Genomic DNA, 136,094 nt, shown 5'->3' with positions numbered 1-136,094 from the left:
CCACAGCACAATCGCGAAAGACACACGTGGCCGTAACCCAGGAAAGCGTCCTGAGCGCAGCGCCGTCACTCCTCTTCCCCGGCACCCCCGGCTCCCGGCTGCTTAGGGGGTTTGGCCTGTCGGGCAAGAAAACACAAGCTCATGTAGAAGCGAAAACCACGCCAGGCTCCGCCGAGCCCTGGAAATGTCGCGTTTCTCTGGGACCGTCACAGCCCCGGCCAGTGCTGGGGGAGCCCCTTACCTTGGCAGCCCTGCGGTAGCTGGCAGGGGCGGCGGCGACCCGGGCGCTCCTGCCACTGGAAGAGAAGGATTGGAAACCCGTTCCCGAGTGCGTCCCCAGAGCCGAGACACGGCAGGGCTCAAAGCGCAGGGCTGACCCCGACTGGCCACCCCCCAGCGCCACCCCAGCCCACAGAGGTGGCCCGAGCGGCCCGCAGCTATGCCAGCCCCAGCCACTGAGCCATCGGGTCCCTGCCCCTCCCGCCCCCCAGCAAAGTGGGCCAGAGCCTGCCGGAGCAGAGGGCAGCTCGGCCAAGCCGCAGCAGGAACCGCGGGAGCCCAGGCGGTTACCTTGCTCCGAATCTCCCCGCCGGCCCACGAGGGAAGGAGGGAGCCAGGTTTTCAGGGTAGAGGGTCCGAGCGGAGTGCAGGGCCGGGCTGTGCCCGGGGGCCGGGGCCCCGCTGAGGCTGCTCCGACTGCGCCCCCGGGGGTCCTGGCCAGCCAGGTTGCTGAGCTTCAGCACCCGGGGCGGGCTGAGCTGGCACGCGGGCCGGGAGCTGGGCGCGGCGGCCGCCAGCTGGCCGCAGGGAGGCACCAGACTGCCCAGGGGGCTGCCAGGGGCCAGAGGGTGGGCGGGCCCCTTCGCCTGCTTCGTGTTGTCCACGTAGCCGAAAGACAGGTCACCTGCGGAGAGCAGACAGCGCCGGCTGCAGGAAGTCTGCGGTGGCTGGGGACACGGGGCGTCGGGGAGGAACAGAGATGATTCTGGGGCCGGGGAGAGCCGGAAGAGGCCTGGGTTCCATCCCCAGCACCCGCTGCTCCCCCAAGTCCCATGGGAGTGGCCCCCGAGCACTGTGGCAGGAGTAAGCCCTAAGCACCACTGGGTGTGGCTTTTGATTTTACCAAAAAGGGGGTGAGGGCGGGGGGGAGACAGGACACGGTAGGCGCCGGCCTTGCATGCGGCCAGCCCAAGTCTGCTCTCTGGCATCCCCTGTGGTTTCCCGAGCACTGCCGGGAGTGAGCCGGAGCGGCCCAAACCTCAGCCCCGCCACCAAAGGTTCTGTTCAACCGCAGCCACTGCTCCTGAGGATGACTGGAAGCAGGCACCCGTGTCTCCAGGGCAGGGCGGGGGGGACAGGCATGACAAGAGTGCGAGGCAGCCGAGGAAGAACTGCAGTCTCAGAAACAGTTTCTCTGCCTGCTTCTGAGGCTCCTGGGTGAGTCCGTGAGCCCAGGGGTATTTCTTGGTTTGGCTTGTTCGGGGGCCACACCCAGCGGTGCTCAGGGCACCCTAGGGTGCCGGGATTGAACCCAGGTCAGCTGCACGCAAGGCAAATGTCCTGCTTGCTGTCCTACCACTCCGGCCTCCCCGCGGGGCCAGCCTCACGGCTGCCGCTGACACCACCCCCCTATGAAGCTTGTCTCCAGAGGGTGGCCTCGCCTGTCCCCACCCATGCGGTACTTGTGGTAAAGCCCCTTTGGAGGGATGGGTATTCGAGCATTGTATAACTGAGATTTAAACCTGAAAACTTTGTAACTTTCCACATGGTGACTCAATAAAAAATTAAAAAAATAAAAATAAAAATAAAAAAAAGCCCCTTTGGAGCAGAGAACAGTAAGGGAGAATGGTTCGACTGGGCTGCAGCAAATGGGCCGGGCTCGGTCCCGGCACCACGTAAAGAGAAACAATGAGTCAGGCTGTGTCCGGCTGGCCCTGGCCAATACCCTGGTGTCGGAGGCGTCTCTTGGGCAGCTCCGGCGAGGTGGCTGGAGGTCGCGACTCCTGTCTGGGAATCGCCTCCATCACGTGGTGGTTTGCTGTGACTGGCCTTTGGTCACACTGGTCCTAGAGGGAAGCAGCAGAGTCACTGCCTGGGACTGAGTCATCCCTGGGGAACAGGTGCGGTGACAGCACAACAAGTCGGGTGGACGCCGCTGATCTGCTCAGTCACTTTCCAAGGGGCCTGGCCTAAGCGGAAGCACGTGGAGAACACAGCCACTGTCCCCAGTGACGCCCACAAGCACCCGAACGGCTGTTCGTTCCCTGGCCGGTACAACAGGAGCCAAGGGGGAGGGTAGTGGGTACGAGCCTGCCCTGCATGTTGGCATCCCAGTCCCCTGGCACCAGGATGGCCCCCCCGCCCCGCTGGGAGTGATCACTGGGGACTGTTGGCTGTGGCCCCCAAACAAGAAGATGCTAGTGGTGCCATCAGACCTGCAGTGTTACCCCCCCACCACCACCACACACACACAGCAAACAGAATCCGTCAGGAAGATACTCTCGCTAGAAGGATGCGACCCCGGGCTGTCAACCTAAGAAGGGACCTTCGGTTGTGTCGCCCCACACAGATGTCCCCAGGAAGGGAGGAGGAATGACCTAAGGCCAAGCGTAAGGCCAAGGAGCCCTGGGCTCCCAGACCTTCAGGGACTCGAGACCCCAGTGCCGCCCGCGGGGACCCCCTGGCGCTCACCTGGTGGTGGAACAGCACCTCCTCCTCCAGCTGGACCCCACAGAATTCACACGGGATGATGACGCTGTCCTCTGCCGGGCCCGGGCTCTTCAACCCCATCAGAGAGTCCAGCTGGTTACTTGCGGCCTCCTGCAGAAGCTTCTGGAAGATGACATCTGGGTCCTCTACCCCTCGAGGGGAAGGGCTGCCCACCGTGAGCGGGGGTAAGGAACATGAAGGGTTACAGCTTGTCTGTCTCCAAAAACAGTGGAAAAAAAGAAAGATTAGGGGAAAATACATCCCTGAAACATTGTCTCAGTTACCAAATTTTAATAATGGTTAATATTGGGGAGATCAAGGGTGAAAAGAATACAAACCTCCCTCTGATTTTAATTTTTTCTATAAAATTTTATTTATGGCACTAGGGATCAAGCCCAGAGCCTCCTACGCAGTGCAAGGTTTTGTTTTCATTTTGTGTGTGTGTGTTTATGTAATTATTCTCTTTAGAAATGACTCGAGATTCTCCCACAACTGTACAAATATGGCAACTCTTCTCTTCTGCCATCCCTGCTAGATCTCCAGTGCTAATCGCACACCAGATACTAGAAGGGTCCAAACACGGTATTATTCCCCTTCCAGGAGGCTGAGCCTTCCACCAGGAGAGCCGAGGGGCTACTGAACAGCCGTGGGCGCGCCTGGCGGGCTCAAAGCGGAGGAACCCTCCCTAGCTCGTCTGCAACCCCAAGGACGGGTTTCCCGTCATCCTAACTGGACAAGAAGCTTCAGGGATGCAGAGACAGTTCCAGGGCTGAGCACACGTGTGGCACGCAGGAGGCCTGGCTGTAAGTCCCCGCATGGCTAAGGAACCGCCATGCTCCCCCACGCACAGAACAGCCTCCGAGCACTGTCAGGGATGGCCCCGAGTACTCGATAAGAAATTTCAATTGGGCTGGAGCGATAGCACAGTGGGGAGGGCGTTTGCCTTGCACACGGCCGACCTGGGTTCGATTCCCAGCATCCCATCTGGTCCCCCGAGCACCGCCAGGAGTAATTCCTGAGTGCAGAGCCAGGAGTCAGCCCTGAGCATTGCCGGGTGTGACCCAAAAAGCCAAAAAAAAAAAAAAAAGAAATTTCCATCATCCCAAAGTAGTCAGGAACCCTGAGGTTGGCGCCGCGGCTGGAAGGGCTGGCCTGCGGTCGAGCTGAGATCCTGGCACTGCCCACACCGCCCAAGGGTGATCCCGGCGCTGCTGTGGTGTGGAATCCCAAGAAGCGCCCAGACACACGACCTGGGGGTCCCCCGCAGGGAGGGCGGAGAGCAGGCCATGTCTCACCAGCTCAGGGAAAGCCCAGAACCTTCCTCAGGGGTCAGCCCCACCAGAGAAAGAGGAAGAGGAGACAGCAGCGAAGACCAGAGAGAGGGCTGGGGGAGGGCACCGGCCCCGCAGGTGGCGGGCCTGGGTTCCCCCCTCGGCACCCCCCAGGGCCCCCCCGAACGCCCCAGAAGTGTCCTTGAACTCGGAGCCAGGAGGAGCCCTGGGCCCTGCTGGCGGAGGCTCCCCCACCCACAAGACAGTAAAAGCCTCAGAGTCTAGCAGGTGTGCGAGTGGCCAAGCGCGTGCAAGGCCCTCGGTCCACCCCCAGCCGCAGGCGGCCCAGAGGACGCGCGGGGTTGGCCCAGTGGCACCCAAACACCACTGGGAGTGACCCTAGTCAGTAAAACGTGGGCACAAGACTGGGAGAGCCCGTAGGGGAGCCCTGGCCCGGCCTCACACCCCCCGGGCTCGCGGGCAGCAGCTCCCCCAAAGGGCCGCGCGCGTCCCCGGCACCATGAACAGCCCCTGGGCCCGGCGGCTCCACCAAAAGGCACCAAAGCCTGAGTTTCTCTCTACGGCCGCCGAGAGCAGCAGCGTGTGGGGACATCACAGGCCGTCCCCCCCTCCCCTGACAATGAGGCGTGACAGTCACACGGGACTGCGGGGCCGTGCGGGCAACGAGCTGATGACGCAGGAGACACCACACACTGTCCGAAGGAAGAGCGAGAGGCCAAGAGCGCCCGAGGCCGGGGTCATGCCACAGCCAGGGACCTGGCTCAGCACACACACGTGCACGTGTGCACACACACACACACACACACACACACACACTCTCAGCCCCCTAGGAAGGGCACAGTGGCCTGGGGCCCCAGGGGTGCCCCCTTGCCCACACACCAGGCTCGGCACCACCCGCGCAGTCACCGCGCGAGTGACGCACCTGATGGTCGATGAGCAGCTCCTCCGGGTACAGCTCCTCACAGAACTCGCAGGGCAGCATGGTCTCCACGTCCGCACCTGCAGGGCAGGCCACAGTCTCACGCGCCCACTCGCCCCGGCTCCGCCCTCCCACCTCGGCCTACGGTATTGCCTAGAGGGGCCGGACACTCTCCAGAGCGAAGGACACCAGGCCCTGGGAAAAGAAGCACTGGGTGTGGCCCCGCAAAAGTAAAGCCTTGGGGCTGGAGTGATAGCACAGCGGGGAGGGCGTTTGCCTTGCACTCGGCCAACCTGGGTTCGAATCCCAGCATCCCATATGGTCCCCTGAGCACCGCCAGGGGTGATTCCTGAGTGCAGAGCCAGGAGTGACCCCTGTGCACTGCTGGGTGTGACCCAAAAAAAAAAAGCAAAAGCCTAAAATGCATACCCCTGCATTTTGAAAACAATGAACTCTACAAGACATTATCCACACGTGCAGAAAACTTGAGTTAATTTTCCTGGCATCTGCAATATGCTTGTTTACACAGGTAAACACGGGCTGACTCTTAAGCAACGCGTGCTAAAGTGTTTATAGGAATTTATGTCTTACACATCACTCTTAACTAGTTCATAGGGAGGAAAAAAATCACATAAGGAGAAAATGGAAAATAAAATTGGTGACTACAGACCAGAACACATAGTCAGAGCTGCGGCTCGAACGAGCCAGCCTACCTGCATCGCTGCCTGGGGCACTGGGCCCGGCCCGGGACTGGCCCACCTCGCACACGGCCCTCCAGAAGCCCTGCTCGGCCACACTGGGCAGCTGGCCCTCGCTCTGCAGGCTCAGAGCCAGCATGTAGTCCAGGTTCGAGCTGTCTTCTCCGCCCACGCCGGGGGGCTGTCTGCTTCCGTTTCTTTCCTGCCTTTCTTGTTCTTCCACTGGGGGGGGGGGGGGAAACTGGGGCTGGAGCGATAGGGCAGCGGGTGGGCTCTGCTATGCACGCGGCTGACCCGGGTTCGACCCCCGGCATCCCACATGGTCCCCCAAGCACTGCCAAGCATAACCCTGGGCAGCACCAGATGTGGCCCAAAAAGCCAAAATACAAAACACTGGTTCACCACCCTGCCATCACCAGCGGTTCCCCAAGCACCATCACTCCTGAGCACGGGGCCAGGAACGGCCCGGCACCGTGGAGAATGGCCACTGCCCCCCAGAACCAGAATCAAAGCAGAGAGGCCCGGGAGGTGGATTCGGTGCTTCACGGAGCCTCAGCCCGCAGCCGGCTGGACTGCAAGCAGCACGTGCGCTGCGGGGAGAGGCCCCGCCACTCTCCCTAGAGCAGGAACCCGGACGCAACAGACCTCGGCCCGCGGTGAGGCAGGCGTCTCGCTCTCCTGCTCGCGTCACCGTGACTGCGCTCGAGGCCGACTGCCCAAACTCGACTCCCGACTCGCCCCCCGCCACCCGCGTGCGCTGCAGCGGCCTCAGCCCAGCGCCCTCCGGTCGCCACCCGGCCCGCGGCGGTTCCGATCCAGCCACTCGGGTTCCCGAGCCCCACAGTGGACTCACGTCGGCCGCTGTGCCCCGGAAACTGGGACCCCACGTCCCTTCGCTCGGGGGTCCCGCCGTGGAAAAGGTCCGACTCGAAGTCCCTCAGGGGCCGCCGGGAGAGCCGGGTGGGGGGGTCCAGGGCCTCGATCTGTCTGAGGAGCTGGGACGCGATCCAGATTCCGTCCTGGGCCCAGGGCGCGTCGTAGGTGTCGGGAGACGGGGGCGCCTCGGCCCGCTTGGCCTCCCCGGCCTGGCCGCAGACCGCGGGGTGGGCCTTGAGGTCTTTGACCAGGACGTTGCGGCCGCAGGCGCCGCAGAGCTCGGTGCGGGCGCCACAGTACTCCTCGTGCTCCTGCAGCCTCACCACGGCCAGCTCCAGCTCGCAGTGCTGGCACCGGGCCGGCCGCAGCGGGCACTCGGCCTCCTGCAACACAGGGGCGGCAGAGGCCTGAGAAAGGCCGCGCCAGGGCCGGCCACGACTCTGGGCTCCCGTGCGCCCCGCCGCCAGCTCGGCTTGCTCCTCCGGTGCCGCGTTTCCCAGGCGCCACTTACCCCACTGCTGGGAGCAAGCCCGGGCCCTCCTCAGGCCAGCCAGGAGCCGCCCCCCAGCTGAGTCTTGCCCCGGCCCTGGCACGACTTTCTACACATTTTAAAAAACAACAACAGGGGCTGGAGTGATAGCACAGCGGGGAGGGCGTTTGCCTTGCACTCGGCCAACCCGGGTTCGAATCCCAGCATCCCATATGGTCCCCCGAGCACCGCCAGGGGTCATTCCTGAGTGCAGAGCCAGGAGTAACCCCTGTGCATCGCCAGGTGTGACCCAAAAAGCAAAAAATAAATAAAAAACAACAACAACAAAAAGAAATAGCTTCTAGGGGCTGGAGTGATAGTCCAGCAGGGAGGGCGTTTGTCTTGCATGCGCCAGCATCCCACAGGGTCCCCCGAGCACCGCCAGGAGTGACTCCTGAGTGCAGAGACAGGAGGAACCCCTGCCCCGAAAAGCAGGAAAATAAAAAGCATCAATAATCAAGTTAGCCTGAATCAGGAAGGTAGCTCAGAGAATGCGCACACACGCCTTCAGGAGGAAACCAGGGTCTGACACGCCCCCAAGGGGCCCCCAGAGTGACCCCAAGCAACTGTCCAGGAGCAGCCCCTGAGCAGTGCAGGGTGTGACCCAAAACCTAACAGCCAAAAATTAGGAGGAGGGGAAAAGTGAGGAATCAGCTCCCGGGTACGCTCAGCCACCAAGTGCTCCTCTGACAGGCACCATGAGGTCCTAAATCCTCCTCTTCCTTTTTCCCTGAGTCTAGGGGCAGAGAAAGTTCTAGAAGAGAGCTGTCCAGCCAGCTACTCCCAATCACTAGGTGTCCACAGTACAGAGAGCCCAGAACCGGCCGGGAAAGCGCCCCCCGACGCGCCCCCCGCCCCGCAGGCCCACCAACCTCATGCTGCTTCAGCTGCCTCTTCTCCAACTTCCTGCTGCACTTGCAGGTGACCTACGACGAGCGGCGAGGCGTCAAGCGACTGAGGCCCGCGCGCCGCCCACCCCCACCCCGCCCCCACCCCGGGCAGGGGCCTGACCTGGCAGTGGTCTGCGGCCATGTGCGCCTCCATCTCCGATTTGGGACATGGCTCCTTGCAGACGGGACACACGCCGATGTTCCTCTGACAGTGGATCTCGTGGATGGTGAAATTAAACACGGGGATCTCTCTCTTGCTACGGAAATAAGAAGATTAGCATCACTCCCCGCACCTCATGGTCCCCTGTGCACCTCCAAAAGAGGGCCCTGAGCACTGAGCAGGGAGTAGGCCCTGAGCACTCACTGGTAGGACTCAAAACCAAGAGTTATATTCTGAAAGGTTTCCATCGTTTGGGATCAGCTTGAGGCCATGCCCAGGGGTACTCGGGGACTATTCCTGGCTCCACGGGGCTCTGCATTTGGGGCTCACTTCTGGGGGTGCTCTGGGAACTAGCCCGTGCTGGGGGAATCCATGCTCGGGACCATGTGGTGCCAGGGACTGTACAAGGCTCCCAGGGAGGAGCTGCGTGGCCGGTGGCGTTTCCTGCCTGCTTCAGTGCCGGGAGGGTTCTGCCCATGCACCTGATGGATTTGGGGCTAATATCAAGTTCTTTTTTTTTTTGGGGGGGAGGTCATACCCGGCGATGCACAGGGGTTACTTCTGGCTCTGCACTCAGGAATTACTCCTGGCGGTACTCGGGGGACCATATGGGATGCTGGGAATCGAACCCGGGTCGGCCGCGTGCAAGGCCAACGCCCTACCCGCTGTGCTATCGCTCCGGCCCCAATATCAAGTTCTTAAATCCATTTTGACTTGACTTTTGTGCATGGCATTAGAAAAAGGCCTGAGTTTATTTCTTCACGTGTGGCCGGTCAGTTTTTCCAGCACCACCTGAAAAGGCTGTGTTCCACTTCGTACTCCTTGCTCCTCTGTCAAACACTGACTGACCACACACGGAAGACCCGCGCTGGATTTCCAGTTCTATTCCACCCACCCGAGCTCGGGCCTGACCCCAGTACGCATTACTACTGCTTGGTGGCAGGGCCTGGAGCTGGGGGAAGTGAGGCAAGGACTGCTTTGCTGCACCACCGTCAGGACTGTTCCATCTGCCTTTCTGGGACCCGCCCTGGGCACCGTCACCGGGGCTGAGCTCGCTGCATGTGGTAACGCTCAGGGGCGTGCTGCCAATCGGATGAAGTCACCCTCCCAATCGATGGCCTGCCGCAAGCCTGCAGACTTGCCTTTCTCAGAACACTCCCCCCGGCACCACGTGTGGCCCCCCGAGCCCGCCCGGAGTGAGCCCTGAGCACAGGTGGATGTGCCCAAATACACAAAGACAAACCTAAGAAATAAGAGGTATTTTTTTAGATTCAGTTCCTTACCAGTTGTCACAGAGTCGCGTGTCCGGGTCATCCAGAAACTCGGCCATGCTTGTTTTTCCTGGAAACTATAAAGGAAGAAGTTTCAAACTTTCAGTTTCATTTCTGCCCTGAGGATGACATGCAAAAACACAAACCAGGAAACCAAAACCACTAAACAGAAATGTCACCGACGCGCAGATGTTAACACGCTTCTAATGTCCAACATACCACACCTTTCCGTAGGAGTAGTGTGGCCAATCCAGGTTTGATCCCTGGCACCCTTATGGTCCCCCAAGCCACACCAAAAGTGATCCCTAAAACAACCAGGAGTAATCCCTGAGCACTGTTGGGTGTGGGTACCTCCCAAAAAGTTTTTAGAAAAGTATAAAGTTTTACTTACAAAAAAAATGAAGATTTTTCTCAAATACCCCAAATACATCATAACTACAGTAACAATTAAAAAAATCGGAAACACTAAAGCAATACAAAACTGAAAACCAGTCTGTACACCTTAGTCAAATTTCCTCAGTCACCTCGCTAGTGCCTCTTTGCTGCTTGAGGGTCCAACCTGAAAACCCCGATATTGCATTTTATTCTCTCTCCATAGTCTTCTCTGATCTAGCATATTTCTTCAGTCTGCTCATCTCTTTGGGGGAGAAGAACTGGGGGTGCTGCTGGTCTACTCCCAGTCCAGTGCTCAGGGCTATCCTAGCACTGGACTGGGAACCGAGGGCCTCATGCATGTAGAACTGGACACTCCAGCCCCTCCATGCTCTCGGCCCTGCCCTTCATCCTCACAGTGCTGTGTGCTGGCTACTGGGTGTGTAAAAGCACTTCATGGGGCTGGAGCAATACTACAGCGGGGAGGGCGTTTGCCGTGCATGCAGCACCCCGAGTTCAATCCCCAGCATCCTATGTGGTCCCCCAAGCACCGCCAGGAGTAACCCCTGAGCATCGCTGGGTGTGACGAAAGAAAAGAAAGGAAGAGACAAAGAGAGAGAATGAGAGAAAGAGAGAAGGAAAGAAAGAAAGAAAGAAAGAAAGAAAGAAAGAAAGAAAGAAAGAAAGAAAGAAAGAAAGAAAGAAAGAAAGAAAGAAAGAAGAAACACTTCATTTGAGTTTGCTCTAAGTTTCTCCTGATTACTGTCCTCTGGGCCAAGTGCTCACCTGCGGGCGTTAGCAAGCACACTGTGACAGGCACGCTAGCCTGAAACAGCTGAGTGTGTCCAACAGGTTTCTCCCATCTCCAGGCTTTTGCTTATTCATTCATTTATTTTTTTGGTGAAGCAAAATCGTTTTTATTGAGCGAAACTTACTTAGGAAGCTGTGAGGGGGTTGTGTTTGGAGTGGGGGGTCCTGGGGGGCATCTGCCTGCACACAGCGACCCAGATTCCACCCCCAGCCCACTGGGAGAGATTAAAACAAAAAAGAGACCCCCAGGTGTCTCCAGAGCAGAAAAAGCTCCAAGCAAAGAGACCAGAACAAGCAAAGGTGCGGCAGGCGGGCGCGGGGAGGAGCTGGTTTCTCTTTTCCAGCCTGTTCAGCCGGGGCGGGTCAGGGACCGAGCCGGGTGGGAGAGCTCATCCTTCCTCCCGTACCCGTGACACCCAAAACACAGCGCTTTAAAGGCAGAGAAGGCGCCAGAAAAACCCCACCGGAGGCAAGGCACCTGCCGTGCACGCTGTGTCCAGGGCTCACTCCTGAGCACCATGGAGGTGGCCCGGGGCACCCCCCGCCCCAAGAAGAGAAGTCGAAGCAGAAAGCCAAGGGCTAGAAACACAACGCCCAGCGTTTAACTGGGATCACCGCTTCCGGGGCAGGGAGCACCTCAGTGCCCCGACTGCTTGCCCGGGGCTGCGGAGGGCTCAGAGCCACTTACTGAGGGAGGAAAATAGGCCAGTACGGGTACCTCACACCTGAGGGCTCGCTCGTCTTTGCGGTCTGTGCTGGGGGCTGAGCCCAGCGGGGGAATCGCACCCGGCGCCTGCGTGCCCGGCACGGGCCTCAGCCTTCGAGGCTGCCCCAGGCTCCAGAACATTCATGTGGAGATAAATAAGTGTGTGGGGGGGAGGGGGAATTCTTCGCTTTTGTGGTGCCAGGGGCTACCCCCGGCTCTGCGCTGCGGGTGGGGGTGACCCAGGCTGTAGTCTGGGAGCCAGCCCGGAGCCCCAGGAGTTCTCTGTTTTAGGGGGAAACTTTGAGCTGAGCCTCTGGGAGGGCCTGGAGAGCACCAGGGCACTGGCACAGGGCTGGCCCGGGTCTGGTTCCCTCTGAGCATCGCTGGGTGTGGCCCCAAAACTAAAAACAAAACTCTGGGCGTTTCAGGTGAGCAGGGTCCAGCCCGGGAAAGAGGAAGGCCACCGAGGGTGAGGCTGGCTGGGGGCAGGAGGAGAAAGTAGGGGAGGCCTGCGCACGGGAAGGGGGCACCCGCGGGGGGGTCTCACCGTGAAGCCTGGCGCGGGCTCTCCTCCAGGGCCCAGAAGCGACGGGCACCCCGACAGCGGCTCAGCTGGGACACAGCCGGGACGGGACACACCTGCGGGAGAAAACTCGGGGTCAAGGTCCCGAGGGCCGCGGCCCGAAGCCGTTTGGGGGGGAAGGGGGCCCCACGTTCTAGGCCTCCACGGCAGGCCCCTCCCAAGGCCGGAGCCCCCCACGACAGGCCTGGAGAGGCCAGCGGGGCCTGGCTCCGGGCGTGCTCCCCCACCGAGAGGCGTCACCGAACCCTGGGGCCCAGCACCCGCTCCCTAGGGCCCCGGGGCAGGCACCCGGGGGTGCTGAGCTCTTTGGGGAGGGCCCGACCCAGCGCCCGGAGAGGGTTCCCGGCCGAGCCGACGCCGGGGCGCGGGGCAGGCGCGGGAGCGGGCACGGGGCTGGCTCCGGGGCGTGCCAGGTGGGCACGGGGCGCGCGGGGCGGGCACCGGACGGGCACGGGGCGTGCGGGGTGGGCACCGGGCCGGGCGTCGGCGTGCGGGGCCCGTGCGGGGCGAATGACAGGAGGGGAGGGGGCGACCGCCCGGACCCGCAGCCAGGCGAGGGGCGGCGGGGTGGGACCCCCGGGGCGGGGCGGGGGGCTCGCCCGGCGGGCAGCGTCGGGGTCGCGGGGCGGGTCTCCGCCGACGCCCGGAGAACGCGCGGCCCCCGGCGCGGGCCCGAGACGCCGCCAGCGCGCCCCCCGCCCCCCGCCGGCGGCTCGGCCCGAGGGGGCCCGCGCGAGGCCCCCCGGCGCAGGCCGCCGCGACGCTCACCTGGAAGCCGCGACACGGCGCCGCCGAGCCGCCAGCAGCCCCCGAGCTCGGGCGGCCCGCACCGAACAACGGCCCCAGAACCGCCTCGCCGCTTCCGAGCGTCAGGGAGCCGCGCGCCCATTGGCCGGGGCCCGCCCCGCCCGCCGGCCTATTGGCCGGCACGGCCGTCGCTCCCGGAGTCCCGCCTTCTGCGCGCCGATTGGCTCCTGCGGCCCCGCGGGGGCGTGTCCCGGGAAGTCCCCGGGCGGGCGGGGGAGCCGGGGCGGGCGCAGCAACCGCCTGTGGCGCGGGTCGCGGCCACCCACTGCAGGGCAGGACCCCGCGCAGGCATTGCCAACGCACCCGCTAGGCTCGCACGCGTAACGGCCTCTGTTGTCATCAGCCGTTAATAGTTCGCAGTCCTCCCTGCTGCTCTTCGCGCGCCCTCGTGCAGGGTTTCAGCCCGCATTTGCGCAAGGGCGGTTGAGTCCGGGTTTCTGCGCTGCTGCCTGTGATCTGGATCTCTGAGCTCTTCCCCCCACAGACCCCCAGCATCCCACAGTCCAGCATCACCGAGAGCTAGTTACGACTCTCTCAAGTCTCGCGGGTAGGGACATAAATCAGAGGGCTGCAGCTCAGGCTCTGGACAGGGATCCTTGGGTGCCACCAGGTGCGGCCCCAAACAAACAAACAAGGGGCTGGAGCGATAGCACAGCGGGTAGGGCGTTTGCCTTGCACGCGGCCGACCCAGGTTCGATCCCCACCATCCCATATGGTCCCCTGAGCACCGCCAGGAGTAATTCCTGAGTGCAGAGCCAGAAGTAACCCCTGTGCAGAGCCAGGTGTGACCCAAAAAGCAAAATATATATATATATATATATATATATATATATTAATATATATATATATTAAAGAAACCACATTGCTGATGTGTATTTTCCTTAGGGAATTGCTTTGATAAGCAAAAGTAAATAAACAAAACAATAGAGAGATGACTCAGTGGCTGAAGCCCGAGATGCCAGTCTAGTCGCCAGGTCTACTGCACTTGGCACCTGGCAGTTTTGTGGACCCAGACACCACCAGGGGACTCGGAGCAGCCAGAAGGGGCTGGAGAGGTAGCATAGAGGCACAAACATTTGGGATCCTGTTTGTTTTCTTTTGGCATCACACGGCCGTGCGGAGGGCTTACTCCTGGCTCTGCACTCAGGAATTACTCCTGGCAGTGCTCAGGAGACCATATGGGGAAACCAAGGATCGAACTCAGGTGGGCCTCATGCCAGGCACGACCCTTGCTCGCTGTCCTATTGCTCCTGCCCCCTGAGACATTCATTTCCGTGTGGCCCACCCCAGTGCAATCCCCGACACCATGTGTCGTTCTTCTGAGCACCACCAGGGGTCACTCCAGAGCACGGAGCCTGGACTAGCTTTGGAGCACCAGGGGGTGTGGCCCCAAGCAGAAACAGGCTCCACAGGTGCAGAACATGCTGTATGCGCTCAATGACAGGAACCACAACGTTCCCCTCAGCACCACCCAGTGTGGCCCCCAAACAACAAGAGGAAGAAACAACAGCATTAAAGGGTGTGGCTTGAGCTCAGAGCTAAATCACTTGCTCTGTATTTGGAGGACTCGATCCTTAGCACCTAAGAAGCACACACAAAAAGCAAAGCAATGGGGCTGGAGCGATAGCACAGCGGGTAGGGCGTTTGCCTTGCACACGGCCGACCCGGGTTCTATCCCCGGCATCCCATATGGTCCCTCAAGCACTGCCAGGAGCAATTCCTGAGTGCAAAGGAGTAACCCCTGAACATTGCCGGGTGTGACCCAAAAAGCAAAAAAAAAAAAAAATCAAAGCAAAACAGGGAGACTGAGCAACAGCACAGCGGCTCTGGTGTTTGCCGCGCACATGGCTGACCTGGGTTCGATCTGACCCCTGAGCCCCAGCCACGAGTGATCCCGAGCACTGAGCCAGGAGTCAGCCCTGAGCATTGCGGGTGTGGCCCCAAAACCAAACCAAACCAAAAAAAAAAATCAAAGCAAAACAAAAACTATTATTTATTTTTTTTCTTTTTGGGTCACACACAGGGGTTACTCCTGGCTCTGCACTCAGAAATTACTCCTGGCGGTGCTCAGGGGACCATATAGGATGCTGGGAATCGAACTCGGGTCGGCCGTGTGCAAGGCAAACGCCCTTCCCGCTGTGCTATCACTCCAGCCCCCACAAAAACTATTCTTAAGACCCTGCATCCAAGAAGGGAAACTCCAGGATGCCCGCCTTATGTGGAGGAGGTTGAGGTTCAGTCCCCAAAAACACTGGGCTGAAGAACTCCTGAGCACTGCTGAAGGTGGCCAAAAAAAAAAGGCAAAAAAACCCAAACTGAAAAAGAACCTGTATTCTGAGAACAAATCTCCCCTATCCACATACCCTGTAGCCACAATGTGGAAAAGGGAATAATTTTCCAACTCCTTAAAACTGTGATTATGCCTAGGACTAAACAACTCGATCTCGAAACTTCTAGGGAACATCTTATAAATATAGGAATTCTCCTGCTGTATAATTAGAAAGATGTTTATTACTGTCTGGAGGAATGAAAAATAGCAACACGTGGTTCCTCTGGAGGAGACAAGTTGAAGAAATTATACTTTGATGGTGTCACGGAGTAAAGAGAACAGTGCTGGGTGGCTAGCACGGTAGCTAAGACTTGGCTTGCGCTTGCTAACCCAATTTAACTTCCTGAACCACAGACAGCCTCCAGCCAACCCCCCAGAAAAGAAACATGCAAGAAAGATATGTAAAATAGACTTTTGTAAAAAAAAAAAATAAAATATATTAAGATTCTGGGGCTGGAGCGATAGCAAAGCAGGTAGGGTGTTTGCCTTGCATGCGGCTGACCTGGGTTTGATTCCTCCACCCCTCTTGGAGAGCCCGGCAAGCTACTGAGAGTATCTCGCCCACACGGCAGAGCCTGACAAGCTACCCGTGTTATATTTGATATGCCAAAAACAGTAAGAACAAGTCTCACAATGGAGATGTTACTGGTGCCCGCTCGAGCAAATCAATGAACGGGATGACAGTGACAGTGACTTTTGTGAAAAAAAAATTAAAATATATTAATAAGATTCTGAGCTGGAGTGATAGCACAGAGGGTAGGGCATTTGCCCTGCATGCGGCTGACCCAGGTTTGATTCCCAGCATCCCATATGGTCTCCCGAGCACCGCCAGGAGTAATTCCTGAGTGCAGAGCCAGGAGTAACCCCTGTGCATTGCTGGGTGTGACCCAAAAAAGCAAATATATATAAATCATATACATATGATTCTATATTTCTAAGTTTCAAAAACAAGAATGCAAGACTCAATGAGGTATGTAAACTTGTTTTGTTGTTGTTGTTCATTTGTTTGTTTGTTTTTTTCTGAAAACACCCAGCAGTGCTCAGGGCTTACTCCTGACTCTGTGCTCAGGAATAACCCTTGGTAGGGCTTAGGAGACCATACTGGGTGCCTGGGATGGAATCCAGGTTGGCCGCGTGCAAGGCGAGTGCACTCCTCCCACTGTTCTAGTGCTCAGGCGGCACTCTCTCCATACGTGTTGCTTTAGCACTCTCTCCATACGTGTTGCTTTGGCACTCTCTCCATACGTGTTGCTTTAGCACTCTCTCCACACATGTTGCTTTGGCACTCTCTCCATACGTGTTGCTTTAGCACTCTCTCCACACATGTTGCTTTGGCACTCTCTCCATACATGTTGCTTTGGCACTCTCTCCATACATGTTGCTTTGGCACTCTCTCCATATATGTTGCTTTGGCACTCTCTCCATACGTGTTGCTTTGGCACTCTCTCCGTACGTGTTGCTTTGGGTTTTGCTTGTTTTTTTTTTTTCTTTTTGGGTCACACCCGGCAATGCTCAGGGGTTACTCCTGGCACTGCACTCAGTAATCACTCCTGATGGTGCTCAGGGGACCATATGGGATGTCGGGAATTGAACCCGGGTCAGCCAGATGCAAGGCAAGTGCCTTACCCAGTATGCAATCTCCCCCGCCCCACAAATGTGCTATTTCATAAGCGAAGGGGGGAAAGGAACCCAGTTTTCCCTCAATCCAGACGTTTTGCTGAGAGGATTATGAGATCACGCATGGGGCAGGGCCTTTCTCTTGGCTGGTGGCAGTCCCGGGTTCGACCCTGCCCTGCAGTACTCCCCTGAGCAATGAGCCAGGAATTTCTCCTGAGCACTGCCTGGTCGAGAACCCCCCAAAAACAAAAAAATTGTAAGAAATTCAAAGCCAGATTTCAAACTTGCCAGCAGCTTTGTAGTCAGCCTTGTTGCTTATAGTGAAAAGTGAAGGAAACATAATATTTGGCATCATATATTTTCCCCTGTATGCCTGATTTTTCTTCATGTTTGCTAATGAATGATCTACAAAAATTGAAGATTTCACTTTTTTAACTGTCCTACACAGAATTTGTAGTAACCAAAACACTAGAAACCATGACCAGACAATAGGAAATGTTAATACAAAAATGTAGAACTTTTTTTTTTGGTTGGTAATCAGTGACGTTTCTTTCATTCTCCTCCTCCTCCTCCTCCTTACTGCATCATTCTGCTAAAGCATAGTTGTTTTCTCTAATATAAAACTTTAAAAAGTTCTAACTCAGAAGTTTTATTTCTTAATTTGTTTTGGTTTTTGGGTCACACCCGGTGATGCTCAGGGGGTTACTCCTTGGGGTAATTCCTGAGTGCAAAGCCAGGAGTAATCCAGGGAACTACGTGGGATTCTGGGGATCGAACCCAGATTAGCTACATGCAAGGCAAATGCCCTACCCGCTGTACTGTCACTCTGGCCCCTTAACTCAGAAGGGTTTTTTTTGGGTTTTTTTTTGTTTTTTTTTTTTTTGCTTTTTGGGTCACACCTGGTGATGCACAGGGGTTACTCCTCAGGAATTACCCCTGGCGGTGCTCAGGGGACTATATGGGATGCTGGGATTCGAACCCAGGTTGGCCGAGTGCAAGGCAAACACTCTACCCGCTGTGCTATCGCTCCAGCCCCCCTTAACTCAGAAACTTTAACCCAGATGATGAGCTCTAAATTCCCCAGTAGGGTGTCTCTTGTCTACCTGCCACTGGCCACTCCCATTAGCTGCCCTGCTGACCAGGCATGGTAGCCGAGCCATGACTGGGCCACTTTCATCCGATGCTGTGGCAAGTTCAAACCTGACCCCAGACTCCCCCAGGCCCGAGGGGAGGGCATGTCCTGTTAACCAGCCCTGGAGAGGGCCAGCGGGCTGGTCTCTCTCCACCTTGACCAAGCTGGCAAGACTTCCCCTAGACACGTGGAAGCCCAGCGCCCCGCCTGGCCTGACGCGGAGACAGCTGTTTGGGACTGGGATCTGCTCTCTGTGCTGTTTTTCTACCCCATCATGCTCCCTGGTGCCGGTCCAGAGGCATGAGGTTGCCCTGGCAGCCCAGTGGGAAGGCAGGCGGGGTTGGGTCTGAGTAAGCCGGCCCCACCCCAGCGCTGTTCCCGCCAGCCCCACCCGGTTCCCGCACGCACTGACAGTCCCCGATCCTCGATGCCAAAGCAGCCCAAGAACCAGGCGGGGCCTCCAGCCTGAACCCACAGAAAGATTCTTGTTCGTTTGTTTGTTTTGTGGGTCACAACTTGATGGACAGTGCTCAGGGGCTTGCACGTGGGGAATCACTCCTGGTGGGGTTCAGGGCACAAGATGGGGGGCCGGGGCTCAAACTCAGGCGGGCCAAGCGCAAAGCAAACAGACTAGCGGCCGTCCTGGCACTCAGACCCTTCATCACCCCTATTTTTGTTTTTGTTTTAGATCCACAGCTGGCGGTGTGGGGGAGGGGAGTGATACTTCCCAGCTGGGGCTCAGGGGACCATGGGGTGCTGGGATCAAACGGGGGGAGGTTGGGGGTGCTCCCACTGCTTGCAGCCCTCTCCCTGGTCGCTCCAGCATCCTCTGACCCTGTCCGGCTGCCCCACCTCGGTGCTGGGCAGAGCTTCCTCGTGATGGCCACCGTGGGGTCAGGCTTCCTGCACTCAGCACATTTCCGAGGCTCACGCGATGCAGTTCCCTCTTTGTCCTCAGCCTACCTAGTTCCAGCACAGGGGCAGGCCCAGCCTGGGTGGTGTCCATGAACTGATTCCCGTTCGGAGCTAAAAAGGGACAAAGCGGCTCTGAACATTCTTTGCCCATTGAAGGCAGAGGGACGTTATGTTTTGATGGGAGAACTTAGGAGTGAGATTGCTGGCTCCCACGGAAATCTGGATTTTGACTTCACAGGAAACTTCGCCAGGGCACCACGTGGAACAACCCACCGGCGTGTCCGTGAGCCCCGGGGGTCCCTGAGACTCTCCGATCGGGTATAAAAGCATCTGGAATGAACAGAGATCGGAGATCTTGTCTCCCCAGAACAGTTTCCTACCCTCGTGGGAGTGAGCCAGAGGTCCTGGATTCAGAGACTCCGGCAAGGCGTACGGAGGAAACAGAAGCTCAAAACAAACCTTAACTCCACCGGGCATTTAGTTTTCACCCGCCAGAGACAGGGAAGAATTTTGAAAGTTTGGGGCCAGAGAGACAGCACAGCAGGTGAGGCGCTTGCTTTGCATGCAGTCGACCCAGGTTTTGTCCCTGGCATCCGATCTGGTCCCCAAACCCGCCAGCAGTGCTCCGTGAGCACAGAGCCAGGAATAAGCCTTGAGCACCACAAGATGCAGTCCCCGAACCCTCCAAAGGAGAAAAAAAGAAAAAAGAAATTTTGAGGGGCTGGAGTGATAGCACAGCGGGTAGGGCGTTTGCCTTGCACGCGGCGGACCCGGGTTCAAATCCCAGCATCCCATATGGTCCCCTGAGCACCGCCAGGAGTAATTTCTGAGTGCAGAGCCAGGAGTAACCCCTGTGCATCGCCAGGTGTGACCCAAAAAGCAAAAAAAAAAACAAAACAAAAAAGAAATTTTGAAAGTTTTCTAGAATGGGGATGAGGGGGACCAGATTGGGCTCCGTGCTCAGGACCCCGGACAGTGCTCAGGGCTCACTCCTGGCGGGCGGTCAGGCCAGGAATCCAACAGGCCCTGCCCCTGGCCAGGCCAGGCCTTGCTTCCCGGGTATCTCTGATCCCAGGAAGTTTGAAAGTGAGCCGACAGGTCACTTCATCTTGCTTCTTTTTTTTTTTTTTGGTTTTTGGTGTTTGGTTTGGGGGCCACACCTGGAGATGCTCGGGGCTTCCCCCTGGTGCCGTGAAACGTAGAAGCCCAGGCTGAGCCCTGGCCCTGTGTGTTTCGTTCCCCGAGCACAGAGCTGGGAGTAGCCCCTGAGCACAGCTGGGGGTGCCCTCGTTTCTGTGGGCCAGGAAGGTTGCTCTGAGGGCTGGAGCGATGCCTGTGGGAGGCCCCGGGTTCCCCTCCAACACGGCTGAGACCCCGAGCACCCCCGCTGGGCACAGCCGGGAAACCTCAGCGAGACCCCTGGGGTACTGAGCACATCTGGAGAGGACCCCCATTGTATATTTACCAAAGGGTGACCTCTCTCGCACTCTCTCTCTCTCTCTTTCTCGCTCTCTTGCTCTCTCTCACTCTCTCGCTCTCTCTCACTCTCTCTCTTGCTCGCTCTCTCACTCGTTCTCTCGCTCTCTCTCGATCTCTCGCTCTCGCTCTCTCTCTCACTCTCTTGCTCTCTCTCACTCTCTCGCTCGCTCTCTCTTGCTCTCTCTCGCTCTCTCTCTCGCTAGATCTCTCTCTCGCTCTCTCGCTCGATCTCTCTCGCTCTCTCTCTTGCTCGCTCTCTCTCGCTCGCTCTCTCTCTTGCTCTCTCTCTTGCTCTCTCTCGCTAGCTCTCTCTCTTGCTCGCTTTCTCTTGCTCGCTCTCTCTCGCTCTCTCTCTCACTCTCTTGCTCTCTCACTCTCTCTCGCTCGCTCTCTCTTGCTCTCTCTCGCTAGCTCTCTCTTGCACGCTTTCTCTCGCTCGCTCTCTCGCTCTCTCTCTTGCTCGCTCTCTCTCGCTCTCTCTCTTGCTCTCTCTCGCTAGCTCTCTTGCTCGCTCTCTCGATCGATCTCTCACTCTCTCTCGCTCACTCGCTCTCTCTCTCGCTCGATCTCTCTCTCTTTCTCTCTCTCACTCTCTCTTGCTCTCTCTCTTGCTCTCTCTCACTAGCTCTCTCTCTTGCTCGCTTTCTCTCGCTCGCTCTCTCTTGCTCGCTCTCTCTCTCTCTCGCTCTCTCTCTCTTGCTCTCTCTCTCTCTCGCTCTCTCTCTCTTGCTCTCTCTCTCGCTCGCTCTTTCAGCCACCTGTGTTCGGTGGTCTTGCTTCCCCCACCCCAGGGAGGTCGATGGCGATGGGCAGGCGAAGGAAGGAAGGAAGGAAGGCGGGCCAGGCTGGTCGGTATCAACTGTAGCTTATCCCCATCTCCATTCCCCTTCTGCTTCTCTCTCTGCAGCCCCCTCTGATCTTACAGTCTCAGTTTATATAGCAATCCCGTAGGGTGGCGACACAAAGGTGGGTTGAACACTAGCAAATCAACCAAGAGGGGTAAGACCACTCCTCCAGGAGATTAACTCAAGGACAAAATCTCATCTAAGAAGATTACTCCAGATTACTAGGAGATCCGTTTAAGGGCGGGATCCCATCCAGGGTGTGTCACTGTCTTCGTTCCTCAGCTAGTAATGCACTTAATTAGTTCTAGTAAATGTACTTCTAATATTTCTAGCAATGTCATTCTGTATGAGCACAGTAAGAGATGTATCAAACTTAAAGTTTGGTTCTTCCTGAGGACATTCACTATATATTCCAGACCACAGTCCTCAGGCCAGGTTAGTCTTCCTAACCCCAGCAGGGTCCTAGTCTCATCGTTACTTTTGGATCATGACAGCATTTGTCTATGACCATGCTCTCAACTTATAGCTGAGTATTGTGGCACTTTGCCTGGCCCATTTTGATGCCAGGGTAGCTCACAGCTTGCCCTGGGTCCATTCTGTTCCTCATCGGGACCCTGCTTTTGAGGTGCTAGGAACTAAGGGCAACTGAGTTGAGAAAGCAGATGCCCAGGAGTAAATATTATTCAGAGTCAATCAACTCCCAAGTTACAAGAGCATAATATTAACTGTCTTCCTGTGTCCATACAGAAAGGACGTTGCTTTAAGGTAAACTAAGTTCCCTGCAGCAAGGCTGAAAGGACAGACCAAATGTTATCCTGCACCCCATAAAGTGAGAAACAAAATCCTGCTGCTTATTCCTGAACATCTGGAGGCTCGAACGATCCAGTGGACATTTTTTTTTTTTTTTGCTTTTTGGGTCACACCTGGCAATGCACAGGGGTTATTCCTGGCTCTGCACTCAGGAATCACCCCTGGCAGTGCTCAGAGGACCACATGGGATGCTGGGAATCGAACCCGGGTCGGCCACGTGCAAGGCAAATGCCCTACCTGCTGTGCTATTGCTCCAGCCCCTCCAGTGGACACCCTCCGTGGTGTCCAGTTTCCTTCAGGGAATAAATAGTTCATGATGCTTTTCGAATCTGGGGGTGGGGCAGAGCTCAGGGGGGACCCTCTCTGGTGCAGGGGTGAAACTGGGCCTGGCTGCGTGCGAGGCAAATGCCTTCCTTCCTCTAGCCCGGCGTGACTTGAGTTCCCAGCGGCTCTGCACAGGGCCCCAAGAATCTCTGCTGCACCCCAACCCACCTGTGCCCCCAGGCCTGAAAAACACTGTTTCTGCCAATACGCCTGACCTGGCCGTCCTGCCGCTCCACATCCCCCCAGGAGCCGCCCCCAGAATCATGGGAAACACCTCCTTTTCGGGTCCCAGCGGCCCAGCCACCAGCCAATCAGAGCCCTGAGCGGCCCTTTTGTCCCTATCCAGTGAACCAACAGGTCCCTGGGCTGCTGGCCTGGCATCTTTCGCGGGTGTGACTGCCACAGAGAACCGGGTGAGGCGCCCAGCCCATACCCAGAAAATGCTGGGAAAATGATCGACTGTGATGACCATTTCTGTGCCCATAAAAGGAAGCTTTGTGGGCCAGAGAGATGGTCCAGCAGGCTGAGCGCGTACGAGATGTGAAAGGGGCTAGAGTTGGCGGGTCCCTGGTACCCCGTATGGTTCCCCCAGAGCCCCTCCAGGAGTGACCCCTGTAACAGAGCCAGGAGTAAGCCCTGAGCACCAGGGGGGGTGGTCCTTCCCTATTTTCACTTTAATTAAATGATTTGGGGTGGAGGGGTGCATACCTGGTGGTGTCAGGGCTTACTCCTGGCTCTGTGCTCAGGGGTCACTCCTGCAAGGGCTCTGGGGACCATATGGGGATTTTTGGGATCAAACTTGGGTCAACTGCGTGCAAGGCCAGTGCCCTCTCAGCTGTCTCATGACAACAGACCACACCGGGGGTGTTGGTGCTCAGAGCGCCTTTGTTCTAATCAAGGGCATCTTCTGGAGAGCCAGCAGGCAGAGAGGCTGACAACGGGAGCAGGGGAGGTCACAATAAACTCGGCAAAAAAAGCTCAAAGTTTCCAAACAGGCAACAACCAGAAATTAATTCAATATCAATGAACTGATTAATAATTAATTCAAAGGAGAGAGAGAGAGAGAGAAGAAAAGTTCTCGCCATAGAGGGAGGCTGGGGTGGGGAGTGGGGTGTTGGGGGACGGTGGGAGGGAAACGGGGGACATTGGTCGTGGGAAATGTGCACTGGTGGAGGGATGGGTGTTGGAGCACTGTATGACTGAAACCCAATCATGAATAGCTTTGTAATGATTGATCTCAGGAGTATTCAATAAAAAAATTTTTTTTAAAGTAATGTGGAGTTCATGCTCGATTCAGTCGGGTTAATCAGTGGCTGAGTAAATATTAGCATTCCTACGTTAAACGTGTAAAAGGAGGGGCTGGAGGGGCCGGAGCGATAGCACAGCGGGGAGGGTGTTTGCCTTGCACGCGGCCGACCTGGGTTCGATCCCCGGCATCCCATAGGGTCCCCTGAGCACCGCCAGGAGTAATTCCTGAGTGCAAAGCCAGGAGTAACCCCTGAGCATCGCTGGGTGTGACCCAAAAAGCAAAAAAAAAAAAAAAAGGAGAGGCTGGAGAGATAGCACAGCGGGTAGGGCCTTTGCCTTGCACGCGGCCAACCTGGGTTTTATTCCCAGCATCCCATATGCTCCCCTGAGCACTGCCAGGGGTAATTCCTGAGTGCAGAGCCAGGAGTAACCCCTGTGCATCGCCAGGTGTGACTCAAAAAGCAAACAACAACAACAACAACAACAACAAAAAAACAATAAATCAGTTGTGTAATAAATGTGATATGTTTCTGGCTGTTTGCCCACCCTGCATATAAAGGGTCGCAAGTAGAAAATTAAGAAGCCTGGTACGGGGACTGGGGTAAATAGTACAGCGAGTCAGGCCATAGAGTTCCCTGCGCCCTGCCACGGCAAGCCCTGAGTGCTGGGAGTCAGCCTGAGCACTGCCAGGTCTGGCCCCCAAACTGAACCACAACTGAAAAAAGTGTATTTCATGATATATTAAAGCTGAATTAAAAAATATATATATATATATCGGGGCTGGAGCTACAGTACAGCGGGTAGTGTGTTTGCCTTGCATGCGGCCGACCCAGGTTCGATTCCCGGTATCCATTATGGTCCCCGGAGCACCACCAGGAGTAATTCTTGAGTGCTAAGCCAGGAGTAACCCCTGTGCATCGCCCAGAGTGATCCAAAAACAAAACACACAAACTAAAATAAATAAATAATAAATAAATAAAAATATATATGTATATGTATCAAGTTTGGGGCCAGGGAGTCAGCTCTGAGGGTCAGACCAACTGTTTTGGAGGCCTGGCATCAGCAGTGCCCATTTCCCTGATCTCCACCCCCCAGGGGCCTGACCACCCTCAGGAACCACCTCCAAGCAGTGAACAGGGAGCTCTGAGCTCCACCAGGTGTGACCCCCCCAAAACCAAAACTCAAAATGCAACCAAGAGGATGAAATTCAAGGAGGGTCCGGGGAGGTCACGCAAGACAGTTGCGTGGGTGCACCCCCCTCATGGTGGGGGATGGTTCGCACGGGACGCTGCGGGCAAGGACACTCAGCTGCACGCGCGTCGCACCAGAGGCCGGAGTCCCTACTCCAGGCTGCCTCTGCCCCTCTCTGCAGCTGTGGTCTTTGTGCTGTGGTCGCATCGCCGGCGAGAGAACTGCAACCACAGACCTTCGCTGGTTCGGAGGCAATTCGGCACTCCCCTGCCCCCTGGTGGACAGCACTGGAAGTGCGCTTGCAGACAGGCAGCGCGGTCTCTGGGGTGGGGTGGGGGTGGGGTCCAGGATCAGCCCAGTCCTCTCGGTTCCTAAAAACAAACTAGTTATTCTTATTCATTTTCAGTGACTTCGGAGTCGCCCCTGGCTCTGTGCTCGGGGATTACTCCTAGAGATACTCACGCGGTGCCGGGGGCTGACCTGGGGCCAGCCACATGCCAGGCCAGTGCCTTAATCCCTGTACTAGCATTCGGTCCCTATTTTATTATTAAAACAATAAAAACTGAGGGCCCACACCCCGCAGTTGTCAGGGAACACCCCCAGTTCCGTGCTCAGGGGTTTCTCCCTCGCTGTGCTCCGTGCCCAGGGCAGTGCTGTGGATCAAATCCAGGCCTTCTGCACTAGCCTTCTCGGCCCGCCTCTCACTTTTTTGTGTTGGTTTTTGGGCTACCCCCAGAGTGCTCAGGGCTTGCTTCTGACTCTGTGCTCAGGGGTCACTCCTGGTGGGCTCGGAGAACTGTATTGGGTGCTGGGGATTGAACCAAGATCGGTTGCATGCAAGGCAAGCGCCCCCCCACCCTATCACTCTCTCTCCGACTGACAGGAAAATGATGCACCAGATTACATTGAAAATTACTGGGCAAATAAGATGGCAACCCTGGTTCTCCCTGATTTTTTTTTCTTTTTGGGTCACACCCGGCGATGCACAGGGGTCACTCCTGGCTCTGTACTCAAGAATTACCCCGGCAGTGCTCAGGGGACCATATGGGATGCTGGGAATCGAACCCGGGTTGGCCGCGTGCAAGGCAAACGCCCTACCCGCTGTGCTATTGCTCCAGCCCCTCCCTGATTTTTTTTAAGTGTGTGTGTGTGTGTGTGTGTGTGTGTGTGTGTGTGTCCTGGGGGCTAACCCCAGGCCCCCACAAGCAAGGCAGGTGCTCTGCCACTGAGCAGCACCCCTGCTTCCGTCTTCCTCTGCCTCGCTTTCTCCCTTGAATTCTGTTTGGACTTTGTCCTTCCGGTGTGCGTGCGAGTGTCTCGGGGAATTCTCCCTTGCCCACACTGGACACCGTGTCTCAGGGGAATCCCTTCCTTTAGGAGGGAGTCATTCTGAAACTGCTAGTAACCGAGCCGGGACGCGCCCGAGCACTGGCTCACAAGGTATGAGGGCCTGGGCTTCATGTGCCAAAAACTGATGAATTTTGCCCCAAAGTCCCAAATCTTCATGTGCCATATATTTAATGGACAGAGTAATAATGCAAGATGTCATTGAGGCCTTTCCCTGTGCCAGTTTTTCTCTTCTTGTTTGGTGGCTGGGCAGCTGCCTGCCCCCTGTTCTGTGCGGTCCAGTGCATGCTCAGCCCGCGAGCATCCTTTTCTTTTCTTTCTTTGCTTTTTGGGTCACACCCGACGATGCACAGGGGTCACTCCTGGTTCTGCACTCAGGAATTACTCCTGGCAGTGCTCAGGGTACCATATGGGAAGCTGGGAATCGAACCCCAGGCTGGCCGCGTGCAAGGCAAATGCCCTCCCTGCTGCGCTATCGCCAGAGCATCCTTTTCTTCCCAGAGGGGAGTGTCTGTTCCACGCAGCAGCCCTCCGAGGGCCCTTCGTTATGATCGTTTCACAAATGCAGAAACTTGGCGGCACCGAGAAGTCCAAGGACACATTTGGGGTCACATAATTGCCAAATGTCAGAGCCCAGATTTGCACCCAAGACTTAATTTTGTTGTTGTTGGTTTGTGAGTCACACCTGGAGGGGCTCAGGGCTTTCTTCTGGTTCTGCTCTCAGGGATCACACCTGCCAGGCTGGGTGTGTGTGTGTGTGTGTGGGAATTTAAGGGGTGTGGGGGATTGAATCCAGTCCCCTGCAGCTGAGTGCGGGGGGCGGGGCAAGTGCCCTCCCGGCTACTGCTCCAGCTCCCACCCCGAGACTCTGATTTCAGAGTTTCAGGGAATCGGGCAGGCTGAGTGCGCAGGAGGCCAGGGTTTGACCCCCTCTGATCCCCCTGCACCGCTTGGGTGTGGCACCCACGCAAAACAAAAGTGCAAGCAATCAACCCTGACCAAGCAGGCAGTTGGCCGCCCTAGTGTTGATTCTGTGAAGGGCTGGGATCGGGGAGGGCCCACACCCATGGAGACGGAAAAGAAAAGCCAGGCAGTGAGGGAGTGAGCGGGGTGGCTGGAGACGCCCACGAGGGTGCCCAGGAGGTGACTCTGTGGGGGCCTCCGCCTGTGAGGGCGAGTCCCAGCTCAGGGTATCTGCTGCCCAGGGCTCACTGGAGACCAACGGAGGGTGTCCCGTGGCCCTGCCCCCCGAAAGGAAGCGGGGCGGGGGTGGCCCACACCGACTCCAGCAACTGCCTCCTGCCAAGCCCTGCCCCACAGTAGCTCTTGGTTCTGAGTTGTACAGAACGAAGGATGGACTTGGGGCGGCATTGAGGGTCAGCGGGTAGGAGAGGTGCCGGCCAGGGAGCAGGGAGGGACGGGCCTAGCGCCAGGCCCTCGGGCTCTGAGGACAAGGGGGGGGCAAAGGAAAAAGAAAAAGCCGGTTCATCCTGCTGGACGCCACACAGGCTGCCGGAGTGCGGGCACTCATCCCGCCCAGCGGAGACTGGGAAGCCCGTGCCTCTGGGAGGGGGTGGCCAGGGGGCCAGGCCAGCCCAGGGAACCTAAGCACGGAGCCGAGTGAGTGACCACAGCCCTGGTCAGGGGCCCCCGCCAGGGTGCTGTGTTTTTCCATTTGGGTGAATTCTCTCCTTTCCACTGGAGATCAGCTCAGGTTTTCCTCTTCTCAGGCCCAGCCGGCTGCTCAGCCCAGCCCGGGGCCGCGCTCAGGCTCCTGCTCTTCCTGCCGTTGTGTACTCCCTACAACGCAAATAAAACTGCAAGATTTGGGGAGGCCAGAGCAATAGTACAGCGGGTAGGTGTTTGCCTTGCACGCAGCTGACCCAGGTTCGATTCCCAGCATCTCATATAGTCCCTCGAGCACTGCCAAGAGTAATTCCTGAGTGCAAAGCCAGGAGTAACCCCTGTGCATCGCTGGGTGTGTCCCAAAATGCAAAAAAAAAAAAAAAAAAAAAAAAACCAAAAAGCAAGATTTGGGGGCCTGAGAGACAGCAAGGGCTAAGGCACTTTGCACATGGAAACCTGTTAGATCCCTGATCCTTGGCACTGCCAGGAGTGATCCCTGAGCTCAGAGCTCGGAATCAGCTCCAAACATGTCCTGGTGTCACCCACCCCAATATTTCCTCCCCTTTCCCCCCCCCAAAAAAAAAAGCAGAAGAAGAAAATGCAAGTTAAGTTGAATTTCAAGGGGCTGAAGAGATGGTACAATAGGAAGACCACGTGCCTCGCACACTCGGCCAACCAGGGTTTGACCCCTGACACCCTGATGTGGTTTCTTGAGCCCCTGCAGTAGTGATCCCTGAAGGCAGAGCCGGGAATCGGCCCTGACACCACTGAATATGACTCCAAATCACTGTCACTGTATCACTGTCATCCCGTTGCTCATCGATTTGCTTGAGCGGGCACCAGTAACGTCTCCATTGTGAGACTTGTTACTGTTTTTGGCATATCCATACACTACAGGGAGCTTGCCAGGCTCTGCTGTGTGGGTGAGATACTCTCGGTAGCTTGCCGGGTTCTCTGAGAGGGGCGGAGGAATCGAATCCTGGTCGGCCGCATGCAAGGCAAACGCCCAAAATCATGAACCAAAATCAAACAAATTTTTTTTTAATTTCAAGTAATAAATATCATTTTATAATTTATCAGTACTGCACTGGTAAATTTTTTTCCCCGGGGGTTATTTATTTTCTGGGTTCGGGTCTCCGTTGGTCCCGACTGTGGGGTGGGGGGCAGAGTTCTAGTCCTTGGAGGATCACCCAGCCCCCAGCCTAGGAGCGTTTCCATCCCTTCCTGAAGTGTTCAGATGATCAGGTGAGGCCGAGCTGGGAAACTCGGTTGTAAAAGGCTCATCGGTGAGGTCTTTGCCTCAAGGCCATAGAATCTTTGTAGCACTCTCAGCCTACGCGGTTACAAGGTTGTAACTGTCACTGAGGTCTGTACTTTTTTTTTTTTTTTGCTTTTTGGGTCACACCTGGCGATGCACAGGGGTTACTCCTGGCTCTGCACTCAGGAATTACCCCTGGCCGTGCTCAGGGGACCATATGGGATGCTGGGATTTGAACCCGGGTCGGCTGCGTGCAAGGCAAACGCCCTACCCGCTGTGCTATCGCTCCAGCCCCGAGGTCTGTACTTTTGTTTGTTTGGGGGTGACACCTCCAGTGCTCAGGGACTATTTCTGGCTCTGGGCTCAGGAGTGACCCCTGACAGTGTGGGAGATTCCATGCAGGGGTTTCCCGGGCGCTGGGGAAAGTCCCTTGGTCCTGGACACTTACTCCCACTTTGTCTCCGGGCATGACTTGAAATTCTCCATCACTTTCACATCCTGAAATAAACTGCTTGATTCTTCCCCAATTATTTCAAAATATAAACCAATTCTCAGCCCACTGGCGGTTCAGAAGTAGCTGGTGAGCCCGGCTTGACCCAGGGGGTCATAGTTTGCCCGTCCCTGATTTAGAGCGGAACCAACCGTTCACCTGAATCCAAATCAAGCTTTTTCCCTGGTCATCGGCCACACCTGGCAGGGCCTGCACGCTGCCCCTGAGGAGGTTCAGGTGGTGCTCAGGGGGAGACCCAGGGCTCCTGCAAGTGCTCAACCCGCTGAGCTATTTTCCCAGCCTCCTGAGGGCTTTGTGAGGACTCAGTTATTGGCACGGGGGTAAGGAGGGTGCCTGACTTGCATACTCTACAGCGTGGCCTGCTTGGGTCCCCCCCCACAGGGTCCCCTAGCTACTACGATCCATCCCTGAGCACAGAGCTAGGAAGAAGCCCTGAGCACCACTTTTTGAGTGACTGGAGTGGGTGAGACGGCAAGAGGAACCTGGTTTGAATCCCATGGACAGGTGCAGCCTTCTACCCTGGCCCCTTGAGCCTCACCTGCCTTCTGGTTGCTTTTTTTCGTGGGCGGGGGCCACATCTGGTGGTGCTCAGGGATCACTAACGACGGTGTTGAGGGGTTCTGTAGGTGCGACCTGAGATTGAACTTGGGCTGTGCCCTACCTATGGGCTGGTCCCTCTCTCTCTGGCTTAGGTCTGACCCTTTTCTTTTGCACATTGTCTCCCCTCTCGGTTCCGGTTCCCAGGCCGCAGCAGGGTTGTGTTTCTCGACAGCCTGACTTACCTGACTTACCACGGTCTAATAGCCCGTGACCTAATCACCCATCTCTATTTATTTGCTCCAAGGCAAATAAATAGAGCGTTGTCTGTCTTGTTGATGTCTCCTGCCCCTAAAACAGCGCATGCCACTTAACTGTCACTAGATGCTATCAACGAAAGGGCAGATGACCAACGCCCACCTCCAGGGAGACACTCACTGTTGCATTAAGGCAACAAGACCTAGGAAGAACTTGCAACACAGTATCTGGGCCCAGCCGGGCCCGCTGACAGCCTGTCCTCAGCTTCCCGGGCCTTTCTGGCAGATTTTTTTTTTTTTTTAACTGCTCCTCTGGTCCTGTCCCTCTCCTTTCCCCGGGGTCACTTTCCCGGGAGGAGCTGCCAGTTCCGCATCAATCAAAGACAGGCCGAACTGGTCCTGCAGCCCCAGGATCCGCGGCGACTCGGACCCAGGTCCTGCCTCCTCCTCGCCCCGTGGGTGACTCAGACGCTTTTAAAAGCAACCGCCGGTCGGGCTCGCACCGCAGACCCGCCGGCAGGAGCGAGCCCGGCGCGGGGCACCCCGCCGAGACCCCACGCCCGGGCCCGGCGCCCCGCAGCACGCAGGCGCGCCCCGCCCGCCACTATCGCGATAGTCGAGCGAGATCCGCGCTGGCCCTTTAATTGCCCCTTCCCGGGGGCCGGCCCCGCGCGTGCGCACTGCGGTTCTGCGCTTGTCATCATGGCGACGCGGGGCCATGTGCAGGACCCTAACGACAGGCGCCTCCGGCCCATTTACGGTGAGTGTCCGCGGCCCGGCCGGGCGCGCCGGCGGCGGCGGGGGCCGGGGCGGGGCGCGGGCCGGGCGGCGGGGGGCGCGGGCGCGGGGCTGCGGGGCGCGGGGGGCGGCCGCGCGGGCCTCTAGGCCGCAGCCGCGGGCCTCGCGTAGGCGCCGGCCGGGCCCGCCCGGACCCCCGCGGGGGGCAGCGCGGCGGCTCGGGCCGCGGCCGGCCGGCGGGGGCGGGTAACGGCGGCGCGGGGAGCCCCGGGCGCGCCCCGCGGGGTGGGCGCCGACCCCCGCGCGCGGAGCATCCCTCGCGCCGGCCCCGCGGGCCCTGGCACGGGCGCCGCTCGGGTGCCCGGTGCCCGCGCACGTGCGGGGCCGCGGCCGGCGCAAGGTCACCGCGGCGGGGCCTCGGGTGCTGGAGCCGCCGCGCGGGGCCGGCGGGAGGGAGGGCAGGGCAGGCCCGGGCCGGGCCGGGCCGGGCGCGCGGCCGCCGCCGACCCTCCCCTGGCGCAGCTGCGCCGCAGTTCGCCCCCCGCCCCCCCAGTCCAGCGGGGCTCCCCGCACCCCGCGCCTCCAGCCGGGAGGGCCCCGCGGGCCTGCGGACCTCGGCGCCGTGAAAGATCACACATTGCAGGCAGGAGCTGACACCTCTTCGGTGGCTGAGATGTCCCGTGATGGGGGCCGTGGTCCCTTGTCCGCGCTCAGCCCTCTGCAGGGTGACTGGGTGGTTTGGGCTGATGCGTGCATCAAGGTGTGGTGCGCTGTTTTTTTTTTTTTTTTTTCTTTCCCCCCTGCAGAATGAGACCTCGGGTTTGTAGCGTAGATTGGTGCTGATGGAGATCTCCTGGACTGAAATTAGTGTGTGTGAATTGGGGGAGGGGGTCATAACTCTCAGAGGTAACTGTGTTTCTTTTTGCGGTTTGCAGGAGACCTGACTTCACCTCTCGGTTCAGTTCAGTTTAGCTACGACCCCTCCAACTTGGGCCGTAGAAATAACCGCTAGTGGGTTGGACTCCCACCGCTGGCAGTCACTGCCCTTGGTCTTTTGTCTGGGTTATACAATTCGCTCTTGATCTGTTTATGCGTTTTCTTGGTACGGGCAGGTTGGGCCTTCCCCCTGCAGTACCCCGTACTTGAGGAAACTGGGACTTGACCCGTGTGATTTGTCCCTGTGTGCTTTGCGGTCAGCACCTCACGTCTGGTGGAGTTAGGGTTTGAAGTCCTGTGAACTGTAACGCTCACCCTCTAAACCACTCTAGACACCACCTCACTTTATTATAAAATTAATTTTTTTTTAAACTGTATTTGGGCCATGCCTGCCAGGTCTCACTCTTGACACCGGGGATCACGCCTGGCAGTGTCCTGGTTGCTATATGGGGGTCCTGGAGCTTGAACACGGGTGTGCCACACACCATCTCTCCAGCCCCACCCCTTCATTCAAGTGAAGACACTTCCAGAGGTCACACGGGTGTTGAGGGACAGAGAGGACTCTGATTTCCGTTTGGGGGAGGCCCGTAAGTTCTCCTGCCCTAGTATGTGCTTTCAGAGGACACGCATGAAGCCGACAAGGACCACAGAGGCAGAATCAGTTCTCATTTTGTAGCTCTGAGCGGTCGGGCCAAAAAGGCTGGCGGGTATCAGAGGGGCCCCCGAGTACCCATGAGCTCCGTCAGCTTTGACCCTCAAACCCAAACAAATGAAACAGTTCTGTGCAGTAGAGGCCCACAGACTCCCCCCACCTTCTCTAAGCTAAAACGACTCAGGACTTTTCAGAGTAATTGAATTTCCAAAATTGTCCTTGAAGTCCAAAGGAAACGCCTCAGCTGTCCCGTGAGTCACTTGGGATTAGTGCTGTCAGGGGCTTGGGGAGAGCTCAGGGGCTGAGCGCTTGCTTTGCCTGCAGGAAGCCCAGGTTCTGGGCCCCTGGAGCAGCCTGGGTCATCCCTGGTGGTGCCGGGGTGCGGTGCCGGAGCGCAGACCCCAAGCCAGAGCCTGAAGTAGCCCCCGGAAGCTGCTGGTCGTGCCCCCCCACGCCACACCCCCTGCTGTTTGCAACTACCCAGGAAGAGAAAACTTGTTTGTTTCATATTGTTAAATATCAATTGTTAATAAACTGTGATGTGTCACTTTTTAAAACATTGATGCCAGAGCTATGTAGAGCTTTTGTTCATGTCCCCAGAGGTTTCCTCTGGGAATTCCAAGGAGATTAATGCAGTTGAGCGGAGGGCAGCGAGAGAAAGGGTGCAGGCTGACCTTGACTTCAGTGCTTCCACCTCCAGATTTTGGGGACAGCCCCGCTTTTGTTGTTCGGAGCATTAAAGCTGAGATTGCCGCCTGAGCTCCCGGGCTGACAAGTGAGCGCGGTGGATGGCAGGAGGCTCGCAGCTGCGGGACTGAGTGCTTATTTGTGTACTGAGTATCTTATTAGCTCCATAAGGGTGTGGCTGCCCCCAGACTCCCAAACCCCCATTTCTTTTTTGGGGGGTGTGTGGGTTTGGAATCTATTTTCTGTGTAGAAATTTGATTAGTTGAGCCCTTTCAGACGTCCACCTCCTCGTTCGGAAATTGTTTGCGACAAGGGTTTCTGAACAGCCCCGGGCCTTCTCAGCACCTGCGTCATTATTCATTCGCGTTTCCTCTGCTGAAATGCTCTAGTGCAGCCCGTCCACTGCAGCTTTCCCACTCTCGTGACTTTCTATTTTCTACAAGTATGGAAAAGTGTGCCACTGACTAAGCTTTAGAGTCAGGTGTCCTAAGCCAGACTCTGTTCTGACTCTAAACTTCCAAAATTTAACCAGACACTTTTTTTTTTCTTTTTGGGTCACACCCGATGATGCACAGGGGTTACTCTTGGCTCTGCACTCAGGAATTACTCCTGGTGGTGCTCAGGGGACCATATGGGATGCTGGGATTTGAACTCGGGTTGGCAGCGTGCAAGGCAAACGCCCTACCCGCTGTGCTATCACTCCAGCCCCTAACCAGACACTCTTAAGACTTGAGTCCAGAGCTTTCTTCTACCATGATGAATTATTTTCTCTGGTGATTGAGGGAGGGGCCTTGGAGTGATAGCGGGGCCATCTATTTCTTATACTAAATACATTTGTAGCGAATACTAGAACTGCTAATAGAGAAGTTTCAAAGAAAAAATATTCCCGTAGTCTTGATACACATGGATACACATTCATATGCATGGATACACTTTAGATTTTTGGGTGTGTGAAGCAAAGCCAGTTCTGTCTGTTTTTGGGTCACAGCCAGTGATGCTCAGGAGTCACTCCTGGCCCTGCACGCAGGAGTCCCTTCTGTCGGGGGACCCTATGGGATGCGGGCCGGCGGCATGCCCGCTGACTGTGCAGCCCCTGTGCAAGGTCACTGTCATTGAGACTGACTTAGGAGGCGGCAAGGGGAGAGGTAGGGAGGAGAGAGTGAGTTCCAGAGAGAATACGGGCTTCTCCCACTGGGGAACAGGTGGGCAGCGTGTGCGCGCGCGAGGGAGCACTTGGCGTGGAGCACGCACCTGCACTCATGTTTGTGTGCAGCAGGCTTTTGCTTTGTCGTGTTCCTGGTGCAGTGCTGGGGGGTGGGCCTGAGACCCCGGGGGCTGCCCGGGGCCCCCCTTGCAGGTAAAGCGCGTGCTGGTCCCCTGGCCCCCTCTAAGGCTGGCTCTGGGTTTCCTTTCCTGGCTTTGGCCGGCTCGCAGTCCTGTCTGGGGGTCGGGCACGCCCTGTGTCCCAGCAGTGTTCCCGAGCGATGCCCGCCCTGGACGTTGCCCCTCCGTGCCGGCCACACCCTCACAAGCTCCGCGCTTCAGTTGTGTTCTGAGCCCTCGCTTTGAGTGAGGGATTTTGAACATCCCCCTCTTCTCTCCTGCCCTCTCGAGTTCCCTGCTTCATTCATTCATTCATTCATTCACTTGCTCCAGGAGTGACACAGTGTGGTGGTGAGTCAGGACTGGCCCCTTTGTCGCCGTGATGCTGTAGTCTGGGGCTCGCAGCCGCGCTCCTGCAGCTGCCGCTGAGGTGGCACCCTGCTTGGTGCCACGGCTGCTCTGCCAGGGCCAGAGTCACAGCATCGTGTGTGCGAGGCGGGCGCTTTGCCGAGTTACCCCCGCGCTCCCGTAAGAGACTTCATAGAGAGCAGCAGCGGGCTCCGTTGGCACACTCGGTCTTGGCAGTTCTCTTTCTGGGGTGTCCCACACCCTGCCGCGGTCAGGGCTCACTCCTGGCCCAGCACTGGGGATCACGCCTGACAGACTCGGGGCCATCCGGGGTCCCAGGGATGGAAGGCACGCGCCCGCCCCCTCTGCTATTGCTCCGGCCTCCCGAGGAATTATTTAAAGTTGCCTGTTTGGTTATTTAAAACAGACATGCCAAGTTAAATAATTAAACGCTCTTAAACCTAATTTGAGTGAGTTGCCATTATTAATAATTGCTTCTTGAAGCTTCCGGTTGTGGTCACGCTCACGAGTCCGCGCGCTCGTTTCGCTGTAGACTGCTTATTCCTCCACCCTCCTCCCCACACTCTCCGTTATACAGTTCTTTCTTTTCGTTTCGTGTTAGCTCTTGGTTTGGGGGTCACACTTGGCGGGGCCTAGGGCACACCCGTGGCTCTGGGCACCCGTCTGGGTGCTGAGGATTGGACTGGGGTGTGGTCAGTTGCTGTCCCGTCTGGCCTAGGCCCTCCTTTCCTCAGGCTGCTTATTTTTCGGGGCTGCTGTGTGCAGGCCCTGGGGAGCCGGGAGGAAGCACCAAGCAGCAGGCATGAGCTCGGTTTCAGGGGCTTTCTTCAAAGTCGCAGTGGATATTTTTAAAATGCTGACATGCAGATCGGACGTTTCCATGAGTTAAGGATGCAGAGGGACTGCCATTGGCTGCCACAGCAGTGGGCAGGGTGTCCCTGTGGCTCAGCTGTGGGGCACAGTCGGGAAAGGCCCCCCTTGGAGCGACCCTTCCCTCTAGACCTGAAGGGTGCTATGGGCGCGGCCGAGGGTTTAATAATCGGGCTTCAGGATTTGGAGATTTCTTGAGCTGGTTTGTTTTCTGTCTTTTTGGGTTGCTGGGATTAAACCTGGACCGGCCTGTGCAAGGCTCATCGTTGCTCCACCTCTGAAATTTGTTTTAAAGATGTGGGGAAGAGTGAGACACGGGGAAGAGATTTAATGGGGCATGGGCCTCAGGGGTGCAGGGGGGCTGAGGGCGGTTTCATTTTTGGTTTGGGGCCAAACCCAGCAGTGCTCAGGATTTGGTGCTCAGGGGACCAGACGTGGTGCCAGATTTGAACTGGGGTCAACCACATGCAAGGCACATACAAGCCACATACAAACCTTACCTCCTGTACTGGCCCAAGGTTTGTCCCCTCCCCCCTTTCCCTCTCTCCCTGTCACACCCGGCGATGCACAGGGGTCACTCCTAGCTCTGCCTAGAGTGAATCACTCTGGGAATCACCTCAGGAATCATTCCTGGCGTTCCTCAGGGGACCATAGGGGATGCCGGGATGGAGCCTGGGTGGGCCGCGTGCAAGGCCAACGCCCTCCCAGACAAAATCTACCTGCTTTAAGCAACGAACAGGAAACACGGGCCACATCCATCCTCCTGGATCCGTCCAGGTGCCCTTGTGCTTCGCCTTGGAAACTGCTAAACTCCGGGGCCCCACGGAAGTCAGGGGGTGCCGGGCCGGAGCGCGTTGGTTTGTAGGCAGGCTCAGGGGCCACGGCGGGTCTCGGCTCTGGCCGTTTCCCCTCTGCCTGTGTTGCCGGGTGTGCTCCCCAGACAGAAACCGAAACGGAACGGATGGGAATTCTGGAGCCAGCACTGTAGCTTCCAGCTCGGCTTATTTATCGCCTCCCGTGCCCGAGGTTCCAGTCCCCCGGCAGAGCCTGGCCTCCCAGTGCACGTCGGCCGGCCACTCCGTTGGACTGCGGCTCTGTGTCTAGCCTTTGTCCTCCAGCGTGGGCTGACGGGCTGGAAGCCCCTGCAGGAGAAGGCGGCGTGTGGGGGTTCCCGCCGGTCCTCCCCGCCCAGTGCTCAGGGCCATGTGGTGGCAGGGGTTGAACCCATGACTTGTGTTCGCAGAGCAGGTGCTCAGCTCTTGGGGCTGTGTCCCCGGCTGCTGAATTACTATCTTTATCTGGGTCTTGGTGCCCTGCCGCGTCTGAGTGGTTGGGGGGCAGGGAGGGCGGTGCCGTAGGTCCTCTTGGCCCGTGCCTGGGGGGGCGATGTGCAGGTGATAGAATTACACGCTGCCTTGAGCTGTCCCATCTGCTTTTTTTACCCTTCTTTCCCCTTCCTGCGTCTCTGTGTGTACTTGGTCAGCGTCCACGCCTGGTTACATTGTCTGGGGGAGCTTGAACTTGGGGCTCTGGAGGCACTTTGTCACTGATTTTTTTTTTGGGGGGTCACATCTGGCGATGCTCAGGGCTGACTCCTGGCTCTGCACTCAGGAATTACTCTTGGAGGTGCTCAGGGGACCATATGGGATGCTGGGAATCGAACCCGGGTTGGCTGAGTGCAAGGCAAACGCCCTACCCGCTGTGCTATCGCTTCAGCCCCTGCCACTGCTGTTTTAAGAAACCGCTGAAACTAGCCGAGGGTTTTTCTCATATTTGTTGTTTGGGGACACAATTGTCATAGCGTGTCTGTTTTCATACATTGCTTCTTCTTCTTCTTTAAATAGATTACCTTGATAATGGGAATAACAAGATGGCGATTCAGCAGGCAGATAAGCTGCTGAAGAAGCATAAGGATCTTCACTGTGCGAAGGTAACTCGACTCGCTGAGTTGCTGTTTGGTGCGCTGTGTTCTGTGATCTTTTCCTGAAGGAAGATGGGCCGGGGATGCTGCTCAGCGGGCAGTACAAAGCCCTGGGTTAGTCCCCGCACCGTTTAAAGGGGGGGCGGCGGTTAAGCGGGGGAGGAAAGGGAAAAGTACATAACAAAAAGGTTTTTGGGGTGGGGCGCAACCCCTTGCAGTGCTCAGAGCTTATTCTTGGTGCCGTGCTCAGGGATTACCCTGGCAGGGCCCCGGGACCATCTGGGGACTCAGACCGGGTCAGCTGTGTGCACGGCAGGCGCCCAGCCCACTGCGAGATCGCTCTGCCCCCTGTATGTTCGACGTGTCTACGATCGGCTGGCATTTCTGGGGGCGGGGGCACACCCAGCGGTGCGCAGGGCTGACTCCTGGCTCCGGCCCTTGCTGCTGTCATCATAGCCGGTGAGCAGGGCCGGCCCGAGAGAATCAGCTGCCGTTGCTTTTTCTTGCCTTTCCCGCGCTCTAAGCGGCTCTGTCCTCTTTCTAGGTCCTGAAGGCCATCGGCTTACAGAGAACCGGGAAGCAGGACGAGGCCTTCGCCTTGGCCCAGGAGGTGGCCGGCCTGGAGCCCACCGACGACAACTCGCTGCAGGCGCTCACCATCCTGTACCGGGAGATGCACCGACGTGAGCGCCTCTCCTGTTCCTGCTGCCCCCCCCCACCCCGGGGCTGGGCGGGGCGGGGCGGGCGGACAGAAGGAGATTCTTCATGTGTTTGGATTCTTGAATTTGGTTGAGGACTTGTTTCATTTGTGGCATTTTGATTTGCTAATTGAGTTTCTTTTTCATATATATATATATATATATTCTTTAATGTTTTTAATGTCGGGGAACATCCCCGGGGTGCACCCAGGAGAGGCGGATGACCCTGGGCTCTGCAGGACAGACCCAGGCCCAGCTCTTGGGGCTGTTGCCCGACATTTTCCCACCGAAACCAGAGCCTCGTGTCCTCAGCCCGTTGTGCCCGCTAGCCCCCGTGGGTGGGGTGCTATGTGTCTGAGGGGAGCACGGTGGTGTAGCACTACACCATGCTGTATGCTAATATTTGGGAAGTTTTCTCGGGTGAGGGACCACAGCTGACCACGCTTGGGGACTCTGCTGGGGGCTGCTCCTGGCAGTGCTCAGGGCTTTGTTTAATGCCGAGGGCGCCCCAGCATGCTCTAGGGACGTTGTATGAAAGAGGGAAAGGGGCTGGAGCGATAATACAGTGGGCAGGGCGTTTGCCTTGCACGCAGCCGACCCGCGTTCAATTCCTGGTATCCCATGTGGTCTCCTGAGCACCACCAGGAATGATTCCTGAGTGCAGAGCCAGGAGTAACCTCTGAGCATTGCCAGGTGTGACCTCAAAAGCAAGGAAGGAAGGAAGGAAGGAAGGAAGGAAGGAAGGAAGGAAGGAAGGAAGGAAGGAGGGAAGGAGCCGAGGGAAGCAGGGAGTAATCTGGGGAGAGGTGCTGAGACAATTTGGGGGACGTCATGTAGAGAGCGTGCCAGTAGGTCATGGTCTGGGGTGACGGCAGGCACCTGAGGAGGAAGAGGAAGAGGGAAGGGGATCGGGCAGAGGGAGCGATGTCAGTCGGGGGGGCCCGTGGAACCACAAAGCGTCTGATGTGGCTGGAATGTAACTTGAGCCTCAGTCTGGGGGTCCTGTACTGTGAACCAGACGGGGACCCTGACCTTTCCCAGCTGTATCCGAGTAACACCGGGCCCAGATTGGGCTGAGGGTCGTGATGCCGAGTACATTCCTGTTTTCTCTGTTCTGGGCTGCTGCTCCCGGCTCAGTGCTGGGGACGGGGCTGGGGCTTCCTGCATGCAGAGCCCGCGGCACGCCGGGCCTTTGGGCTGTCTCCAGCCCCCATTTTCCTTCTCTAATGACAGAAGCATCTTTTTTTATCTCCTCCCGATAAGGAAAGGGGGGAAAAAGTGTGGTTGAGATTTAAATTGTACCGCGATCATTAAGAAGATCCTGTTTCTCTCTGTCATAGCGGAGCTAGTCACAAAGCTTTATGAGGCGGCCGTGAAGAAGGTCCCCAACAGCGAGGAGTATCATTCGCATCTCTTCATGGCCTACGCCAGAGTTGGGGAGTATAAGAAAATGCAACAGGTAACACGGCCCCCAGCCCCTGGGCAGTGGCGGTCACATATAGGCGGAGGTCTGCGTGATTTAATTGCAGAGTGTGTGTCTGCACGGATGGCGTCTTTGTGGGGAGACCAGATGGGATCGAACCTGAGTCGCCACGTGCAGGGCACCCCCTTAATCAGTGTCCAGTCTTGCAGGTCCAGCCTTTAAAGGTGAAAGTTCACTTTGGTGCTGACCTGTTTTGCTTTCCAATAGAGAACAACCTCCAGGTCACTAGGCCCTTTTGGATCCTTGCTATTCGTGTGTGTGTGTGTGTGTGTGTGTGTGTGTGTGTGTGTATGTGTGTGCGCGCTCTTGCCCATATGCATGTGGAGGGTGGGGGGGTTTCCAGGTGGAGGGTGGGGGGGATGGGCCATACTCGGCTGTTCTCAGGGGCTAGTCCTGGATCTGTGCTCAGGAGTTACCTCAGGCAGTACTGTGGGACTAGGTGTGGGGGTCAGGGTTTAGTCCTCCTGCACTCTCCGGCCTTAAACATGCTGCCCGAGTGATAGTACAGTGTAGAACAGGTACTGGTAGTACAGGTAGGTGTTGGACTTGCACGCCCCTGGCCTGGGTTAGATATATGCATCCCGTATGGTCCCATGATCCCCGTGAGGAGTAACTCCTGAGCACTGCTGACCCCCAAAAGGAGACCCAGCCCAAACCCTTCCCCCTCCCAAATGTTGCTGTTCTATGAAAGTTCTTGCTTAGTAGAAACTGACCTCCGTTAGCTGTCCCTAAGTGACCTCTTATTGCTGTCTTTTAGGCTGGCATGGCTCTGTATAAGATTGTTCCCAAAAACCCTTACTACTTTTGGTCTGTGATGAGCTTGATCATGCAGGTGAGTACGGCGTTCCGGGTGGGAGGGGGCTTCTGTTTATTTCCTTGTATTATCTGAATATATTGTGGGTCATGTGTTGCAGCCTGTCAAACAGCTTTACGTTCTGTAATTTGACTTTTTGAGTTGGGTGATTTCAGAATTCATTATGACTCGTATCAGTTATTTCACTTTGAATTGTAGATCTATTCTTTAATGGGTCATTTGATATGTATGAGCCGCGGAATATTTGAAAAAGATTTTTTTTTTTTGCTTTTTGGGTCACACCCGGCAATGCACAGGGGTCATTCCTGGCTCATGCACTCAGGAATTACCCCTGGCGGTGCTCAGGGGGACCATATGGGATGCTGGGATTCGAACCCGGGTCGGCCGCGTGCAAGGCAAACGCCCTACCCGCTGTGCTATCTCTCCAGCCCCATGAAAAAGATTTTTTGTTTGGAGGCTGGAGTGATAGTACAGCGGGTAGGGCATTTGCCTGGCATGCGGCCGACCCGGGTTCGATTCCCAGCATCCCATAGAGTCCCCGAGCACCGCCAGGAGTAATTCTGGGTGCAGAGTGAGGAGTGACCCTTGCATCACCGGATATGACCCAAAAAGCAAAAAAAAAAAATTTTTTTTTTGGTGTTTGTGATCAAAATCTTTAACATTCTGATTTGAGATTTGTCTCTGAGACAGTGTTGTTGGGACTGGGTGTGTAGTCGGCAGTGGGAGACTCGCTTAGCGTGTGGGGGGCGGGGCCGGCCTCTCCCCGGCCAGCAGGCCCCGGTGCACAGTGTTCCGCACCCAGGGCCCACGGGGACAGTCGGGCTAATGGGGCCCACAGGCTGCAGGACAGAAATAAGGCGGCGGGGCCACTGTCAGACAAAAGCTGCAGGGCGCTGCCGTGGTCTGTCTGCATCTGAGTGAGGCCGGAGGCTTCCCCGGGGAGCTAATCCTGACGTCCCCGTGTCGCGCGGTGCCGGGGAGCGTGCAAGGAGCCGAGAGTGCGGCCGGGAAGAGTCACTAGTGTCTTGTCTCGTCCAGTCTATATCAGCGCAGGACGAAAACCTCTCAAGAACCATGTTTCTCCCGCTTGCCGAGAGGATGGTTGAGAAAATGGTCAAAGAAGACAAGATAGAAGCGGAGGCTGAGGTGAGACGCGACATTCTGCTTCGCTGCCGTGTTGTGAGATGTTGCTTTGTTTGTGTTTGTTTCGGGGCCACCCCTGGGGGTGCTCAGGGTCTGCTTCTGGCTCTGCACTCAGGCTCACTCGTGGCGGCGGTGCTCGGGGTCCCTGTGGGGTGCCGGGGATCGAACCTGTCACCTGTGTGCGAGGCAAACGCCCTCTGCACTGCACCTTCACGCGGTCCCTGAAACGTCGCCTCCTTTAGCAGAGTTGGGTCCTGGTGTTCTGCACACACGGGCTGAGGAATCTCTCACCTCAGACAGGAAACGCAGCAGAGCCCACGGCTGCGTGCATGCAGGGGCGCGTGGAGCTGACAGCTGGCGGGGTCTGTGTCAGCCCTTCACGCTGGCTCCATGGCACCCCACTCTACGACATACCGTGACTGTTGCTGAAAGGTTTCAGTGGTCGTACTTCTCATTTGTTTCTCCCGTAAGGTTGAACTTTATTATATGATCTTGGAACGCTTGGGAAAATACCAGGAAGCCTTGGATGTCATCAGAGGAAAACTGGGAGGTAATTTTCAAATTTCTTTTTCTCCTGTTTCATAAAAATTATATATTAAAAAAAAATTAGTGAAACATTTCTTTTTTTTTTTTTTTTTTTTTTTGCTTTTTGGGTCACACTTGGCGATGCACAGGGTTACTCCTGGCTCTACACTCAGGAATTACCCCTGGCCATGCTCAGGGGACCATATGGGATGCTGGGATTTGAACCCGGGTCGGCCGCGTGCAAGGCAGACGCCCTACCCGCTGTGCTATCTCTCCAGCCCCCGTAGTGAAACATTTCTTAAAACATAAGTCAATAAAGATCTAAAGACGAAAGCATTTGTAACTTTCATATTCTTTGAGATGTTTCTGTTTTTTTTTTTTTTTTTCTGGGTCACACCTGGCAATGCGCAGGGGTTACTCCTGCACTCAGGAATCACCCCTGGCAGTGCTCAGAGGACCATATGGGATGCTGGGAATTGAACCTGGGTCGACCGCGTGCAAGGCAAACGCCCTACCCACTGTGCTATTGCTCCAGCCGCTGTATATTTTTTCAATGGCAGTGTTTTTTTAGTTAAGTAAAGTCATTGTAGTTTGGAAATGTAAAAGGAAAGAGAATGTCACAGTCTGTAAAGGAAGATAACCTCAGAAGGGGGGCTCGGTGCTTGCATGTGTGCGGCCCGAGTTCTGTCTGTCACAGAACACAGCGCCATGGTGTGATAATAGCGTGGTGAGGACTGGGCAGAATTTCTTCTCTTGGTGCAGATGTTTATTGCCTGTCCAGTGGAGGCATTTGTGTGACTCTCTCTGTATGTTCCTGTTCGCCTTTGTTGTGTTTGTGTTTGTGTTTGGGTGTCCTTCCTTACCGAGACAAGGTTTGTTTCCAGGGTCAGATATCACACCTCTCCCCGCCACAGCCTCCACTTACGCTTTGGTCTTCTGCGGAGGCCTGGAAGGTTCGAGGCCTGAGTTCATTCCACCGTCAGCCCATCTCAGATGGCTTCCAGGATGGACCTGGGAAAGTGCTTCTTCCCTTTTTGTTGGAGAACTGATGTGTAGGAACATCGTACATGATTCTGGCCATTTCCCTATTTTGGAACAGTTAGGCCAAAGATTTCTCCCCCCACCCCTCCTTTTATTTATTTAATTTTTAATGGAATCACTGTGAGATCCACAGTTGCAGAGTTGTTCCTGATTGGGTTTGGGTTTCAGTCACACAGTGTCCCAACACCCACCAGTGCACATTTCCCACCACCGATAGACCCAGTTTCCTTCTTGCCACCCGCTAGCCTGCCACTGTGACAGGTACTATTCCTCTCTGTCCATCTCTGTCTGTCTGTGTGTCTGTCTATCTGTCTCTCCCTTGTGGGCATTATGGTTTGCAGTACAGGACTGCAAGGGTATTGTGTATGTCTCTTTCCCTCTGTCCAGCGCTCAGTTCTTGTCCAGAGTGATGCTTTCTAACTGTCATTGTCACAGTGAGGACAGAGGTTTTTGGCTCTCAACCTTTGCTCGTCTCCTCAGGAGGAGTTCTGAGACGCAGTTACTGCTTTAACGAGCTGGCTTTGAACAAGTTTTTATGGCCTTTGGGAGTAATTAGATGCAGAAGTGGAGCCTCAGTCTCTCAGGCGCGGTCATTAAACCGTTCCGCCGGGCTGTGCTGGGGAAAGCTCATGCCTTCCTCAGTGCTGCCCCTGTAAAACTGAGACACTAACTGATAATTATCTAATTACATAAAAAATGTAACAGCAGTTTTTGTTTGCCTGTTTGGAGGGTGTCTGGGGCACGCCTGGCAGTGCCCAAGGCTTACTCCTGGTTCTGCACTCAAGGATCTCCTGGTGGGATTCGGGGGACCCAGGGGGTACCAGGCATTGAACCAGAGTTTGCTACCTGCAAGGCCGCCGGAACAATCTGTTTAAGACGTCTGAGATAGACAGCTGGAAGGAGTCGTTTCCCCAGAAAGTCCGTGTTTCCTTCCTTGTGGGTGGGCTTCACTGTGCTGTGTGAGCAGAGCGAAGCCCGCTTAGCAGCGTGTCCGCCTTTCCCGTAGAGAAGCTGACCAGTGAGATCCAGAGCCGGGAGAATAAGTGCATGGCCATGTACAAGAAGCTGAGCCGGTGGCCCGAGTGCAACGCCCTGTCCCGCCGCCTCTTGCTGAAGAAGTGAGTAGCCGGGGCGGCTGCGGCTGCCGTCCCAGCAGGGCTCCGGCAGGTCTAGTCCTGCTTTTCCCTTTGCCTCTGTCTTGGGAGATTTCTGAGCACCAGGTCACCTTTGCTAGTGTGTTCTGGCGATTTTCAGGGTTCCGATGAGCTTTTGTCTTTCAGCGAAGAGGAAACCCGTCCTTTATGCCTTTAGGATCAGGACTGTCCGTCTTTCTTTTGTTAATTCAGCAGGGTCTGCGTCCGTCTCCTCCGCCTCCTTTCAGGGAGGGTGGTCTGGGAGTTCCATGTTAAGAGTTTTAGTTTCCTAATGTCATTTTATTGAAGGAAGATAGTTTCTTCATTGATTTTTATTTTATTTTTTTTGGTGTTTGGGCCACACCCAGCTTTTTTTAAATTTAAATTTATTTTTTAATTAGTGAGTCACAGTGAGGGTAATTACAGATTCACACATTTTCGTGCTTGTTTTTCCCTCATGCAATGTTTGAGAGCCCATCCCTCCACCAGTGTCCATTCTCCACCACCAATGAACCCAGTATCCCTCCCACCCCCCAATCCCATCCCCCCGCCCCACCCCGCCTCTGTGGCGGGGCATTCCAATTTGATATCTCTCTTTCCTTTGGGTGTTGTGGTTTGCAATAGGGGTACTGAGTGGCCATCCTGTTCAGTCTCTAGTCTACTTTCAGCACGCATCTCCCTCCCCGCGCGGGATCTCCAATCACAGTTTTCTTGGTGTCCCCTTCTCTGTCTGGGATGACTTTCCCCCAGCGTGGGCCACACCCAGCTTTGCTCAGTGAAGTTGCTAAGGGGACCGGATGGGGCTGGCCATTGCCCTGCCCTGCCCACGGTCCTGTCTCCCAGCCCCCTCTGAGCGTGGCCCCGGCACTGGGCGGGAAGCCTGTGGGGAGGCGGGTCAGTCCTGGTAAACTCGGTGTGGAGGGGAGCTCGGCCAGCCTGCTGCTCCCGGGGGGGTGGAGGGGGGCAGGGGGACGCTCCCAGCTCTGGTTTAAGCCTGTTTGCCCCGTTCCGTCTGGTTCCAGCTCGGATGACTGGCAGTTCTACCTGACGTACTTCGATTCTGTCTTTCAACTGATTGAAGAGGCCTGGACCCCTCCGGCCGCGGGCGAGCAGTAAGTCGGCCCCTTTCCTGCACGTTCCCGTGCTCCCTGTGCTACTCCCAGTGCTACTTAGGGTTTCGGGCTACAGACATGCCAGAATCTGTTTGTAAGTCTAATTTAACTTTTTTTCTTTTTTAATGGTTCTGGGAATTGAGCCCTGGCCTTACACAGGCAAATTCTTTACTGCTGGGCTATATTCTGGCTTTTTCCTCCATTTCAAAATTTCTTAAGTAAAAGCATGTTTATTATAAAATATTTTCTTATTAATGCCTAAGTGTATAGTGTAGAAACTGTTAGGTTCTAGTTAGTATCTCAGAATTGATGTTTTTTGGTTTTCAGTTTTTCTTTTTTATTGAGATGTAATTGCTCCTGAGCTATCTTGGCATCTTTTCACCCAGACGTTTTCCCATCCATAATACTAACATAAGCATTATTTGACATTAAAACAGGATCAGAGTAGACCTGACGGTTCGCGTTGGTTTTGGTTGGGAGGGTGTGGGGTTCCACACAGTGGTGCTCAGGTACTCGGAGCTGGTCCTGCTTTATTACTTGGCAGTTGCTTCTGGGGACCGGGTAGTGCCAGGGGTCAAATGTCGTCCTCCAGTTTTGCTTGTCTTGCATGCGGCCAGTTTGGGTTCAGTTCCTGGCATCCAGACCCGCCAGAATCTGAGCACAGAGCTGGGAGTCAGCCCTGAGCACTGTTGGTGTGCTTAGAAACAACAGAAAACCAGAGCCCAAAAAATGAAGGCTACATCAGGCCAAGCAGGCGCCCCGCCTGGTGCGCTGTTGCTGTCCCTGTCCCTGCCGCTCCGGGTCATCTCCTTGTTTGAGAGAGCAGGAGGGAGAGGTGGTTGCTCACTCTCCAGATGGGGAGGCGTCATACGTGTTAGCTTGCTTTCTTGTTTTTGTGTGTTTTGATTTTGAGCCCCGTGCAGTGCTCGGGGGTTACTTCTGGTCCTCCGGTGCTCGGGAATCCATACGGGTGACTGGGGATTGGACCTGGTTGGCTGAAGGCCAGGCAAACACCTTTCCTCGGTACCGTCGCTCTGGCCCCTCCGAACTTTCTCTTAGTTCTGTTTGCATTGTTTTATAATTATAGAAGCCTTGTTCTTGATTTCTAGGTTGTTTCTTTTTGTTTTTTTGGGCCACCCCCTACATGCTCAGGGCTGACTCCTGGGGGGGATCAGGTATCACATTGGGTGCCGGGGATTGAGCCCAGGTCAGTCATGTGCATGAAGAAGGGCCCCATCCACTCTCTCCGGCCCCAGCTTGTTTCTCGAAATCAGTTTCACCTGACTTGAGGTTTCGTAGTGGACAGTGGAGTCACATGCTGTCCTTTTCATGTGTGCGTACCCAGCTCCTCGGAGGGAGAGGTGCATTACTCGGCAGAAGAAGCTGTGAAGTTCATAGAGGACCGGATCACAGAGGAGTCCAAGAGCTCGCGCCAGCTCCGCGGACCACATCTCGCCAAGCTGGAGCTCATTCGACGCTTACGGCGTCAGGGTTTTAACGACGAGTACAAGCTGGGTAAGAAGCGGGGGCTCCTGGGGCTCACTGGGGCGACCCAGGGAAGCCCTGAATACAGTGTGGTATTTTCTCGCAAGGCCTATCACGGCAGGGACGTGCCTGTGTCTGGCCAGCAAGCTCTGGCCCGACTGCCCCTCACCGGCTGCATCAGTCTTGTTCTGGAAGCAGATTTTTTTTTGCTTTTTGGGTCACACCCGGCAATGCTCAGGGGTTACTCCTGGCTCATGCACTCAGGAATTAACTCCTGGTGGTGCTCAGGGGACCATATGGGACAATCGAAGCCATATTGGCCGCATGCAAGGCAAATGCCCTACCCCCTGTGCTATCGCTCCAGCCCCTGGAAGCAGATATTTTTATGACTTGGAAATATTTACCGATAAATGGCTCACTTATAAAATTGGCCCTCGGTAACACGTTCAGCGAGGGTTCAGATTAGCACCTCCGGGGCTGGAGGGAGCGCAGTAGGATGCGGCGTCCCTGCCGGAAGCAGGGGGCTACGGTACTGGGCTGTGCCCAGGGCTTCTCCCGGGTTCCGAGCGTCCCCGCAGCCCCTCTAGTATGTCCAGATGCCCAGGTTATTGGGCCGGGGCTCGGGGTTGTCCGGCCGCTTGCGCCCCCCGCCAGATGTGGTGCCTTGGTGCCTTCTGCAGGCAAGACTTCTCTGGCCTGCAGGCTTCCTGGTTTTAAATTATAATCTGAATTGTATTATGTTTAGAATAATAACATTCCTTAATATTTTAGTTTCATAGTGTTGAGATGAAATCCAAAGAAACTCTTTATTTCTCTCCCTCATTGTTCTGAAAAATAGTTGGGTCATGTTTGGGCCATAGCCGGCGTGCTGGGGTGGTGCTGGTGGGGTTGGGGGGCAGATCCAGGCCCTGCGAATGCAGTTGGGAATCAGTCCTGGGAGCTATCTTCCTGGCATTGCTATTGAATTGTTCTTATTTTATTTTATTTTATTTTATTTGGCTTTTTTTGGGTCACACCCAGCGATGCACAGGGGTTACTCCTGGCTCATGCACTCAGGAATTACCCCTGGCGGTGCTCAGGGGACCTTATGGGATGCTGGGAATCGAACCCGGGTCGGCCACGTGCAAGGCAAATGCCCTCCCCGCTGTGCTATCGCTCCGGCCCCTTGAATTGTTCTTAAAAGTTAGCGTGGGCAGGGGCCGGAGCTGTAGTACAGCATGTACGGTGTTTAGCCGGCACCCAGCTGACCCCACTACGATCCCCGACAACCCATATGGTCCCCCGAGCCCTGGGCTCTGGCTGGAGGAACTCCTGACAGCACTGGCTATGCCCCCCCCTCCAGAAACAAAACGTGTAATGGAGTGATTATTTTCCCCCCTTCCAGGTGATCCAGAAGAATTAATGTTCCAGTATTTTAAAAAGTTTGGAGATAAGCCTTGTTGCTTTACAGATCTCAAGGTGTTTGTCGATCTCCTGCCTGCTACACAGTGTACAAAGGTAAGTTTGGTTGCTCCGAGTTGTTGGATGCTGTTGACCGTTGCCGGGGTGCTCCCTGACGCGTGTGGGAGGGGTCCATCCGGGTCTTGCTCAGGCGCTGTTGGAGTAAAGGCATGATTTCTGACCTTTGCCACGTTTCTTCTTTTTCTTCTTTTTTTTTTTTTTCTGGGTCACACCTGGTGATGCTCAGGGCTTACTCCTGTTTGCACTCAGGAATTACCCCTGGTGGTGCTCAGGGGACCCTATGGGATGCCGGGAATCGAACCCGGGTCAACTGTGTGCAAGGCAAATGCCCTCCCCGCTGTGCTGTCGCTTCAGCCCCTGCACATTTCTTACACTATGCCACAGTGACATAAAGCCTCTGGTGGACAGTTGGAAAACATTTGGGGTGCTGGAGTTTGGGTCACACAACGGTGCTCAGGGCTTACTCCTATATCTATGCTCAAGGATCACTCCTGGTGATGCTCAGGGGACCATATGTCATGCCAGGATCAAACCAGGCTTGGCTACATGCTAGACAGTCACCTTATCCACTGAACTATCTTTTGGTCCCTGGATTTAAAAATATATATATATATTTCTGGTTTTGCTGCTGCAGCTGGATTCTGTCCAACAGCGCTGTTGGTGCTGGGACTGAAGCGGGGCGTCATGGGCAAGGCCGCGCTCCTCCTCCAGCCTTGGCCCCGCCAAGATGGATAAATGTTTTAAAAATGGAGGTGGGGGGCGGGTGTGGGGTCATACCTGGCAAAGCTCAGGGCTTCCTCCCGGCTCTGCACTCAGAAATCACTCCCAGTGGTCCTCAGAGGACCGTATGGGATTCGAATGTTGGTACCCAGGTCGGCCACGTGCAAGGCAAACACCCTCCCCGCTGTGCTCCCTCTCAGACCGAAATTTCTAAACATACTCAAGGGGGCCGGAGAGATAGTGCAGCGCTAAGGTAGACGGTGACCACAGTAGCTAAGAACCTGCCACTCGGCACTGTGTTGGTCCCGGTTCATGCACAGTCTAAACAAGGATCAAGCTGGCCTGCTGTCCCGAGGGCCGAGCCCCTGGGAAGGGCCCTCGGATGGTTACCTGGAGGCACTGACTTCAGCTGCTGACGGTATTTTTTACTGCCTTACTGTGGGTTCTCCCCCCCCTTGTTGCATCACATCCGGCGCTGCACTGGCTCAGCACTCAGGAGTCACTCCTGGTGGTGCTTGGGGGAACCCTATGGGATGTCGGAATTGAACTCCGGTTGGCTGTGTGCAAGGCAAATGCCCTACCGCAGTACTATGGCCTCGGCCCCCTGCTGTGGGTTTTTTTTTGGGGGGGTGGGTCACACCCGGTGATGCTCAGGGGTTACTCCTGGCTCTGCACTCAGGTATTACTCCTGGCGGTGCTCGGAGGACCATATGGGATGCTGGGAATCGAACGCAGGTCAGCCACGCCCTACCCGCTGTGCTGTCGCTCCAGCCCCTGCTGTGGGTTTTTAAGCTCAACAGTAAATGATTCAACTTTTCAAAGAAGCTTTCTGCATAGCAGTGTAACCGTATAAAGCTAAAAAAAAGAATGAATGTGTCTCTGAACAGAATCGGTTAAGATTGCTTTTCAGTGTTCACTGAGAAAAAAAAAAAACAAGTAATAATATTTGAAAAACAGCCACTACAGACAGTGATCAGAGGGAATGGAATAGCTGGAGTAGGAACTAGGTTTTTTGTGGTTTTTTTTGCTTTTTGGGTCACACCCAGCGATGCTCAGGGGTTATTCCTGGCTTTGCACTCAGGAATTACTCCTGGCGGTGCCTGGGGGACCATATGGGATGCCGGGGATCGAACCCGGGTCGGCCGCGTGCAAGGCAAACGCCCCACCCGCTGTGCTATCGCTCCGGCCCCAGGAACTAGGTTTTAATCCAAGTTGCAGTTTCTTTGTGACGAAACAGATCATAAAAAGGCATGCAATTTTAGACAGGCTGAGGCAGAATCAAGACAAATGTGAAACTGTATGAGTGGCATATAATTTTAATTGAATTGTTTGTATCCAAAAGTTTATGCCTAAAGTTGAAGAGGTCACATAGTCCTAGGAGGGACCCCCTGCAGGAACTGGGGTGCAGGCCTTGCACGCATCAGTTTTCTGTCTTTTTGGCAAGGTGTATGGAATTGCTGATACCTTTGTGCCCAATAATAATACGTGGGTGCCAGTTCCACGAGGTTTCACCTGTACTGTGGGCTGTTAGGATTTTTGTTTCTGTTTTAGCGTTTTGGTCGATATAAAATGGTCTAAGGGCCTGGAATGATGGCACAGCGGGTAGGGCACTTGCCGTGCACGAGCCAGACCCCGGCATCCCATATGGTCCCCCTGCGCACCACCAGCTGTGATACCTGAGCGCCGGGCCTGGAATAACTAACCTTGGAGCATTGCGAGGTGTGGCCCCAAACAAAACAAACAAGTGGCACAGTAAAGGGGTTTCAATCTGCAATTTTTAATTTTGCCTTTTGTTTTGAGGGCCACACACAGCAACTCTCGGGTCACTCCTGGCTCTACACGTAGGAACTACTTCTTGTGGTATTTGGGGGACCATACGGGGTGCCAAAGAGCTAACCTGGGTAGGCTGCATGCACGGCAAGTGCCCTACGTTCTATGGTTGCTCTGGCTCCTAATGAGTATTTTTAAAATAATGCCTTGCTTGACCAACACTGCAGTGTTTGTTAAGTACGTTTGGCCTTGCATGTGGCCAACCCAGGTTCCATCCCCGGTGTCCCATCTGGGCCCCTGAGCCCCGCTAGGGAGCGGGAATCCCCTCTGAGCGCTGTCCTGTGCCCTCCCTCCCTGCCTCGCTCCCCCCACCCCCAAAAAGAAGCCTGGTTCTGTTCTCAGTCTGGTGCTCCTCTCTTTCCACTTTGCAGTTCATTAATCAGTTACTCGGGGTGGTTCCTTTGTCGACACCAACGGAGGATAAGTTGGCGCTGCCCGCTGACATCCGTGCGCTGCAGCAGCATCTGTGTGTGGTGCAGCTGACCAGGTTGCTCGGCTTGTACCACACGATGGACAAAACGCAGAAACTGAGCACGGTCCGAGAGCTGATGCTAAGGTACCAGCATGGACTGGAATTCGGTGAGCAAACTCGGTGGGCAGAGCCTTACAGGTGAGGGCCCCGCTACTCAGCATCCCGTGTTGTGATGCGTCCAGCCGTCCCAGGGTGGCTTCTCAGGGCCACCTGTTGCCTTGCTTTCCGTCTTCTTACCTGTGTCCTTCTCCCCTCATCGAGACTCCCGTGGATTTCCACGAGAACTCTCAGGACTCTCAGGCAGTCCGTGATAATTGTCACTTTTGCTGTTTACTGTGACTGTTTAATGAACAGGAATATCGTAAACTGAAAGAAATAGAGTTTTGGAGTAGCCTTATTTCTAAGTGGAAACTTCTGTGTGACGCACGTCACTGGGCGGTGTCAGTGTCTCTTTAACCGGGTCCTCAGAGATGTGCTGGGGCCCGAGCTGAGTGGGAGGGGGCTGCCCTGGTTCAGGTGCCCTGAGTGTTATCCCTGGTGCACACACACACACAGTGCCAGAAAGCACAGTGTCCAGTAACGTGTGTATTTGTCGCACTTAGTTCCGGCCTTGCTGTTCTGTCTGAAACCCAAGCTTGGCCTCTCCCTGCGCATGCGTGATCTTACCCTCTGAATCTTTGACTCGTGGCCCAGGTTTTTTTTTTTTCCGGGTTTTTATTCCGTCTTACTGTTTTCTTCATCCTGTCATTTTTCCTGCTTTAAGAAGCTCCTGGGGCTTGTCATGATTGAACAGACACTAAAAAGTGATTTCTTTTTTTTTTTTAAATCTCTTTTCAGGAAAATCCTGTTTGAAAACTGAATTGCAGTTTTCAGACTATTACTGTCTCCTCGCTGTCCATGTGCTTATTGACATATGGAGAGAAACAGGTAAGGGGTAGTGATTTCAGTCTCATTCTCTTCTTAATTATAAATCTTTAGACCATACAATCCAATTACTTGATTTATGCTTTAGAGTTTTGTTTCTCTAGGGTATTTTTTTGTTTTTGTTTTTTTATATTTACAGTCACAGAACTATTCATGGTGGGGTTTTAGTCCTACGTGTTCCAACACCCGTTCCTCCACCAATGTCCATTTCCCCCTTACAGGTTCTCCATTTCCCCCCTCCCACTTACACCCCCCACACACACACACCTCCGCTTGTCTCTATGGCAGGCACTTTCCTTCCTTCTCTCTCTCTCTCTCCTTTTTCTCCAGGATTCTTGTAGAAAAGCCCAAGTCTCCCGTTACCTCCCTGAAATCTTACGGCAGTCCTAAACCACTGACACTTGTTTCTCCAGAGTCCTGGGTAATGAGTCCTGACTGTGGGCTGCCTGTTATAATGTTACAGTCAACAGGCCGAATTGCCCCGCCCAGGCGGGTCTGCTCGGTCCGGGCACAGCACACTGGCCCGCGCCAGGCTCCCAAGTGACACTGAAGGCCACGGCGAGGTGTCCGAGCTCTGCCGCCAGGACTCGCCTGCTCACTGCAGGAGCCTCAGGAGGGAAGGGAGAGGGGAAAGAATGATTTTTAAAATTGAAATAATTATGTAATAAAATGGTGTACTGCACACAAACATGAGAGAAAGATTGAAAGGCGAAAAGCTTGTAGTAGTAAAATTTAAAAGTCAGAGCATGGAAATTTTAGACACTTTCCCTGACTGTAGAGGTAGATCATAAAAATTGGTGTAGATCATACCTTTCCAGCTTCCAAAAGGCCCTCAAATGTTTTTTACTTGTCTATTTTATAGATGGAGACAAGTTTCTCACACTAGTGGAATTCTTTGTGTTTTTACTGGTTTTGGGTTTTGGGTTTTGGTGATGCTCAGGGCCTACTCCTGGCTCTGTGCTCAGGGGTCATTCCTGGTGGGGTTAGGGTTAGGGTTATGGCCTTTGCGAGGCCATATGTGGTGCCAGGGATCTGACCTGCCTTAGTCACGTGCAGGGCGAGTTCCTTACCCACTGCACTGTCCCTCCGGCCCAGAGATGGCACAGTGGGAAGGGCGTTTGCCTTGCATGCGGCTAACTTGGGTTTGATTCCCTGCATCCCCGATGGTCTCCTGGGCACTGCGAGGAGATTGATTGATTCCTGAGTGCAGAGCCAGGAGTAACCCCTGAGCATGCTGGGTGTGACCCCAAAACAAAAAATAAAAATTGAAAAAATCAAGAAACCTCTCTCCAGTTTCCTGAGCACTATTTCATGAGAATTTTCTCTTGTTAATAAAAACTGCATTAATGTCAAGAGGTGCATAAGGTTTCCATGTGTGAGTGTTAATATAACTTGTTTAATTATCTGTTTTTAGTACAGAGGATAGTTTTAGTTTCTGGGTTTTGCTCTTGTTTGGTTTAGGAGCCACACCTGCTGGTGCTCAGGGTTTCCTCTGCACTCAGGAATACTCCGGTGGTGCTCAGGGGACCACGTGGGATGCTGGGGATTGAACCCGCTGCGTGCAGGGCTCGTGCCCTCCCTGCTGCCCTCTTGCGGCAGCCCCGGGAATCGAGTTCTGGCTCTCCGGCGTGCAGGCACATGCTCTGCTCCTGAATTCCATCCCTTGCCCGGTGTTTTGTTGATTGATATGTGTTACCTGCTGAATTTTGGTAGGCCAGAAAAGGTTTTATTATTTCAGCATGGTTATTCTTGAACAAATTGGTTTTTTCCCCTGTGCTTTGGGGGACTTTTGGGCCACACCAAGCTACACTTGGGAGCTCCGGACTGCTCAGGAGTGGCTCCTGGCAATGCTCGAGGGACCGTATGCTGAGCTGGGGGTCAGCCAGGGTCACCGGCATGCCAGGCAAGCACCTCAGCTCTTGCACCATCTCCACAGCCCCTGAAAGAGGAAGTTCCCTTCCAGCTGTCCTTTTTGTCACCCTGTTACTAGAATTTCATACGGAAGGGCGATGTCCTAACTCCAGAGGGTGCTAGAGAAAGCCTGTCCTGGGAAGTTTGCTGGGCCCGTTCTGAGTGTCACTAGGGGGTCCGAGGCTTTCCCTTTGGGAGACCTGGCAACTGGACAGTCCGTCGGCAGGGCTGATACGGAGGTGCTCTTGTTCCGGAAGTCCCTGTTTTGTATCAGATAAGTTTCCCTTCCCTAAGCTCCCCGGTGTGCAGGGAGGTGATGGTGTCAGTAATCTGGTTTTGCTTCTGAGAAACCTGTTCAGACGCTGTGCTCATCTTTCGGTTGCAGGCGATGAGACGGCCGTGTGGCAGGCCCTGAATTTGCTGGAAGAGGGACTGGCGCATAGCCCCTCCAATGCTCAGTTCAAACTGCTGCTTGTCCGGATCTACTGCATGCTGGGGGCTTTCGAGCCCGTGGTGGATCTCTACTCCAGCCTGGACGCCAAACACATCCAGCACGACACCATCGGGTGGGTACCGAGGGGTGCCCTCAGGGCCCGAGAGGCGTTTTCACATTCAACAGCAATCTGTTGAGGGCTGGAGTGATAGGACAGCGGGGAGGGCATTTGTCTCGCACACAGCCAACCCGAGTTCGATCCCCGGCATCCAGTAGGGTCCCCCAAAGACTGCCAGGAGTAATTCCTGAGTGCAGAGCCAGGAGGAACCCCTGAGCATTTCCTGGTGACCTAAAAAGCCAAAAAAAAAAAAGTAAATAAATAAGTAACTTGTTGAGTGGAATGTTAAGGTATTTCATAAGTCCTATCATTTTGTGGCATTTCTAAAATTTGCACAGTTTAGAAATGCTAAAAGTTTTCAGAGACATGCTAAACAGCTCTATACTTTGAATCCTTTTTCTTGGCTCACGTTCATTTGAACCTCGAGGTTAAGGTTGATGACAGACTTTTCTTCTCAGTCCCAGACATCTTCGTGTGTCCCGGCTTTGGTTTCTGGGCCACACCGGAGGTGCTCAGGGCTGACTCTGGCTCTGTCTCCCCATCTCTCGGGCCCCCAGACTTCCTTCCTCAGGCAGTTGTGTTTTCTCCTCTGCTAGTCTCAGAACTCGTGTTCCATTAATTAGCAGCACTTAAGAAGGATAGAGAACTTTGTCTTCCATGAAATTGAATTAGCTTTACTTTTTTCTTTTTTCAATGAGAGTGGCCATTCTTTGGCAGAATGCTTCTTGCTTTCCTGTTTTGGCTGGCCATTTCTTTGCTCTCGTATTTGAAGTGTGTCTGTTTTCCCACCTTTCTTCCCGCCAGGTACCTTCTGACCCGCTACGCTGAGTCCCTCGGCCAGTATGCTGCTGCATCCCAGTCCTGTAACTTCGCACTCAGGTTTTTCCACTCCAACCAGAAAGATGTAAGTACGGAAAAATGATTGATTTCGGTTTTGCTTTGGGGCCACAGCTGCTGGTGTGCAGGGGGCTGTTCCCAGCAATGCTTGGGGACCCTGTGGTGCTGGGGTTAGATCAGGGCTCCGGCCTGTACAACCATCTCCCCGGCCATGAAGGAAGGACCCTTTCTAACATGTTTTTTGGTTGCTTAAAGAGCACCTCTTGGAGAGCATCTTCCCAGTGTCACTGCTCGGGGGCAGGGCACTGTGCTGTGTTAGAGGCGTCCTTGGGCTGTTACCGACTGGCCAGGGTGGGGTTTTTTTTGTTTTGTTTTTAGTTTGGGGCTTTGGGGCCACACCTGGTGGTGCTTGGGCGGTGCCGGAGAGGCGCAGTGCTGGAGTGGGCTCGCTCCCGCCTGTCCAGTCGAGGCCCGGGGTCTCTGGTGGTGGTTAGAGTGAGCGTGTTTAACAGCCGTGCAGAGGTGCAGTTAACCATCAGACTGTCTCGATGCCTCTTGGGTCTTTGACTCGAGTCTCTCACCCTTGCTCTTTGTGGGTGGTGCTCGGGGACCAGGCAGAGCAAGGATGGAGCCCGGGGTCAGCCCTTGGCGAGATCTTTGACTCTTGTTTCTCTCTCTCTCTCTCTCTCTCTCTCTCTCTCTCTCTTTGGGGGGGCGGGTGGGTGCTGGGGCCACACCCAGCGATGCTCAGGTTGCTCCTGGCTCTGCACTCGGGAGTCACGCCTGGCCATGCACGATGCATGGGGGAACATAGGGGGTGCCGGGAATCGAACCTGGGTCCGCTGTACTGTGTATCTCCAGCCCCAAGTCTTTTCAGAGACTGAGCGATGGTCTGTAGAGTTTCTAGCTGTGTGAGAAGCCAATTAAAATCCTGTGACAGCGGCTGCTCTCTGCGCTCTTCGTGCATTTCTGTTGTTTATCAGTTGTCGTTCTCTTTGCCAGCAGCTAATGTGTGCACACACGTTTTCCTCAGATTATAAAATTGGCCAGTTGACAGACATCTCAAGAAACATGTCACCGGCTTTTTCTTTTTCAGAGGAGCAGTGAATACCGAGCTTCTTTGTGCCATTTGAAAGGAGAGGATTTGCACCCTATTTTTTACCACAGACTTCTTTATCTGTCAGTTAAATGAAGTTTCTAGTCAGTCGAGGAAATTAACGTGGATAGTTGCATTTCCCTGCCGGCCCCTGCCCGCCTGCTTCTCTTGTGCCACTCAGACCCTGAAGGTGGCCCCCAGATGTCTGCTCACAGCCTTGTTTGCAGCGAAGGATCCCGGCCGGGAAGGTGGTTTCCTCCTGGCAGATACTCAGGATCGTTCCAGCCAGACCGGGAATCCCGGGACGTTGTGGCTTGTCTGTTTAAACGGCTTGTTTTTAGGTTTTGGTTTTTGAGCAGGAGTTGCCTGGGCTCTGCGCCCCGTGCTCCGTCTCCTTGCCCCCAGCTCTCTCCTGTGCGGGCTGGGCTGGAGGGTTTCTGGGCACTGCCGGGGGGCTGCTTCTCAGCTGTTACTCTAGACAGGCTTTAGGTCTGCCCCAGAGAAGGGGGCGGCCCTCGCTCTGCACGAGATGCTGGGGTGGCCGCGCAGGAGGCCTCCGGGGCTCTGACACTCAGGCGAGCAGACAGCTGGGAGGCAGGTTCTGTGTGTCTTCTCTGTGTCTGAGTATCGTGGCTTATACTTTGTTTTATTATTTATTTATTTATTTAATTATTTTTTGCTTTTTGGGTCACACCCAGCGATGCTCAGGGGTTACTCCTGGCTTTGCACTCAGGAATTGCCCCTGGCAGTGCTTGAGGGACCATATGGGATGCCGGGGACCGCGGATCGAACCCAGGTCGGCCGCGTGCAAGGCAAACGCCCTCCCCGCTGTGCTATGCTCTGGCTCCCTTATACTTTGTTTTAAAGAAGTGTCAATGGCAACAAAAAAGTGTTACTTGCATGGTTCAGTCTTTGTGTTTCTAAAAAGGGCTCACACAGTTGATTCACCAGAGAAGCCTCTTCAGAGTCGGGGTTTTCATCTTACTCTTTGTATCTCGGGGCACCCCCCCCCCCCCCCCCCCCCGGCTCTGTCCTCAGTGACCCCGGGGCAGTCGCAGGCAGCGGGCGCCTGACCTGCCGCCTTCTCTTGCTCTCCGAACTTCGGTTCCGTGTTTTGTTTCTGAGATGGCTTTGCCATGGGGTCGAACATGTAAATAAGGGATTAATCCAAACCTAGTGGTGCATTTCTCATCAGTTTTATATTTAATTCAATTTAATTCTTCAAATGTATTCTGGAAGCTCCTGATTTGGTCCGTAAAGACACATTAAGTGAAGCTTCAATATTTTTTTTCCCCCATAAATACTATCTGGAATTGATTTGGAAACAGAATGTACCACATTCACCCAAATCAAACCAAACCAACACTGTATTGTATGTGGGAAAGGAGGCCACCCCCGGAGCACTTTTTTGAGTGCTTTTATATCTTGTATTTTGCTTATGGTTGGCTGTGGCAGGGGCCCATGTGAGTGTGTGTGAGCCATGCACACTCACCGGCGGTTTCCGTTGATCTGGACAAAGACTTATAAATTATTATTTGTTATGGGGTTTTTGAGCCACACTCAGTTGTGCTCAAGAGTTACTCCTGGCTCTGTGCTCAGGATCACTCCTGGTGGTGCTCAGGGACCGCATGTTGTGCCAGTGATTAAACCTAGGTCAGCCACATGCAAGACAAGGGTCCCACCCAATATTCTCTCTCTCTCTCTCTCTCTCTCTCTCTGGCCCCTATTTTCTTTACCACTAAGAAGATGGATTTAACTAATTACAGTGAGTGGTTTTGGGGGAGGCAAAAAGAAACCATGATGCGGCAAGGTCTTAGCCCTGGGCCCTGAGTCGCGCTGGACGAGAGTAGACCGTTTCCTTAGCGCTGAGCGCGTGACCGTGTGAGTCCGAGGAGGCGCTTCCCCAGTGGTGGTGCTGTGCCCCGCGCCCCTCCCCTTGGCCGCCTCCCGGGCATGTGTCGGGTCTCCCTGAGCTTTAAAGAGGGCTCAGGCACCTGTCATGGAAAAGCTGTGCTTTGCTTTTGTCGTGCATTGTTTTGTGGAACTGAGTTACATTGGAAGGTCTGAACAGGAATTTCTTTTCTGGAAAGGTTTGGTTGGTGTCTCTTACCTCTAGTAGGTTCTGCAAAACAAGAATTAAGGCGAGCTTTTCATGTCTCCCAAAGTTATGTCTGTGCTTTTAAGGTTACCTATAAAAAGCATTCATGGTTTCGTGATGACTACTCAGGGGGCCGATGTTCATATATTTTACTAATTTTTTCAGTGACCATGGTTCATTCGTATAGGATCTGAATAGTTTCTTTGTTGCGTAAGTGGTAGTACAGACAGTTTTTGGATACTTGGAAGCCTTTCCGGTGTGTCTCCCAGCGTCGCCTGCGTAGGTGTCGTTTCTCTGGGCTCTGGGGCAGGCCTAGCCTCGCTGCTGTGGGCGCTGTCTTGCCTTTCCCGCGCGGTGCAGGCTTAGCCTCGGTGTGCGGGGCCGCCCGGCCTTGCCTGGCTGCAGCGTTCAAGGACTGTCTGAGCAAGGGGCAGACAGCTACACTCAGCTTCTCCGTCTGGTAAACAACCTTTCCTTTTCGTTGCCCTGTCTGTATGTTTCCAGTTTAAAATGCCTTTTTTCTAAAGAGGTGTTCTGTGCACCACTCAGAAATGAAAATGGTCTTTACTTGGTACCCTGGGCTTTGTCCTGCAGTCAGAGCAGATCCGGGAAGTGTGCTTGATGGATTCGACCCGAGTCATCAATGTCTCCTCATTCTTGGCTGGACGTAGGTTCCTGACCAGCTGCTTTTTGTTTCACGCTCTGACGTCCCGTTGCAAAGGCTGTCCAGGAGCCTTGCTTTGGCCCCGACCAGAGGCCGTCGCTGACGGGCGTGAGTGCCTTGGCCTCCGCCGTGGGGCCGTGCCTGTGTCTTTAAGCAAGCTAGGCGGTAGATTGAGCTTGTACAGACAGTCCTTCTTTAAACCTGCAGGATCACAAGTAATCTTTTTAATTTTCTTGTGTCCGTCCGTCTTTAATCTCTCCAGATCCTGCAGGCAAACAGCTCGCCGAGGTGTCCATGGGGGTTTAAAAGCCGCTTCGAATGCAGTTGAATTAGCGCCCGTGGCGCAACCCCGCGGCCTGACATGAACCCTGCGAGGCTGTGTATCAGAGGGTACGTTGTTGACTATTGGCCTATTTTCCTACTGGGCAGATGATTCGGACACGACTCAGGTGGGGGCACGCGACGGACTCTGGGCAGCCATTGGCACTCGGTGCTCTTGGCTGCCGCCCAGCTCAGGCCCACATCCCAGGAACGGTCTTTCCCAAGCGTCCTGTCTGCCACAGAATTTCCGTTTGGAATTCTCTAGCTTGCTTCTGTTCATGGAGTTTCATCCGTATTTCCCAGCCAGTCTAGTTCAGCACATGGGCTGCGTGTTCTCTTCGTGGAATTTTCCAGCAGCGGTCTAGGGGAGTTTGGATGAGCGAGGAAGCCTGTGTTGGAAGTCTTTCTGTCCTCGGGATGGGCTCGGATGAATGTTCACGGGTTCCGCGTCTGGTGTCTGCTGTGCTGCTGTCTTGTGCCGGGGGCCCTGTGCTCGGGGCGTCAGCTTCAGGGAAACAGCCGCGGGCTGCCTCTCTTCCTCTCGGCGGTGGTGTGGATAGGTGATTCTGATGCGCGGGACATCTTTATATGAAACACAGCTCATATTCGATGCAGACAAACATGGAGTGATATCCCTTCCACTTTGGCACAAACCAAATTTTGACTGATGTAATTAAGCCTTTAGTCGCCTCGACTGGAAAGGCGGCTGCTGAGAGCAGAGCTGGGCGGCGGACGGTGTACCGGCAGGGGCAGGGAAAGGATGCCTGACTCGGGAGTAGGACAGAAGCAAAAGAGAATGAGAAAAAATGTTCTTGTTGGGCGTCTCCTCATGGTCTCAGGGACCACAGCGTCCTGGCGGAGCTTGGGGGGTGCTGCGGGGCCAGCCGCTGCACTCTCTCCCACCCCATAGACTTTGGCTCATCAGGATCGCAGAGCTAAGGTTCAGCATCCTTCAGCTTGAGTGTTGTGGGGTTTGGGCTGGCACGGTTTGCTCTCATTGACGGATCTGCGGAATATTTATTCTCAGCGATGTCTTTCCTTCCTTCCAGACCTCAGAATATATTATTCAAGCTTACAAATATGGTGCGTTTGAGAAGATCCCAGAGTTCATCGCTTTTAGGAACAGGCTGAATAATTCTCTTCATTTTGCACAAGTTCGCACCGAGCGGATGTTATTAGACCTTCTACTTGAAGCAAATCTGTAAGTACTTCCAGAGGGTCAGAGCCCCTGGGGGGCAGTGGGTGTGAGTGGGCCTGAGCTCAGGAAGGCTGGTGGGAGTTGGGGGCTGGGGGGGGACACGGAATAAGCCTGGTTGTGCCCGGCAGTCGCTGGGGCCCCCGCCTCAGTTGCCCACGGGGGTTGCGGTTGTGGGGCTTGGGGAGGTGACCCTGGTGACTCCTTGGGGTTGGAAGACACCTTCCCTTTCTCTCTGTAGCAGCACCGTCTGTGTTCGGGTCAGTTTCACCCTTTAGGAGACTTCACTTCCTTTGGGTGTTTTGGTCTTTGGGGCACACTTGACAGTGCTCAGGAGCTGCTCCCGACTCTGGTTGGGGGTTGCTCCCCCGGGGCTTGGGGGACCATGTGGCTCCTGGGCCTCTCCCGCATGTAGACGTGTGCTCGGCCTTCTGAGCCCTCTCTCCGCCCAGCTCTTACTAACACATCTCCCTTCCTGCTTTTTTTTTTTTTTTTTTTTGCTTTTTGGGTCACACCTGGCGATGCACAGGGGTTACTCCTGGCTCTGCACTCAGGAATTACCCCTGGCAGTGCTCAGGGGACCCTATGGGATGCTGGGAATCAAACCCGGGTCGGCCACGTGCAAGGCAAACGCCCTCCCCGCTGTGCTATCGCTCCAGCCCCCCTCCCTTCCTGCTTTAAAGTAAAACGGCCACAGCTAACGTTCCCCTGGCTTTTCTCCCCATGGAAATAATGCGTAAATAAATCTTCTGCATCACAGATCAACCAGCTTAGCAGAAAGTATAAAGGCAATGAATCTTCGGCCAGAAGAAGATGACATTCCATGGGAGTCCCTGCGAGATAACAGAGACCTGAACGTCTTCTTCAGCTGGGATCCCAAAGACAGGTGACTGGGCTCTCCCTCCGGCTGCTCGTTTTCACAGAGTTGGAGGGAATCTAAGATGCCAAACATAACTCCCCCCCCCACACACACACACACAAAGAAATAATGTGTTTTCTGTAATAAATAGAAAGTATAAGCTCTTCAGATGAAAGAAATCTCATCCCAGTGTTGGGATTCACTGGCTAGAAATTCAGCCCTCCTTCGAGCCTCTGTGAAATCAGATTGGAGAAATCGCTGTGTGGGGCACGAAACAGCAGGGGGCAAAGTCACACAAAAAGAGGTCTTTGGGCTCTGCACTCAGATGGGGGTTTCCAGAGGGAACACGGGATGGGCCTTAAAAGGGTGTTGGGTCTTCGTGGATCGTGGAGGGATATTGGGACTGGTGGGGGTGAGCAGGTCACTGCAGAGAGGGAATTGCGCACAGCACATCTTTACAGTCGTGTAGATGCTGACTTGGCATAAATGAAAATAGGTCTGAAAAAGATTATGCGTTAAATATTACAGCTCTGGGGCTGGAGCACTAGAGCAGAAGGTAGGACACTTACCTTGCATGCGGTTGACTCGATTCTCTTCCTCACATCATATGTGGTCCCCAGTGAACTGTCAGGAGTGATCCCCAAGCACGAACCAGGAGTAAACTCTGCGCACTGCTGTGTGCGACCCCAAAACCAAAAAAATAAAACTATAACTTAAGGGATTCTGGCAGGGAAGAAAAAATGTATGCCTGTGTGCACGCACATACACCCACACGCACACACAAATTTCTGTTTTTCAGTCATTTGAATTAGCTGTATTTTTCAGTTATTTGAATTAGCTGGGGGAGGGGGTGTGGCTCGGGGGAAGGTGTGGCACTATACTCCGGCCCTTCCAGCAGTCGCTCTGGCCTTCATTGGAAATGGTTTTGGTTTTGGTTTTCACGTTACACTGACCATGCTCAGGGCTTGGGGATTGGAACCAGGTTTGGCAGCCATTCAAAACCCCTGCACTGTCCAGTCCTTGAATTTTTTTGTATCATATATTTTTATTATTTTTGGCATTTGGGCTTTATTCTGGCTGTGCTCAGGGATCACTCCTGGCGGTGCTCGGGGTCCCTGTGGGGTGCCGGAAATCAAACCCGGGTCGGCCACGTGCAAGGCAAGTGCCCTGCCCATTGTACTCTCTGTTCAGCTCCTATATTGTATTTCTGTCAGGAAAATGTGTTGCTTAGGAAGAAATGATGTTCTGGTAGGTGATGTCTTGCATTCCTGTCCTTTGGAGGCGGGGGTCCCGGGTGGTATAGGGCCCTGGAGCGACCCTGGGGGTCTTACTCAGCAAGATCTGCTGTTGATGCGGAAACAGCTCTACTCGGGTCTGCAAGGGCCCCGGGGGACTGTGTGGTGCAGGAGCGTGTATCTGGGTTGGACCCAGGCAGGGAAGCGCCCTGACCCCTGTGCTCTGATCCCTGCACCCGCATCTTTGTTTTATGGGGGCCCAGGTGGGGAGGGGGGTGATTTGGCGTGGTCCAGAATCATTCATCTGAAATGACAGCTGGAACCGCTCAAAGCCTGACAAACCCACCGTAGACGGTCTCGAGGCCACGCGCTGAGTCCGGGCTGCTGGGGCTGTGTCTTGCAGGGACGTCTCTGAGGAGCACAAGCAGCTCTCCCTCGAGGAGGAGACCATGTGGCTGAGGATTCGCTCCTTGACGCTGAGGCTGCTCAGTGCGCTGCCCGGCCTCAGCCACCCCGCCGAGCCCAAGAACTCGGAGAAGACCACGGAGAACGGCGTGGGCACCGGCATCGACGTCCTGCGCGCGCTCCTGCAGCAGCTGGAGGCGGCCCTGGAGAAGGGGGCGCGCTTCACTGAGAGGGAGATCCAGGTGCGCCCCGCCGCTCGCGGCAGAGCTGGGCCCTGGGATTGGCGTGTGGCCCAGTGACACCTTTGGCCACGCGTGTGCAGGGACCTGGTCCCGCTCCCACACTAACCCTCCCCCCCTTCTCCCCACCTCCTCACACTCCCTCCCCCACCTCCCCACACTCCCTCCCGCCCTCCCCCACCTCCCCACACTGCCCTCCCACCCTCCACACCCCCACTTCCCACCCCCCCCCCGCCTCCTCTGCACTATGGTCTGAGGATCCCCACCTTAACACCTGAGTGTGTGACCCTGCAATGAAAACAAAAAAATAGGATAAAAATAAGAATTTGTGTGTGAATAGTAAAGAATAATACACTTTCCCACCTTACGGAATTTACAGGAAAAAAATATGTAGGTAGAAATTGCCCAGATGTTGAAACTAGAAAGTAAGGAAGAGCAAAATCGTGTTCGTCACGACTTATCAGCAAATTGACAGGACACTTCTGTGTTGATGGTTTAGTTTGTTGCCGGCTGCTCAGCGGCCAGTAAGCTGTGTTTTCTCGGCTGGTTTGATTGCAGGGAGATGCGAGACACATCACATTTTCTTTGTTTTCCAGTACCCTTTCCTTGGTCCTGTGCCTTCCAGGATGGCCGGGTTTCTCCGCTCCGGCTGTGCTCAGTGCCAGACCAGCTCTTTCCACCTCCTTAGTGATGTCTATGAGCTCGACGTCAACGGCTTAGGCAAGTGCGTGCGTGCGGCCACGGTGTGGACTGGGTCTGTGTCAGTAAAAGAGTCTGTCAGTGCATCAGATGACACGCTTGGGAGGAGGGACCTGGAAGGGCCTGGGGGCCTGACGCGTGCCCGGGATGACAGAGCCTCATCCAGAAGGAGACGAGCGCCCTGGTCTGTTGAGGTCGTGCAGGATGTCGTTCTTGACTCGAGTGAAGCCATAAATTGTGGCGCAGAGATTGTCCAGGCTGCCGGGCCAGTGGGAGTCACAGGTGCCCCGTGGGACAGTTTCTCAGCTGGGCCCTCGGCAGAGCCCTGTGGGACAGCGGCAGGAGTGCCGGGTTCCAGACCCCGCTGGGCGCCGTGGTCTGTCTCGGGTGGTAAAGCCTCTAGGCTACTGTGTTTTGGTCACTTCGAAGCTCTAAACAGGTCTGGCCTCGTGCAGAATCTTAGAAACCCTGCACGTCTCCATTGCAAAAGTCCCCCGTCCTCCGACGGCGTGCCTCGTCAGTGGAGTTACCTTTGGGTCTTAGGAGAAGAGAGAAGGGCCTTGCCTGAGTGTGGCTTCCAAGGACTGATCTTGGCTTTCTCTGATGAGAAGCTCTGGGATCAGTCCTGGTGGGTTTCAGGGACCATCTCTGCAGCCGGGGTAGGGGAGGGGTTGTAGCCCTGATGGCCCCCGGCACTGCTTGAGAGGGCCCCACACCACACCTGCTGCAAAAGCGTTTTAATGAAAGAAAGTAATTGAATTGAAATTTTTTTTTACTGTTATTCCATTTTAGAGGATACAACGGAGATCCAAGATCGAGTAGAGAACAGTCTCAAGTCTTTATTGGAGCAGCTGAAAGGTGAGTATTTGGACTCTGGAGGCCCAGAGTATCCGATCGTCTGATACTTACTTCATTTAAAAATAAAAACTTGGGGCTGGAGTGATAGCACATCGGGGAGGGCGTTTGCCTTGCACGCGGCCGACCTGGGTTCGATTCCCAGCATCCCATATGGTCCCCCGAGCACGGCCAGAGCCAGGAGTGACCCCTGAGCATCGCTGGGTGTGATCCAAAAAGCAAATAAACAAACAAATAAATAAATAAATAAATACTTGCCGGGCCAGAGAGTACAGGAGGTGAGGTGTCTGTGTACACTGTTCGCCTCAGTTCAATTCCCCATACTGCATATGTCCTCTGAGCACAGAGCCAGGAGTAGCCCCTGAGCACTGCTGGGTGTGGCCCACCCTCTACTTCATACCTTCCCCCTAAAAAAAAAAATTAATAACGTGCAAGAGGATTTGAAAATAATTACGCTTCTGGCTTTTTGTTTTGATTTTTGACCATGCCCAGCTGTGTTCAGGGTTTGCTCCTGGTTCTGTGCTCAGGGACCGCTCCCGGTGGTCTCAGGGACCACATGTGGGCAGGGATGGGGCCCGGCTCGCCTTGGCTGCTTTCATTCTTTCAGTCTGATTTGCAGGCCGCCTTGCATTCTGTTTGTTTGGAGCCTTCCAGGCAGTGCTCGGGAGCCTGCGTGTGACGGGAGTCAGGGTCCTTGTGCACGCAGTATGGTCCCCTCGCTCCTGAGCCAACCCTCAGCCCCATCGGTTACGTTTTGAAGACATTAGAGCCTTTCCGGGTCTGGAGAACATTTGTTCCTTTAGTTTTATTTCTTTTTGTCCCCTGAGATCCGAGGCAGGGCCTCTCTGTCCCGCTGTGCAGCGTCAGGCGTTTGCTTTACTTGGTTTTCGAGAGGGCTTGAAAAGGACCCTCGCTCGGGGCTGGAGGGAGTGTGGCGGGCCACGCGCAGGCCTGGGCACTGCCCCCCAGCCTACCTCCAGCACCCGTTACGGGCTCGAGCACTCTCAGCGACTCTGGAGAGAGCTGCCGTGCTGCCGGGGACGCGGCTCCGTTGTCGGACACTTGCCTTGTGTGGGGCTCCGGGTTCGTCCCTGGCGCTGCCGAAAGAAGAAAGGATGCAGAAAAAGATAATCACTGGGTTTGTTTCAGTGTGGGAGAACAAAAGGTGTTTTTCAAGTAACCTTTTATGTTTATTTATTCTTTTTAGAAACAAAAATGAGTAAGACTTGTATATTTTTCTGTTCTCAGATGTCTTCAGTAAATGTAAAGGTGACCTCTTAGAAGTTAAAGACGGTAGCTTGAAAACACATCCGGCTCTTTTAGAAAATCTCGTCTTCTTTGTTGAGGTATGTTTTTGTTCCCTTCCTTAACATTTTTGTTTTCCTTAATTGTTGGATTAATTTTTCAAAAATAACAGGGCCAGAACAGTAGTACAGCGGGTAAGGCACTTCCCTTTCACATGGTCAGCCCAGGTCGACCCGGGTTTCCCGGCACCCCATCTGATCCCTGAGCACCAGCAGGAGTAATTTGTGAGTGTAGGGCCCGGAGTAACCCCGGGCATCACCAGGTGTGCCTCCCTCCCCACAGATGATACGGACAGTAGACACCTTAGGTCTGGATTTAACCTGCCAGTCCTTTATTTAACAGGATAATTTTATTTATCCTGTTAATTGTAATTTTCTTAGCCATCACTTTCCAAAAGTACCAAGAGAATTTCATTTATTATGTTTAGGTAAAATTTTTTGATATTTACTGTCCCTCCATAAAGATTTCTCAGATTTAATGCAAATCTAGTTGTTTCCTGTTCCTTCTCCTTTTGACTTAACTATGTGTTACTTCCTTCAGTTTCTTGTTGGGTTGGGGGGGGCTCCGGGGAGGTGGATATAGGGCCACACTCACGTGTTCCGGGGCTGTCCCCAATTAGGTGTTCGAGAGCCTGAGCCCCAAGTCTCTGAGCCATCCTGTCCCCAATGCCCGTGGGCCCTCTCCTGCCTCTGTCCGAGGTGCTGTTCTGGCGATGGGGCACACACGTGGGGCTGTGGTGTGAGGGGGCGTCGCCGTCAGGACACTGGGCTATACCTGGTGCCCCAGTGGCCTCAGGAGGCGTCAGTGCCATAGCTGGTACCTTCGGTGCCTTCTGTTTCTGTTGTGTTGGTTTCCTTTGCACCCCTCTCTGGAAGTTTCCTTCGGGCGCTGTTCTCTGTCTCGACAATTCCGTAATTCTCGAGGTAGTTGGGAGGTAATGAATGCACGAGCGTATGGGAGGTGGTCACACTCCTGAGTTCAGGGAGGTTATTCAGGTCTGCAGAGTAGGCAGAGGTGGAAGGTCGATAGAGAACTTGGAGCCATTAGGGGCCAAAGCAATACCGCAGGAGGTAGGGCACTTGCCCTGCACGTGGCCAGCCTGGGTTTGATCCTCTGACATGGTCCTCTGAGCTCACCAGGAGCGAGCCTGGAGTGCCAGTAGGTGTGGCCCCAAAATAAAAAGAACTTTTTCTCTCACCTGGACCTTAGGGGACCATATCCAGTGCCGGCAATCAGACCCAGGTCGGCCTCGTGCAAGGCAAGTGCGCTGCTTGCTGTACTATGCCTCTGCCTCCAGGGTTTGTAGTTTTGGGGCTGGAGCGACAACACAGCGGGGAGGGCGTTTGCCTTGCACAAGGCCGACCCAGATTCGATTCCCAGCATCCCACAGGGTCCCCTGAGCACCGCCAGGAGTCATTCCTGAGTGCAGAGCCAGGAGTAACTCCTGAGGAGCATCACCGGGTGTGACCCAAAAAGGGAAGAAAAAAAAAAACAGTTGGAAGTTTTTTCACTGAGTGTAAAGGACGTTACTAGATCCTGCTCTTACAAGATCGGAGTGAGACTCGGTGAATAGGTTTGAGGCTGAGTCAGGGACTTCTGTAACTGTCATTTTACAAAGGTTGGGTCAGTGTAATGATAATAGGAAGAGGCAAAGCTGAATGAATTTGTGTACAACTGTCAGAATTCTTTGGTTTAATCCATTACCTTGAGCTGATACTGGCTTGATTTACCTGTTTCTGATTGGTGAATTTGCAATTTTCTCTTTCAGACAGTTTCTATAATCCTTTGGGTCTCTAGTTACTGTGAGAGTGTCCTGCGACCATATAAGTTAAATCTACAGAAAAAGAAAAAGAAGAAAAAAGAAACGAGCATCGTCATGGTAATGAGGACTGGGCTGCGGTGGCAGTTGTTGCCGTTTCTTTCCCTGTGCCCTTCCTGTCATGAGAGACCCGTCACTCCCTCTGTTCAGCCGTGTTCCCCACTCTCCACCACGACCGCTGGGCCTTTCTGTTTTGATCTTTGTTTTTGTTTTGGGGCCCAACCTCGCAGCGCTCAGGGCTTCCTCCCGGTGGGACCCGGGCTGCCGGGGGTCGCGCTGGCTGTGTGCAGGGCGGATGCCCACTTGCCTGCTCTCTCGCCGGCCCAGGTATTCCCTTTTTGATTTTTGGTTTTGACTCACTTGGCCGTGGTTGGCACCGTGGCGTAAAGCTGCTTTTCCTCCATGAGCCCGGGTCTGTATTCTGGCCCGCCTGCTAGTCGGAGCTCCTCCTTCCCCAGCCCGTCCTCACGGGGACTGTCAGTCAGGCCTCGCCGTCCTAGTTGATTCAGGAGGTGGGGCGGCGGGGCCTGTGGGGCTGGCACTAAACCCAGCGCCTCTGCTGTTGGAGCCACATAACCGGCTCTGTTAATGTGGTTTTAATTTTATATTTTGGTTTTGGGGGCCATAGCCAACAGTGCTCAGGGCCTGCTCCTGGCTCTCTCCTGAGAGTTCGCTCCTGGCAGGCTCAGGGGACTGTATGTGCGGGGTGCCGGGGTGGGACCGGGGTTGGCCGTGCGCAAGGTCAGATCCCTACCTGCTGTACTATCGCAGTGGCCCCATGCTGTAATCTCTTAGAAATATTTTTGTTCCAGATAGTAATTATGAATTTGGGATGGGGAGAAACCACCAGCCTGGCTTGCTGGAGGGTACTTGTGGCGGTGCTGGGCCGGCACCGAACCCGGGGCTCCCGCCATGCGAGTGCCTTCTGCCCGGCCCCCTACTCGGGGTTTTTGTATGCTTGTTTTTGTTTTGTTTGTGAAGCAAAAAAGTTTGTATTGGAACTGTCAGTATGAGGGGGGAGAGAGGAAGAAGTACGCGTTCAAGATCGCACACAGGGGGCTGGAGCGATAGCACAGCGGGTAGGGCGTTTGCCTTGCACGCGGCCGACCCGGGTTCGATTCCCAGCATCCCATAGGGTCCCCTGAGTACCGCCAGGAGTAATTCCTGAGTGCAGAGACAGGAGTGACCCCTATGCATCGCCAGGTGTGACCCAAAAATTAAAAAAATTTAAAAAAAAAAAAAGATCGCACACAGGCTTCTCCAGAGTGGAAATCCGCTAGCGAAGACACCTGGAGACAGGCCAGCCAGATGCGCGTGCCGGGATCTGGCCGGCGGAGCGGCCCGGTCTGGGCCTGGCAGAGCCCGGCCTCCCCCACATCCTCTGGATCTCGTTCCGAAAGGCCGTGTGACTGGGCGGTTACAAAGGCAGCGCCTTTATTTTCGCTGGTACTTGAGTTGCTGTTTTTACTTTGAAGTATTTAACTCTTTTTGGAATTAATTTTAATGTTTCTATTTTATTTTGGTTTTGTTTTGACCTACACCTCAGTTGGCTCAGGGCTTGCTCTTGGCTCTGCACTCAGGGATCACTCTTGGTGGGCTCGGCAACCCACATGGGGTGCCAGGGATCAAATCCAGGTCAGCCGTTTGCAAGGCAGGTGCCCTATCGGCTGTACTGTCACTCTGGCCCGGCTGTCGCTTTTATATTCCTAAAGGTGTCACTAGTTATCCTAGTAGCATTTATCCATTTGAAGCCATTCCTTTGAGCGCCGTCACTTAAACATCCTGATATTCTTTATGTGCAGTCTGTCTTGAGACTGGATTCACATACACACGTTTTTTGGGGATGAGGGGCGCTCTTGGCTGGCTTGGGTTCGGGGACTGCGCATGGTGCTGGTCTTGGAACCAGGTGAGCTGTGCGCAGGGCAGGTGCTCGCCTGCGGAACTGTGCTCCGGCCCTGGGACTGGATGCTGTCATTCTTTGCCAGTTCCTTTCTGTTTGTTTGAACTGAACCCAAGGCCTGATACAATACAAGGCAAGTGTTTTTACAACTGATCTCTGTGCCTGACCCCACGTTTCTTTATGTAACAGAATCATCTAGATCAATAGTGTCAGGGTATAAAAGTATAAAAACTCCTTAAGAATGTTCTTGGCGGGCTGGAGAGATAGCACAGCGGGTAGGGCGTTTGCCTTGCACGCGGCCGACCCGGGTTCAAATCCCAGCATCCCATATGGTCCCCTGAGCACCGCCAGGGGTAATTCCTGAGTGCAGAGCCAGGAGTAACCCCTGTGCATCGCCAGGTGTGACCCAAAAAGCAAAAAAAAAAAAGAATGTTCTTGGCTGTTGTCACGTGCTTCCCCTCCCCCATCTGTCCCCGTTAACTGTTAGTGTAGCATTAGATAGCTCCACAGTATGATACTGGCTTATGGGAAAAACGTTCGTCGCTCCCTCACCTGGCCGCTCTTCTTTCCAGCCACGCGTCTTTACCAGTTTTCAAGACTATGTCACTGGGCTTCAGACTCTGATTTCCAATGTTGTGGATCACATCAAAGGGCTTGAAACACATCTAATTGCACTTAAACTTGAAGAACTTATTTTAGAAGACACTTCGCTCTCACTGGTAAGCGGGCGGGGGCCAGTAAAGTGTTCTTGGCAGGTTTACGGTTTGCCACTCTCTTCGGAGAGGACTCGGGGCTGAAAGGTGTATGGCATTTTTCTCTTGTGTTGAACTAAATTCTCTAGAGGTTTGGTTTTCTTTGTTTAAGGCTTCCGTTGTCTTGTAGAGTATAATATGCAGATGGTTAAAAAAAATTAAAGGATAATAAAACAGTGTACAGTGAAACGCCTCCTCTGTTTCTCAGCTCTGAGTTTTCCGTTCCAAGAAGGAACCATTGCGGGCCGGAGCACAGGCACAGCTGGAAGGTCATTTGCCTTGCTTGCAGCTGACCTGGGTTCGATCCCGGCATCCCATCTGGTCCGCCCAACACCGCCAGGAGTAACTCCTGAGTTCAGAGCCAGGAGGAACCCCTGAGCATCGTCAGGTGTGACCCATAAAGGGGAAAAAAAATTTAGAAAAAAACATTGCTACCTGCAGTTTCTGTGCAATCTTTTATGCTGTTGTGTGGTCAGGGCTGGCTTGGCTCAGGCTCCCTTGGCGCCCTTCGTGCGTGTTCTCCCTGGCCCCTCTCTGCACACTCGTCTCTGTCCTCTGCGCCTGAGCCGCACAATACTGGGCTCTCGCACTGGCCTTTGCTCAGGGGAGCTTCCCCCTCCCTTAGTTCCCAAACTGTGGCTGTTGCAATGTCAGTGGCCTCCCCTGGGCTCAGTCGTGCCCATGCATTCTAGCTACAGTGCTCTCTGGGGCCCGCAGGGTTGGCCGTTGGGCTCAGCTTTATTATCTCACGGGCATCCGACTTTCCTGCTGCTTACTGTATCACTGTCACTGTCATCCCGTTGCTCATAGATTTGCTCGAGCGGGCACCAGTAACGTCACCATTGTGAGACTTGTTATTACTGTTTTTGGCATATCGAATACGCCACGGGTAACTTGCCGGGCTCTGCCGTGCAGGCTAGATACTCTTGGTAGCTTGCCGGGCTCTCCTAGAGGGGCAGAGGAATCGAACCCGGGTAGGCCACGTGCAAGGCGAATGCCCTACCCACTGCACTATCACTCCAGCCCTGCTGCTCACACACAGCCCAATCCCCAAGAACAGTGATTTCACTCCAAGAGATGTTGAACTTTTATAAGCCTTTTTCTTTTATATTATTTTATTTGGTGCAAGTCAGCAGTGCTTAGACTTACTCCTGGCTCTGCACTCAGGAGTGACTCCTAGTGGTGGTCGGGGGCCCATGTGGGGCGCCGGGGATTGAGCCTGGGTTGGTGGCGTGCACAGAAGCACTCTCCCCACTGTGCTAGCGCTTGGCCCATACGCCTTTTTCTTTTGATGAAAACTAATAACTAGGAATCTGGTTTTCACTTAATGTAACTTGTAGCAAACATACTTGAAGGAGTCATGTAAAGCACAAGGCTCGTGGGGGGAGTCCCTGCACTGCAGCATTCTGTGGCTTGTGGGCTGGACTCTGCCCCAGACCTTGCAGTGATACCAAAAGGGATGACAAGTTATCATCTGTTATCAGCTCTGACCGGGAGCCTGGAGGAAGGTTTTTTTGTTTGTTTTATTTGGAGGCGGCTAGGAAGGGGAAGGAGGGGAGAGTAAGAGAGACTGACACACCCAAGGAATGTGGGAGAGCCGGGAAGCTTTTTGAGCAACACTAATTTCTGTTTCCTTTGTAGGAAGAGAGAAAATTTTCAAAGACTGTGCAAGGGAAGGTGCAGAGTAGTTATTTACACTCACTTCTGGAAATCGGAGAGCTATTGAAAAAAAGACTTGAGACCACAAAGAAACTGACAATATAAGGAAGTGTGAACGACAGGCACTGCCAGTCTGACAACAGAAAATGGCACCACCGCCCCGGGCAGAAGCTACGTCTGACTGACCGTCATTTTAATCTAGAGCCCCCTCATAAATGCATGAAGGACTTCGATTGTGAATTAATTTTTTAGGTATTAAATGTATACAACTGATTAAATTATTGTACATAAACCAGAAGCAGAACCCTCACCTGGGTTTGACCACTTTTTATACATGTTCATATGCATACGGCAGCCCAAGAGAACCCCACCTTTCCTCAGTCCCACGGCCGGAGCTTCTGGCGTGTGGGGGGAGGTGCCCTATAAAAGCAGCAATAGAAACTAAACTGAAAACATCGACCTCAGAGCAGCTGAATGGCGTGCCATTTCCCTGACAGCCACGGGCGTCCGGCCTGGGCCTGCAGCCCTTAGGAAGCAGAAGCGGAGGGCCCGTGGCTGTGAGCTGGCTCTTTTCCTTGTCCGCAGTTTAGTTTTGAAACTTCTTCGGCTGCTTGGTTCCCGTAGAACCCAAGGCAGTCACCAGGGGCCTCTGATGCGTTCTGCCACTTACGGGCACTCCTGTTTCTGGCTAAAGAGCTCGAGGGCCGAGCTACTCCACCCTAGCGGAATCGCAGAGGCCTTCTGCTGGCTTGCAGCTCTTTGGAAGGGGAAAGCAGTGCAGACCAGAGAGAAGCCTGCCGGGGCGTGTGTTGTCGTGGACCCGCGTGGGAAGGATGGGAGTCACTGTTGGGAAGAAGAGAGGGCCACACGGTGGATGCAGGCAACGCCAATACCAGTGTCCTTGGTTCGTGTGGATATATATATTATATAATGTATGTATATGCTTTTACATACATATTTTCACGCATACGTCTGCATATATATGTACATATATATGCTCGAAAATAGTTTTAATACGTTAGCATTTTTTAAAGGGGCGGGCTGGGAAGGAAGAAAGGTATATTACGGACTTAACCTAGTTGTAGGCTGACAAAAGAAATGTTGTCCATTGGGCTTTGAGATTCAGTTGACTTTTGTAACTTGAGAATTATACCAGGCGTTTACATTTTTCACCTCCAGCTTCAGAGGTTGGTCTGACAAAAAAGAATAACGTCGCTCTTGAAAATGTTTAACTTCCACAGTCACTTTGATAGCCTTTCTGTGTTTGTGCTTTTGTTTCTGGACTGTTCCTCAAGTCACAGTGAGTAATTCTGTGAGCGCACGGGAATGAGCTGGAGGGGGCAATTCCACATCTCATCTGGAGGGTTATTTTTGAAGACCATAAAGGCTCTCGCTACTTCACTTCTACAGCGAGATGCACTTCTTTTAAATGCAACTAAAAGAGAGCTTGAAAATCTGTATGTAAAGCTTTACATTTTGTTCCCTCATCTCAACTTTCTACCAAACATCCAAGGGAATTTCTTACAAACTTCCTACATTCCCTTTCGAATTAAGGCTGCGTGGGTCCTAGTCCAAGTAATCGCAAAAAAATGATTTTCGGTGTAAACTGATAACCGCAGCGGTTACACCCCATCCCAAAAGGAACAAGGTGATTGAAAATTTGGCCGATTTCCATTCTGACTCAATGACAATGCATCATAAATGTCATAAAACCATGGCTTGTTTAGATGGAACTTTGTGTGTATATGGCATGTGTTCTTGCAATGATGTTTCTTGGAATATCCAAAAATACTGTACATAGAAATAGAAATGTTCTTTGAAAAAAAGTCTGTCAGCTGACTGATCACTCTAGCAGATGTGTGTGCCCACTGCTCCAGCCTCCGCTCTGCAGTCCCTCCACTCCGGTGGCCCCTACATGGGCCGACTCTCACCTCGGGGCACTTCGGACCTCTACTGGGTTTAGTAGCAAACCGTGTTTTACATTGAGGTTAGGCTTCACTTGTTACTTGGCTTATTTTCCCAGTAAAAATAGCATTTCGATTAGATCCAACTCCCTACGTTGAGGTAATTGTTTTTAAAAATGAAATTATGCAGAAATGGCCAATGTCTCTTAACGATCTGTTCTTTTGAAAACTGTCATGCACTATAAATTGTGTACAGTGGGGAGGGGGGGAAATATATATATCTCTCTCTATATATTCTTACATGAGTGAAAAAAGCACCCTCTCCAGCAATTGTAATTCATTGATATTTGAAGAGAATTCCCAGACCCATCGCTGCTGCTCCTATTCTGGTCTGTGTGGGTTTTTTGGTTTTGTTTCTGTGTGAAAATTAGTATTTAAAAAAGAGAAAAAAACCTGACTACTGTTTACAGACTGAAAAATTACTGCTTTTTATACTACTGAGATCCTAAGTTAATATCTCCAAAGCAAACTTAGTTTAAATCATTTATCTGATGTGGGTAAAAGGTAGAGAAATTTTTAGTGTTCTCCACGTAATGGAAAATGTACAAATGCCTAGCTGTGTTCCCATCAATTTTGTATATTTTCATAATTTTAATTGTTCAAAATTGCATTATATTTTGCAATCACTGTTCAATTTGGATGTCTTTCATTTTAACTTTTAATATAAAAGGGGTTTCAATGTATCTATGGCCTTTTTTATTGAAACTCTTCCTACCTACATGGGAAGTATTCAGTATTTCTTCATAATTAAGAGAAGCTTCTCAAACACTTTAGGTGGCACTTCTGCCTGGTTCTTTTTGCAGGAGGTGGGGGTTTGGGTCACACCTGGCAATGCCCAGGGTTCATTTGGCTCTGCACTCTGGGTTCACTCCTGGTGGTGATTGAGGACCATAGGGGCCTGGGGCATCTAACCCCAGGTTAGCTATGTGACAGGCAAGTGCCCTATCTTTCTGGCCCATGTCTGGTTTACTTTTGTTTAGATTCTTGTAAGTTACATCTTTATTAATTATTTGCTTTTTCGGTGGGGAGGGGTCATACCTGGGGATGCACAGGAGTTCCTCCTGGCTTTGCACTCAGGAATTACCCCTTGGCAATGCTCAGGGGACCATATGGGATGCTGGGAATCGAACTTGGATTGGCTGCGTGCAGGCAAACGTCCTCCCCGCTATGTTCCAGCCCCAAGTTACATCTCTTAAAATGCGTAAGTAATCTCGAATTGGTGTATTTCTTTTGGAGACACACCTAGCAGTGCTGGAGATTGGGCCTGGGACACTGCATCCCTTGGCCACTGGGCTGTCTCTGGCCTCAAAACCAAACAAAGCCATATTTGTGGGTTCTAAATTTTTATTCTAAGGCAGTGTTTTTTTCCCCCTTTTATTTGGGGTGGGGTGGGGAGGGTGGGACAGTTGCTTGGCTCGTGCTCAGCAATCACTGCTGACAGGCTTAGGCCAGGGGTCACGCGTAGGTTGGCTGCATGCCAGAAGTGTCCCACCCGCTCAACTCTCCAGCACCATCAGGCAGGATTTTGTGTCGTGCCTGGCAGGGTTGGTTACTGTAAACACCAGACACGGTTCACTCCCCAGCATCTCATGGTGCCTCTCCTCTGGCAATACCATGTCTAGCTCCGAAGGTCCTGGCACACTAGCAGGGCTGGCATGGATTTGCACGGTCCCTGGCACCACAGGGCCCCAAGCAGCACTCAATCCTTGGACCTTCCCATCAACCAAATGTCCAGATTAGCTAAGAATTGCCAGGATTGGCCCTGAGGCCCCCAGTACCACTTGAGAGGGTCCCCGCCCCTGCCCCCAAGTAGTGCCTTGCATACTGGCCATTAGTTCCACATATGTACAGTAGTGCTTATTTACTATGTGCCAGATTTCACTTTAAATTCTGTTCATCGTAAGTGAGACCATTTAGGATTATAAATGAGACCACTAAATCCCAAAATACTATTGCCCTTTTAGCCAGCATTTTGGGGTGGTGTCCGTTACTATTGGAAACTAGTATGCGGGATGGGGGACACACCTAGTGGTGCCCAGGTCTGAACCTGGGACTTCCACATGCAGAGTTCCAAGGGCCCCAGAATTACTCTTGGGCACCATGTGGAATAACCTGTCAGTTTCACAGAACATGATTCTTGCATGCTTTTGGGGGGACCTGGGGGCCTCCCGAGTGGTGCTCAGAAAGCCCTAGGGCCACTCCCGGTATTTGACCTGAGGATGTGATGTGGCCCAGGCCGTGCAGTGCCAGGGATTGGACATGGGTGGGCTGTGTGCAGGGCACGTGCCCTAAGCCCCTCCCATCCCCAGCGTACTTCCTATTGATCCAGGATCACCCTTGCTGCAGGTCATTAAAAATTCCCTTAAATTAGAAGTACAGGATTCTGGGCTCAGCCCAGTCGATTAGCAGTATTTGAGCTCCAATACTAGAAGTTCATCATGGGGATGAGCTTATCATGGGGTCGGAGAGGCCTTGCATGTGGTCAGTCCAGTCCAATCCCGGCAGCACATACGGTCCTGAGCGAGCACTGCTAGGAGTAACCTCTGAGCACAGGTCAGGAATCAGCTCTGAGCACTGCTGGGTGTGGCCTCAAGTGTAGCAGGTACGACGTTTGCCTTGCACATGGCTGACCTGGGTTCAGTCCCCAGCATCCCATATGGTCCCCTCGAGTACCACCACGAGTAATTGCTAAGTGCAGAGCCAGGAGTAATCTCTAAGCATCACCGGATGTAACCCAAAAAGCCGAAGGAAAAAAAAAAAAGATGGGGAATCCATTTGGCAGCCAAGGGAGATTAAATTATGTGGCAATGCTTCAGTTAGCTTAATCAGTGGCTGGATAATCAGCAGTACTCCTACATTAAAAATAAAAAACGTGGCATAAACTAATCACTTCAGACTCCAGACAAGACCCATCTTCAATGGAAAATATTTGGTAAAAGAGCTTCCCATCCAGTCATGCCCGGCAGCCTCATTTAAACACTCGAGGCTTGTATTCCCAGCATGGAACCATCTGAGAACCCACAGATGCCACCTTGGTCCTTGTTTGACAGGAGCCATGTCTGCATTTAGGCCTCCTTGCCAGGTATCTTTAATTTTGTTTTGTTTTTGGGCCACACCCAGCATTGCTCTGCACTCAGGAATTACTCCTGGTGGAGCTTGGGGAAGGGACGCCAGGGATTGAACCTGGGTCACCCGTGTGCAAGGCAAACACCCTACCCACTATACTATCCCTCTGGCCCTCAGCTTAATTTTCTTAAGACGGCAAATACATTTTCTTTGGAAGTAACTGTTTTAGATGAGAAAGAACTTTAAAGCAAAGCACTTAGGAAACTGCCCACATTTTAAAAATGACAGTAAGGGGAAATACTTTATCCTTCCAGTCTTGGAGTTGAACCCAAGGCCTCACACAGGAAAGCAAAGGTAGAGACATGTAGAGTCCTGTGTTGGCAGGTGGGCATTTACGTTTATCTTTTACCTGGTTGGAATTGTTAGCCCAAGCTATCACAAATTCTTGTTCTGCCCAATTCAACACAGGGATTCTTCTGCCTTTATTTGGGGAGCAAGGAGGCAGCAGTGGCAGGGATTGAACCCAGGGTCTTGCACTTGGGGGGTGGCATTCTCTGGCTGAACTGCATTTCCAGTATCCCCATTTTCCCCTGCCTTCCACCAGTTCCAAGGGGCACATCCAAGGTGCCTGGGGTCCATGCAGTAGTGGGGATCCAGCCCAGGGCCTCACACATGCACACTTGTGCTAAACCCCCTACTGATTATAATCTGGCTGGTGGCAACCATTTTAAGGTTTTATTTGCCAATTCTGTTCATCTTTAATTTGTGTGGGTGCAAACAAGCAATTTCATGACCTGGGGTTGGTGCCTGAAAGTGGGCTTCCTATGGCGGTACCACTGCAGTCCTTGTTCCAGGCACTCCCTGCTCTGCTCTTTAAAGCATCCCCCAACCTCCTCTTACATTTCCCCATTCAGCTTCTGAACCCCACTCTCCCCCACTCCTTCCTTAAATTCTGCGAGGTAGGGGATAGGAGGTGGCCGGTGGTACCAACCATGTTTGTTAATGCTATTTAAGAAAAATTTTTTTGTTTTTTGTGGTGCCGGGGAACATGCAAAAGTGCTCTACCACTACAGGGGCTGGAGCGATAGCACAGCGGGTAGGGTGTTTGCCTTGCATGCGGCCGACCCGGGTTCAAATCCCAGCATCCCATATGGTCCCCTGAGCACCGCCAGGGGGGATTCCTGAGTGCATGAGCCGGGAGTGTCCCCCGTGCATTGCTACATGTGACCCAAAAAGAAAAAAAAAAGTGCTCTACCACTACATTCTATTCTGGCCGATTCATACTGGCCTAGAGCCAGGAAATGGACAATGTGTGCTACCCCCGCCCCAGCCAGGTAGTCTGAATACTGGTGTTAGAACGATGAAGGAAGCTTTCAGCTGGGACCCTCTTCCAGAGTGTCCCAGGATCATTAATTGCCCTGGGAAAGCACCGTCCATACCAACTTAGAATGGTCCATAAATTCAAATGAGAGTGCGTCATGGGCCCGGGTCGTTAAGTTCTAAGAGAAAACTGAATGGCTTCAGGTCCACTTAAACAAAACAGTGAAACTTTAATTGGGTCAGAATCACACTGTCAGGGAGACGTGGGCTGTACACTCATCTTTATAGCACCAATTCCTGCGGGGGGAGGGGGTTCCACCATCAACGGATTCAAGTGTCCAGCTATACCGACCTGTTCTAGAGCTGTCTGTCCCAAACACGGTTGGTCACGCCAACATCAAATGGCTGGACATAGACTTCTGGGCCCCTTCTACCACTCCCACATCCCAGGAGGGCCTCAGAGCCAGCAGGTAACTTCCCCACCACCGCCCTCCCCGCACCACTCCCATCAAACTGAAAACTTTGGGGTGCTTTACAGCTCCTCCTTCTCGGCCCCCTTCTTCTGAAAGGCAGTTAGGATGTTTAAGCTCTTCTGGAGCTCGTCCTTCTTGCCATCGCTCATCTTGTTCTTCTCAATCAGCTTGGTGATCCGGGTCATCTCTGACGCCGGGAAGTCCTCACCTTGGCTTAAGATCTTCCCCATGATCTTCAGGTACTGCTCGGCCCACTTCTTCTCAGACTCCTTCACGCTCGCAAGGGTGTCCTGCCCTTGCTTCAAGAGGGTCTGGCGGGCCTCTTTGCTGGAGGCCTTGATGAACTCGCTGGCAAGGCCATCGTACGCAGGCAGGCACCCAGGCATGCCTATGTAGACCCCGTGGCCCTTCAGCCAGCGCTGGATGGCGCCAACCTTAACCGCCCCACTATACTGGACTGGGTTCTCAAAGTCCCCGTCCCGGAAGAGATAAAAGACTGGATAGTCCTCTTTGTCCAGCTTGTATTTCTCACTCAGCTCCATATTCAGCTTGTCGCCGTAATCTGTGAACAGAAACCAGATATGAGAGGCAAGACCACGAGGCACGGAGGGCAGGTGATGGCTATGGAGCCTCAGAGACGGGGATGAGTAACAATGGCTCCTCTGCTAACTCCTAGCCACATGCCATTACTCTGGCAGTCTCTGAACTCACAGCAGCTCAGCAACGCTCGGGATACTCAATGCTATAAACCCACTCTGTGCAGGGACCGCTCGAAGGGCTGGGGATCAACTTGACATTAAAAATATCAAGCTCACCACTAGGAGGTGTTTTTTTTTTCCCTTTTTTGGGTCACACAGGGCAACGCACAGGGGTTCCTCCTGGCTCTGCACTCAGGAATAACCCCTGGCAGTGCTCAAGGGACAATATGGCACGCTGGGAATTGAACCCGGGCCGGCTGCATGCAAGGCAAATGCCCTACCCGCTGTGCTATCGCTCCAGCCCCACCACTAGGAGTTTTATCTAACGGTGAGAAGAAAGATAACAGATGGACATCAATGGGTTGGCACATGAAAAGTCATGCATGGAGGGAGCTGAAGATCCAACAGTCAGACATATGAAAATCTGGGAAGAATGCAAGAAGGTGGAAAGGACGGTCAAGTGCCAAAGCTCCGAGGCATGGAGCTGGGTGTATTATGGGTTCCAAAGGCCAATCTATGTTTTGTTTACTGAGAAACTAAGTGTAGAGAACGAACAGTTTGACAAAAACAAAGGCTACTGGATGCCTCCGCCAGGGGATGTGCCTTTAACCTGGTACAGTTAAGTACTTAATACATAGTACATTAAGTATTTAATGCATGGTACCCTTAGTCTGGGATGGAGCTCAACCGTACAGTGCTTGCCTTGCATGTGTGAGGTCCTGGGTTCCATCCCTGGCACCACCAAAAATAAATAAATAAATACAGTGGTACCTTTGAGTATTTGCTACACCCTAGGTGATAATTAGTTTCAAATATTCCGCAAAGAAGAATGGTGCCAACTGGGGCTCTGATCCCAGTTCTGCCATGTTAATCTAGCATCTAGAGCATAAGCTTGTAAGCACCTAATCCCTTGACTGAAAAACTGGCCACAGTGCTGCTTTCAGAGCTTCATAAGACAAACATTTGATAAAAGCCAGCTGTTATATCACTAGTATGATGAAATTCCCCAAGGAACCAGCGCAGTCGACAAAGCAGACCCACTGCTCTGGAGAAGCCAGCTCCCTCTGCCAGCAGACTCATGTGACCACTAGGGAACCAAGGTGTCCGAGACAGGGGATGCAGGGAGCGGAAAGGAATACTCTGATGGAGTTCTTAACAAACCACCAAAATGGAGGTAATGAGCCTCTTCTTGGATAGAATTTTGTGTTCAGGGATCACTCCTGGTGGTGCCTGAGGATAAAACCTGGCTCGGTCGTAGGCACAGTGAGTGCCTTAATTGCGTACTATCTCTCTGGTCCCTCTTCTGGGATTTGTGGGCCACAACCAGGTGGTGCCTGGGATCAAACCTGGGGCTCTCACATGCAAAGCACACACCAGCCCTTTGAGCTTATCTCTTCCGTCGGGCAATGATTCTTAAAGCTGCCACAGTGAGAGATTCCTGGTTCACTGGCAGCTCTGATGGATGAAGTCAAAAGCCAGAACCAAACTGTGAGGAACAACAGAGCTAAAATGGGGATGGAATGTGGTACCCTGTGGGAGGACTGGCACTGCACCCCCCCATCCACCCCCAGACACCGCAATGCTGCTGAGCCAAATTCTGCGGCCACAAAGCCTCAATCTAAGCTTGCATGGGTACTGGCTTCCTCGAGAGGGCAAGCCTCACTTACACCTCTGTTGTGTGGCCCAGACAAAGGCACTGGGTGTGACTTTACCCTACAAATGCAGAAATTCCTAGCTTCCTCCCTCTCTGCCCTCCCCAGCATCCTGGACTTGTTCATACCTGAGATCCCCACCTCTGCCACCAAGAGATCATCGCTGGAGGCCGAGTTTTCAGCCAGACGCTTGAACTCATCCTGCTTCTCACCGTAGGGGTACTGGGTGTCGAACTTCACCAAGACGAACTTGCTTTTGGGAATGACCTGAAGACGTATAGAGCTGAGCAAGTGGGGGGTTCCAGGGAAACTTTTGGGGAGGGGGGGCGTTAATTCCCTTTCCCAAGGATCCCGTTTAATAAAGTAGAAACCGAGTCCACGAAGGACACAAGCTCCAACATACTAATACTCATTCATCCTTTTAGCCACTGATTCATCTCACCATCTGAACGCGCTTTTGACAAGTTGGGGACCCTATTTGGAACGTGAGCACGCTAATCAAGGGCCAACCCTACCAATACAAAACAAACTAAAGGCCTGTTTCTTTTTCTCTTTTTTTTTTCATTTCTAGGCCATACTTGGCAACGTTCAGGGGTTATTCTTAGCTCTGCACTCAGGGATCACTCCTGGTGGTGCTCAGGGGACCATATGGGGTGCCTGGAGTCAAACATGGGTCGGCCATGTGTAAGGCAAACTCCAGACCCACTGGACTATGGCTCCAGTGCAGAGGCCTGTTTCTTCTGAAGCCCCAAGGTATACTTCTCCAGCGGCGTCTCTGTTGAGACACAGGAGATCCTTGGGTCATACTTGGTGGCCATCACATCCAATCCCTGGGAGCCTTTCTCTGACAAGGACTAGTCATCTAAACAAAGTTAACACGTTGGAGGGTACTAGCTAGGGAGTCCAGAATTTGAACTTTGCAATTTCAAGCTCATAGAGAAGTTGCTGAGAAGGCAGGGCACGATTCTTTCCCTGAAGTTCTTTGGTTCAATATTCAGGTCCTATACAATCAGGAGCAAGTTTTTAAAAGTGTTAAAATTCACAATCCAAGTTCACCATATTAAAGTGTACAATTCACATGGATTCAGTGTTAATGTTTTGCAACCTCCTGAAAAGGAACCCCTGACCCACCGAGCAATTGTTTCTGAGTCTTCCCTCCCCGCAGGCTCTGGCAACCACTGCTAACAAATTTGCTCTGTCTCCTCAAATGGAATCATACAATATGTAATCTTTTAAATCAGGTTTCTTTCACTATGCATGTTTTAAAGGTTCACTGAAACTAGAGCATGTAGCAATTATTCTTCACTCCTTTTTATGTCAAATTCTACTGTAGGGATAGTCCATAGCAATCAGCACTGGCTGATGAACACCTGGGCTGTTCCTTTTGTGATCTTTTGGCTATACAAGTTTCATGACCACTTCCATTCATGTTCTCCATATGCCTAGGAGAGGACCTACAAGAGTAGATGGTAATTCCATGTGTCATTTGGTGAGGAATCCAAGGCCTTTCTTTGGATTACTCCCAATATAGAGGTTTTTAAATTTAACAACTAACTTTAGTGGCTAATACATTCCTTTTTAAAACATTTACCTTCTAAACAGTGTTTGCTGCTGGTCACTTTTGGACCAGAGGTCATCGCTGTCCTAAATTAAGCTGACATACTAGTTTTTGTTAATCTTTGTTTTTCACTATGTTGATACCCTTCTGATTTTGTTTTTTAACCCCCCCCCAAAAAAAAAATCAAACAGTGCCTAGGGACAAAAGGAAGATTACCAGAACAGGTAATCTTCAAGTGGTCACTGACCCCATAAAATCTGAGCCCTGGGGGCCTTTAAAAAGAAGGGAATACCTAAAATATAAATCAGAGCATATCCCTGTGGTCCAGCTGGCCTTATTTCAGTCCAACACATCAAGCCTATTCCACTATGGGCCTTTTTCATTTCCTCTCTGATCACTCGAATGCCCTTCCCACGGTTCTTTAAGCTCAGTCCAACGTTCCTTCCGAAGGGAGAGGCCTCTTCTACTCATGCCACCTAGCGCCACTTCATTTCCATGATTCTCTATTGCACTACCCTCTTTCCTCACCACCTGAATCACTTCGTTCATGACTGTGAGATTCTTATTTGCCCGTGTGCCGTCAGTTGTCCCCACTAGAACGGATTTTAAGGTCTTTGGCCCTGTGTTCCTGGCTAGGCCGAGAGCCTAGGAGCACTGGGCATGTGGCAAATGCTCCGTGTCTGGGGTGGGCTTTTGGGTGTCTTTTGTGGGGAGAGGGAGACACTGAGCTTGAACCCAGGGTGTCTCAACTCAAATGCAAGGCAAGTGCTCTGCCACACCGAGTCACTATCCCCAGCCCAGTGGCGGGGGATCCCACTTCAGGGGACTCGTACTCTGGGACATCAACCATCGCATAGCCCTTTAACACGGAAACAGAATTAGGCTCCATCCTTTACTTCTGCCATTCTGATCCATCACCAAAAAGGCCTTTAGGTGGCAAACAGCTGCATGATGAGTTGTTTCTTCTTCTTTTAGCAGTTTGTACTGCTTTAAACATCTCTTCCTGGAGGAACTGGTTTCCCCATCACCTACATTTATGGGATTTGCTTTCACTTTTTCCCTCCCTGGGCCTGTCCTGGGGTTGCTGAGAGAACCATGTGATGCTGAACACTGAATCCACAACGAGGTTCCCACAATGAAGTTCCCACACGCAGAGCATGTGTTCCAGTCCTTAAATTCTCCCCCTGCTCTGGGAACTCGCTTCACTGTACAGATGACTTCATTATTCATTCAGCCACTGAATTTAAAAAAATAAATAAGGCACTGAGAGACCATTGCCCCTGCCCAGTAGTGTTGTAAAGAAATACAACAATTAAGAAAATATGTTCTAGTTAGTGGGGAAAGGCAAGAAATAAAACAAAATTACATCAGAAATCACTAGAAGGCAAAGAAGGAAGTAAGAACGCTGGCCACGTCAACTTTAAGAAGTTGCTCCCCTTCTGCTGGGAGGGGGTGAGGATGGTGAGATTTAAAAAGGAGCAGCAGGAGGCATTTGTTCCTTCCTTCAACAAACTGAGTCCCCACATGAGAGAACCTGCTGCCTGCAGTGGTCAGTGAACAACACGGACAGGAAGTTCTTGTATTCGAGTGAGGGAGAAGATCAAGAGGGGGGAAAAAAAAATCAGTCATGAGTGCTGTCCAGAGAAAACAAGATGGGGAATGTGACTGCCACTGCACAGGGATGGAAGCGTCAAGAGGTAGCAAGTAATTAGGACACAGTTGTTTTTTTCCCCTCAAAAGCAGCATTCAAGGGGTCCACGAGCCATTCCTGCGAACCTCAGCCAACTGTTCCTCAGCATGCGGGGCTGAGGGCATTCCATGTTTCTGGGAAGCACCTGGCATGCACCTACTCCACTGCCTGCAAGATATGCTACCCGGAGCCGGTGTTTGCCCTAGCCCTGAAATACCGTTATCTTGCCAGTTCACAGTTTCCGTCAGGTCATAAAGTCTCTCCGTTACCCGCTCCCAGCTCTGATGGGCTGGGAAGCCACTTCCGGGTAAGGGCAACAAGTGCTGGACCAACCAGCCACACCTACACGTTACCATTCTGGGAACTCTGCCTCAAGTGAGCCACAGGTGTTGATCCACAGAAGCTGTTTCACAGAGGAAGAGCTCCCCGTCCTGAGATTAGATTCAGAGCTCCACTTCTTGGTTTCACTTCCAGCAGTGGGTACAGAAAGAAAGAAAAAAAAACTATACACAAATCGGTTCGGCCAGGTGCTGGAACATTCTATGGCTGAAACCCCATCACCAACAACTTTGTAAGTGGAGTATCTCACTGTGAGTCAATTAAAAAAATGTTTTTCAATAATAAAAATATAAAACTACCCCAGATCGGTTCTCTCGACCGGCCTGCCCATCTCCTAGGTGACGCTAAGAGCCACCAGCCAGCAGCCAGGGGGAAGCCAGCAGCCAGGGGAGGGAGCCGGGGCCGCACTCGGCCATCAGGCATTTCCAACGTGTAGGAGTCCAGGCCAGGCCGCCTCTCCCAACCCCCCCCCCCCGACTCTGTCAAACAGAAAGTGGGGGGAAAGGGGCGAATCCTCCCGTGGTCTTGCTCTGATTCGACTCGGTCTGGACCCGGGATGCTGGAGTCAGGCTTATCCTTCACGCCTGCACTTTCCCCAGAGGGGGCTGCGCCGGGTGCCGGGTGCCGGGTGGCGGGCTGCCGTTTGCAGGCGCCGAGCAGGCATCGATCGAACCCGCGGGAAGCCGGGGGAGGGGGGGAGGGGGACGGGGGCGACACGCAGCCGCCCCGCGGGTCTCCCACCTGGGGCTCAAGGGCCGGGGTTCGCGGGGCAGCGGCCTATCTCCGGCCCCACGGGAGCGACGCGGGAGGCATCGGACCCTCGGCTGTTCTCTCGTCAGTCCTCGGAGTGTGTGGGGAAGCCGGTAAAGGCGCTGCCAAGGCAACGGGGGCGAGAGGAGGCTGGAGCGCGATGCCCCGCGGGCCGTTGCCGCCCCGGGCGCAGCCGCTGCGAGGCCTAGGAAGGGCGGCGGGAAGCGCCGGGAACCGTCGTCACGGGCGCTTCCTCAGGCCCCTCGGGAGCCCCCGCGGGTGCGCGTCTCCTGGGCTGCCCCGGACCCAACGTCGCCGTCCCCGTTACCTTGTAGAAAGTGACTGTATCCAGCGGAAGGGCGCCCTTGGTGTGCAGGCCGCTGCCGCCGGGCGGAGCCGAGAGCAGCAGGAGTAACAGCAGCGGAACCAGAGCGGCCGGAGAGGCGACGCGAGGCATGGCGGCGGCCGTAACGCCGGGCTCGGCGAGCGCGAAGCGGGCAGCCTGTGGCGGAGGAAGCGCCGGCCGCGCGTCACGTGACGACGAGCGCCGGCTCGGGCGTGCGCACGTGGAGAGCCCGGAAGCTCACGCCCGCCGAGGACGAATGGGAGGCGCCCCCGAGGGAGGGAGGCGGGGCTAAGAGGACTGCGCCTGCGCACTGCGCTCCCGCCAGCACGCCCGAGGGCGGGGACGGGGCCTCCGGAGCAGGGGCGGGGCCGAGACGGGCAGGGGGCGGGGCGAGGGAGCGAGACCGGCCGCGCCCACGTTCTCGTGACGGGCTTCGCCTGTGAGGGGCGGCGGCGGGCGTGCGCGCGCGGCCTTCCGCGGTCTTCCGCGACGGGGCGCCCCGCCGGCCAGTGATCACTGCCAGCCCCGGGGTCGGCCTGGCCGCGTGTGCGGTCCGCCCCGGCCCTCGCTCCGTCAGAGCGCGCCACGACCGCCAGCCCTGTGGCGCGAGGCGATGCGGGCCCAGGCTGGCGCTCGGGCAGCTGCTGCTGCAGGGAGACAGGTTTTCTGGAGGGAGGCAGGACCCGGCGACCCCGCCGCGTTGGACGGTCGCGTCGGGCTCCGCAGCCCGCCTCGCCCCTGGCCGGGTTGTGGAGAAATGCGACATCCCGGGGTTGCGGCCTGTGGGGTCAACAACCCCTCGGTTCTGAAGCCGGGGGGTGGAAGAGGCGAGTTGGGGGTCCCCGAGCTTTATGAGGACCGAGTTCATGAAGGCTTGAAGCGAGGGGCTGACGTGATAGTCCAGCAGGGAAGACTTTGCCTCGCAAGCTGCCGTCGCGGACTCAGTCCCCGGCATCCCGTAGGGTCCCCGCGCACCGCCAGGAGTGACCCCTGAGCATCCTCAGGTGAAGGAGTCATGTATTAAAATCTCTTGACCCGAAAAGAAAAAAAAAAGCGGTATGGGAATAAATACTTTTTTTTTTTTTTTTTGCTTTTTGGGTCACACCCGGCGATGCTCAGGGGTTACTCCTGGTTCTACACTCACAAATTACTCCTGGCAGTGCTCAGGGGACCATATGGGATGCTGGCATTCGAACCCGGGTCGGCCGCGTGCAAGGCAAACGCCCTACCCGCTGTGCTATCGCTCCAGCCCCTAAATATTATGTTTTTAAAGATTCTTTAAGGAGAACGTGCTAAACTTTGAGAAGGTGAAGGGCTAATTTAGAGACAAAAATGTGGGGGCTCGGAGGGTTGGCTCAACAGGTTAGAGAGTGAGTCTGAATGCAGGTTTCTCGAGTTCAACCCCTGGCACCACACGGTCCCAGGAGCACCCCCAAGAACAATCCCTGAGCACAGAGCTAGGAGTATCTATCCCCTGAGCACTTGTAGGTGTGGCTCCAAAATCAGAGGGCAGAGAGAGACAGACAGACAGACAGATGGAAAAGTAAAGCACCAAATATTGGTCAAGAGTAACACTGATTTCTTTTGCCTGTTCTCTGAACAGTTTGATCTTTGTTCTGACTGAGACAAGGGGCCTTTGTCCAGAAGCATTCTCTTATCACTTGGTGAAGTTCTCCTCAGTCCCCTTACCCTTATTTGATAGATATGTGTGTAGAAGCCACAAAATATTCTAATATCTTAATGGTAGGAAGTTCTGATCTACAACTTTCTTGATATTTTATCTCAGAATTTTAGCAAAGTGACTATATCCTACCTCTAATGTTCAGTATTCTATTTCAGGCTACTGTGAATGAGTCATATATTAAAATTTCTTGACATAGAAAATATATAATCTTAACAATAGATACAGGATGTATTAAAAAAATTGGCTTTTTTGGTCACACCCAGCAGTGCTCCTGGCTCTGCACTCAGGAATCACTCCTGGCAATGCTGGGGGGGGGGGGGGGCGGCATCTGGGATGCCGGAGATTGAACCTGGGTCCACAGTGTGCAGGGCAAACACCCTACCCTCTGTACTATCGCTCCAGCCCCTGTATTAAAAATTTGACTAACCTCAAAGCAAAAAGGTAAATTAAAAAATTTCCTACTATATTATAAGCTCTTGGCTCTGTATTTCACTTTTTTATGTTTTTCATAACATGATACTTTAATTTACATGTAAACAGAAATACAATAAATCGAATGTGTAATGTATTTTTTTTTTCCTTTTGGATCACATCCAGCGATGCACAGGGGTTACTCCTGGCTCTGCACTCACAAATTACTCCTGGTGGTGCTCAGGGGACCATATGGGATGCTGGGAATCGAACCCAGGTCGGCCACGTGCAAGGCAAACCCCCTACCCGCTGTGCTATTGCTCCAGCCCCCATGTAATGTATTTCTTGTAGGTTTTTTTTTTGGTACAGAACATTTAGGGTGTTTTATAAATGTATCAATAAAATTGGATACATTTATAGCCTCTTCCTTTTTTGTATTACCAAAAATGTATTGAGAGAATTTGAAAACTCCAATTATATAATTCTGTCCGAAAACAAAATAAGTTTAAAGATTTTTCTTTACTCCATTTTTCTAATTTTTCAGTCCCATTTCTCTCACGCAACTCTACTTTATCTTTTCACTGTGTCTCAATCTCTCTATTATTCCTTCCTCTTGCCACTTCTTACACTGCCCAATGCTATTTTAGAACTTGGTTTCCGTGTCACCTGCTTTTTTACCACCCCCCTTTCTGCTTAGTTTTCTTCTGCTTAGTTTTCTTCTCACTCGTCACCACCTTCTTTCCTTACCCTCAAGGTCCGGGGGCAGGATCACGTAGGGAGGTGCCCAAGTGGAGAGGGGTGGAGCTACCTGTTCATTGCTTGGAATTTCAGAATCTGAAGAAGCAGTACGCTGCTTAAGTTTTGCTGGGACTGAACTTCCCCTATGGCCTTCCTACAGGAGATTAGCATTTTGGAAAACAACTGGGACTTGGTAAGATTAGAAACTGGCCCTCTCTTCTTTTTGCTTTTCCTTTCTTTCTCCATGTTCTGTAGTTTTGGGATTTGTTTTGGGGCCTTAACTGGTCATGCTGTGGTGCTTGCCGAGGTTCCTGGTGGCTCACAGAGACCCATGTGATGCCAGGGATCAATCAATATCTTTCCCTCACATTATCTCTCTCTGCCCTGTTAGTTTTCCTTCCTCCAGTTTCTCTATTGCTCTGTTGCCTGATAAATATTTTTTTACTAGCTTCCTATCAGTCAACTGTATTGTTTGCTTTTCCTGTTAACTTGTTCTTTCCACGCACCTGCCTATTTTTTCAACACTTAATCTTTTCTATTTCTTTTTATTATTATCATTTTAAATTTTATCATCCATAATTTTTCAATTATTTTTCTATCCACCCTCTACTTCTTTTTTTAGTCAAATAGTTTATCCAAAGATATAGTGATTAGAAAGAAAAAGGAACAAGTCTTCTTTTCCTGGGGCCTACTCAACCTCTATAGTTACTTATTCTCAGTCTTGTAGTATGTTTTGATTGTGAATTTGATTAATAATTTGTTTAAAAGGTAGTTAATAACAAAATTGTAGTAAGGCTGAATATTAAATACCAATTCTATTCTCTTGTTTTATATAGTTTTTTCCTGCAATAGAGTGGATACAATTTGTTATGGCTATTCTCAGGTAAGCTAATTAAATTTCATATAAAATGACCACTTAAACCAATGAATAAAACTCAATAATTTAGAAATTTTCTATATTCCCTCCAACCTCCAGAGATTTGCTTTTAGTCTTTAGTTAGAGACAAATGCTATTCTGTACATATTGATATTTTTTGAATTAATGAAATGTAACAACATTGACAATAATAATTAAAAAAACAGATTGAGCTGTTATGGCTTAAAATAAAATGATAACTTGGTAAAAAAATTTATTTGCAAATCAATAGAAAAGTATTTCTTTTTCTGTATAAATTATTTTATTTATTATTGTAATTAGATTTCACAATCAAAGTTGTCTTTTCACCGTCTGTGTTTTGTTAATGTGAAATGAAATTGTAGTTATAAACAAAAGTTGGTTGCCTAGAGAACAATAATTGTATATTCAGTTTAACAGAAATAAAAGATTATTTGTCTTAAAATACAAGATTGTTACATAGCCTTTCGCCATGCAATTACATTATAAAAAAGTTTTCATTTCAAAAGTGGAAAGTACTTGTGCTGTTGGGATGTTTAAATGCAACATCAGCTCCTTAACAAAAAAGCAAACTGATTAATGAAGTTTCCCCCTGAAAGATGGAATTAGATTTACAATATACAAGAGGATCATGTATCCAACTCCTATAGGAAAGTTCAGCATACCTCATCAAGGTCTTAAGTCTTTAAAACACAACTTTGAAGAGACATGGTCAGTGTTTCTCCTTGGTAACTTCACTTTCCCACATCATGGAAATACAGGTTCGCACATATACATAACATGATGATAGAAAATAAGATATAGTAAATTAGGTTTCTAAATTTCGGTTCTAAGTCTCCTTGTCGATACCAGTAGATAAGTATGCAGGCAGTAATACTGCTCAAAGAGATGCAGACAGCAAAAAATATATTCAATGGTTTTGGAGGTAGTTGAGGGAAAACAAAAGCACTGATCAGCGTTACAAGAATCAATAAGGATGTTAAGCCGCCAACAACTAAATTGATGATTCGATCCTTGGCCGACGTCTCTCCGAACAGCGGTCTGTTGTCCAGGCCACTACTGGTGCCATAGGTCCGGGACGCGAAGTCCTCCATTTTGGGGTTTCCTTCACTTGCCCCAAGTCACTCTTCGCTCCGAGGCTCTCTCCACACCACCAACTACTTCAGCGCTCACTCATGGCCGGAAACCCCGGGCCGGGGTGAGGGGTGAGGGGAGGGGTGGGACGCTCCCCGAAGTCCAGGCCGAGGAAGAGGTGGTGGGGGGAGGGGGGAGCAGTAAAGTATTTCTTTTAATGGCATGTATACCAAAAATGGGAGCAATATAGATAACATTAGTAGTCTCTATATAAGGATGATACAAAAATTTATGAAATATTCCAAATTTTTAAAAAATATATATAGCTTTTGTCATCACCATCATCATCATCATCATCATCATCATCATCCTGTTGATGGTTGATTTTTCTCGAGCAGTCTCAGTAATGTCTCCATTCGTCCTAGCCCTGAGAAGCCTCTCTTTACTCGTCCTTCCCAATAGTGCCGCATTGGAGGCTTTTTCAGGGTCAGGGGAATGAGACCCATCATTGTTACTAGTTTTGATAAATGAATATGCCACTGGGAGCTTGCCAGGCTCTCCCATGCGGGCAGGAAACCTAGTTCATATGAGATAAATGAGAAAATGAAATGAAATAAAATGAGAAACTAAAATGCTTCACTACCCAGCCACTGCCACGCTCCAGGTCACTTTCCGGATACTCGGGCCGAACCTCATGCATGAGTGAAGCACCACAGAACCAGATAAAGCAGAACTTTGTGACCTTGGATTCCAGGCTCAACGAGATCCGGATCTGACAGCTTATGTATATCAGTTATATGTCAGTAAAGCTATAACAAAAGTAATAATAAATATAATAAATGAAGGAACCCATATTGTTCTGCTCAGTAATTATCTTTGCATCTTTTGTCAGTATTATAGGTTCAAGTTCACTTATTGCTTATACTATAATCCAGAATATACAGAAGTCTCTAGAGGTGAGCAAACTCTTTTGTGTTGGATTTAACCTTTTGTAAATTAATTAAAAATTTTATTTTATTAGGCCATACCCAGTGGTGCTCAGGAGTCACAGTGATGCCCAGTTGTGGTGTAGGGGAGTAAACCTAGGCTTCCTGCATGTGAAGCATGTCTACTAGCCTGAATTATATCCCAGGCCACATATTTTAGTGACTTAGCCTTTAAAACAATAACAAAAGAGGGGGCCGGAGCAATAGCACAGTGGGTAGGGCGTTTGCCTTGCACGCGGCCGACCCGGGTTCGATCCCCGGCATCCCATATGGTCCCCCAAGCACCGCCAGGAGTAATTCCTGAGTACAAAGCCAGGAGTAACCCCTGAGCATCGCTGGGTGTGACCCAAAAAGAAAAAAAAATAACAAAAGAGTGTCAATATAAGTGGTGGAATAATTCTATAAGGTACCTCTAAATGCTGGAGTGATAGCACAATGGGTAGGGCATTTGCCTTGCATGCAGCTGACCCGGGTTCGATTCCTCCATCCCTCTCAGAGAGCCTGGCAAGCTACTGAGAGTATGCTGCCCGAATGGCAGAGCCTGGCAAGCTACCCATGGTGTATTTGATACGCCAAAAACAGTAACAAGTTTCACAATGGAGATATTACTGGTGCCCGCTCAAGCAAATTGGTGAACAACTGACAACAGTGCTACAGTGCTACCTCTAAATTCAACATTGTATACACTAAAATAGTCTTAATCACTATCAATAGGTATCTCCTTTGGGGGCCTCCCTAGTGGTGTTGGGGGTTCACAGGGATGGCTATATTCAGCAGTGCTTGGAAGGCCATTGGAACTAGGGATTTATCCCGAGGTCTTCCTCATGCCAGACCTGCTCATGCCACCCTTTGAGCTATTTCCTTGCTCCTGGTTTCCATTTAATTGTAAGTATTTATTTGAGCTGTGACTTTGAATCCTGAGAGATTGATTTTCCAGGGATTTGGTGATATACATTTATTATCAAGATTAAGGAAATCAAGAGTGTTGTTTTGAATTATCTGTCAACTCCAGGCATGATAGAGCCTTGTCTATCAGAGAGTTTTATGGTTCTGAATCCTTGGTAACAAAAGCTACCTCGTGAGGCTAGGAAACAGTTCAAAGACTTAGCTATACAAAGGATAATAGTTTTGTGCAGCCCTTCTGGATAATCAAAATTGACGGTGAAAACAGAGGAAATCCTGTTTTCATAAAATTATTCATGTAAAATATAGTAAAAAAATCTTCCAATTCATAGAGCACTTGGAAAGTGATAGACTTTCTAACCTAGTAAATATGTTAAGAAAAATCATAACTGATGTTTCTCAGGTCAAATGGTATAAAATTGATAAAATATAGCTCAGAACATGTATAAGAAAGCTTTACAAATGGAAAATATTATTGTTTTTTAGGGAGATTCATGGAAACTATATGGATGTCAGGAATCAACTGAACCTATGTTGGCCGTGTGCAAGGCAAGCACCCTACCTGCTGTATGGTTGCTCCAGCCCATAAAAGTCCATCTATTACTATACCCCCCTTCAACGTAAACCCAATTGTTGATATTTTTAATAGTCTAGAATGTTTATTGTTCTGTATTATATTTTATATTATAGATGAGGGGGCTGGAGTGATAGCACAGTGGGTAGGGTGTTCGCCTTGCACACAGCCAACCCAGGTTTGATTCCTCCTCCCCTCTCGGAGAGCCCGGCAAGCTACCGAGAGTATTTTGCCCACATGGCTGATCCTGTCAAGCTCCCTGTGGTGTATTCAATATGCCAAAAACATATTGGATATGGAGACGTTACTGGTGCCCACTCGAGTAAATCGATGAACAATGGGATGACAGTGATACAGTGATTATAGATGAGGAAATGGAATCCTATTAAGTTTTATGGACAAATCTCTCCCCAAATATGCTTAAACAATCCTTTGGGGCTGGAGAGAGTACAATAGGTAGGGTATTTGCCTTGTCCACAGCCAACCTGGGTTCAATCCCTGGCATCACACATAGTCCCCTGAACCCCGACAGAAGTAATCCTTAAGCACAGAGCCTAGACTAACCCCAGAGCATTGCCAGTTGTGTTCCAAAAACAAATCAGAAAGGTTCCTTTTAAGGCAAGAATGCTGTGCTCTCTCTCAGACATGTACTTCCCCCTCTTTCTCCCCTCTCATTGAGTTTCAGTAAAAACTTTTTTGCTTTACCAAAAATAAATAAAAAGTTATTATAAATTATATTTTATTTATTTTTATTGAGATAATGGTTTTCAAAGAATATAAATGTTTATTTTGGGGGTACAGTTACTCCTGTTTCTGCTCTCAGGGACAGAAGTCTCAGGTGACCATATAGAATGGCGGGGATTGAGCCCAGATCGGTGAATACCCTACCTGCTGTACTATCACTCTAGCACCTCAGGGTAGTTTTATCACATCACACCCTCCACCAAAATACCAATGTCCCTCCACCCCTGTCCATATGAGTCCTCTCATCTATTCCCTGCCCCCTTGATAACCTAATTCTGTCTTCTTTATTTAAGGATTTTTCAATGTATATTGTTTATTCCCTTGCTTGGTTCTTTATATACCATGAATTAGTGAGATTATTTGATATTTGTCCAGGACTTCTCTCATATCTTCTCCTTCTCCTGCTTTTTCCCTCTTCTTTCTCTTTCTCCTCCACCCACATTGGCTGTGTGCAAAGCAAGTGCAAGTGCCTCTCCTACTGTTCTATCTCTACAGTCAGTCTTTATGTGTAAAAAATACAAAGACACACGTGCACGGAAGGGAGAGTTGTGACGATGTGTGTGTTTTTCGAGGGCTATTGGGCTGGCGCTCTCTGTCTCCCTCCCTCTCTCTCTCTCTCTCTTCACTTGTGTTCGGTGCTCTCGAACCACTGTGTACAGACTGGATCAGGATGGCTCCTCCTTGTGCTCTGCTTCTGTGTGTGCCGCTGTGCTCTCTTCTGTCTCTCTATCTCTGACTCTGTGTCTGTCGTTTCTCCTCTGGTCTCTCTCTCTCTCTTTTTTTTTTTTTTTTTGCTTTTTGTGTCACACCTGGCAATGCACAGGGGTCACTCCTGGCTCTGCACTCAGGAATCACTCCTGGCGGTGCTCAGGGGACCATATGGGATGCTGGGAATCAAACCCGGGTCTACCGCGTGCAAGGCAAACACCCTACCCGCTGTGCTATCGCTCCAGCCCCCTCTCTGGTCTCTTTTGACCTCTCTCTGTCTCTGTCATCTCTCCTCTGGTCTCTTCCAATCTCTCTTCTTCCGATCTCTTTCTCCGGAGCCCTCTCGCTTCTGTGTCTTCTCCCTTGCTTCTGTGTCTTCTCTCCACTTCTGTGTCTTCTCTCTCTTTCTATGTCTTCTCTCTGCCTCTGTGTCTTCTCTTTCTCTTACAGTTTTAGTTTATTTAGCAATCACATAGGGTGGTGACACAAAGGTGGGTTGAATATTAACAAATCAACAAAGAGGGGTAAGATCACTCCTCTAGGAGATTAACAAAAATCTCATCTAAAGAGATTACTCCAGATTACTAGGAGATCCAATCAAGGGTGGGATCAAAACAAGGGTGTGTCACTTTCTTCCTTCCTCAGCTAGTAATCCACTTAAATCACTCTATCACCATCATCCTGTTGTTTGATTTACTCAAGCAGGCACCAGTAACGTCTCTATTACACTCAGCCCTGAAATTTTAGCAGCCTCTCCTTACTCGTCTTTCCCAGCGATTGGAGGCTATTACAGAATCAGGGGAATGAGACCTATTGTTACTATTTTTGGCATATCGAATACGCCACGGGTAGCTTGCCAGGCTCTGCCGTGCAAGCGGGATACTCTCAGTAGCTTGCCAGGCTCTCCGAGAGGTATGTATATATCTGTTACTGTATTTTGGATAGAATACACCACGGGGAGCTTGTCAGGCTCTCTCAAGTGGGCAGTAGACTATCAGTAGCTTGTCAGGTCCTCTAAGAGAAAGAACTAGGCTATTAGATATACGAGAGCTTGGTTTTATAGTCTCTGGATGTTGGCCATTGATGGGATTACATGGCGCCTGGGGCAGTCTCTGGGTGTAACTGTCTAGCTACTGGAAAATGTGGGATCTGGGTGGAAAAGGCCCAGTCCCGATCTGAGCAGCCTTGGAGAACTTGGCCCCTGGATTCCTCTGCCTAGAGTAAATGGGTGTGACTGGCTACGATAATATGATGATATTATCTATAATATGATATTGTTTACTATTTAAATCCACTTAAATAGTTGTAGTAAATCTATTTCAAATATTTCTAGCAATGTTATTCTGTATGAGCACAGTAAGAGATATATCAAACTTGAAGTTTGTTTTTTCTTAAGGACATCTCACTATATATTCCAGACCACAGTCCTCAGGTCAGGTTAGTCTTCCTAACCCCATCCGTGTCCTAGTCTCGTTGCTACTTTGGATCATGACAGCATTTGTCTATGACCATGCTCTCAACTTATAGTTAAGTATTATAGCGCTTTGGCCTGGCCCATTTCTATGCCAGGATAGCTCACAGTTTGCCTTGGGTCCATTCTTGCCCTGGGTCCTTGTTGGGACACTGCTTTTGGGATGCTAGGAACTAAGGGCAACTGAGTTGAGAAAGCAGATGCCCAGGAGTAAATATTATTGGAGTCAATCAGCTCCCAAGTTGCAAAGCATAATATTTACTGTGTCCATACAGAAAGGACATCGCTTTAAGGTAAACTAATTTCCCTGTGGCAAGGCTAAAAGGACAAACCCAATGTTATCCTACATTTGTGCATTTAGAAATCTTTTCTGTCGCCAAATTTTATTTTTTAAAAGATTTAATTTAATATTTTTTAGTTTGGGGGCCACACCTGGTGTGCTCAGGACTTACTCCTGGCTCTGTGCCAAGGATCACTCCTGGCTGGACTCAGGGGACCATATGGAGTCTCACAGATTGAACCCAGGTCAGCCATATGCAAGCCAAGTGCTCTCCCTACTGTACCATTTCTCTGGCTCCTGCCAAATTTTGAGTCTCCCACATTCATTATAGATTAAGCTCGGATCTAAAGAAAAATCTAGTCAAAAGTTGCCTGACTGGCTAGCAATGGTCATGTTGGTATACTCTAAATGAAGTTGAAGCAAGAAGGGGTGGTCCGATTTGATATTTCTTATCGGCAAAGTTATTCTTATCTTTTTATCATGGTTATTGTGTAAAAACACACAAAAAAGAAGGGGGGCACAGAGGCACCACACCACACCGCACCGGCCACTGGGCAGCGGCGCTCTGTCTCTCCCGCCGCCCACGTTCGGTAGTCTCCAGCCACTTCCCCCACCCCAAGGAGGTTGATGGTGATGACGAGGCAGGGGAAGGAAGGAACAGAGCCAGGCTGGTTGGTCTCAGTGCAGTTTATTCCATTCCCAGCTCCATTCTCCTCTGATTCTCCTTCTGCTTCTTCCTCTCCCATGTTACTTCATTCTCCTTCTCCTCTGGATCTGGATCTCGATCTAGCTTCTCCAGATCTGGCACTGGGACTGGCCCTGGGACTTGACCCGAGCCCACTCTTTCAGCCTAGTTAAATCCCCAAGCATGAGGGGTTGGGGTTTACACATAGGTGTGGTCACAATCAATAGGGGGTAAAGTTCTTTCCCTTAGGGGATGCTTCTTCTAGGGCAGATTCTCTTTCAGCAGGACACCCGCCCAAGAGCAGAATCCCATGGGTGTGTTTCTCCTCTTCTTGTCCAACTAACATATAAGCATTCATAATATTAATCATTTTGTATGGACATAGCAAGAGATGCATTAAGCTTATAGAATTGCTCTTCTGGGGTCATCTCGTTCTCAGACTACAGTGCTCAGGCCAGATAAGTCTTTTCTACCCCTATCAGGGTCCTAGTCTCATCGTTGCTTTTGGATCATGACATGACATGTCCATGACCAAACTCTTAACTTATAGTTAAGCATTAGGCACTTTGGCCAGGTCCATCTCGATGCCATGGTAGCACATAACTCACCGCTTGCCCTGGGTCTGTCCCGTCCCTTGTCAGGACCCTGCTTTTGGGGGTGCTAGGAAGTAAGGGCAGCTGAGGCTTAAGTCGAGAAAGCAGAAGCCCGAGAGTGAATAATATTCAAAGCCAATTAAATCCCATGTTACCAAAGTATATTAACAACTGTCTTTCTTTGTCCATACAAAAAAGACATTGTTTTAAAGTAAACTATCCAAAAGACATAAGGAGAGGAGAAAGGCAATATTAACTTACAATACAAGTTCACTGTCCTAGCAAGGTCTGACCTTACAAATTAACAATCTGATTAGGGGAAGAACTGATTAACTAGTAGAAGTGGTTACAGATAAACAAAGGAATGGAAGTGACTCCGGAGCACTTTGATGGGTGTGACTGATATACCTAAGCTCCTAGTGGCAAGGGGAGCAGGACATACCAATGTAGTCTAGAACTGTTTAGAGATTATTACCAGATAAGCCCAAACTCTGTGGCAAGGGAGAAAGGACAAACCAATGATATCTTACAGTTATAAAAATAATCATTTGTATTTGTGTATTTGTATTCAAAAAAGTATTTGTGTGGGAGCTGGAGCAATAGTACAGCGGGTAGGGCGTTTGCCTTGCATGCGGCTGACCTGGGTTCGATTCCCGGCGTCCCATATGGTCCCCTGAGCACCGCCAGGAGTAATTCCTGAGTGCAGAGCCAGGAGTAACCCCTGTGCATCACCAGGTGTGACCCAAAATGCAAAAAAAAAAAAAAGTATTTGTGTATCATCTTAAATTTTTATGTGTGTTTAATCATTGTGATCTTTCAGATGGATATTACTGTATTACAATTTAATTTTATTAGTTTAATTTGGGAGCACACCCAGTGATACTCAGAGGATGCTCCCAATTCTGCTTTTGGGGTTGCATTCTGTGGTGTTCAGGGAACCATATTATGCCAGGAACAGATCTGGGGTTGATGGGTCAGAGAGATAGTACAGAAGATAAGGTAGTTTGAGCCCAAGAACCTCATATGTTTCTCCGAGCACTTCCAGGAGTGATTCCTGAGTGCAGTAGCAGTAGTAAATCCGGAGCATCCCTGGGGTGATCCAGAAACAAAATGAACCAAAAACCAAGCAAACAAACAAAAACTGGGGTCAACTGCATGCAAGGCAAGAACCTTAAACTCCTATACCATCTCTCTGATTCCTTACTGTATTTTCATTGTTGAGAAACCCAAGATATCTTTGTTTATAATACATATATACTCCTTAGTCCAGTTAATATTTGAAGTTTTTAATTTAAAATTGCTTTTTTTGGACCAGATAGTACAGAGGGACAGTGCTTTCTTTGCCTATGACTGACTCAGGCTGGTTCCCTAAGCACCACACAGAGTTCCCAGAGCACCAGCAGAAGTGTGATCCCTGGAAACAGAGTCAGGAGTAAGCATTGTGCACTACTGTGTGTGGCACAAAACCTAAAATAAATAGAATAAAATAAATAGAAAAATCATACAATTCTGCCAGCTAGGCATCAGTAATTTACATTATTTTACATTTCCCAGAGTCATTCAGTGATAAAATCTCTATACAAATCATTTCAGTAGAAGGACTGCACTCATTTGTGGAGTATAGAATAACATCACATGAGGCTGACACCCAAGGACAGTAGATACAAGGGCCAGGAGGATTGCCACATAGCTGGAAGCCTGCTTCATGAATGGAGGAGAGAAGGCAGCTGGAATAGAGAAGGGATCACTAAGAAAATGATGGCTGGAGGATCAGTCGGAATGGGAGATGCGTGCTGAAAGTAGATAATGGACCAAACATGATGACCTCTCAGTATCTGTGTTGCAAGCCATAATGCCCAAAAATAGAGTGTATGAGGAATATTGTCTGCCATGGAGGAAGGGGGAGGGTGGGAAAGGAGTAATTTCTGAGTGCAGAGCCAGGAGTAACCCCTATGCATCGCCAGGTGTGACCCCCCAAAAAATTTTTTTAAAAAATCATGTCGAGTTTTCTACTAGAAAAGTAAAACATAAAAATTGACTATTACATTCTTGTACCTGTATGATTTATGAAATGAGATTTTTGTTACTTTGACAGATGAGGTCACTCTTTTATTTGAGCTTCTCAGACCTCCTCCTGGGAATATACAGGCTTATCGAGGCACTTCTCTATGGAACCTCAACAGCCAATAAAGACATTGTCTGCTATAACCTACAAGCAGTTGGACAGGTGAGTGCTGTTGATTGTGACTATACCTTACACCAAAGACACAACTTAGATCTGAATAGAAAGCAAAGATAATTTACTATGACATGTGGGACCTTTTTTATTTTTCCATATCTTGAAAAAAAAGGCTTTATTTCCTCCATATAAAGTATTACATGTTTATTAATAAGATGACTATATTAATAAAATGGCTACAGTAATAGAATGGTTACAGTCTCTTTTCAGTCGGAAAGCTGTTGCTAAAGATTCTGATTCTGTGTTTCAATTTCCCATTCAGATTGCATTTAGATTCTTCATATGTAGCAGTTAGTTTCTCTAGAATATCATTCTGTAAAGGTAGACATATTCAATATTAGCTATGTAAAATATCATATAGTTAAAAGTCATAATTGACTTCCTTTGAAAATTATATTTTCCCTAAGTTTAATGCCTAAAACTACTATTTAAGCTATTTTTGGAATAGACTCCTCCCTGGGTCAGAGATACAGTCCAGGGGTAAGGCACTTGCCTCGAATGCAGTGAACCTAAGTTTGCTCCCTGCAACCGGTATGGTCCCCAGGGAACAGAGCCTGGAGTAAGCCCTAAGTATTGCCAGATGTGACCCAAAACCAAAATCAGAATATAGACTACTGTGTTGAGATTCATTTCTCTCCAGAAAGAGTATATGCCCCTAAATAATCCTCAGAAAGGGGTTGGAGTGATAGCATAGCGGGTAGGGTGTTTGCCAGGGTTCAAATCCCAGCATCCCATAGGGTCCCCTGAGCACCGCCAGGAGTAATTCCTGAGTGCAGAGCCAGGAGTAACCCCTGTGCATCGCCAGATGTGACCCAAAAACCAAAAAAAAAAAAATGATAATCCTCAGAAAATAAGAGAGCAAACATATATTGCAGTTATAGTCAAAAAGCACATTGTAACCAAAGCTAAACTCTGAAAAAGTCTTCTAGGAGCTCCCTGTTAGGGCCAGAGAAACTACTCTTAAATTGCTGAAGTCTAACTTATAAAAAATTATCTTAAACTAAATTTTAAAACATGTGAGTTTTAAAAATGTGAATCTAAATTTGAGAAATATAAACATAAAAAAATTAGTTCTCATAAAAACAGTCTCTATAAAGCCAAGCTCCCGGACATCTAATAGCCTAGTTCTCCCTCTTGGAGAACCTGACAAGCTACCAAGACTCTATTGCCCGCACAGGAGAGCCTGGCAAGCTCCCTGTGGCGTATTCATATCCCAAATACAGTAAAAGACATATACATACCTCTCTGAGAGCCTGGCAAGCTACCGAGAGTATCCCGTCCACACGGCAGAGCCTGGCAAGCTACCAGTGGCGTATTTGATATGCCAAAAATAGTAACAATAGGTCTCATTCCCCTGACCCTGAAAGAGCCTCCAATCTGTTGGGAAACACGAGTAAAGAGAAGCTGCTAAAACCTCAGGGTTGAGGGGCCAGAGCGATAGCACAGCGGGTAGGGCATTTGCCTTGCACGCGGCCGACCTGGGTTCAATCCCCGGCATCCCATATGGTCCCCCAAGCACCGCCAGGAGTGATTCCTGAGTGAAAAGCCAGGAGTAACCCCTGTGCATTGCTGGATGTGACCCAAAAAGCAAAAAAAAAAAAAAAAGCAAAAAAAAAATCTCAGGGTTGAGTGTAATAGAGACGTTACTGGTGCCCACTGGAGTAAATCGACGAACAACGGGATGACAGTGATACAGGGATACATTAATTTTAGAAGTACTGACTTTCAGACCAGGTATATGAAGGAATTCCCTTAGAGATAGTGGTAAGAATCAGTGTTATATTTATTTATTTAGACTTTTTGGGTCATATCCCATGATGCTCAGGGGTTATTCCTGGCTCTGCACTCAGGAGTTACTGCTGGCGGTGCTCAGGGGACCCTATGGGATGCTGGGAATTGAACCCAGGTCAGCCGGGTGTAAGGCAAATGCCCTCCCTGCTATACTATCACTCTGGCCCCAAGAATTAGTATTTTATATAGCATATAGTCTCTTTTCTGGTTATTTATTTATTTATTCTTTTTGACTTTTTGGGTCCCAGCCAGCGATGCTCAGGGTTTACTCCTGGTCCTGCATTCAGTAATTACTCCTGGCAGTGCTTGGGTGACCATATGGGATGCTGGGGATTGAACCTGGGTCTGCTGTGTGCAAGGCAAACACCGTCCCTGCTGGACTATTAGTCTGACCCCTCCTAGCTATAGAGGGGCCAGAGACAAGGACAAGAACAGTGTCTCTGTCCTGATTTCTCTAAGAGCTCCTCCAGCTTCAAGAGGGCCATTGCCTGGTGCATGTGTGTGATAAATCGTGTTGTGCTTTTCAGGGCCTCGATGAGTTAGTGTAGACAGCAGTGACAAGCCCACCAGTTCTTGAAAGATAGGGGAAAGTACAAAAATGGCCCCCACCAGCCTCCATCTTTAGTAAGCTGGAGTGAAAGTGCAAAAAGAAAATGGTATCTTATAGTGTGTGGAGAAAGTTTCAACAGGCCTTTGCCGCTACAGATGAGTTAATATTAGCTAATGAGTCTTTTTTATGTACGAGTTTATACACCCTTCAAATATCTGGGTTTATGTTGAGTCTCAGGATAAATGAGTCTGCACGTGCTCTTTCACAGCAGACTTTCCATTCCCTACCACATTTTGTATCTCCTGCTAAGAAGTCCCACTAATTTTCAAAGCTATACATATTTTGGTAGAGGGAAGATTAGGGCAGAGGTGGGGGCTGGTACTAAAACTTATTCTGTCACTGTAGGGACTCTTTTTATTTTTTTCTTTTTGGGTCACACCTGGCGATGCACAGGGGTTACTCCTGACTTTGCACTCAGGAATTACTCCTGGCGGTGCTCAGGGGACCATATGGGATGCTGGGAATCGAACCTGGGTCGGCCGCGAGCAAGGCAAACGCCCTACCCACTGTGCTATTGCTCCAGCCCCACTGTGGGGACTCTTCCATAAGATTTTGTGAAGTGCAGAATTTGAGGGTGATACTGTCAGTGTAGTGGTAGAATGTGGAGAAAACAAAAGAAAAGACTGATCTCCCTCTCCCCAGCCTGCTGGGTGGGAATCTGCAGCTGACCTTGGGAGTTAGCCTGCTCCCCTCGCCCACCACCACCACCTCCCCAGTGAGAATGTAAACTTTAGGGGAAGTCCCAGGAGATAATGGAAACAAACCAAGAGAGAGGAGAGGGACATTATTTTATTTCACTTTATTTTATTTTGGGATTTATCTGGCAGGGCTTAGGACTTATTCCTGGTTATGCACTCAGGAATTACTCCTGGTGAACTCAGGGGACCATACGGGTTGCTAGGGATCAAACCCAGGTTGGCCACATGCAAGGCAAACGCCCTGCCCACTGTCCTATCACTCCAGCCCCAAGAGGGATATTCTCACTATCTTTTGTGCCCAGTGCACCATCTTTATGCCAGTAATCTCTTTGGTTTACCTTTGTTCTGTATGGGCCCTTTTGGTAAGTGACAAGTGCTTGTGCACCAGGACCCCTAATCCAACTTGCTTTACTGGTCCAACTTGTCCAACTGGTTTCACTAGCTCAGCTAGTTCTGCTTGACTGCTTTATAAAATTATGCTGCATTAGGTCGATATCTCTTCCTACTGGCCCTGTGAGTGCTTTCTTTGCAATTGATTTTAGTTCTCACTTAACTTGCAGTATTATAGCTACAAACCCTTCATCCTGAGGGAAAGCCCTTGATGTGTGAGATCCTTCTCACTGTGGGCTGATACTCTGGGTGAAGTTTCTTGGAAAGAACCCTGTCTCTCTGCATCTCCTACTGCTTCAATGCAGTCATCTTCCCTTTGTGAAGGAGTTAGCTGTCCAGCTCACCCTCAGCACTGTTTCAGAGTTGTTTCATAAGTAACTATGTATTTGGTATGGTTATAGGAAGAAGTGAATTTTGGATCTTTGTAATCCCCTCATAGTGAACCTGAGTTCCACTCAGGGTTTACTCCTGGTTCTGCACTCAGGGATCATTCCTGCAGGGCTCGAGGGACCATGTGGGATGCCAAGGATCAAACCCAGGTCAGCCATATGCAAGGCAAACACTTTACTAACTGTACTGTCTCTCCACGCCCTATGTCTTTTTTATTTGAGTTTTTTGTTATAGTTTAAGCAATATGATTCTGTTGCAGGGGACTTATCTAGAGTGGGGAGAACAGAAATGATAGCCTCAAGAAGGAAGTCTACTGCTTTCTTCTCTGCCTACCATGGTCACAGTCCCTGGGTTAGGACTGGTAAAGTTGGCTAGAAGTATCTATGTGGCATGAATGCTAGCATCCCATCAGCCCACAAGACAGCTATCAAGCTGTATCAGAAACCCACATGACTTACACTACCTGGAAACTGGTCCCCATCACTTGAGTTCTCAGGGAGCCTTGGAGTGAGAAAACCTCTGCTCAGGTTTTTCAGAACATCACCTTCCCTCCCAGAAAAGAATTTCAGGAGGAACTTTGTAATGGGCCTCTCAAGTTGACAGGGGTGAAGTGGGGCAGGGGTTGGGATGGGGAGGGCATATGGGAACTAGTGGAGAGAAGTTGACCCTAGTGGTGGGATTGGTGTTGAGATATTATATGCTTGAAAATCAACTATCAATAACTTTGTAAGTCACAATTATGTTTTTTTTTTAATTTCAGGAGTGGAGCGATAGCACAGGGGGTAGGGCATTTGCTTTGCATGCGGCCAACCTGGGTTCGATTCCTCTGTCCCTCTCGGAGAGCCTGGCAAGCTACTGAGAGTATCCTGTTCACATGGCAGAGCCTGGCAAGCTACTGAGAGTATCCTGTCCACATGGCAGAGCCTGGCAAGCTACCCGTGGTGTATTCGATATGCCAAAAACAGTAGCAACAAGTCTCTCAATGGAGATGTTACTGGTGCCCCACTCAAACAAATCGATGAACAATGGGATGACAGTGCTACAGTACTAATATATTTTGTATTTGACTATGTGCCTTACTAGTGAATTTATACTTTCATAGGATCTCATACCTATTAGCACATATCTGGAAGAGAACTCCCTTTTTTTTTTTTTTTGCTTTTTGGGTCACACCCGGCAATGCACAGGGGTTACTCCTGGTTCTACACTCAGGAATTACTCCTGGCGGTGCTCAGGGGACCATATGGGATGCTAGGATTCGAACCTGGGTCGGCGGTGTGCAAGGCAAACGCCCTACCCGCTGTGCTATCGCTCCAGCCCCCTCCCTTAATTTTTTTTAAAACTTTTTTTATTGAATCATTGTGAGATAGACCCTTACAAAGCTGTTCATGATTGGATTTTAGTCATACAATATTCCAACACCCATCCCTCCACCATTGTACATTTCGCAGCACCAGTGTCCCCAGTTTTCCTCCCATCATCCCATCCCCCCCACCTGCCTCTATGTCAGGCACTTTTATTCTCTCTCTCTCTCTCTCTCTCTCTCTCTCTCTCTCTCTCTCTCTCTCTCTCTCTTTCTCCCTCCTTTTGGGCATTGTGGTTTGCAATATTGATACTGAACTTATCAAGAATATTCTTTTTTCTCTTTTGGGTCACACCCGGCGATGGTCCTCAGGGGTTACTCCTGGCTCTGCACTCAGGAATTACTCCTGGCAGTGCTTGGGGGCCCATATGGATGCCAGTTATTGAACCCAGGTTGGCCGCATGCAAGGCAAAATGCCCTACCTGCTGTACTACCACTCTGGCCCCTCAAGAATATCCCTTTACCTACTTTTATTTTTTTTTTTTTTTTTTTTTTTTTTTTTTTTTTTTTTTTTTTTGCTTTTTGGGTCACACCCAGCTATGCTCAGGGGTTACTCCTGGCTTTGCACTCAGGAATTACCCCTGGCGGTGCTTGGGGGACCATATGGGATGCCGGGGATTGAACCCGGGTCGGCCGCGTGCAAGGCAAACGCCCTACCCGCTGTGCTATCGCTCCGGCCCCTCCTTTACCTACTTTTAACCCTCAGATATTGTCCAGCTATTATTGTCATATTGGTCTCTTCCCTGTCTTATCTGCCCTCAGTCCCACATACACTTGTGGTTAGTTCCAACCATTGAGCAGTCCTAGCCTCTTTTTCCACTAGCCATGGATATTAGTCTTTTACTATATATATATATATATATATATATATATGTATATATATATATTTTACATACCACAAATGAATGTAGTCATTCTGTATCTGTCCCTCTCCTTGTAACTCATTTTACTCAGCATGATACTCTCCATGTCCATCCATTTATAGGCAAATTTCATGACTTCATCATTCCTGACAGCTGCATAGTTTTCCATTGTGTATATGTGCTTTATTAATTTGTCTGGAGAACTCCCTTTAGTCTTTCATATCAGGCAGTGTACTGTGATACAAACCCTCATATTTTGTTTTGCTGACAGTCTTTTTTTTCCCCCATTGCTTCAAGTGAAACACCTGTGGGCAGCACATTTGGTTGTCATGCACTTAAGGGCACAGAATTCTTGGGCCATAGTAGAGATGCAGGCTATATCTCTCTTCAGATTTGGATCAATTTCAGCCATTATTTTTTAGGTCTTTTTTTCTCTTTTTTTTGTGTGTGTGTAGGATTGGTGTCAGGAGTCAAATTCAAAGCTGTACCCATGCAAAGCAAGTGCTCTACCACTTAGTTGCATCCCTGGCCCAGCCATTATTTCTTTGAGTAACTTATTTTGTCTTGTTTCCTTTTTGTTCTTTTGTCTCTTCTTTTTTTTTTTGCTTACCCCGCGATGCACAGGGGTTACTCCTGGCTCTGCACTCAGGAATTACTCCTGGCAGTGCTCAGGGGACCATATGGGATGCTGGGATTCAAACCCGGGTTGGCTGCGTGCAAGGCAAACGCCCTACCCGCTGTGTGCTATCACTCCAGCCCCCTCTTTTGTCTCTTCTGTCTGGATAATTTCAAATGAATTGTCTTTAAATTTACAGGTTTGTTTTTTCTAGTTAAAACTTGATGTTAATTCTCTCTACTGCATGCTTTGATTTCATTAATTGAATTCTTCAGCTTCAGAATTTCTCTTTGGAGTCTGTTGTTGTTGTTTTGAGAGGGGAGCTTCCCCAGCTGTTCTGGAGGCCACCCCAACTAAAACTGTACCTGGAGTGCTCTGGAGGCCCTGCGGCACAGGGAGCAAACCAGGCTCTGTATACCAGACATGCACTCCAGTGCTTTGAGCAATTTCCTCAGCCTGATTTTTACTTTTTTGTTTGTCTTGGACCTTCTAAGTCATGTTCAGGAGGCCTAGGAACCCTACTGATGATTTCCGACCAATGGGGTCTAATGTGGAGGCGGGAGAATACTGTCTTGCTTGGGCGCTGTAGTGCTGGGAATTCTTGGGCCACGCCAGTGATGCTCGGGGGCCTCCAGAACTGTATCCAACCTGCTCGGTGTGGTCCTTCAGCTTATGAGGGTTGTTTTTCACCTTAAGTTCTTTTTTTTTTTTTTTTTTTTTTGCTTTTTGGGTCACACCCGGCGATGCACAGGGGTTACTCCTGGCTCTGCACTCAGGAGTTACCCCTGGTGGTGCTCAGGGGACCATATGGGATGCTGGGAACCAAACCCGGGTTGGCCACATACAAGGCAAACGCTCTACCCCCTGTACTATCACTCCAGCCCCTTCACCTTAAGTTCTTTCGGGGGTTTGCACACCAAGAAGTGCTCATGGCACTACTTCTTTTTTTTTTTTCTTTTTGGGGTCACAACTGGTAATGCTCAGTGGTTACTCCTTGCCCTGTACTCAGGAATTATTCCTGGTGGTGCTTGTGGGACCACATGGGATGCTGGAAATCGAACCCAGGCCGGCTGCATGCAAGGCAAACGCCCTAACCGCTGTGCTGTCACTCTAGCCCCATGGCACTACTTCTGACTCGATACTTAAGAGCTGACTCCTATTGGTCCTTGGGAACCATGTGATGCTGGGGATCAAGCATTGACCTCCTGCATGCAAAGTATGTGCTTAGTCCATTGTGTCATCTCTCAATCATTAGGGTATGTTTTAGGCAGTGTGAGTTCAAAGTGTGAGTGCATGACTCCGTTTGGTGGCAGAGAGCCACCTCCCCGGCCTCCCCAGCGGAGGAATAAAAAGATGGGGAGCCACAGACTGATGGTCAAAATTGACCATTTAGTGAAAAGCTGTTAGCGTACTTATAGCACATCTGAGGGGATTCAAGGTATAGAACTGCAGGTAGATGTGATTGATCATTTACAGAGGTAAAGCGTTTAGATGGAGGCAATTCTCTTGGGGAATTAACTCAGGGAGACATTCTGTCTCCCAGGAACATCTATATGTCCTCTTTCCCTTTAATTGAACACATTAAGCAATTAAGTTTACTTCTTATTAATACTTGCAGCTATTTGGATAAACACAGTAAGAAATATAGTTTCCAGAACTTAGTTCTCTGAGCACCAAGGGCAGGCATAAGACTAAATCTTCAGGCCAGTTTAGCTTGTCCTTCCCCATGGGGGACCTGTCTCTTAAGTCATAATAGCTTGCATCAAGACCATGCTTTTATGCTTTATAGACTATCCCATTTCAATGCCAGGGTAGCTTCGCCGCTTGCCCCAAGTCCATCCCAGTTCCATGGCAGGACCTCCCCTTCTGGAGTGTTAGGAACTATGGCAACTGAAGCCTGAGTCAAGTAATTATGATGGATAACCAAGAGTAGGTGTTTTTTAGAGTCAATCAACTCTCAAATATCAGGAACACAGCATCAGCAGTCTTTCTGTATTTAAGCAAAGAACATTACTCTATAGTAAAATATGAAAAGGCTATAGGGGAAATAGAAAAGCAAGTAATTCACTTCAGATACAAAGTCCAGAGTCACCAGAGGTTTTGACTTAGTAACTAATACAAAAGAAAGGTGAAAGATAAACTCTGGGATTAGGGGTGCTTGCAAGAGCCCTGTAAGTTTCTTCTGGGGGAAGGAAAAGGGCAGTTCACTGATGAAGCCTAAAATACTTAGGGTTAGTATCCAACAGAAAAAATTAAACTGAAGAAATATCAGAGTGGAATAGTTATGATTAGTTTTTTTTAATTTTCTCCTAGGTATTCTACATTTCATCATTTTTCTACACCGTCAATTATATCTGGTACCTATGCAAAGAAATGAGGAAGAAACATAAACAGAGCGGACAGAGCAGAACTCTACCGGTAAGTTTTATTCAGAGCTGATACTTAATTATATGTCAGTAGCTAACATTTTATTTTTATTTTTATTTTTTTTGGGGGGTCACACCCGGCAATGCACAGGGGTTACTCCTGGCTCTTCACTCAGGAATTACCCCTGGCGGTGCTCAGGGGACCCTATGGGATGCTGGGATTAGAACCCGGGTCGGCCACGTGCAAGGCAAACGCCCTACCCGCTGTGCTATGGCTCCAGCCCCAGTAGCTAACATTTTAATCAATGGTAGCACTGTAGCACTGTTGTCCCATTGTTCATCAATTTGCTCGAGTGGGCACCAGTAACAACTCCCATTGTGAGACTTGTTGTTACTGTTTTTAGCATATTGAATATGGCACAGGTAGCTTGCCAGGCTCTGCCATGTGGGTGGGATACTCTCGGTAGCTTACAGGGTCTCTGAGAGGGGTGGAGGAATCAAACCCGGGTCGGCTGCATGCAAGGTAAACGCCCTACCCGCTGTGCTATCGCTCCATCCCATACAAGCACAATTTTTTTAAAGCTTCACATAGAGGATCAGGAAAATAATACAGCAAGTAGGGCACTTGCCTTGTACGCAGCCAAACCAGGTTCAATCCCTGGCATCCCATATGGTCACTGGAGCAGAGCCAAAAGTAACCCCTGAGCATTGCCAGGTATGGCCCAAAAACCAAAAAATAAATAAGAGTTTCACATAGGATCAGAGAGATATCACAAGATTTAAGGTGCTCTCCTTGGATGTAGAACACCCAGGATTGATCTCTGGGGCCATAGATGGTCTCCTGAGCACTCACTCTCTCCAGTTAGTTTCTCCAGTTCTAAATGGACCACTGGTAGTACTTATGGAGCCATGTGGTGCATTGGGGATTAAACTCAGGGCTTCACACGACACACTTCCTAGGCCAGTACTCTGATGCTTGAGTTCTCTCCAGCCCATTTGCTTTTCTTCTTTTTAGGTCCACACTAGCCACACCTGCTCAGGGGTTAATCCTGGCTCTGTGCTCAGGAGTAACTCTGACAGTGCTCAAGGAATCACATGTGTTGCTGGGGAGTTGAACCACGGTTGGAAAGATGCAGAGCAAGCCCTATGATATCCCTCCAGCCCTTGTCTTTCTTAAGAAAATTTGTGCTGGTATCCAAACACTTTATTAAAACATTTGGGGCAGAGAAGCAATGCATCAGGCAGCACACTTGCCACCTCCCATGGTCCCCCAGCCCTGCTGGGAGTGGGGTCTTAAGAGCCAGGAGTAGGTCCTGAGCACTGCTGGATGTGGAAACAAACTAAGAAAAGGTATTTTGGTTGGCTTTCTTTGTGGTTCTTTCACATTAAAAATATATATATATATATATTATTTTATTATTATTTTCTCCCCTTTTTTTGATTCACCGTTGATACAGCTACAAAGTTTTCATGTTTGAGCTTTGATCATATAGTCATCAAACATCCATCCCTTCACTCATTATACACTTTACACCACCAAAATCCCCAGTATTCCCCCCTCCCCGTTCCAACCCTTCCCCTGCTTGTGTGGCAATTTCCCTCATACTCTCTCTCTACTTTGGTTACATTTGATATTTCAACGCCAGTCTTACCACCACTCAAACCTGCCGAAAAGGCAATGCTAGACGGTTTGTTTTGTATTGCTTGTTATGGAAAGAATATAATGTCCAGGAAATTCTCTGTCATTCTCTTCTGGGAGCTTTAGTTTATAGTCTCTGGGTCTTGGCCATTGATGAGATTACATGGCACCAGGGGCAGTTTGTGGGTGTGACTGCCAAGCTTCTGGAAAACTGGGGACCTGGGGGAAGGAGGCCCAGTCTCAATCCAAGTGGGTTTGGAGATCTCAGTCATGGCTTCCTGCGTATCTGAGTTTTCCTGCCAGTCCGCTCTCTGGTGAGGTTCATCCCATTTTGGGTGAGGCTCGTCCGAGCATGTGGAGAGTGGCCTTGGGCATGGTAGTGGTTGAGTTCTGGAGGTTTTCAGCTGCCAGGGTTCTACTTGGGGCAGGGAGGGAAACTCAACCGCCCCCCTCCAAGGTGCCTCGGTGAAGAAAGCCTGGTGCGGGGTCAGAGCACTCTGTGGCACTCTCTTTCCGGAGCTTTAGTTTATAGTCTCTGGGCCTTGGTCATTGATGAGATTACATAGCACTGGGGGCAGTTTGTGGGTGTGACTGCTAAACTACTGGAAAACTGGGGACCTGGGGGGAGGAGGTCGAGTCCTGATCCAAGCGAGCCTGGGGCTCTCAGTCATGGGTTCCCACCTACCTCTGCACTACAGGTCCTAACTGCATCTTTTTTTTTAATTTTCTGCTTTTTGGGTCACAGCCAGCAATGCACAGGGGTTACTCCTGGTTCTGCACTCAGGAATTACCCCTGGCGGTGCTCAGGGGACCATATGGGATGTTGGGAATCGAACCCGGGTTTGCCATGTGCAAGGCAAACGCCCTACCCGCTATGCTATCGCTCCAGCGTCCCCCTCTTTTTTTTTTGCTTGTAACTGCATCTTTTGATCTCTTTCAAGATTTATGGGTCTCTGAATAAAAGAGCTTATATAGCTGAGTCAGAGGTGGTTTGTGGGTGTGTCTCCCACATACCTAACTTTTGGCCATTTAATTCTTGGTAAACTTGGCCCCAAGTTGTTGGAATCTAGCCAAAGGCACAGCAGCAATTTTGGGGTATCTGGAAGTCTGAAGGCACCATCAAGCTGCTGATGCACTCGCCCCACAGGTACAGGTTTACCTGCTGGCAGCACCATACCCCTCAAAGGTTCTTTCACATTTTAAAATTGATAGTTATACAGATAAAATTCTCTAGCCCCAAAGCCAAGAAAATATCTATTTCATTGAAGTGATGATGTATAATAAGCTTTTTCTTTTTGGGGGAGGTCACACCCAGTGGTGCTCAGGGATTTTGCCTGGCTCATCATTCAGGGATCACTCCTGGCAGGGCTTGGGGGACCATATATGATACCATATATGGTACCAAGGATCAAACCTGGGTTGGCCCCATGCAAGGTAAGTGTCCTACCCACTCTACTGTTGCTTTGGCTGCCAAAAAAAAATTTTTTTTTTGCTTTTTTGGGTCACACACAGCAATTCTCAAGGGTTACTCCTGGCTCATGTGCTCAGGAATTACTCCTGGAGGTTATCAGGGGACCATATGGGATGCCGGGGGGCCGTATGCAAAGCAAACACACTGCCCACTGTACTATCACTCCAGCCCCGTTGTCTGCCAAATATTTCTTGACAGAACAAACTAGGTATTGGAAATTTTACCCTATCAGGTGGTCAATAATATACTGGTATTTATTACAGTACTCGTATTTGTTAGAGTATGGTTGTTAATATGTTAGAACATTAATCACATATATTCTTTCCATAGATTATAGATGATACTTGTAAAATTGGTCAAATAGCCTTAATTTTTTCCAGGTAAGACTTTTGCTTTTTTTCTAGCAAAATGCTCACTATTACTCTGGGGTTGGCTGTGGTGGGCACAAACAAGAGGAAAGTGTTATTTAATTCCCATTGAATCTGTCATGCCTAGATGCTCAATAGGCCTTACTGAATAGGAAGCACTGAATTTTAGTTTATTGGTTATGAATCAAGCAATGTCAAGATATAGATTTTTATTTTAGTCCCAATAATATTTGGTTCTAAGTCATATAAGGTTCTAAGTCATAATCGAACAAATACTAAGTTCTAAGTCAATTGACTTTTGATTTTTGTTTTGTTTTGTTTTTGGCTTTTTGGGTCACATCTGGCGATGTTCAGGGATTACTCCTGTCTGGGCACTTAGGAATCATGCCTGGTGGTGCTTATGGGACCATGTGGGATGTGCCAGGGATTGAACCGGGATCAGCAGCGTGCAAGGCAAATGCCCTATCCACTGTACCATTGTTCCAGCCCCTCTAATTCATTTTCAAGTATCACAAAGAGTTGTGACTGTTCTGGGAGCTAATCCAAAGGGCTGGAGGGCATGCTTTGCATGTAGAAGCTCGAGGTTCAATCCTTATACCCCATGACTTCCCAAGCATCATTGGAAATAGCCCCCAGACATTGCAATGAGGGAGTGGGGAGTAGCGTCCCCCCCCCCAATCACCACCACCAAATGTGGCTTCTTTTCTTCAAAAAAGGAGTTACAAAGAAGGCTTTCGAGATTTCATGCACCTTTATAACATGGGTGAGAATCTTACAGTGATTGGCCTGAAAGGGTCTGGAACTCACCTCAGTAGAGAGAAGATTTTATTTGGGACTTTGTGACTTAGTCCTGTACTCTTTCCTTTTACAAAATGCCACCTCTGTGTAGCTGGATAATTGGGTATCAGACTATTTAAAGGAAGAGCTTTGGGGATGCAGTGGTTACTCCATAGAGTAAAACACACCGAGGACAGGGCTTGGCTGCTTTTCCATTCCCCCTCCCCTTCCCTCTGCTGGTAGGCTGCGCCAGTGGTTGCTGTGGCACTCATGTATTTAGTGGTGGTGCTTTCCAGGGACCACACTCCTTTAGTTAGTGTTTGCCCATAGCTTTCTCAGGGTCACCCTCATTTGAATTGGGGTGCCCATGTTCATTCTCGTTTTAGCACTTGCTGGGTTCACGTGCATGTTCACTAGGGGCCATACTGGCCGTAGTGCTCAAACTTACCTTGTAAGTTTCGGTTCTCACCACAGACCATACCCTTTCTTTTCAGTGCCTGTATGCACATGGCTGTGTTTAATCTAGGAATCACTAGCCACGCTGGGACTTGTGGAGAGCAGAGTGCTAGGTTCAAATAGTAGAAGCCCCAGGACTGGGCTTGGTATCTGTAGCAGCACCAGACAGAAGTGGAGTTCATAGCCTCAGGCTTACAAGACAAGCCTCTGGCTTTTTAAATTTTTTTTTTTAAGTGAAGCAAGATATTGTTTATTATCGAAACTTCCTTAGAAAGATGTGAGAGAAAAGAAAGAGGAAGTACATGTTCAAGAGAAAACAGGGGCTTCTCCAGAGTGGATAAGGCAAAGATACACAGAGATAAGCAAATGAGATACTTGTTCCAGGGAGAGCACAGTTTGAAGAGCAAGCTATCGCTAGCTTTTTAATCTTTTTTTTTTTCCCCTGCTTTTTTGGGTCACACCCGGCGATCCACCGGGGTTACTCCTGGCTATACACTCAGGAATTACTCCTGGTGGTGCTCAGGGGATCATATGGGATGCTGGGAATCGAACCCGGGTTGGCTGCATGCAAGGCAGATGCCCTAGCCACTGTGCTATCACTCCAGCCCCTCTAGCTTTTTATTTATTTATTTATTTGAAGTAAATAGATTTTATTTAGAGGCTTTCGAGGGAAGGAGGAAGGGATCAGTGGGAGAGAGAATAGTGAAAATAACGCACTCAAGAGAGAACGCAGGCTTCTCCAAGGGTGGAGGAAGCCCCTACACATAACTGAGCTCTAGACACAAAGGTATGAAAGCATGAAAGTACACATCTCAAGAGGGGAGATGCGTGCGACACATGTGCTCGGCCACGCGGGCACAAGCAGCACATGGGCTCAGGCAGCATATGTGCCCCCTCTAGCTTTTTTTTTTTTTTTTTTTTTTTTTGCTTTTTGGGTCACACCTGGCGGTGCACAGGGGTTACTCCTGGCTCATGCACTCAGGAATTACTCCTAGCGGTGCTCAGGGGACCATATGAGATGCTGGGAATCGAACCCTGGTCGGCCGTGTGCAAGGCAAATGCCCTACCCGCTGTGCTATTGCTCCAGCCCCCCCTCTAGCTTTTTAAACTGTGGGTTGGGACCCCATATGGAGTCATATGGGAATGTAGGGGAGTCACAAAATATTTGGCAGCAGTAAAATTTCTTTTTATTTTTTATTTATTTTTTTTTTTTTTTGCTTTTTGGGTCACACCTGGCGATGCACAGGGGTTACTCCTGGCTCTGCACTCAGGAATTACCCCTGGCCGTGCTCAGGGGACCATATGGGAAGCTGGGATTTGAACCCGGGTCGGCCGCGTGCAAGGCAAACGCCCTACCCGCTGTGCTATCTCTCCAGCCCCAACAGCAGTAAAATTTCTGAATATGCGAATCACAAATCATGAAATCCCATTGGTCGTCAAGTTGCTCAAGCGGTCTCAGTAACCTCTACATTCGTCCTATCCCTGAGATTTTAGAAGCCTCTCTCTTCTCGGCCTTCCCAACGATGCCACATTGGAGGCTCTTTCAGGGTCAGGGGAATGAGATTCAGCTGGTTACTGGCTTTGGCAGATGGATACACCATGGGAAGCTTGCGAGGTTGTCCCATGTGGGCAGGAAGCTCTCAGTAGCTTGCTAGTTTCTCCCAGAGGGAAAAGTAGGTTCACGGCCGCGTGCTTCTGGGAGCTTGCTTTTAAGTCTCTGGATGTTGGCCGTTGATGGGATTACACACACCTCGGTTCCTCTGCCAGTACCTTTGTGCGTGAGGCTTGTCCGAACATGTGGAGAGGGGCCTTGAGCATGGCTGTGGCTAGGTTCCGGTGGTCTTCAGCTGTCGGGAGCTCTGCTTGGGGCAGGGAGAAAAGCTGGAGCCCATCCCCTCCGAGGGGCCCCGGGGAAGACAGCCAGGTGTGCAAGCAAGACAAGAATATGCGATGATACAAAATTAATTCAGGGCCCAGAGAGATAGTACAGTGGGTAAGGCACTTGCCTTGATCCCCGAGTTTGATCCTCAGCACCCTGAGCACAGCCAGGAGTGATACCTAAGCGCAGAGCCAGGAGTAAATCCTAAGCACAGCCAGGTGTGGCCCCCAAATAGTCACTGAACAGCCTTTGGTCTCCTGACTCGGATTTTTAATCTGACTACACAACTCCCAGGGTCTACGAAACTATTTGGCACATTAACCCCGGGATAAAATGCAGTCCTTACTCAATTTCCTTAGGAACCGGAAAAGATAGTATATTTATCACTTTTAAGGAATTTTTTTCTTGAGGAAATTAAATGTGTATATATTCGTGGAGAATGGGAGGGGATGATAGAATTGGGAGAACAGGAACATAGTCTATGAAGGGAAAAGGCATGAAAATGACTAAACCAGATTTTCCCTTCCCATAATCTCAAGTTTTTTTCTCCTAGCCTGATACCTCTACTGTTGATGACACCTGTGTTCTGTCTAGGCAACGTGAGCGAATGTTTCTACAACTTCAGTCAGAACTACAGGTGACTAAAAACCAAGTACATTGTTTTCATGGTAGACTATATTATTTTATTTTACAAAAATTGAAGTATTTATACACACTTTTCTCACCAATGTCTTTGTATTAAAAAATGATATCTAGGGGCTGGAGTGATAGTACGGTAGATAGAGTTTTTGCCTTGTACAATGCCAACCAGGTTCAGTCCCCAACATCCCATATGGTCCCCCAAAGCCCTGCCAGGAGTGATTCCTGAGTGCAGAGCCAGGAGTTATCCTCTGAGCACTGCCAGGTGTGGCCATAAAAAAAAAAATGAAACAAGAGTAATGAAGGTTAACACACACACACACACACACACACACACACAGAGGAATATGTTACAAAGTAGAAAATATTGTATCTGTGAGAGAGAAGGAGCAAAGTGCTATGGGCAAAGATTAGAAGAATGATTAAAATTGCATACTCATGAGCTTACATTGCACTGAAAGCGTGTCTCTGTACTCGTCTGTCTGTAGCAGTGATCCTGTCTGTTCTCGTCCCAGGTGTATCCTGGTGCACTCACCACCACCATTAGCCATGAGTGAACTCCTGCTGTCGGCCAGCTCATCAGTCTGTAGCACACTGCGTTTTTATAGAGTGTCCATTTTCCTGGCCAGTTTTCTACTAAGCCTCATTCTAATTGTGGTACGTTATCACTCTACCTGCCTTTTGGAGAGAGAGAAGACTGGGAGGGGCGGGGCATCAGCCTCAGGGCCTGGGAAAGATAGGGTATGGCTAAGAGATCGTGACCGTGTAACTATTACCTTGATATTTTGGACTTCCCAAATGAGTTGGGGAAAGCCAATGTCCATTTTTTTGAGGATGGTGCTCACCCTGGAACTAATAAACATTACTATAGATCTTCATGGAGGACCAGACCAGGAAACTGGTGTCACGTATATCTTTTATAAAGGATGACATTCTAGAACACAAGACACATGCTTTAGTTTAATTTTTTTTTTTTTTTTTTTTTTGCTTTTTGGGTCACACCTGGCGATGCACAGGGGTTACTCCTGGCTCTATACTCAGGAATTAACCCCTGGCAGTGCTCAGGGGACCATATGGGATGCTGGGAATCGAACCCGGGTCAGCCGCGTGCAAGGCAAACGCCCTACCCACTGTGCTATCACTCCAGCCCCTGCTTTAGTTTAAATTTTTGAAAATGAACTTTGCATTTATACTATGCTTAATTGGGGTTAAGTTGATGAGTGGTCAGAGATTTACTTATTTAATTAATTTAAATTTTTTTTTTTTTTTTTTTTTTGCTTTTTGGGTCACACCTGGCAATGCACAGGGGTTACTCCTGGTTCTACACTCAGGAATTACTCCTGGCGGTGCTCAGGGGACCATATGGGATGCTGGGATTCGAACCCGGGTCGGCCGCGTGCAAGGCAAACGCCCTACCCACTGTGCTATCGCTCCAGCCCTAATTTAAGGTTTTTTTTTTTTCTTTTTGGGTCACACCTGGCTATGCACAGGGGTTACTCCTGGCTTTGCACTCAGGAATTACCCCTGGCCGTGCTCAGGGGACCATATGGGATGCTGGGATTTGAACCCGGGTCGGCCGCGTGCAAGGCAAACGCCCTACCCGCTGTGCTATCTCTCCAGCCCCTCCAGCCCTAATTTAAGTTTTTTAAAAAATTTCATTTTAAAATTTTGGTTCACCCAGGCATTGCTCAGGAGGCTCAGGCCCCCTCCTGGAAATTCTATATGCAGTTATCACACAAATATGAACTAGTGATTCAATGTGAGGACCTGAGGATGCAGTTTTGCCGACACCCTGTGGTGATGGAGATTATCTGGGCCACCCTACGAGGGCTCAGAAGCCTCCAGGGCTACAACTGGTGGTGCTAATGGGCCTTCAGGGTGAGACATGTGCTGGGGATCAACTTAGCATTGGACATAGGCAACATACGTACCTTAATCCCTGCACTATTTCTTCAGCCCCTGGAGACTTATTAAATATTTATTTGGCATCATCAAGATGATGTACAATTGAAATAACCACCCTTGGGACCATATGGGGTTTGTTTGTTTGTTTGTTTGTTTGTTTGTTTTGGCCACAACCAGTGGTGCTCAGGAGTTACCTTAGCTCTGCATTCAGGAATCATTTTTGGTGGACTTAGGGACCATATAGGATGCCCGAGATCAAACCCGGGTTGGCCATATGCAATCCACTATGCTATCTACCCACCGTACTATTTCTCCAGTTCCAAGGGACAATCTGTTATCTATACTGGAAAACCTAGTATGAAATCAGTAAGCAAATAGTTGTTTTTATTTAATTTATTTTTTTTCCATATATACTTTCGTATATATGGACTGGAGCAATAGCACAGCTGGTAGAGTGTTTGCCTTGCACGAGGCAGACCCAGGTTCGATTCCTCTGTTCCTCTCAGAGAGCCTGGCAAGCTACCGAGAGTATCCTGCCTGCACAGCAGAGCCTGGCAAGCTACCTGTGGGGTATTCAATATGTCAAAAACAGTCAACAGCAAGTCTCACAATGGAGACATTACTGGTGCCCGCTTGAGCAAATGGATGAACAGCGGGATGACAGTGCTATACTTTTGTTTTGGTTTGGAGCCACACCTGGTGATGTTCAGGAGTTACTCCTGGCTCTGCACTTAGGAATTATTCCTGACAGAGCTTGTGAATAGAACCCTGGCCAGCCATGTACAAGGCAAGTGTCCTACCTGCTGTACTATTGCTCCGTCCCTTTCATATATACTTTTTATCATGTGCTAGTTCAGGGATTGCAGGCTGTCTACTGCTAGATGCAGTTTATCACACAAATATGTTTGATTTTCCTAACATATGTAAACCAAATATAATTGTGGAGAATTTCCTCTGACAAAAAATTATGGAAAAAGCTTAGTTCAATAGCTTAGTTCAATAGAGAATACTGATTAATTTATACTAAATGGATTTAATGATTTATATTTATATTTATAACTGACAAAAGAGACAAGTCTGACAAAATCTGGCATCATGGGAATTCTTTTTTGCTTCTTCAGAATAATTCATGTGGGGTCTGGAGAGATAGTACAGCAGAAAAGGTGCTTGCCTGAACCCGAGCATCAGCAGGAATTCAGAATTGTCATTTGATTTTTTTGTTTTGGTCAGAGATGATAATTGATATTGTTAGACATAAAATTCTCAAGCTCCCATTTGATTCTTATATCTGTGGGGAAAGGAAACTACATGGCTGAATTTATTTAATTAGCTTTTTAACTTTGAGAGTGCAGCTGAAATATTACAGAAAAGTTTCAAATTTGGCCAGATTTGTTACCAAGATTATTAGCTCATTTACTCTCCAAAGAAAAAGCGCCTGGAACTTCTGAACTGATGTATGGTTACTTCGTTAGTTGAACCTTGTTTAGAAGCTCCCGAATGAAAGGCAGAATCAATTATGCATCTCAGTGCAATCAGATACTTTGTGAAACATTTAAAATTTATTTTTGCTCAGAATTGATAAGTTCTATCAAAGTGCTAAAAAAAACATAGTAGTCCACTCTTTTTGGGTGGGTAGGGAGTTTGAGCCACACCTGGGAGTGCTCAGGATTTACTCCTGGTTTTGTGCTCAGAGGGCACTTATGGCGATGCTTAGAAGACAATATACAGTTCTGGGGTTGGCCATGTAAAAGTGTCTTATCCCCTGTAGTTATCTCTCTCTGTCTCTCTCTCCCTCCCTTTTCCCCCTTTCTCTCCCTCCTTCTCCCTCGTTTTTGCCCCTCCCTCTTTCCTTCCTCTCTTTCTCTCTCTCTCTCTCTCTTTCTCTCTCTCTCTCTCTCTCTCTCTCTCTCTCTCTCTCTCTCCTTCCCTCTCCCCTGCTCCAAGTAGTCCTCTCTTTTTTTTTTCTTTTTGCATCACACCCAGCAATACTCAGGGGTTGCTCCTATATCTGTACTGAGGAATTACTCCTGGCAGTGCTTGGGGACCATTTGGGATGCTGAGGATGGAACCTGGGTCGGCTGCATGTAAGGCAAATGCCCTACCTGCTGTGCTATCACTCAGGCCCCAGGTAGTCCACTCTTAACCAGAGGGCATGTTGGGGCTGGAGCGGTAACACAGCGGGTAGGGCGTTTGCCTTGCACGCGGCTGACCCGGGTTCAAATCCCAGCATCCCATATGGTCCCCTGAGCACCGCCAGGGGTAATTCCTGAGTGCAGAGCCAGGAGTAACCCCTGTGCATCGCCAGGTGTGACCCAAAAAAGCACAAAAAATAAAAAAACCCAATGCATGCTTGGGTGGGTGGGGGGGCTTTTGACTTTTGCCTCACACCTGGCTGTGCTCAGGGGTTATTCCTGGCTTGGGCCTCAGAGATCATATGTAGTGCCTGTGGTTCAACCAAGATTGGGGCATGCCAGGCAAATGCCTTCCCCACTAACTCTCCAGTCCTCCAGTGTATGCTTGAAGTCATGAAGAGTATCGAGTCCTATCAACACTATTATTTTTCCTATTTATGTATACCTATGTTGAAGTTTAAGTCATCCCTAGGTATAGTATGAGTTTAACACAAAAATAATAGTGAAACAGAAAATTTATATTAAATGTTAAGTCAAGGAACTGTGGAATCACTCCCAACATATCTTATTATAGACAATATTTTTGGGCCAGACTTGGTTACTGGTAACTGAAGTCTATAAAAAGTGAAACCACAGATAAAGGGGGACATATATATTTATTTTGAGGGTATTAAGCATGGTAATACCTCCAATATAATTTCTGATAAAACTTTCAAGAAGGGTCTAGTTAGGTATTAATTTTAATTTCTTACGCATATTATGAGTCGGGATTGTTGACTTCAGACGCAGCAAAGGTATATCTTGGAACCTCATACTGAACTGTCAGACTGTACTACAGGACTGTACTGCAGAGATCCCCTTGGGGGTCTTTAAGAGCCAGTAGGGAGGTAGGTAAGTAAGTAAGCCAACCAACCAAGAGAAGGTAGAAGGCATGACTTGGGAGTTTCACTCAGCCTAAAGCAGAACAGTCACCCCCTGCCCCTGTTTAGGTCTTACTCGTCCAAGCCCAGACTCTACATCAGGAGTGGGTGAGATCAGCTGGCTTTCTGGGGAATGGACAGTGGGCAGTGATTCACATCATGAAGCAGCGAGTGTGCCTCTATCCAGTGGCTTTCTTTTGCTGCTGGGTCCCAGGTAAGTCCTTTAATGGAAAGTTCTAGGTGATGAGGATGACTATTGGGTGCTTATCAAGCCAAGTGGTCTTCAGGAAGGATGGTTGCAAATTCCTGTCCAACTTGTAAATTTTACTTTGGTCCCACCCATATTTTCAATGTTTCCTAACCTCCTTAACTTTTTCTTCTTATGTTTTAAAGATTAAGAAGGTAATAGTTTGACATAATATGCAACCTTATACACAAGGTTATAGGAAAAGTCCTGATAAACTCAGAGATATTAACACCTATCTTTCCTATTCCATTAAATTGTAGTAAGAACCAGATTGGATTATGTTTATGAAAGAGCTTGATGAACTCTAGATGCTATATATAGTGTTCTTACTTTCCTATGTTATATCTTGCCATCATTATTATATTAATACTTTGTGACATTTAATCAATAAGAAATAGAGGTTGGATATGTGTAGTTTCTATGATTGGTTCATCTCTCTTATCGTCTTCATTTTGGCATAGTTTTCATTCTCACAGTACTTAGTCTTATGTACTGAAGGTTATATGATTAGTTAGCCAGAGTTGAGGTATATAATTAGCAGGGGAGAGTGTGGGGGGGTGGCTTTTGGGGGGCCACACCCAGCAGTGCTCAGGGGTTACTCCTGGCTCTGCTCTCAGGAGTCACTTCTGGCAGTGCTCAGGGGACCATATAGGGTGCTAGGGATCCAACCCAGTCAGCATGTGTGTTATAGGTGAACACCCTCGCAGCTGTACTATCGCTCTGGCCCCTTGAGAGTTATAATTTATATTTCCGAGTGTAATTTTTATTTAGCAATAAATGTAGACTTTGCATTTTTATAGCTATCATCCTAATGATTATAGAGCTGGCTGAGCCTCGGAACACCAAGCTTCACTTGGCCCTCTGTGTTCTCCAGGTAACCCTCAGAATCTGTTCTCATTCCCCCTCTTACACTGTTGTTACTTAGTCAGCACATTTCTTCCCTCAAGGTGTTGATATTTATGTTGCAAAAGAGAAAGTGTATCTTTGAGGGTCTTCCAGAATGTACTGACTGATTGATTGATTGATTGATTGATTGATTTTCGGGCCACCCTCAGCTATGCTCAAGGCTTACTCCTGGCCCTGCATTTAGTGCTCACTCCCGAAGTGGGGGTCCATACGGGGTGCTAGAGATTGAACTGGGTTCAGCTGCATGCCAGGCCAGCATCGTTAGCCCCGTGCTATTGCTTTCCCCTCACAAGCTGTGTTCTTCCCACTGCCTTGTGAGGAGTTGTGAAGAGCAGGGTGTTTCTCTCACAGACGAGATAGATACTTTTTAAAAAAATTTTTATTAGTGAATCACCACGGAGCACAGTTACAAACTTATGAACTTTCATGTTTGTGTTCAGTTTACATCCCTCCACCAGTGCCCATTCTCTCCAGATAAAGGTTTCCTGTTCAGTCCAGAGTACATGTACCTCTGGTCAACTTCATCTTACTGATGTATATTCCTCAAATAGAGGAATGGGTAACAGAAAACCAGATTTACCAGCTGGGGAGGAACTTGTAGGACTAGGTTCCAAGTAATAATCTGGGTTTTTTGTTTGTTTGTTTTGGTTTTGGTTTTTTTTTTGCTTTTTGGGGGCCATACCCAGCAATGTTCAGGGGTTCTCCTGGCTCTGCACTCAGGAATTACTCCTTGCAGTGCTTGGGGAATGATGGGGATCAAACCCAGGTCGGGTGGATGCAAGGCAAACATCTTACCTGCTGTACTCCAGTCCCTCCAAATAATTCTCTTTTTTTTTTTTTTTGCTTTTTTTGGGTCACACCTGGCAATGCACAGGGGTTATTCCTGGCTGATGCACTCAGGAATTACTCCTGGCGGTGCTCAGGGGACCATATGGGATGCTGGGAATCGAACCTGGGTCGGCCGTGTGCAAGGCAAACGCCCTACCCACTGTGCTATTGCTCCAGCCCCTCCAAATAATACTCTTAAGAAACACTGAAAGTGAGGTGATTTTGTCCTGTCCAGCCAGGGTGAATTGAATAAGATAAATTAGTTCTTCTAGTTTAAATGAAATAGGACGGGAATGAAATTATTTTCTTCATTGTCAAATGACATCAAAAGCTGGCTCTGCAGACTATCTGATTATCCTGATGGAGCAGTTCCATCAAGCCTCATCTCAGAAATTGAGCAATCCAGGGGGCCATTGTAACCGCTTTGTTACCCTTGGATACATGTGCTAAAAAATTTGACCAATTCCCAATCACCCATGGATCTGATACATGTGAAGAGTGAGAAGAGGACAGGAAGAGAAAATATTCAAAAACTGATGCGATAATACAGTGGGTAGAACACTTGCCTTGCACACAGCTCACCCGGGTTTGAGTCCTTGGCATCCCATATGGTCCCCTGAGCACCACCAGAAGAGATTCTTGAGTGCAGAGTCAGTAGTAACCCCTGAGCACCATTGGGTGTGATCAAAAAAGCAAAAAACAAAGCAATAACAATAAATAAGATATGCTTTCAGATCTTGCTATATTTGGGATAGAGGAAATAAAACACTGGTTGGTCAGTAAGGTACCCGGCAACTAGTCCTTGAATTTCTGAATACCTAAAGAACGGGCTGTATCACCCCTTCATCTCCTCCAGGCTCTCTCAGCATCATCCCAGGGCCTACTCAACTGTGCGGTATTCGGCTGGACACAGTACAAGCTCTACCAACTAAAGCAAGAGGCTCAGCGTGATGCAGACACCCAGACACCATTATTGTCCTCCCAGAAGAGGTTCTATAGCAGAGGACTGGAACCCGTGGAGTCTGCTCTTGCTTTTCCTACAAACACCTCCACCATTCTTTGAAACCACATTACTGCAATATCTAGGAGCTAAAGTTACTCTGGGCTGATGGATTGGGGAGAATGTTGGGGAATAAGATCTTAAGTTTTGGGTTGGTTTTTTTTTTTTTCCATTTGGGCTGTATGTGTTGGTGCTCAGGACTCAGTCCTGGCTCTGTGCTCAGGAATCACTCAGGGAACTGTATAAGATGCCAGGGATCGAACCAGAGTTGACTGCGTGCAAGGCAAGTGACCCACCCAGTGTACTATCTCTCTAACTCTTAAGTATTTTGTGTTTTAAAACCATGTTTTAAATTTTGGAAGTGAAAGTGAACATAGTGTCATGGTCAGTAGCTATTCATTGTGAACTGGATAGTATTCCTTTATTATTATTCTAATTTATTGATTTTTTTTCACATTTTTGTTCAGGGAGATGCAGCCACTTTCCATTTAAGAAACAGACTCATGTTGGGGCTGGAGCAATAGTATACTGGGTAGGGCACTTGCTTTGCACGAAGCTGACCCAGGTTTGATCCCTGGTACCACAAATGGTTCCTCAAGCCTTGCCAGGCGTGATCCCTGAGCACAGAGCCAGTAGCTAACCCTGAGCACCATTGCCAGCTGCCCATTCCATAGCCCCCCTCCAAAAACCCTCTTGTTGCCTCGAGGAATATTAGATTTGTCTGAACTTCTTATAGAAAGAAAGAAATTCAGGGCTGGAGCAACAGTACAGTGGGTAGGGTGTTTGCCTTGCACATTGTGGCAAACTGGGGTTTGATCCGTGACATTGCCTATGGTCCTCCAAGCACTGCCAGGAACAGTTCCTGAATGCAGAGCCAGGAGTAACCCCTGAGTGTTGCTGGGTATGACCCCCCCAAAAAAAAAGTAGAATTTGTTATTTATATGTGCCCTTTGTATACGTGCCCGAATGGCGACATTACATCAGGCAAATCGATGAACAACGGGATGACAGTGATACAGTGATACAGTGCTATGTGCCCTTTGTAGGCTCTCTATTCTGTTGCTGGGAGAAAGTAGGGTATCATGAAGCAGCTTTCTCAGATCTTACCATTACTATTCCTCTGCAGCTGAACAGAGAATATTCTGGGTTTCTATTCCTTTAAGAGTCTTAGAGGGGCTGGAGCAATAGCACAGCAGGTAGGGCATTTGCCTTGTACGTGGTCAACCTTGGTTCGATCCCCAGCATCCCATAAGGTCCCCTGAGCACCACCAGGAATAATTCCTGAGTGCAGAGCCGGAGGAACCCCGGAACATTGCCAGGTGTGACTCAAAAAGCAAAAAAAAAAAAAGAGAGAGAGTCTTGGAAACTGTGAAGAAGCAAATATAACTGTCAGAAAAGTAACAAATACTACATCCGATACAACCTGGTCTCTTATGTGTTAACTTCTAGCCTAGGTTTAATAAAATTTTTATCAGGGGCTGGAGAGAGAGGTCTGAAGGCTGGGCACTTGCCTTGGAGTCATCCCTGATTGCACAGTCTGCAATAAGGCCTGAACACAGCTGGCTGTGACCAGTAACAACACTTTTTTTGGGGGGGGCGTCTGTTGCATGATTTTTTTTTTTTTTGCTTTTTGGGTCACACCCAGCAATGCACAGGGGTCACTCCTGGCTCATGCACTCAGGAATTACCCCTGGCGGTGCTCAGGGGACCATATGGGATGCTGGGTTTTGAACCCAGGTCAGCTGCGTGCAAGGCAAATGCCCTCCCTGCTGTGCTATCACTCCAGCCCCGCATGATTTTTTGTGTTTGGTTTTTGTTTTGTTTTTTAGGCCACAGGGATTACTCCTGACTCTGCGCCCAGAAATTACTCCAGCAGTGCTTGGGGGACCATTTGGAATGCCATATGGAATGCCCAGGTTGACCACGTGCAAGGCAAACACCCTACCACTGTGCTAACTCTCCGGTCCCCTGTTCCATGTTTTGAAAACAGTGCCATTTCTGTTTCTGTCCTAGATATACAAGATCAGTTTTCAGAGGTACAGGGAGTTAATTTTAAGAGAAATCAGGATGAAAAGAGACTACAGAAGAAAACTCAAGCTTCCTTTACAAGCAGTAGCCCTAACTATATTTCATAGTACCTACAGAACTACATTGAACCATATGAACATTTTGTAGATGTTGTTTTGTTTAGGGGCTACACCCAGCAGTGAAGCTGTACTTTTGACCATGTTCCAGAGTAAGTCATGCTTGGGAACCCCACACTTAGTGCTGGAAACTCAACCAGAGTCAGTTACTTATAAGGCAAGCACTTAAACGCTTATACTACCTCTCTGGCCCAAACTTTCCAATTTTTGTAAGTAAAATTTTGTTTGTATGTTTTGAGGCCATACCCAGAGATACTCAAGATTATCATTCCCGGTGGGGCTCAGGGAACCATATGAGATGCCAGGAATTGAACCCAGTTGGTTATGTGCAAGGCAAATGCCTACCCACTATACTGTCGCTCTGGCCCCTGTAAATTAAATGTTCTAATATAATCAGTTTTATTTACTGTAAAATACATGTTTATAGAGTAACTGAACAAATAAGTGAATAACTAGTAGTTAAAGTTTTAAACAGTTGTAGAATCTTGAAGGAAGGAATGTCCTCTTTAATCGCATAAAAAGTGACATCTAGGGGTCAGAGGGATAGTATAGGTGTATACTGTATTAGTTAGGGTGACCAACCCCAGTGTAATTCCTGGCATTGCATATGATCCCACGAGTACCTCCAGGAATGTTCTCTGAACAGAACAGAAGTGATCCCTGAGCAAAAACAAACCAAAGTGACATTCAGGTTTTCATTCAATTATGAACAAGCTCAGCTTCATTACCAGGGACTCAGATACTATGCCAGCATAGAAGGGAGAGCCAGATGTACAGAGCTACTGGAATGATGATCAACTAAAACACCTGGAACTAATATATTTCTCCCCTAATAAATTTTAAGAAATTTTTGTTGTTGTTGTTTTGGGCCACACCTGGCAGTGCTCAGGGCTTACTCCTGGCTCTGTGCTCGAGGACCATTCCTGGTGAGCTTGAGGGTTTTATATGGGGTGGTAGGGATCAAAACCCAGGGATGCCACTTGTAAGGCAAGTACCTTAAGCTACTGTACTGTAGCTCCAGCCTTTCAAGGAAAAACTCCCAAAGTGGGCAGTACCACCCCGAGAGTCACTGGAACAATTCAAGGGATTAGTATTATCCTGCAATCTGGGGAGCATACTTTCAGTTTGTTCTCTTAAAAAATGAATTTCTAGGGGCTGGAGAGATAGCACAGCGGGTAGGGTGTTTGCCTTGCACGCGGCCGACCCGGGTTCAAATCCCAGCATCCCATATGGTCCCCTGAGAACGGCCAGGGGTAATTCCTGAGTGCAGAGCCAGGAGTGACCCCTGTGCATCGCCAGGTTTGACCCAAAGAGAAAAAAAAAATGAATTTCTAGGGAGGTACTGAGTAATTTTCTGAAAATGGGTTGGTAGACCAAGTAAATTGGGAACCTCTATATTAGGAAATAGAGTAAATGATGAAGAAACACAGAGCACTCTGAAAGGTTCAGTGGTCTGTGGACAATGCTCTCTATCAAGATTATAGTAACCTTAATGGGAGCACTTTAGATTTTAGGCCTTGTGTGTAAAACTCCCAACTATGGAAGGGAATTTGCCTGGTTTTGTCAAGTTAACTTTTTTTTTTTTCCTTTTTGGGTCAAACCCGGCGATGCACAGGGGTTACTCCTGGCTCATGCACTCAGGAATTATCCCCGGTGGTGCTCAGGGGACCATATGGGATGCTGGGAATCGAACCTGGGTCGGCCGCGTGCAAGGCAAATGCGCTACCCGCTGTGCTAGCACTCCAGCCCCTCACGTTAACATTTTTTTTTTTTTGCTTTTTGGGTCACACCTGGCAATGCACAGGGGTTACTCCTGGCTCATGCACTCAGGAATTACTCCTGGCGGTGCTCAGGGGACCATAAGGGATGCTGGGAATTGAACCCGGGTTGGCCGCGTGCAAGGCAAACGCCCTACCCGTTGTGCTATTGCTCCAGCCCCTCACGTTAACATTTTGAGAGATCTCTTTCCCCCAAAAGTTCTGGAGAAGTGACTTTTGGAAAGCATAGAAAAGCTTACCTTAATTGAGAAGGCACTTTAGTTGTTTTTTCTTTTGGTGGGGGCGTGGGTGGGCGGAGGGCGGGGAGGAGGGATGTTGGGGGACCTTAGGGCTTATTCCTGGCTCTGTGCTCAGGAATCACTGTGGGTGGGATGATTCAGGGGACTACACGGGATACTGGGGATTGAACCCTGGACAGACCTGTGCAAGACAGTAGGTTTTGAAAAAAACAAAAACGCCAACTATCAGTTTGCCATTGCTCTCCAGGGTTGTGGAGTTCCAGATTAGTTCTGTTCCTCTCTATGTGGGTATCACACCTCCACAATGAAAGACCCGAGACAGGGAGAGGGAGAGACCTCCCATGCGTGGAATGGAAGGGAGATATAGTAAGGGAACAACAAACGGTCAGTGTCAGGGAAACTGAAGATTTTGTGTATAGAAATGAACCTACCTGGGGTGGGGAAAAGGAAGTCTGGGGTGCGGAGAGCAGGTTCTCTGGTGGTGGGGTGGTGTCGGGATGACAGACACATAGAGAGTAGGATTAACCATGATAAGTAGGATAAATCCTGGGGCCTCGATAATTTTGTTTTGTTTTTTTTTTTTTAGAAAGGGTGCCTTAAAAATTAAAATAAATAAGTGCCTTTGGGAACATCATGAATAGATGTTAAGGAAATTATGCCAAGTAAAAGAATTACTTAATACTTCCACTCATATATAATAATAAAGGCAAAAGAACTGGCAGATAAGCAAAAGTAATTCTGAGACTTGATGAAAATTATGGCGGTTACTAGAGGAAGAGTAGTGGAGAGGCAGGAAGGTCGGATGCGGGGAGCTTCCTGTGGTGAAGTGACACTGAACGTCCATGGTAGGAATGGCAGATCCTATCCACAATATAATGTGTGTCAACTATACCCCGGAAATTCTACAATATCACAAACCTATAAATCAAATGAAAAAGAGGGAAAAGAGGTTCCAGAGAGATTATACAGTGGGGAGGACATTTGCCTTATACATGGCCAACCTGGGTTTGAACCACAGCACCCCATGTGATCCTGAGGCCCCCAGGAGTAACCCCTGAGCACTGCCAGATGCAGCCCCCCCAAAAAATAAAAGTGGGAAAGTAAATTTCACAAATATGTGTGCCTTTCACAATTGTTCCTAATTATTTAGCAGTATTTTAGCTGAGCCTCTCTCTTCAAGCCTGTATTCTGCCTTGAACATGTATCTCGCTTGCTTGTCCTGATGTTTCTTTGCTGCCTATGTTCTCTCTTGAACTCATTTCCTCTCTCTCCACTCACATCTTTTTTTTTTCTTTTTTTTTTGCTTTTTGGGTCACACCCAGCGATGCTCAGGGGTTACTCCTGGCTTTGCACTCAGGAATTACTCCTGGCAGTGCTTGGGGGACCATATGGGATGCCGGGGATCGAACCCGGGTCGGCCGCGTGCAAGGCAAACGCCCTACCCACTGTGCTATCGCTCCGGCCCCTCCACTCACATCTTTTAAGTCTTGATAAAAACTATGTGGCTTCACTAAAAATGATCTTAGCAATATTTCAGTTGTTCCAAGGAGTGACAAGATGAGTTCTGCCCAGAGAATGAATGTAGTTATGTAGAGGTGCGTGCGTGTGTGTGTGTGTGTGTGTGTGTGTGTGTGTGTGTGTGTGTGTATGTGTGTATTGGGTTTTGAGCCACACCGGCCGGTGTTCCTGGCTCCGTGCTCAAGGGTCACTCCTGCTGGGGCTCAGGAAGGTTATATGTGGTGCCAGGAATTGAATTTGGATCAGCCACATGCAAGGCAAGCATCCTACCTGCTGAACTAGCACTCTAGCCCCTCATCCTATATTTTAACTGATTAAATAAATATTTTACTTGGTAAACATTATTAAACATCTACAATTAGGCCAACAGCACTCAGTAAGATAGCTGCCTATCACTTTGTGATGTCAGGACGTAAAAAATCATCCTCTGTAATAACTAATTTGGTAGTCATCATAGAGGTAGATTAAGGGTTGACTTTCCTATCAGATTTTGCTGGAGGACAGGACTCATGAGGCAGTGGAGAATACAGAATTAATTCCACCTATAAAAACATCAGGGATGTCTATCGCTTGCTGACACAAGTGCAAATAGTTCTTGGTGTGTTTCTTTGTGAAACAGAGTTCCTAGGGCAGTTGGGAAGATTAAGTTTATTACAATGAGGGGTGGGAGCAGTAATACAGAGAGAGGGCATTTGCCTTGCACGCAACTGACCCGGATTCAATCCCCAGCATCCTATATGGTCCTCCAAGCACCACCAGGAGCAATTCCTAAAGCCAGGAATAAGCCCTGAGCATTGCCAGGTATGACCCCAAAAGACAAAATAATAATATTTTATTTGCTAATTGAAAATAATAATGTTAATTTGTTATAATGAGAGTAAACCCTTTAATACAATTCTCGCCATAGAATGAATAGTATTGGGAGGCCAGAGAGATAGTGCAGCGGGTAAAGTGCTTGCTTTGCATGCAGCTGGCCCAGATTTAATCCCTGGCATCCTATATGGTCCCCTCTGCCCTGCCAAGAGTGATTCCTGAGAGCAGAACCAGGAATAACCCCTGAGCATTGTGAAGTGTAGCCCAAAAACAAATGAAAAAGAATGAATAGTATTGAACTGTATTTGTTTTGTACTATCTTTACAGAGATGTGAACACCTATGAATGCAGAAATTTCCTCTGTTGTCAGTCAACAGTTTATTAATTTTAACATACGAAGAAGATAGAAAAAATGAATTTCATTCACACACTCAGCACTATGATAGTTATAAAATTAGTATAAATGTATTCTTAACTCTCAAGTGACATTCATCAGACAGTCCAGAAGTGTGAAATTTATCCAAAGAAAAGTATTACAAAAAAGGGCTATGAAAATTAGGCCAGAGAAAAACAAGCATTTTAGATAAAAAGAATAAGGCAAGGTAGAGGAGCTATTGCAGCAGCTGAGGCACTTGCCTTGCACCCTACTGGCCTAGGTTTGAGCCCCAGCATTCCACATGATCTCCCGAGCACTGCCAGGTGGCCAAAAAATAGAACAAAAAGTATGGTAGTAGGAAGGACTGGGAAATTCTAGGAATTAATGAACTGAATGCTATACATATAGTGTATTAAACCTTTGCCGTATTATTATTATTATTATTTTTTGCTTTATTGGGTCACACCTGGCAATGCACAGGGGTTACTCCTGGCTCTGCACTCAGGAATTACTCCTGGCAGTGCTCAGGGGACCATATGGGATGCTGGAAATCGAACCCGGGTCGGCTGCGTGCAAGGCAAACGCCCTACCCGCTGTGCTATCGCTCCAGCCCCAAACCTTTGCCATATTTGAAACGGTGATGATTTCAGAATGCGCCTCGACCTACGGCAGGCAGGTCAAAGGTTTCCTGCCTGTCAGCACAGTCCCTTCAACAGATTAGATTTTTTGTTTTTTTGTTTTTTTTGGGTCACACCCGGTGATGCACAGGGGTTACTCCTGGCTCTGCACTCAGGAATCACCCCTGGCGGTGCTCAGGGGACCCTATGGGATGCTGGGATTAGAACCCGGGTCGGCCGCGTGCAAGGCAAACGCCCTCCCCGCTGTGCTATCGCTCCAGCCCCCCCCTTCAACAGATTAATCTCCCAGCACAAAATAAATTAACGACATGGAATCTGATCATCTGAATAGGGTTTTATTTTTTTAAGAACTCCTCATTTCATGAATGCACGTTCATATAACACGTTAGAATACCTGGTCCTGTACACAAATACTACCTTCCCATAACAGGTATAGGTGCTACTTAAAAATCTGATCATAAGTCAGATGCTTCAAAGGGTGCGCTCAACTTAGATGAAAGAGGGAACATCCTCGAAAGGTTTCCAGTGACTGCAAAATTAGCCTGAGGCAAGAACATTCTTACAAAAGATGTGTGTGGAGAGTTCCAAGGGAATGTGGAAGAGCAAAATGTAGTAAAATGTTTACTGTGTTACAACCTTAATTACTACCAAGCGTATTAAAGGGATGAGGATCCCTCCTCACCTGGAGTGGATTCTGGGACTGTGTCAAGTCCTGATTGCCCGTGGGGCTGTCTGTTCTCCCTTCACGTTGGCTACACTGAGCCTCTCACTTCTACTCAGCTCTTGAGGTGTTGCCTACATTGGGCTTGATTCTTCCACTCTTCGCCTTATGGTTAATTCTCTTCCTTTCCCTCTTCCTGTTCCACCCCGCGCTCTTCTTCCTCTGGCTCTTCAGACTCTGGGGTCTCCTCTGTGAGCTCTTCGGCTTCTTGCGATGTTGGAGGAGGAGGTTCTCGCTTTTTGCTAAATATGATGGCACTGATAATTATGATTAACGTTAGTAGAAGCAAAAAGAGAAGGGCGCTGAGGACTGCCATGCTCAGCCCTTTGTCACCTGTGGATGAGCCCTTATCTTTCTTTGGATTTGAGGCGTCTGGTTCGACGGGGGAGCCACCGTCCTCACTGCCCCCAGCACCTCTCTGAGCGCAGGTTGGAGGGGCAAAGCCTGCGAAGCAATGACACTTATTCAAATTGTTACAGACCCCATGCAGGTTACACTGCTCGACTCTGCAGGAGAGATTGGGAACGAAGTCAGCACAGGTGCTTTCCTGACAGGCTTTCTCTGGGTGGCAGCCAGTCTCATCATCTATGTCCCCACGGTCAGGGATGTCATCAGTGCGATAGGCGTCCATGGTCCAGCAGTAGCTGCCATCATGCCAGAAGCTACTCACTGTATAATACTCCTCGATGTTTGGCAACACGTCAACATTTGTACATACGATTTTCCCACAATACATATTTTCCCTTGAACACTTCGTGTATGTCATGTCCACGGAGCTGGCACGGCCGCAGTTTCCAAACCTGTTCCCCTGCTTGTTCACTCTTATGTAACAGCTCTCTGAGGCCGAGGTCGCAGAATCTCCAAACAGCGCCTTGCACTGCGAATTGTGGCTCTTGCACTTGCCGTCAGAGCACATGTACATCTCTTCGCACTTGGACCCATCCACCTTGTGGAGGTCTTGGGGGCACTCCGAGCTGACCCCGTCGCAGTACTCGGGGAGGTCGCAGTCCAGAACATCAGCCCGGCATACGTAGCCCTTGGGTTGGACCTTACAGTCCTCGCTGCAGCAGTCCCCGCCTCCGCACTCCACCTGGCCCTTCAGCTTACAGCTGCTGGTGCAGCACCTGCTACTGGCGCACTGGTCACCGCAGTCGCACTCCTCGTGGCCTTCCTGCTTCCCGTTCCCACACAGGGCCTGCCGGCGCTGGCGGCTCGGACTCGGAGGCTTGTTGAACAGGCACGACTCCCCGTGCGCCTGGAGGAAGCGGTAGTAGTCGTCGGAGCTACAGTTGCTGAAGCCAGTTTCTTGACTGATATTCTTGTGCATGAGGCAAGAGTGTTGACTCTTACAAACGCAGGCAGCACGGTCGTGCCCGATGCCCAAGTTGTGCCCGAGCTCGTGGACCAGGAGCGCCACGAACAGGAGCACATCTTCGTGGGGGAAGGATTCGACGGCAGCCGCGAACTCACTTGAACAGGCTCCACTGAAGAATGCCTGGCCCGAGTCCTCTGCAGCGCCGTGCCCGACGATCAGGTGGGCCACGTCATGTGGCGCTCGGTGGGAGAGCTGCGCTCGTCTCCAGCTGTTGAAGTTCCGGAGGGTTTCCTGCAGGTCTGCCCGGATCTCGATGGGGTCGCCCTCGGTCCAAATCTCCACCCCGGCCAGCACCACCTCGGTGTTTATTCCCCTCGTGTAGCTGTTGGCCAGGGCAATGATGTCCATTACCTTCTGCACTGTCTCACGGATGTCACTGTCCCACATCTGGAACCGCTGGTGGCTGACCACAACAAACATCTCCACGTACTTGGTGCGGGACCACAAGGAGGACTGTGCCTGGACTCTGCTGGGCTTCCTGCTGTCCTGTCGCGGGCCACCAGGCTCCTCCTGGCGGTGGTTAGTGTGGGCAACGCTGCTACACGAGGTTTGGCTTTGCTGGACCGTGGGGTACAGCACGTGTTCCAGCCCTTCGGAAGGGTCTGCGGGCTCGATGCCGTAGTACTGTTCGTCCTTAATCAGGATGCCTCTGAGGCCAGCGCAGGTGCTGACGGAAACGAAAGAACCCAGTACTCCTTCCAAGTGGCCTTCATAGTGACAGTCGTGTGGGGTGAAAGGCTGTTCATGCCTCAGAATGCCGCCGTGGTAGGAAAAGACTGGGAAGTCACTCGCAAAATAGTCTCTCTGCACCTCCAGGTGCATGCGCTGCCTCTGGCCATGCATGACTAGCTCGTAGGACGCCACTTCCCCCGAGTCTTCCCTGTCACGAACTGTCAGATTCCTGGGAATGGCTTTTTCATAGGAAGAGTCAGAGACTGATCCTGGATCACAGGACAAGCGTGGCAGGAAAATCAGCATGGCCCAGGCCAGCATGTTCCCCACCCCGACACACGAAGGTCCCAGCGAGGTCCGGTTCGGTCTCAAGCCCTTCATCTGGGAAGTCCAAGCCTGAAGAGCAGGAGGCAGCATCATCCCCAAAGGCTGCCACTGACGTGCCAGAGCCTCAGTCACAAACAAGGATCAGCCGTGGAAGGGGCGGCTGCTGCCTACCTCACCGTTGCGACCTCTGATCAGCCTGCCTCCGGGACTTCCACGGCGTCCGCGCTCTTCTGTTAAGGGCCTTTGGACGTCATGGAGCAATGTGATCACGGAGGACTGGAGACGCCATGGTGCCACACAGTACCTGTGTTTGTGCCTTCTCAACTGTGCCAAATGGGACACCCCTCCCCCGCCCGCCTTCCAGTTGTCAGTTGCTCTGAATATTCCACACACCGAAGGGCTCAGTGTTCCTGGGTGCCTGCTCCCCGATGCCTCTTCAGCTTTTCAAAATGTGAAGCACCATGATTTATGATACTGTTTTTGGTAGGGGTGAGTGTATAAAACATTCCAGCCTCACTCTCCACCACTGTGCCCCAGGATAAACTTCCTACTAAAGGTTAGTTCTCAGTTTCTGTTGTCTTTGGGCATTGATTATTCCCTGACTATGTTTCTT

General features: G+C 50.7%; 6 protein-coding genes across 6 annotated transcripts in view; 2 read left to right on the top strand and 4 right to left on the bottom strand.

The window, feature by feature from the left end:
- TRAFD1 (TRAF-type zinc finger domain containing 1) overlaps positions 1-12,689 on the bottom strand; it is a 13,255-nt gene extending 566 nt beyond the window's left edge. Inside the window, exons 1-13 of the mRNA XM_055147451.1 lie at positions 12,584-12,689; positions 11,780-11,871; positions 9,357-9,421; positions 8,035-8,170; positions 7,896-7,949; positions 6,472-6,877; positions 5,634-5,840; positions 4,924-5,000; positions 2,692-2,922; positions 1,946-2,066; positions 571-904; positions 242-296; positions 1-116 (exon numbers count right to left, since the gene is read on the bottom strand). The exon at positions 1-116 is cut by the window's left edge and continues 566 nt beyond it. Coding sequence (XP_055003426.1) covers positions 66-116; positions 242-296; positions 571-904; positions 1,946-2,066; positions 2,692-2,922; positions 4,924-5,000; positions 5,634-5,840; positions 6,472-6,877; positions 7,896-7,949; positions 8,035-8,170; positions 9,357-9,403 — 1,719 coding nt within the window. The 5' untranslated portion in view covers positions 9,404-9,421; positions 11,780-11,871; positions 12,584-12,689 and the 3' untranslated portion in view covers positions 1-65. The remainder of the gene's footprint in view (positions 117-241; positions 297-570; positions 905-1,945; positions 2,067-2,691; positions 2,923-4,923; positions 5,001-5,633; positions 5,841-6,471; positions 6,878-7,895; positions 7,950-8,034; positions 8,171-9,356; positions 9,422-11,779; positions 11,872-12,583) is intronic.
- Positions 12,690-30,719: 18,030 nt separating this feature from the next.
- On the top strand, positions 30,720-75,432 carry NAA25 (N-alpha-acetyltransferase 25, NatB auxiliary subunit). Its single transcript, XM_055147222.1, has 24 exons — positions 30,720-30,808; positions 37,468-37,553; positions 38,089-38,227; positions 39,583-39,701; positions 40,483-40,557; positions 41,578-41,685; positions 42,154-42,232; positions 44,255-44,366; positions 45,404-45,493; positions 46,839-47,008; positions 48,363-48,475; positions 51,361-51,568; positions 52,299-52,388; positions 54,682-54,862; positions 55,652-55,751; positions 60,913-61,064; positions 61,819-61,944; positions 63,556-63,799; positions 64,393-64,516; positions 65,288-65,353; positions 66,599-66,696; positions 68,424-68,534; positions 70,947-71,093; positions 72,768-75,432. The coding sequence occupies exons 1-24, from the start codon at positions 30,751-30,753 to the stop codon at positions 72,888-72,890; spliced, it is 2,919 nt and encodes a 972-aa protein (XP_055003197.1). The 5' UTR covers positions 30,720-30,750; the 3' UTR covers positions 72,891-75,432.
- Positions 75,433-79,340: 3,908 nt separating this feature from the next.
- ERP29 (endoplasmic reticulum protein 29) lies at positions 79,341-86,876 on the bottom strand. Its single transcript, XM_012933355.2, has 3 exons — positions 86,624-86,876; positions 82,087-82,225; positions 79,341-80,170 (listed from the first exon to the last, which is right to left on the bottom strand). The coding sequence occupies exons 1-3, from the start codon at positions 86,750-86,752 to the stop codon at positions 79,668-79,670; spliced, it is 771 nt and encodes a 256-aa protein (XP_012788809.2). The 5' UTR covers positions 86,753-86,876; the 3' UTR covers positions 79,341-79,667.
- Positions 86,877-90,723: 3,847 nt separating this feature from the next.
- Positions 90,724-91,490, bottom strand: LOC129407122 (transmembrane protein 243). Its single transcript, XM_055147395.1, has one exon. The coding sequence runs from the start codon at positions 91,461-91,463 to the stop codon at positions 91,104-91,106; it is 360 nt and encodes a 119-aa protein (XP_055003370.1). The 5' UTR covers positions 91,464-91,490; the 3' UTR covers positions 90,724-91,103.
- A 54-nt stretch (positions 91,491-91,544) lies between these two features.
- On the top strand, positions 91,545-124,943 carry TMEM116 (transmembrane protein 116). Its single transcript, XM_055147083.1, has 10 exons — positions 91,545-91,567; positions 92,336-92,399; positions 100,483-100,614; positions 109,661-109,765; positions 113,154-113,203; positions 116,857-116,940; positions 117,458-117,599; positions 121,969-122,113; positions 122,947-123,020; positions 124,737-124,943. The coding sequence occupies exons 1-10, from the start codon at positions 91,545-91,547 to the stop codon at positions 124,941-124,943; spliced, it is 1,026 nt and encodes a 341-aa protein (XP_055003058.1).
- Positions 124,944-133,219: 8,276 nt separating this feature from the next.
- LOC101550689 (disintegrin and metalloproteinase domain-containing protein 1b-like) lies at positions 133,220-135,535 on the bottom strand. The gene has a single exon (XM_004611180.3). The coding sequence runs from the start codon at positions 135,533-135,535 to the stop codon at positions 133,220-133,222; it is 2,316 nt and encodes a 771-aa protein (XP_004611237.3).
- Between the last annotated feature and the right edge of the window lie 559 nt (positions 135,536-136,094).

Source organism: Sorex araneus, chromosome 9, assembly GCF_027595985.1.
Source record: "Sorex araneus isolate mSorAra2 chromosome 9, mSorAra2.pri, whole genome shotgun sequence".
Classification (NCBI taxonomy): Eukaryota; Metazoa; Chordata; class Mammalia; order Eulipotyphla; family Soricidae; genus Sorex; species Sorex araneus.
The sequence above is the reverse complement of the archived record's forward strand: the minus strand, read 5'-3'. Positions and strand labels throughout refer to the sequence as shown.

What these genes read in the sequence shown, in the direction of transcription:
- LOC129407122 (XM_055147395.1), bottom strand. Translation starts at nt 91,463, where the DNA reads ATGGAGGACTTCGCGTCCCGGACCTATGGCACCAGTAGTGGCCTGGAC.
- ERP29 (XM_012933355.2), bottom strand. Translation starts at nt 86,752, where the DNA reads ATGCCTCGCGTCGCCTCTCCGGCCGCTCTGGTTCCGCTGCTGTTACTC. An exon ending in ATACAGTCACTTTCTACAAG is followed by an intron (nt 82,226 to 86,623) that starts GTAACGGGGACG and finishes ATACGTCTTCAG; the next exon opens with GTCATTCCCAAAAGCAAGTT. An exon ending in GGCAGAGGTGGGGATCTCAG is followed by an intron (nt 80,171 to 82,086) that starts GTATGAACAAGT and finishes TTCTGTTCACAG; the next exon opens with ATTACGGCGACAAGCTGAAT.
- NAA25 (XM_055147222.1), top strand. Translation starts at nt 30,751, where the DNA reads ATGGCGACGCGGGGCCATGTGCAGGACCCTAACGACAGGCGCCTCCGG. An exon ending in GTACCGGGAGATGCACCGAC is followed by an intron (nt 38,228 to 39,582) that starts GTGAGCGCCTCT and finishes TCTCTGTCATAG; the next exon opens with CGGAGCTAGTCACAAAGCTT. An exon ending in CTTCTACTTGAAGCAAATCT is followed by an intron (nt 61,065 to 61,818) that starts GTAAGTACTTCC and finishes TCTGCATCACAG; the next exon opens with ATCAACCAGCTTAGCAGAAA.
- TMEM116 (XM_055147083.1), top strand. Translation starts at nt 91,545, where the DNA reads ATGGCCGGAAACCCCGGGCCGGG. An exon ending in ACCTACAAGCAGTTGGACAG is followed by an intron (nt 100,615 to 109,660) that starts GTGAGTGCTGTT and finishes ATTTTCTCCTAG; the next exon opens with GTATTCTACATTTCATCATT. An exon ending in CTTTTGCTGCTGGGTCCCAG is followed by an intron (nt 122,114 to 122,946) that starts GTAAGTCCTTTA and finishes GCATTTTTATAG; the next exon opens with CTATCATCCTAATGATTATA.
- LOC101550689 (XM_004611180.3), bottom strand. Translation starts at nt 135,535, where the DNA reads ATGAAGGGCTTGAGACCGAACCGGACCTCGCTGGGACCTTCGTGTGTC.